The sequence below is a fragment of the Misgurnus anguillicaudatus genome, chromosome 13 (genome assembly GCF_027580225.2).
Source record: "Misgurnus anguillicaudatus chromosome 13, ASM2758022v2, whole genome shotgun sequence".
NCBI classification, from domain to species: Eukaryota; Metazoa; Chordata; class Actinopteri; order Cypriniformes; family Cobitidae; genus Misgurnus; species Misgurnus anguillicaudatus.
Window position 1 is genome coordinate 12,513,818 of NC_073349.2, and position 144,179 is coordinate 12,657,996.

At 38.9% G+C, this 144,179-nt stretch overlaps 1 protein-coding gene and 2 long non-coding RNA genes across 4 annotated transcripts; 2 read left to right on the top strand and 1 right to left on the bottom strand.

The window, feature by feature from the left end:
• Positions 1-23,551: 23,551 nt before the first annotated feature.
• Positions 23,552-44,064, bottom strand: LOC129430370 (GTPase IMAP family member 7-like). The gene is made up of 3 exons (XM_073875704.1): positions 43,935-44,064; positions 35,748-36,121; positions 23,552-24,763 (listed from the first exon to the last, which is right to left on the bottom strand). The coding sequence occupies exons 1-3, from the start codon at positions 44,062-44,064 to the stop codon at positions 24,338-24,340; spliced, it is 930 nt and encodes a 309-aa protein (XP_073731805.1). The 3' UTR covers positions 23,552-24,337.
• Positions 44,065-62,340: 18,276 nt separating this feature from the next.
• On the top strand, positions 62,341-67,558 carry LOC141369281 (uncharacterized). Of its 2 annotated transcripts, none has more exons than XR_012372869.1 (5): positions 62,341-62,474; positions 65,975-66,011; positions 66,102-66,243; positions 66,446-66,572; positions 66,785-67,558. It is a non-coding gene; the product is annotated as an uncharacterized lncRNA (long non-coding RNA). The 2 variants fall into 2 exon arrangements; XR_012372870.1 differs by lacking the exon at positions 62,341-62,474 and adding an exon at positions 64,894-65,045.
• Positions 67,559-94,856: 27,298 nt separating this feature from the next.
• Positions 94,857-96,548, top strand: LOC141369389 (uncharacterized). The gene is made up of 2 exons (XR_012373065.1): positions 94,857-96,160; positions 96,239-96,548. It is a non-coding gene; the product is annotated as an uncharacterized lncRNA (long non-coding RNA).
• The last annotated feature ends 47,631 nt before the right edge of the window (positions 96,549-144,179 follow it).

Here is a 144,179-nt window from a genome sequence, read left to right on the forward strand (position 1 = left end):
ATTGTGTACTGACGGTGCTCCTTAGTAAAAATAATCTTGTCAAATATGTGACCGGCTACCACTATTCTACATCTGTTTTCTGCATAGCTATTTTTCATTGTCAGACTTGTTTCATTGAACACAATGTTTGTGCATGCGTCAGTGTGTTACCAGGTAGGTGATATATGGCCCTGCGTTACTCATACTCATAATGTTTTATTTCTCTGCTGAGCAGCTGTGTCTGAAGACCTTCATACACTGTAGCCTACAGAGAGTACTGGGACATGCATGCTAAAATGTATCATAAAAATATGTTTTACTGCTACTGCAAAGGTTTGTGCTACTGCTGCACACGTAATATATTTCCTTAATAACGAGTGAAATGTTAGCATGAATTGATGTGTTTAATAAAGTCATTTTTTACAGAGTGTAATTAGTCATGCTGAGGTAAGACTTACTGTTTCTGTAGCTTGTGTGCTGTAGGGTGAGAGATTAAAACAGCTTCACTTACAGTTTGTGCTACTTACTAAGTTAAAACCTGGAATTTTGTTGCTTGATATAATGTGTTACATGCTTTTCTTTCCATGCCATCGGACTAGCAACATTTAAAACACCCTGTTTACACACCTATGGCAGCCTGAAAACAGCTTAGAAACACCCTGTTAATACAACAACCTAGCAACTGCATAAAAAAAGCTTAAAAATTCTTTAACACATCTATGACAGCCTAGCAACAACTTAAAAACATAATGTTAACACACCTACAACACCCTAACAACAGTTTAGAAACACCCTGTTAGAACAACTAGGACATCTTAGCAACAACACTGTTAACAAACTTACGACACCCTAGTAACGCTCAGGAATGCCCTGTTAAAAACTGTTAACACACCTATGACAACCTAGCAACAGCTTCAACACCCTGTTAACACACCTACAACCAGGGCCGGAGTGGGGCAACTTTTTGGCCCGGGAGTTTCGGTCCCAAGACCGGCCCACTTTTTTCATGGTGTGATTTTAAATGAGCACTTTTTCCAAATTGGATAAATGAAGCAATACACAAAAGGCTTTTAATTCAATTTTATATTTTGCTTGTGAATAGGTTGACAATAGTATTAGCCAAGTAATTAAATGATCTAAAACAGAACTAAAACAGGGGCACTCATGGTCAAAATGACGCATTTTGTTTGCGAAAGACTCTAACCGCGCTAAAACACTTAAAATAGGCAACAAAAGCCAAATTTGCCTTCAAACAACATAACTTGCTCACAAGTATATGAACTCTTTCTGTCAATCATTACACAGTGGACAACAAAATACAAAATACTGAGTGAGAATCAGTGCACCATTGCCTGTCCATGTAGACTATTGCCAGTGCCATTTGTTGTTTTTCTATATAGGCTGGACTAGATCCAGAATAAGAAATGCTTTGATGCATTTTTATTGATTCCATGACATTCATTTTTTTTTCAAACCATGTCTGTCAATACATCTAAACCAAAACACAGTAAAATATATTGGAGTATAATACATAGCCACTATTGATACTCAGTCTCTTCTGTCTTGAAAATGGGACCACACGGCCTCATCCACATCACATTCAATATCCTCTCTTGTAATGCACCTAGGGACAAATCTTCTTGTATGCCTTATCTAACCTTGACATTCCTCTGCATCTATTTCTTGGGCAGCAACAGTCATTGCAAGGGCATTTGCTCATAGGAATGGTGATCATAAACCTTCCACTTCCAAGCACTGAAGAACTCCTCTATGGGATTCAAAAATAAGGAATATGCTGGGAGGAACAACATCATCAAACGAGGGTGTACCCCAAACAACTTATTGACAAGGCGAGAGTGGTGGAACGCCTTAGATCTCCTCCACCCATGCTGGCAAAGAACAACACAGACGTGGCACCTTTTTATAAGGCCTGCAGATTGATTGATACAGTATTTGAGATTTGTGTGAAGGAGTGTCAATCAGGTGCTTCAGTGATTTCATACTGATCTGTGTAGTTTCTAATAGTTAGGAATAAATGGTTTCTGTTTGGTTATCATAGCTAAAACAATGGCGTTTGGACTGCTTGAATAACATCCGTGTTTGCTGTTTTGCAAAAGGGTGGGGAAAATGATTCAATCCAATAAGAAAGAGTTAACACATTTGCAAGACGTGTCTTCTGCTCTGCAGAGATAGTGACGATGAAAACTGAGTGGATCCTAGTTTCTTTAACCAGGTCGAAGCAATCAAGAAAAACTGTAACACACCTACAACACCCTAGCAACAGCATTGAAAAATCCTGTTATCACAGTTATAACAACCTAGTAAAAGCTTTAAAAGAGCCTGTTAACACACCTGCAACACATATAAAAGGATCCTTATACCCACGACAACCTACCGATTGAATAGACATACCGTTTCAGCGCCTCTAACTGAATTTCTCAACATTCAAAATGTATTTGTAATTATTTATTGCACATTCAGTAAATGACAGTCACATGTGCCACATACTGTAACTCTTTACATTTGCTTTTTCAGTTTCATGAGCTTTGTGCCAGCATCCGCATCTCGCCTGGAGAAATGTCACAGTTAACTTTTGCAAGCTCCAGTGCATTAACCAGAGTGAGAAATGGATGGGTCAGGTTTGAAATGAAGGTGGGAGTCCACGCAGGAGTTGTTTGGCTCTCTACGGTGTTAACAGTCAGATTCCCGCCGAGCCGAGTTGAGTGTTTTCAACAGTGTCTGATTGAGTTTGATTGGGGGGTCTGACATACATCCGTCTCTGTCTTCACCTCTCCAAATCTGTCAAATCCGAATCATTACTCATTCTCTGGCCGTACAGCACCTGTCACACATAGATACTGCACAGTTATTATAGTACCATATGACGGCGAACATTCAGACGATAACTTTCTGCTTCAGTGAGGGCTATTTTCTCCAAGGAGGCATGGAAAAACTCCAAAATTCTGTGCAGTTATATATTATGACTATGTTGTTACATGTACCTGTCGAAAAATTACGTCTGACACTAGTTAAAGGTGTAACACAGGTGATCCTCTAAAAAACAGTTGTTGTTATGCTGGTTGAAAGTCTCCTCATATCTTAAGCAAGTTTTTATAAAAACATATCGCCTGTGGAAGGCGTAAGTGATAAAATGCTCGATCAATCATTGAATTGGGTCCAAGTTATGATAGTATGTGTTCTCTGTTAGGGTGTGTTTGCATATAATCTCATATTTGAAAACTGCAATACTAATTTCTCACTAGAAATGCAATTAAAAGGTGTAAAAAGTGAAAATATAACTTTATTTACACTAAATTTGTGCTTCGGCCGCTTCCTTGGCTGCCATTTTATTTTTTCGAACTCGACCAGGCTTGACCAATCACATTTTCTGTGCACGCCCATGCGTAGAATTGTAAGACAGGACATTGAAGGTATCTCAGGAGACCGGAAGGAAATCAAACATTGGATTCGGACATGCCTTGATGCCTTCATATGGAATGCTGCCTCGAAAGGCCCCTGTTCACAGCATCAACTAACTAACTTTACGCCTGAACCGACTATAACGTTTTCTCACTGGTAAATGACACATGATGTAATCCAGTAACATTGTCTCTATTCGTCTCGCTTCTGGTCTGCTGCACGTTCTGAAGGAGGCGTGGCTTTGGAACGCCATTTGCAGGGAGGTGGGTTGTAGTGTATGCCTTTAATGCTATCAGGCTAAAGTTAGCATTTTCCAAATCATTGACTCCACCTTTAACTATAGCTACAGTATCGTTTTGGGCTTGTTAGTAAACCTCTTTGGCAATATAAAGGCAATGTGTTTACTTGACATTTTAAGCAATCATATTAAGGTCCTGCACTGCGAGATGCTAAACATCATAAATGTCATTTTTCTCATTTTTTACGATGCATTTAGTTTTTAAGACCTCATACTTTCCTCCACCACATGGAATATTTACAATATAAAATTGTCCTGGGCTGTTAAAAATAAAAGTGCTTACAAAAGATTTCTCACAGAGATGCCAGAAGATCAGTTTTTGATTCCTCAAAGAACCATTCAGCCAAACTTTCTTCTTTTTTTACCTTTTCACTACAACTTTATTGATCTTAACATGTTCTTCAGGTTCTTTATGTAACCATTCAGTCAAAAATGGTTCTTCTATGGCAGTGGTTTTCAATTCCAGTCCTCGGGCCCCCCCTCCCAGAACATTTTAGATGTCTCCATATATAAAAACACCTGATTCCGATCATCAGCTCGTTAGTGTGTTAATTAAGGAGCCGATGAGTGAATTCAGGTGTTTCATATAAGGAGACATCTAAAACATTTTGGGAGGGGGGGCCCGAGGACTGGAATTGAAAACCACTGTTTTATGGCATTGTGAAGCACCTTTCGTTTTAGGAGTTTACAGGCTCATTGGAGTTACGTACCTCTGCCTACATTTCAGCATACCTTGAAATACGTTTCTCCTGGTACCTATCATGGCATCTTGCGGTTGGTCAAAAGACACTGGAGACGTTTCGATGCGTATTCATTCAAGGTTACATAGCAGACAATACCTAACATAATTTATATTCCTCTCAGTTCATCCTTGTGTGGCAGATAAACATCTGATGTCTTTACTTTCAAGATTGATTGTGTTGGCCAAGGTATGTCAAGGTTTGTTGTTTAAAGGAAGCATAGTGGCGACCTACAAAAGGCTGTGGGTTTGGTTGTGCGCGCAGCCGCGCACGCTTTAAAACAACGAGATATAATTTCAGCTTGAGTTAAAATTGTCAGTGCAGGACTATTAAAGAGCCCCTATTTTCATTTTTTATGTTTTTCGATGCAATGAATTGATGCGTTTCAGAAAGGAGGGACAAAGAGAAGCAAACAAATGAACAAATTCCACCAAATACACACACACAAAAAAGTATTTATAGCAATGTAATAGCTACTCTTTATGGTGGACTGCAAAAACAAAGTTATTTAATTGTGAGAAACATAACACAAAAATATCACAAATACTTACTATTGGTCACCAGTTTTCTCAGCTACCCAAAATGCATTTCATTGAACCCATTAGGTGTGTTCGAGTTTATGCGGCGCTGTGCAGACCGATTGGCAAGGTTTGCCACTTGCACCTGCTGCTTGTCGTAGTGATGTGTGCACCTTGTTTCCTTTATTTAACTCATACACCGCCATTGACGAGTTATCTCGTCATTTATGAGTTCATATTTAACTAATAAATATGCCTTTCTGGACGAATTTCAAAGTGAAAGTGTAATACCGCTTTTATCCACCAACTGAATTTATCAAAAACAGAAGTTAAAAAGATTTAATGATTTATTTTAACTGCCTTTATGTTTGATAGTGATTCTGAGTCTGATCTCTAACATAAATTCCTTTACAAAAACGCAATTTTTTTTCTTTAATTAGATATAATTTGTATGTTTATATATTTATAGAAAATAATTTTTACTGCAAGGAATTTTGTGAAAATTTTGTTAAAATCACTAAAATGCAGGTGGGCAACTTTTCTCAAAAAGGCTGGCGGTGAATGAGTTAATCACTTTTAATAAAAGTAGCAACCAGAATCCCTTAATATTGAGTTTCGTGTTTCACTTCTTTCCATTTTAGTTTTTTTTACATAGCACAATATAACATATTAAGGAGTTTTACTTGTTATAAAAACAAGAATTTTTAAGGTTTATAAGTGGAACTTAAGGTTGGACCATAGACTGCAAAAAAAGATGGACGATGTGACGTTGCCTCCCTCCATTGTAATGAATTTAAGCCAAAAATGTCCAACCATGGTCGCCGCCATGTTACGTAAAAACTTTATTTTAAAGCCAAAGCATGCGCAGAAGGAATCGTCCGTGGAGCCAGAGGCGAAGCCGCTGTATCAAACTTCCGCCCAAACGCTCGTGCGACCAATTCAACCACGCCAATCATAACGACATGCCCCATTTTATAGCATCAAATTCTATAAAGCTAAAATTAAACTTATCACAATAATTAACAATTGAACATATATCAGTGTGATAACAATTACTTGAAAGGACCATCTTTCGGAAACTATTTTTTAAAATTTAGAGCAGAGTCCCATTCGTTTGAATGGAGAGGGCGGGGTTTATGACTTGTACTGCAGCCAGCCTCCAGGGGGCAATCAAAGAGCCAGCGGCTTCACTTTTCAAGACTTATGAGGCACACCCGGGTTGGACTAAACATGAAATGCACGTGATCGTTGTCATCAGTAAGGCGACCAATCACAAAGAGCTTTGTCATCATCAAAACACCATGTAGCTGCTCGGGAGGAGATGTGCCGGCTATATTCGAATCAATCTCGCTGTACTCTAATGCCATACATCACATGCCGTTAGCGCATGCCACTGCTTTAAGACAGCCACCGATCGGTCTGTGCATAAAATGGAACACACCCATTGCATTTCTTTTTTAGTCTATAGTCAGCCTGTGACAGTTATTTAGGTTCAGTGCTCACACATCTGATTTAAACCATTATCAAGCTCTTCTCAGGCTCAATTAGATTTATTTGGCCAGGAAAACAAACCTGTCCACAGTTTCCCAAAGCTGCCTGGAGAGACAAACCAATTCCTTCTAATAAATGTCCAAAAGGTTTCCCTGGGGATTTGTCTGACCATCTGCAGAGGTTTTAACATATACAGCCCTAGCATGTCAATTTCTGCATCCTGTTTGAAAGTTTGTGCTAATGACCATAATGTGTTAAAAATTGTCAGACTTTGTATTTTAAGTGATAAACTAACAAGGCTAACACAAAGTGCTCACATAAAATGCTTGTGGAGCATCCATTTGTTTGTGGTTCATCTTCATTGTTATATAAATCAATGTGAAGCTGAGTCATTACACTTTTTCCTAGCAGTTGTGTTTTTAATGGGGCAGGGTGAATGAAATGGTTTTCTGAAAACAGCCCTAAAATAGACTACAAATTATAGATAACAGAGGAGATTCATGGGATGTTTTCTCCTCAGACAAATAATCGGAAATAATAAAATAATTCTGGACGAAACGTTCAAAGGAAAAATTGATCGTCTTAGTCTGTTTTCCAATTCAACTCACAGCTTCACATTGATGTAGAGACATTTTGTGGGTATTTGTGGGTCTTGTGCGGTCCCCCGTGGCGGGTTGACTTTTATTTGATGTCACAGGGGAGATAAAACTTGATTGCAGGAAAATAAACACAACACTTTTTAACAACTCAGTTGCTCTTTAGCAGAAGATATTTTTATTTAAAGGACAACACCACTGTTTTTTCGGTGTTTTGCTGTTTTCTTGCCTTAACTTAGATGAATTAGTGCATACCTATCTTTGTTCAATGTGTGCATTTAATCGTTGTACAGCGTGTCGTGAATGTGTTTGCATTTAGCCTAGCCCCATTCATTCCTAAGGATCCAAACAGGGATGAATTTAGAAGCCACCAAACACTTCCATGTTTTCCCTATTTAAAGGCTGTTTCATGGGTAGTTACACGAGTAAGTATGGTGGCACAAAATTTTCTAAGCGGATAAAAAATGAGAACTATATTGTATGGCTTAAGAGCACTTTGCAGCACTTTGACCTCGGCGGCAGTAACATCATAAATACTCCCACTCTTGTTTAAACTTCCGTCAATATTACTGCGCCGAGGTCGAAGTGCTGCAAACTAGGTGCTCTTCCGCCATGCAATATAGGTCTAATTTTTTATCCACTTAGAAAATGTATCCATTTTAAAAATCAAAGTTTTATTTTGTACTTACTTGTTTGACTACTCATGTAACTTTAAATAGGGAAAACATGGAAGTGTTTGGTGACTTCTAAATTCATCCTTGTTTGGATCCTAAGGAATGAATGGGGCTAGGCTAAATGCTAACACATTCACTATGTGCTGTACAAAGATTAAGTGCATTCATTGAAAAAAGATAGATACAGTATGTATTAATTCGTCTAAGTTGAGGTAAGAACATAGTAAAATATTGAGAATTGTGGTGTTTTTTATTTTTTAGCATGCAGGTACACTTTTTTCAATCAAGCAAAACTGCAGCTGAATCATGGTGCATTTATATAAAAAAAAAACATATTTTGATAAACATATGTTTTTGTTCCATGATCAAAAAAGTGTTTTTATTTTATTTTAAGTGAATGATGGTGGTTAGATGATGTTTCTGTTAAACAAATGTATAATATAATAAATTATTATTTTAAAATTGAATTTAAATTTAAAGCAGGCTTCTGGCACAGCATTTTATATAAATTTGTATTTTTTATCCTAATATATTTGCAACCTCACTATGTAAATTCTAAGAGTATATGATCAGAATGTCAACATAAAATTCAACATTTACAAAAACACGGTGATTGCATTAAATCTGTAATAACACAGCTCAGGATGCTCCAAATGTATAAAAAGTTTCTCTTATTTTCTCATAAACAATTTTCTTCTTTCATCAAATTCTTTCTTTTTTTCATTTGCTCTTTGAATGGTAAGATTGGCTTTCTTATCTCCAAAAAAACATTAACATTTTCAGAAACAGCAGAATAGCTGTTGTTTATTTGGTCTTTATTGAAACCGACGTGTACTTTGTACATTTTGTTTTCATTTGCTGTCATTTCAGCTCCATGCACAAGCAAGCACTCACATTCAGTGCTTATTGTATTCATAGGAAGGTAATTTGCATGCCAACAATTTCAGTTTATGAATAACACTATGAAGACTCAATGACTCTTGCCCTCTCTTTCATAACTTCAATTGTATGGGTAAAATAGAAAAAAATGATCTCCTTCTGGTTTCCTCGCTCTATTTTTTAATACCCACCCCCTTTAATTTGGCTCTGCAGGTCTCCATTGTATATCTTCCAGGCTATCGCCTTTCTTAAGCTTTGAATGTTACACTGCTCTAGCTTTAGAAGCCAATTCATTTTGTAAGGGTTTAGATAAGAGAATTTTTCCTCTGAGATTGAATTAAGGGGGTCAGTCGTGACCCATGCTTGCTTTAATGACATCCACTATCTCCATTCACACAATAAGACCTCAGGGTCAGTGTCTTTAGAGCCCGGTCTTGTTCTGAATGGTCTGTTTCTAACATCCGGGTGGGCCGGCGAGGCGTCATCTTTCTCTGCATGAGGCTTCGTTCGTGAGTTGACAGGGCTTTATTTTTGTCTGGGAATTTAAAGGGCATTTGTCATTTTGGCCCGCTTCATTTTGGCTCTGAGCAATGCATATTAACAGCAAAATGTATGCCTGCATGGAAAATTAAAGGAATAGTTTAACCAAAAATTTTAATTATTTTCTCTCCATTGTGTCATTCCTGTTCGATAGGTTTATTCTCATGAAACACAAAAGAATAAATTTAATAGAATGCCAAATCTGTTTTTTATGCAGTTAAAGTGAATGGGTACCAAAGACAGCTGTCTATTCACTACCAATCACTTTCATTGTGTAAAAAAGAGCAGCATAGAAAATTAGCTTCTGTGAATAACCAATTTTCTGTTGCATGCAAGAAAGAAGAGAATAAGTGATGATCAAAGGTTTATTTTTAAGGGAACTTTCTCTTTTGGTGGCGGGGGGTTAATGGTATTTCATGAATTCTGACTTACAAAAACTGTTTAAGAGTTGGATTCCTCATGCTAAACGTGTGACAGAGTATTTCAGTGCCGAATGCACTTCGTCAGGGTTCGTACAAGTTTCCGAAAGTTTTTTTCGACCATGGGTACATCTTATGAATCATTTTTTTTGATGGGCTCTTTCCCTCGGAAAAGCACGCCCACACGTCAATCAGCGGGACAGCAAGAACCGAGGATGCTAACGTTACAGGCATCACTTCACGTGACAGCTTTGTTTTTATATCAAGACTCAACAAAGGCACGAAAGAAGAAGTGTGTTTTTGGATGTAAGGAGAAGTAATATGGAAACAATGGATATACGGGTAGCAGTGGAATTTTGCGTGTGTGTTTGTTTAACGCTGAATTTCGATACAAAGTCCCAACCGGGTCATGAGTTGCAGGCGGTTAGTAAGACTTCTGTGTTATGTTGGAAATTGGCGCGTAAGTGCATATTACATGACACGAACATGTTGTGTATCATAAGTAATCCAGTGTTGTATCCTGTGTTGCTTGGCTCGTGACTCGCTCCTCCCGCAGCTCGTGACTCCTCTCGAATGTTTCCATGCATTTCCAGAAAGAATTGCTAGAGCTGGTCTGTCTTTTATAAATGTGATAAAGCTAAAGACTCTTTGGACATTAGAAGGACGTAATACTAATCTATATGTACTCAAGATTTACATCAGATATGCAGAAACAGCTTGTGTTATGGGAGCTTTAATTTGATCAAAACTGAATGAAAAAAATACATTTTTATGCAACGTTCCCAAGGTGATCATTGCTTAACACTTTACAGATTAAATGGACTCATCTATATGACAAGTTTAAATTCTAAGTACCCATCCACATTTTATAGTCTTCTAGTCCTCATATTTTTCTTCTTCTGTTTACGGATGTGTTGCAAAAATTAAAGGTTTATGACGCAAAAATGTTATGTTAAAGGAATAGTCTACTCATTTTCAATATTAAAATATGTTATTACCTTAACTAAGAATTGTTGATACATCCCTCTATCATCTGTGTGCGTGCACGTAAGCGCTGGACCGCGCTGCGACGCTTCGATAGCATTTAGCTTAGCCCCATTCATTCAATGGTACCATTTAGAGATAAAGTTAGAAGTGACCAAACACATCAACGTTTTTCCTATTTAAGACGAGTAGTTATACGAGCAAGTTTGGTGGTACAAAATAAAACGTAGCGCTTTTCTAAGCGGATTTAAAAGAGGAGTCGAAGTACTCCCAAAAGTGCTATTACGCCATAAAATATAGTTCCTCTTTTAAATCCGCTTAGAAAAGCGCTACGTTTTTTTTTGTACCACCAAACCTGCTCGTATAACTACTCGTCTTAAATAGGAAAAACGTTGATGTGTTTGGTCACTTCTAACTTTATCTCTAAATGGTACCATTGAATGAATGGGGTTAAGCTAAATGCTATCGAAGCGTCGCAGCGTGCTTCAGCGCTTACGTGCACGCACACAGATGATAGAGGGATGTATCAACAATTCTTAGTTAAGGTAATAACATATTTTAATATTGAAAATGAGTAGACTATTCCTTTAAGTTTCACCCCGAAAAGTAAAAAAAATATATTTATTTTTTTAAATTGCTAAATATTTTAGTTTAAATATTTTATTTCTGTATTTTTGTTAACAAAATTGAATTATTGCAAATGACATTATTCTTCATGTGAGCCAAATACTGACCAGTGTTACAAATCTTATAGATTTTGAGAAAGAAAGACAGGATGTTTTAATAAAAAGCATCCAGTCAAAAGTGGATGCACAGTCACATTCTGTTCGTAGAGCAGTCTTTTCATTGGTTTGGTTGTAGATGTTGTAGTGTTTCTGTAATGCAATTTCCGTTCAATTTCTCCTCTATTCTTACAGAACAAAGAGGCTGATTTTTTAATGCTGTGTAGCATGTCTTACATGATGCATGAATGCTGCTGTATCCTATAAATCACTGCTATGCTGCAATCATGGCCTTATACATAAAATTCAAAAATAAGTTTTTTTTTTTCTGTAGAAGGACTCAAACATGGTTTTTAAATATAAGGTCTGTTTTAGATAACAACTGTATTGATTCATGTTACAGTAAGCAAGCAGTGTTATTGTGGACATGAATATTTTACTCACTTGCTATTGAAAAGAAAAATGTTTTTATCAGAATACAATGGTAGGGAAATTATATATAATGATAAAATAGTTATTGTTACTGTAAGACTGACAGCATACATGTTACAATACCAGTATCCATTTAATCAACACTGTTATTGAAGGAATGTGTATATATATATAAACATATATGTTTTCCTTAGTATAATGGGGAAATAAAGATGTCCATGTAATTATCTTTATAGAAAAAGTTTATCTTTAAAGAAAATTCAGTCCTGCAACAGATGGTTTGGCTTCCTTGATCTCAGCATCATTGACTCTGCAAAGTTCCTCAAAGTTCTTTGCAGCAGTGCCATAGAAGAACCATTTTTGGTTCACCAAACACCCTTTAAGTGAAATTTTGTTAAAAGAGCCACATCTTTCTTATCTTTTTATAGTCTGACTGCATGTATAACCTTTCTCTAACCTTTCTTGCACTTTAAACAGCCTTTCGTACGGCAGCTTATATGGGTGTTAAAAGTTTTTTATGCAACCAGCCTGACAAAGAACCTTTCAGAAACCTTTATTTTAAAGAATGTGTCTGGGATTACAATAAAAGTCATGAACAATTGGTATCCATTACAGCGATAGTTCAGCGAAAAAGGAAAATTACCCCATGATTTACTCAGCCTCAAGCCATATGTCCATCATCTTTTAGACGAACACAATTTGAGTTATTTTAGTGAATGTCCTGGCTCTTCCAAGCTTTATAGCAGTAAAAAACATCCACGACTTTCAAGCTCAAAAAGTGCATCTTTCACAGAAGTTTTCTACGAATGTAAGGCTAAGAAGAGCCACGACATTTACGAAAATAACCGAAATTGTGTTCGTCTGAATGATGATGGAGTAAATCATTTCTTTTTTCGCTGAACTATCACTTTAAATTCAGTGACCTGAAACATCTTCCTGCTAACTTACAGAAAGACTACAGAAGTGCATCTAAGAAAAGTGATTTTGCTTTAAAAACCAAGTGTTAACAGATACTACTATTTTTATGTAATTTTTTTCATTGTTTTTACTTTATTAATACCATTAATTTGGAGTAACAGAGATAGTGATGCAAAGTCCGATTCATTTCCACGAACCGGATCTTTTCGGACAGTTCGGCTCATTGAACCGGTTCAAAAAGCCGATTCACCGGTTCCTGACGTCATCAAGAAATGACATCACTATGCATTTACTGTATCAATGAAACATTCAAATAAAGTCGTTTGTATCAACACATTAAAACATTTAAAAAAAAGTTGTTTTTGTGAAGGCATAGGTGATTTATTGGCTTTCATTCACAAGAAGTTAGTAATGTTTGTGGTCACAGTTTCAATCGCGGATGAGATTCAAAATCAAAAGAACGATTCGTTCAAGAACCTAACATCACTAAACAGAGATACATTTTGCCTTTCAAGGTCTTGATCAGAATGTTTTAGTTCTGGGTACTAATGGAAAAGTTTTAGTATTATATTAGAATTAGTGGGGTAAATTTAACTTCCATTAGAAGCACATCTCTTTTAATGCTCACATTTTCATTATTAGTCTCTAATACCTAAAGCACTCTGAAAACCTTTTATACTTTTGCTTTTGTTTTCTGTCTTATTTATTTCTTTATAACATGGCTTCTCCTGTTATGACTTCTTGATATATAAAATAAACCTCTATACAGTTGGTCCAGACATCTAAAACCACTAGTAAATAACTTCTTATTTCTTCTATTTGACATTTATTTCCTCTATTTTTCAATTACAAATTAGCAGCATAGCAGAAAAAAAGTTGAGTTGACAACGTAAATCTCAAAACTTTTAATGCTCATTTTTGAAAGCAACATTCACTGAAATTCAATAGTTTATAAACCTGTTCAATTTCCATATTCCCGAACTGAAGTTATGACATTGATATAACGCCTGGATCCCAGCAGACACCGGGAGACAGAATGACTGCAGTCTTCATTGATTTTCATCTAGTTATTCTTCAACTTGATATTTAAATAGTTTTATAAATAGTCACACGGGGCGAGATCACATATCAATTGATTTACAGTTTGTACTGTAATATCAAACCATAAAGTAAGCTTTAAAATCCGGGTTGGGATATTAAAGTATCTTCATTCGTAATCTGTTTCTAGTACTTTTCTGGCAATATTACATTTAAATGTGTTAGCTGACTCCTTTCAGCCTGACATAGCCGGGCGTACAGAACGTAAATTAGTTTTATAGTGAAAAACAATAAATTGAAAAGCTATAATATCATATGACACTTTTTACATTAAGCTGGGTGAGCAGAATCATAAAATTTCAACTGGGGTCCATCTGTTTTTTAGATCTTTGCTTTGTTCAGCTTTGCACAAAAACATTTATCATTGTTTGTGAAAAGGATATTTTTTATTTGTAAAATAGACCTTTTTTTCAGACTTCTGGATCTCTAACCATAAATTCAATTTATTGCATACTGCTGAGACTTTGCACCAGCAAATCTTAAGCACAGGTTTACGGGTACATATTTGTTCCTAATAGTGCATGTTAGGAATACACAAATACATACACTGTTAGACTTTTTATATGCGGTAACTCACTGGCAACGTGTTCCGAGGAGCGAAATCTTGGTGTCACTAGTGTTTTGAAGTCTTGAGGTCAAATTCAAATCTGACGGTCAAGCATTTATCCATAATCCCTTTCTTGTTTCTATCTACAATTCTCAATAAATTATTTACACTGCTGAAAAACAATTCACATTTTGAAATTTGCTTCACTGCTAAAAGCAGAACAAATAAAATGTATTTCATTTCATAGATATATTTTATTTTTCAATTTTATATGCTTTTATAACACTGTTTTATTCAACTACAGTAGCACTGCTGTTGTTTTACAGCAGTCTACCGCAAATTCAAAACATACAGTTAATCACTGTAAATTAAATACTCATAATGCAATGCATATTACAGTAATATACTGGAAAAGAAAATGATGGTACATTTTGTGGTAAGTAACTGTAGAAATTACAGTTAAGTCTAACAGTGTATTGGTACCAAACGTGTGCATATCTGTACATAAAAAATGCATATAAGGACCATTTTAAAGGGTACTGCCCAAAGTGACAGCTTTTTTCTGACAGTGTTGGCCTTTAATAAGCGTTCATATACTTTTATGCCTACAGACAAAAGGGGTGTAAAATGACATATTTTAAAGAGCAAGTATTATCCGATTCACAATTTTACATTTCTTTTGGTGTTAATGATATGCAAAAGGTACAAATCCCAAAGTAAACGATGATGCGAGTTATCGTTTTCAAAGTAAATTTCTTTTCTAGGACTATAACAAACACACAGATTTTTTGAACCATAAACCACGCCAACACATTACACCAAATTCACAAAACATGTTGTTTTTTCAACGTGATCTCATGAGAATACTAGTGTATTTTTACGTTTCAGTGTGGTTGTACAATATGTACATTTACTTACGTTTAAAACACACTGAAACGTACAATATCGACGTTTTGACAGGACTAATACGTAAATTATTTACGTATTTACAGCTTTACAAATGTACAAATTTGTATGTAAATTATTCCTATTCATAAATATTAAAATCGCGGGCATTGGCGTTTCTTACTCACAACAATGACATGTTTTCAGTCATATTTTCTGACTTATTTATTTAAGACAGTTTACCGATTTACCTAATGAAATGATTATGATATTTAGAGAATTTCACAATATTTAACATTCTAAAACTGTAAAATTAATAGCATTTCTGTATTTATATTTATTTTGTTTGACATGACACACAAAAACGCGTTTTCTCCTCCTGTCTTCTATGCAATATGTTATTATTACTACTAAGCAATAATTACAACAAAATACAACATAAATTCACAAAAGATGTTACTTTTATTCATTTGCTGTAATCCACATCTTTAAAATTCATACGATTGCGAGGAACAGATCCAAATTCAACCCTTTATCCAGCGATCTTGATTCGAGTTCTCATCAGCAACTGTAGTCAGATCGCGCGTTCGTTAATGTGAATTCAAATATCCCGCCTCAAGAAGCTTTACGACACATTGCTTTACGGCAGTGATATCAAAAGTTCATTGGATCTTTGAGTGCCACGTGACATATTTGGGTCATTTCCATTTCCGTTGGTGTACGTTTGAAATCCTAATCCTAATAACTTTAATACTTCTCTTTACTTTACTTCATATACTCCAGAGAGGACCGCGGCTGTAGCACATCGTCATTTAACTACTTTTGGTACTGATTTTAATATTCGCAATAAATAAGTTGTTGTGATTACACTTGTCTGTCTGTTATGATTTTTTAAACAGTAACGTTAAATGATTTTAATAAACTGTTTTGCGTAGGACTGTAGCACCTTAAATTATCTTTGAATGCTATATTGTTACTAATATGTTCCTAAACATATCTGTCCGTTACGTTGCATAATTTAAAAAGAATACATTACGCATTAAAATATTTTGTATAAAAATATTTTGGATTTAGGGTAAGGTTTGGGATTAGGGTAAGGTTTGGGTTTAGGGTAAGGTTTGGGGTAGGGTTAAGGTGGTAACATATCGCTAAAATTGTTAATAAGAAATTATACAGCAATCATTATGGAATGAAAGATACGTAAATGTTTTACGTTTTTTTTAGCTGTCAAAACGTAATAATGCTACGTTTAAATGTTGTAAATACGTCTAGATTGTACGTTTTAGCATCTTTTAAACGTACAAAAAATATGTTTTTTTGTTGTTTAAAGTTACGTGTAAATACTACGTATTAACAGTGAGACCAGGCTGGTTTTTTAGCAACGAAATAGGTGCTCTTTAATTCACTGACCTGCTGATTTATTGCAGTCAAAAATATCTTGAAATAAGAGCTGACATTTGGTATTTGAACCCCAGACACGTAGTTTAATTTATATTCATTTTATAATAAAAGTTTAGTTCAAATACTTTCAAAGGGTGATTTGTTTAAATAGCATTGATGGTTTGGCTTTTCTTCACATTTAGATTGAATTAGCCTTCAGAAATGTCCAAAATAACAAAAAATGGCCAAAGCCTGCTGTCCATGAACAAGCTTTCCAAAAACATTTATTTACTCAGTGGGGCTTAGCGGGATCACTAATGCCGGACTCATAGACATTTACTCTGGCTTTCAATTTTCTGCCCATTTGTTTACCTCTAACAGCTTTGTGCACTGACACAGACAGGCGAATGCAGAGGGAATTAAATAGCAGTTAGTATTCAGTTTTGTATCTCTCTGGGTTTAATCATTGTGTTAGTTGTAGTCATCCTCACATCCTCCTATAATGATTGTATAAACAGATGTGTGAGGACTCTTTTTCTGTGAATCACCTGTTATATTTTATTATAAAAATCAGTGACCAAACACAAAATTCAAGGCTTTTTGTGTGTGCAAAGCTTTGTTTCAATGTTATACTGCAGGAACACTATTATGTATTGTTGAGTGTTTCTATAGCTTAGAAATGTCTTTAGAAATGTTTGCCCATATTGATAGGATAGCATCTTGCAGTTGATGGAGATTTGTGGGATGCACATCCAGGGCACGAAGCTCCCATTCCACCAAATCCCAAAGATGCTCTATTGGGTTGGGATCTGGTGACTGTGGGGGCCATTTTAGTTCTTAGGGAACTCATTGTCATATTCAAGAAACCATTTTTCAAGTTTTGTGACATGATGCATTATCCTGCTGGAAGTAGCCATCAGAGGATGTGTACATACATGGTGGTCATAAAGGGTCAGAAACAATGCTCAGGTAGGCTGTGGCATTTAAACGATACCCAATTGGCACTAAGGGGCCGAAAGTGTGTCAAGAAAACATCCCCCACACCATTACACCACCACCAGCAGCCTGCACAGTGCTAACAAGGCATGATGGATCCATGTTCTCATTCTGTTTATGCCAAATTCTGACTCTACCATCTGAATGTCTCAACAGAAATCGAGACTCATCAGACCAGGCAACATTTTTCCAGTCTTCAACTGTCCAATTTTGGTGAGCTCGTGCATATTGTTGCCTCTTTTTCCTATTTGTAGTGGAGATGAGTGGTACCCAATGTTGTAGCCCATCCGCCTCAAGGTTGTGCGTGTTGTGGCTTCAAAAATGCTTTAGGTGAGTGTATATGTTGATTTGATATTAATTTTACAGTGCAGGGAAGAAACTGATACCTTTTAATGCACTGTATCTGATATTAGAAATGACATTTATTATAAAGAGACAGCATTTACACGTATACTGCATTTTGACGCGATGCTAAACTGCACCAGTAATTTCATTACTTTCTTAAAGTTTATGCTGTATATTTATTGGGAAGTATGTTAAAAAAGCCGGATGCAGGTTTTATAAAAACAGCACAGTAAATGGATTTTGAAATGAAAGCATTTTACATCGGAATGAAAACATTTATTCATTTCCTGGCATTGTTGTGTGCTTCACTCACTCAATTGTCTGCAGGTTTTATGAAATGTCAGAATGACATTGCATATTTCAGGCAGAGTGCTGTATTTTAAGAACGGCTTATTTGTGGGACACTACAGCTGAGATTGACAGGCCGAATGTGCCATAAAATCCTGCTAATCCAAGACTGAAACAGTTTTTATATGAATGTTTTTTCAGATGGAGTTTTGACCAAGAATCAGGGATGGACAGAGAGACCATATAGGTTTTTTACCAAGTGTCAAACTCCCTGTTGCGATGGCAACGCGGATGAACGCTGCTATTTTTTGGCCTTTTTGATTGATGCCTATTATTTTGCCCTGCATTTCCGGTGGTTTGTGCGAATGATTGTGATATCTCTACATCTTTCCCTATGAAAAGCCTACTGTTAAAACACATTTTGCATTTAAAAGATCAAATGACGCGAGCGCATGACAAACATTCATTTTTTTTAAATATGTAGTATATAGTTGTATACTAAATATGGCTGCTCCTTTGTCTAAAAAGGTTTTTTGTTGCATACATCTTACATACAACCATGTTTTTCTAGGTATTTCTACATATTCAGTTCATCCCTGAAATCATTTCATTTATACACTGGTGTCAGAGTTCAGTTTATGATTTAACACTCACATTATATTCGATAACATTCAATTCTACAATCTCATGAATGTTACATTATTGTCATCAATATCACCGAAACACAATATCACAGAGTCGACACGCTCATTCTTGCGAGGTGGAAAGTCAGTGTTTTGCTATAAGTGCTTTCACCTGAAGTAAACAGAAGTGAGTGGATTATTGATTTAGCAAAGGTGCTAGAGGCGCAGGTGCTTTGTAATTGCGAGACTGAAGTTGGTGGCCATTGGCTTGCATCCACCTGTAAGCACGACACAGGGCAAGACAAATTAACACGAGGGTGTACACATTTATCTACATAGAAGTCATGTAATAAGTAGTTGTAATTTCTAGGTACTGAGACAGAGAGACCGTGCACAGAAAGAGATTTTAGAGTAGAGGAGGGTGTGAAGACGTGTGGGAGGGGATTTTATTATATGGCTGATCTCATGAATATTAATTAGCTGGCATGTAAGTCACTAGGTACTATTCCCACAGCTTCCACATTAATATTTAAGAGCCTGTGTGGTCTGCTGAAGTCACAGAGGTTAAAATTAAGTTCATTCCTCGCTCTCAATTCATAAGCACGTGTGAACTGCCATTTTTGAACTGCATGTCTCGATCGATCAAGTTGATGCTAAAACCATTGTTTTCTATCTTATAATATACATTATACTGTATATTTCTTGGATTATACGTCGAGTGAAATTATTATTGATACTATTATACGCTAAAAACATGGGAAACAATTTGATACAACTAGTTTTATTCAACTTCTTGATTATTCGCTACTAGCCTGTAGCCTGTTAGCATTCTTGGCTACCGCTTGTTTGTTAAAATGGTGAATGCTTCCGATGAGTGTACCTTTGAGTAAATGTGAAGACTTGTTCAGGCTACACACAGTGCAGTTGGAGCTGCAGGCCGTGGAGAAGCAGATTCATGACCTGCTAGATAAACCAACGTGATCTCATAAGAAAACGTGTATTTTTACAAAAAGTGTGGTTGTACCAGAAATACATTTACTTGCATTTTCATACACACTGAAACATATACTATCGACATGTTGACAGGATTTATACGTTCATTATTTATAGACGTGTACGTATTCTTGTTCATAAATATTCAAGGGCACCTATTTCATTGCTAAAAAACTGTTATTTTGTGTATTTGTTATAATACAATGTGTTTGCGTGGTTTATGGTTAAAAAACACATTCTTTTCCACATACCGTGCATTTTTGTAGCTCCAGATGTCACTATTTTCCTGAAATGTACTGATTTTGTATAGATTTGAAATTGATTGGCCTGGTTGGCCAGCTAATCTGTACATTGTGATTGGCCTAAATACCTCTGAAGTCAGTCGGAAATGTGATGCTCCTTTATGTTTGAAAGATTCGGTTGCTAACAGGAGTTAACTTACAGACTGTATGTCCGAAGTGGTTGAAATTATGATAATGTCGGTCTTGTCTACATCACCAATCCCAGGAAGTAAACTGTTGCCTACAATCCATGCATTTGTTGTTTATTTATTTATTTAGCTGACGTTTTTATCCAAAGCAACTTACAATTGCTATGTCAGGTCGCACGCCTCTGGAGCAACTAGGAGTGGAGTGTCTTGCTCAGGGACACAATGGTGTGTCACAGTGGATTCGAACCCAGGTCTCTAACACCATCACCACCACTCTTTTCTTATTGTAATCCAAGAAAAGAGATTTACATTGTAGAGGTTAGTCGCGTCATTGTTTACTTTGGGGTATGTAGGGACGGACCATTTATATTTTTGCACAAGGTTGAGCGTTTTGTTTTTCCGTTTTTTTATGCTGCCAAAAGACGATCTCCCGCAAATTATTGTAAATGTATAATGTTTTTCCATAGAGTTATTTATGAAAAAATGTTTTGCTGGCATGTAAGTACATTATTTCGTCATATGTTTTTTTTTGTGTAAGATACCAAAATCAATGTTATGTCATCTTAATCAGTGTCTTGTTGACTAAGACACAGCATCGTTTTGAAATATGTCTGCAGCTCTTAGCAACTTTTTTGGTAGGGTTGAAAATATTTTCACCCAGCAGGGTTAGTTGTAACACTGTGTTACAACTAAACACTCAGCACTAATGATATGAAAACAGCTAACATTAGCGTAATTCTTGCCGTTTTTTTAAATAGGCTACACGTGAATGCTTGCTGGCTGCCAGCAAAATGAATTTGCCTGTCTTATCAAAAATTGTGTCAACATTTATTTATCTTTACATATCTTTAAATGTCCCTAGAGTACATATGTGTTTTAGCTTAAAATATCATATAAATAATTTATTATAACATGTTTTTTATACCACTTTGTAGGTGTGAGCAAAATGTGCTGTTTTTGGGTGTGTCCTTTTAAATACAAATGAGCGGATGAAATGCTGATCACTGGTGGTTTGTTGAAATTGAAACTCATTTGTGCTGTCAATATTTTTTTTCTCTTTCTCTCTCTTGCTGCACTTAATGGCAGTGCTGTGATTAGGTAGTGCAGATTAGTTACTGTGTTGTTGTTTTTTTACATTTTCTACATTGATAGAAGCATTTGGGACCCAATTATAGCACTTAAACATGGAAAAAAAGCAGTAGGACTGACTGTATTAGTGGCTTGAAAATAACCTTTAAATGCTATATTGTTACTATTGTTAAACAAATTTTCTACACATTTCTGGCCATTACATTGCATTATATAAAAAGAATATGTTATGTTTTATTTTTTTGGAATAAAAGGGTAAGGTTTAATGTAGGGTGATAACATTATCAATAAAATGGTTAAACTGAAATTATTGAGCAATTTTCTTTATGATAAGAAAGATTTGTAAATGTTTTTTTTTAACATTTTTAAAAACTTAATAATAGTATGATTAAATGTTGCAAATATGTCTACATTGTATGCTTCAGAATCTATTCAAACATACAAAAAAATGTGTTTTGTGTTTTTGAAAGTTACATATTAACAGTGAGACCAGGCTGACAACTCTGTGCTATGTGAGCTATATGTGAAACATTACCTACATCCTTTATTGTAAAACACACATTTCTTAAGATAACCGTTGAAATTTTTATTCTCTTTTGCACTTCTCATGACCTAGCTATGCTCTTGCTATTTTGCAAAAACAGGATGTTTGCTACAGAAGAATAGAAGAACTGTCAAAGCACCTCTTACTTTTAAACAATATTCAAATGCACTTATAACCACTTCTGACCACAATAACAAATTAACATAAACATTACCACTGCACTGCACCTACTTTTTTTGCAACCTGTTAAAACACAAAATAAATATTTATATACATTTGTTCTGAGATAATATCACATGAATGCTCTTCTTCCGATTTTCACATTTTTACAAGTTGCAGCATACACTGAAAAAACGAACTTTTTGGTGTAGTAATATTTATTAGATTAACTCTCATAATTTCTACATAATAATATTAACATTTATTGAGAACTAGATTTTCCTAAGTAAAATGATGATAAATACACAATTAATTCATGTAAAAACTGAACTGTGTGGGAATAGTAAGTCTTATTAGATATTTTCTTGTATTATTTAAGTAAAATTTACTTACATTTATTTGCACATGTTGTAAGGAATACCCACAATTCTTTGCGCCTGAATATTTTTATTTTTTAAGCTTTATCACAGAATAAGAACTGATAAGAACTTTAACTACTTAAATATTTGTTAGCAAAATGTCAAAAAGGTTTAAGCTCTTATATTATTGATGTTGTTTTGTTGTAAATAATAATTTTGTGAAGTCACCGTTCAGGTGATCAGTGTTTCTTTACATGAACCCTGTTCAGAACATTGTATTGTAATTCTCTCCACGGTGCTGGTGATGCATGTCAGAGGCGCAGTCTGTGTGCGTTTCTTTTCCGAATCAGGTTTGTTCAGTGGCTGACTTCTTGTCAGTCGTGAATTGTGTGTTATAGTGCCATTTATAACACTAAAAATAACCAAGTCCATAGGAATATGTTAAAGAAAATAACAAACAGAAAATACAATTTATTTAATATTAGACAGTAATGCTTCAATTTTCAAAAAACCTAATAGACATTACCTAAACGATTAAAATAAATCTAACTTCTAAATAAAATAATTAAGTACCATTTAATTAATTATTTAACATATGTTTTATCATGCAATTTTAAGTAAATTTTATTTGATTTTAGTAGGTAAGTTTTACTTATAAAAAAGCAGTAAATTTTACTTTAAAAAAGTTTGTGCAAATTGTTACGAGGATTTTTTTAAGTAAATTTTAGAAAAATAATGCATTGATGCAGATTAAACAATGTCAAATTTATTACCTTAAAATATACAAAAGTAAAACACAACATGCACATTATTACAGCAGTAATATTAATTCACATCATTACAAATCATTTTCTTATCGTAAAACAGTAACAATGACCTTTTGCTAAATATGCACTTTTATTTATCTACAGTTCTGAATATTCTAAATACCCAGACGTCACAGGTGCGCATTAAATCTTGGGATAGCCAAAGCTGTGAAGGATCCATCTAAAGGATGACATTTTTTATTACATTTTATAATTTTAATTACAAGTAAATGATTGCTTTATACATTTTAATACTAATAAAGTTTTAGACTATTAAAAATAACATTATAATCACAATAATAAAGATTTCAATAGCAAAGCACATAAATCTTAAAATTACAATTGGTTGATTTTTTATTACATTTTATGATTGTCACTACATGTAAATGGCTGCTTTATACATTTTAATACCAATAAAGTTATAGACGATTAAAAAATAACATTATAAAAATCACAATAATAAAGATTTCAACAGCAAAGCACCTATAGACCATAACATTTCAGATGGTTGTTTTGGTAACACTTTATTTTGATAGTCCACTTTAGACATTTTACTAATTATAAGTAACCTTGCTACTTATCAACTACCAATCTTTAGAGAGTTAGTAAACTGTCTGCTTAATATCTACTAACACTTTATTGCGATGATATCTCAACAGACATTCAACTGTCTATAAGTATCTTTCCAGGTGCATGTTAACTTATTCCACTAACCCAAACCTCTTCCCTAACCCTAATCCTTACAGTCTACTTATACTCTAATGACAGTTAGTTGATGTATAGTTGCAAATTATTGAAAGTTAGTTGACATGTAGTTGCAAAGTTATTTATAGTTAGTAGAATGTCTAAAGTGGACTATAAAAAAGGGTAACCGTTGTTTTTTTATTAGATTTTACAATATTTATTACAATTAAAATCCTTGCTTTCTAATTTTCAATTAAGATATCTATTGATCAGTAATGAACCACATCCGAGTAGCAGAGCTGATCCACCCACAACACCTGCTACAGGTGCAGCCACTGCTGATGTTACTCCTAGCACTATACCACCAACAACTATTCCAGCTGTACCCAATCCTGCTCCCACTCTTAAGACTCCATTCCTTATTGTTGCCTCTATTCTCCTGCGTTCTGATATCCTTATCTGTTCTTCATCGTCCTCTCTGATTCTGTTCTCCTCTTTTATTCACTGTTCTTCTCTCTGTTTCCTCTCAGTTTCTTCTTTACGTTTTCTTATATCTTCCTCTCTCTTTCTCCTCTCCTCTTTTATTCGCTGTTCTTCTCTTAGTTTCCTCTCAATTTCTTCTTTCAATCTTCTTTCCTTTTCTTCCTCTGCTCTCCTCTTCTCTTCCTCTCTCTTTCTTTTCTCTTCTTGTATCCTACGCTGGGCGCTCTCGTACATCTCATTGGTGTAATGCTGTCCTCCATTTTCCATTACCATTTTATCAATCTTCTCCAGCAGTTCTGTAACCTGAGAGTGATTGTTTGTGTCATTATTGTTCAGTGAGTGACATCTGTGTCCACAGCTGTTGATCAATGATTGTAGATCATTACTTTGTGCAATATATTCATCTAGTTTTCCATTAAGCGTATCTGCATGAGTAAACACAATGATGGTTGTAGCAAATGGCTCGGAGTCAGATTGAGGCCATTTGGCATCTGGATCGTAAACAGCCCTAAAATTGTGACTTTAGATAACCCTGTGTCCTGATAACACAATCACCCAGATATCTACCACCTATCAAGGCTGTAAAGTGGGCGACAATTAAAACAAATGCAGTCTTCAAAGGAGGTTCAAAGGGATCCCACCAGAGAAACCTGAGAGCCGTTCGTTCGACGATTGCCAGAGACACAGCTGGGGGCACAGACTATATGTCTGTGATGAAACCACATTTAAAAATCACAATGAGCTGTTTTAATGTATATATATGTTATATCCCTTTACTGCATGATCATGTATGTGCGATGTAACTGTGTGTTAACACTTTAGTTAGATTTTGTTCACTGTAGCATGGTTCATATCTTAGGTATGAAATTATTATTCAACGTGATCTTAAACCCATGTCTTGTCTAGTATCAAATTAATCTACTCTTTATTTCCCAATCATTTCTATGTATCATATTACCATAAGCCGCATCAATGTCATTTAGTATCGATTTGAAGAGTTATGGAAACAAACTTTTATCATAATGCAAATGTGATGTCTGAAAGAACAAAGGCTTGTTTCCCCGCGCACACATTGGCCATACACCCAAAATGGGCTGGGCGTGTGAAAGGTCAAAACGGCCTATCGCCCAAGCTCATTTTGCTCAATTGCTCAGTTCGCTCAATAGCTCAATTCGAACGATTCGCTCAGTATCTCGGTCAGTGGTTTAGTTCACTCATGAGCGCCCAGTCGCCCGGTTACCCAGGTAACCCGTCAGCGCAGTTTGGAAACTCGCTGAGACTCACCCAGAGTCCCTTGGATTTATCATCTTTTCTCTGAGCCCTGTCCTACTCTTCGGGACAGTCTTCCTGGCTTGCACTTTGCGCTAGAGTTCGGAAAACCACGCGGACCAATCCGCCCTACGAAACAACTTACGGACTTCCATCTTAAACGAACACACCTGGATTCTCTCTCTCTCTCCTTGCTCGCATCGCGAGCATAAGAAACTTCGCACCGCATCACAAAGAGCCAAAGCAAGTATAAACTCGTTTTACTCGCTCATGTTTAAGCTTTACCCCTTATGAAAATTAAGGCGATCCTTAGAGATTATCCGATGGTTTGTGCAGATGTTAAGCAATAGTGCTTTGCCAATCTTTTACTCTCTCTCTCTAGCTCTTTCAATCTTTTCTTTCTCATCTATGTTTTCTGTTATTGTATGTGTGTATGTTTAGTTAGTCGTTATGTGTACTTCATTTTATAGTTAATAAACCGGTTTGCATTTTCACAATTGAATTGTTTCTGTGTTCAATGCTCACGAAAGTAAAGTCACTATCTCTGCCTTTTGATCCAGCTACACGCTGCGAGTAGCACTGTATATCAGTGAGAAGGTTAATTTTAAAGGCCATGAAATTAACATTTCTTAGACGTTAATATACGATTATGGATATATGTCTTCGGTGGACGAACACATTAATTAATTGTTATTATTAATTCTGCTACGCCAGGTAAAACCTGATAAACTTGTATAATTAATTACAGTTAATTATACATAATATTCCCTTTTAAGCTAAATTCTAAGATTCCCTTGGGAATCCCCGTAGTGTTTCGGTTGGAGGTTCATAGTGTTTCAAATAACGTTATTCCCGTCCTCCCGCTGAATTCGCTACATATAATGGTGGAGAATGCGGGCAGATTTAAACATTATTTTCTGAGCAAACCAGTTACAAATCAAATGTGTTTTTGCATTGTGTGAATGAAAAAGAACTATCAGCTTTAACTGATTTCGTTCTTTATTTGTATGAATGAAAATGTATTTTCCTGTATCATTTTCAGGACGTAACAGACTCGCGCCCCTGTTATGTATAGTTAACTGCAGTCTTTAAGGTAACCGTATTAAAAGCCCTTTAATACGCTGCATTACCGTCTGATTCCGCCTAATAAAGAGTATAATTCCTTTATTTAGAGCGAAGCGGTGGTCGAGTGAGTACTCCCATCTGATAAGGCCTTTTTGTTAAATCTCCAGGAAATGATTTACAATTAGAGAAGCTGTCTATTGTATTTTTCCATTTTATTCACGTACGTGGATTTTTAAAATTGTAAGCACCGAGGGTAAGACTTTTCAATTTTAAAGGAGATAAAAACTTGATCAAGTATTTATAGTCACAACGTATGATAAAGCACGTTGGATTCTTGTTTATTTCGTGTCCCGGTAACGTAAGCCAAAAGAGGTACCGGCTGAACACGAGCAAATTACATCCGTCGTCTTAGCAACGCAGCGGCCGCCGATGTAATTACTGTATAGAAGCGAATCTTTGTCAGTTTAAAGCGTACTACCTAGTTCTAACACTAGATGTCAGTCTTGAGTGTCTAACACTTCTTCTTCTCCATTACTCTACGTCTGACTTCCGCTTTCTTTGTTTGTTGGGCGAAATATCGCCATCTAGAGGGAAAAGCTCGTTTGGTCCTCTCATAAACTCTTTTGGGAGTGTATGACAGAAATCAAACTTGGATTTTTTTACCTTACTTCAATAACTAGGTTATTCTACTACGTTGTAGTTTTATTTCCTACATATTGAATGTTATGGTCTTAAATTATAAATAATAATTAATATTGCTGTGGCTTTATTAATTTATTATTTCTTTATTTAATTTTTATTTTATTTTGATTTGTTTTATTTTTATTTTATTTCATTTTTTTGCTGGTCTCTCTCACTCCTTACTCTCCTGTTCTATTTTCTATTGTAGAGATTGTATTTTTAATTAAGTTTAAATTTAAATTCAATGCCGTTTGATTTATTTTAAATTTTAATTGAATCAATTCTTTACTGGGAATAGAATTCAGCCCCATAAGTCCCATTCTCAGTGAATTCATTTATGTTTTAACTGGTGCAATAGGATAAGCCCCTGTGCATCTCTTTAAAGCTAACACTTAATAGATGAATCAGAGGCTTCGCCAGCGGTGAGTTCTACAAGAGACCGGTCCCGCTGAACTGACTCGAGTGTGTACAGTCGGGGTGCTGCGGTAGCTCCCTCCTTTAGCACCTTAGGCAGCAAGACACAGTGCAACCTCTGCCACCGGGCACTCCAATCGCTAACCTTGCCAGCTGACACACAAAAGCCCTAGCGGCAGTGCCAGTTGGTGGGTGACACCTTTGAGTGCGGCCCGGCGGTGTGAAGGGTGTGACTGTTGAGCGGTCGAGGTGGGGAGGGCAGAAGGCCCGGCACTCTTGGCTGCGTGCTCAGGGAAGCGCCTTGTCTCTGTGTTCCACCCTGGGTTTCCTTAAATAGTCAACGAGTGTTGGTGTAAAAGAGATGCACTTTTCTCCCCTCTGTAGCCACTAGAGGCACCAGATCCCTATCAGGTTGGGTCTAACTCAGCCAATCTAGCTAAGCCACTCCCCTAACTCGCATGACTCCATAGTGCCCTCTCCCTGTAAGGCCCTGTCATCAAATTTAGGGTAGAGAACCTGCTAAGCTGAAACAGGAAACCCCTTTTTCCACCTCCTATCCTCTTCATTCCCCCAGCCTTAGGACTTCGTCTGTTGGCTGTCTCAATTCACATTTTCAGTTTATTTTATTATTTTTATTTATTTTTTTATTATTTTTATTTTTTTTATTATCATTTATTTGTTTTTCCTCTCTTTTCCCTTTCCTGTTTCATTTCATTTCCAGCAACCTTGCTTTATGTTTTATTTTATTTTTATCATTATAATTAATTAATTTTAATTATTTTGATTCACTTTATTTTGGGTTGAAAGAGCAAAACTGCACAAACCATTAGGAGAATTCATTAGTAATACGCTCGAATAACCAAATGTCCAAGGCGACCTATAGGTTTTAACAAAGCGACAAATTACTAAAATTTTTCCCTTATTTCCCCACACTGATTATCTGTGCCGCCGGAGAAAGGCCCTGATAATAAGCTTATAGCCCACATATATATATATTTTATTGCCGTAGCTCGCTGAACTGTGCGGACTCGCATTGGCTCTTTGTGTTTTCTCTTCTACCAGTGTGTCAACATGTCCAGATTACCAAGCCCTGTCAACCACTGGGACCAGCTAGAGGCCTGGCTCAGCGCTGTGACATCTGAACTCCTGCCCAACCTCGCCAATGAACTGCAACACTTGGAAAGAGAGCAACTCGACGGCACCCTGGACAAGTTCATAGCCCACGACCCAACGAGGAGCTACAGTCACAAGGATATAGCCAAGATCACAGGTGCCATCGCTCACAACCTCATCATCCAGCTTAAACTGGGCGAAAGGAACATCGCCCAACTGGAACAGGATGCAGCAGCTCTACAGCTCCAAGCAGCAGAGGCACGGAGGAATCAGGAGGACGCGCAGAATTGTCTAGATCAGCTGACACAGGGATTAGAGGATCAACACCCATCGACGGAGGAGGAACACTGGAGGCTAAAGGACAAGATTGGACAACTCCAAGAGGCCTTGTCAAAACTCTGCACAGACACAGAGCACAAGGAGCAACAGGAAAAGACAGCCAGAGAAGAGCTGTCTGGAAAGCTCCAGCAGGCTGAACATCTTCTGGTGAGAGCAAAGGCAGAACTGAAGGAACGTGATGCCAAGCTGAAGGCCTGTGAGAATCACCTGCGAGCGTCTCGAGATGAAGGTCGAGCTCTGGCTCAGCAACGAGACCAGGCTAGGGACGACCTTGACTCCGCCCAAAGAGAACTCATTTATGCATATAAACTGCAAGCTGGGCGAGTAAGGGAAAAAGCAACCTTTCCCTTTCATTCAACCAGTGAGCCTGCACCCCCCCACCAAAGCTTTTCTGTTGAAAAGGGGGGCGGGAGCCCACTGTTAAAGACATCAGCCAGCATCCCCGAACCTCTCACTACCACATGGGGGTGGGGACAGACAAATTTCCCGAGGTCACCTGCAGACATGCCCGGCGTGGCACCCAAAGACCTCGACAAGCTGGCTAGAAATATCCCAACATTTACCCCAGAGCCTGCAGGTGGCCATGATATCCACTCTTACCTGCAGGACATTGACTTTTATTTGCAAACACTGCCAAATGTAACCACAAGAGACAAACTGTATCTGCTACGGGTTACTTCCTGTCGTGAGGTGAGGAGTTTCCTTGACCGGCAGCCAGAAAACGTCAAGATGGATTACGAGCAGCTGCAAAAGGCTTTAATAGAAGAGTTTTCGAATCCAGAGGCAGAACAAGGACTAGTTACAGCGATGGACCTCAAACAGAGCAGAAACGAAACTCCACAGGCCTATTACAACAGACTCAGGCGAGCTTACTTTGGCTCACGGAATGAGCCAGGAATGGAGGAGGACTTTAACTTCAGAACCCTTTTCCTGCGAAATCTTCATTTCACTGTAAGCCAACACTTAGGGGTTATGGCCTGCCCTCGCACGATGACAACCAGGAAGCTGCGGGACTTGGCCCATAAAGCTTATAGTAAACAAAGAGCGGCCTCTGAAAAGACTGTTAAAAACCCTGTCATTCTCCCTGTCTCTGAACTGTACCCTGAACTACCACTGGAGGGCGCACGACAACGCCACAGTGAAAGACCTTTCAACAGAGGGCCAAGAGGGTCAAGAGACTTTACAGCCAGCCAGGAATGGTACGGCCATGAAGGGGCTCGTCCCAAGCACCAAATGGGACGCGCCGAGAGGTCATGGAGCCGGCCAAACTCATCAGACAACCAGAAGGGTGGCGGCTCGTGGGAACCTGGCCGACAACCTAGAGGTAACCGTCCTGCACCTGGCAGATCAAATACTGGTAACAGTCAACAGACAAATCAGTCTCGATACACACAGAGCAAATCTAAGTCTGAGCTACCCCCGAAACAGTGTGACACAGACACGTCTGAGACAGCAGAGATTCTGAGAATATTGAAGGAGTTAATCCAAAAGAGGCCCCACAAGGAGGACCACGAAGACAAACCCGACTCCTTATTCAAAGACTTTGGCATACAAACAATATCTCAAACACCAACCAATCAAAGCCTGCAGGTACCAGAGAGTGCTGTGTTAAGTGTCTCTTTCCCTACAGAGTCACAAGAAACCAGCCTTAACTGCCTTCCTATTAATACCACAGCCCCAGTACCAAGCCTCCTGGGAAACCTGATCGAAAGAGGAGAAGCTAAAAAGCTATATCTATCCATCACCTTGGAAAATGAGGTTGAACTAGAAGCCCTCGTCGACACCGGAGCTGACCTAACGCTGATGTCATCCCAGCTTTTCACCAGACTCCAGAACAGAGCTAAGGCCCAAAATTTGACCCTTAAACCCCAAAGGTGTATGCTGAATGTGCAGTCTTACAGCCAGACTGAAGTTCAACTGCAACAGGTGATTCCCATCCACCTGACGATCGGTCCTATGAGCATCATACACCCTGTGTACATCTCACCAATGGACTCATACCCTCTCCTCATTGGCAAAGACCTGCTAGACCGCTTTGAACCCTTAATGGACTTTAAACAGTTAAAAATTTGGGCTCAAGTGCGAGAACCTTTACCCTTTCAATCAGCCAGATCATCTAAGGTAAACTGCCAGGTCATGGACGAGCCCCCAGCCAGCCGCGGGAACTTCGTCTCAGACCTAAACTTCAAAAGTTCACTGCTCTGCAATCTGCATCCAGCCAAAGACTCAGAGCCATACCCAGGACTTGACACACAAGTTCAACAAAATTTAATAGATGCAGATGCCATGCAGGATGATGCAGATCATCAGAAACTACAAGCCTTTAACATCGCTACCCAAGCTATGTTAAACCACCTCTCAGACCCCTCCACCTACCCTATCACAAACTCTGACCTGTCTGCTGCTCCAACCCGCAAACGTCTCAACGATGTCAGGCACCTGCTGCGCATACAAAACAACATCCTCGGGTATGTCCCTGATGACCGCACTACACCTGCGCTTGTGGTTCCTCAGGCCCATAGGGGGGTCATACTAATGTATGCGCATGACACAGCATGTGCCGCACACCACCGCACAAAAGCCACTTATGAAACACCGAAACAGGTGGCATACTGGCCTGGAATGCAGCACGATGTAGCAGAACACATCAAGAAATGTCTGGTTTGCTGCCAGTTCCAACCGGCTAAGCCAAACCATGGAGCACCACTTCAAAAAAGAGGTGTCAACTTTTCAGTGTCAGACCTCCAGATAGACTGGGTTGGACCATTACCCAGGCCAACGAGGGGCAACAAACACCTTCTCACGGTCATCTGCCAATTCACAAAGTTGGCAGAATGCTTTCCAGCACCCAATGACACCACTCACCAGTATCTGGATGAACTTCATCCGGGAACGACCTTCGCTTTTCGAACAACCAAGATCTGGTCCTACAGTTTCGCCCCGCCAATTCAGACAGCTCACCGACTGCTGTCAAAGAAATTTCTGCCACACTGGACAGGACCTCATGAGATTGTGGACAAACTCTCCCCCATTGCATACCAGATCAAGGTGGGCAGGAGTCAGAAGGAACCAATTTCCAGATGGGTCCACCAGAACCAAGTCAAGAGACACTCAACATTATGGCATGATAGTAAAGGGGGGACGAACCAAACTTCTCCACACTGCCTCATCACTAGAACTCTGCCACCTAGGGAACAGCCGCCAATGAAAAGAAAGAGAACTGTCCTGACCAAACAAGGATCTGTAGTGCTCGCCTATTGTTCTCTCTCTCTCTCCCTCTCTTTCACCAGGATGCTGCTGTGGATCACTGTTCTGTACATCAGCCTACAGGGGGGGTGGCCGCAACCTGAAATCGTGTCGCCGGGTCCCGTCTCAGGCATCGTCCTTAAAGAGCAACCTGGACTCCTGATCACGAACTGCAGAACACATAGCCAAAAAGTCTATGTCCGACTCAACCCCCGTGATGTCTACAGAGCACACTACACAGCATCAGCACCAGAAACCAGTTGGGCAGGAGAACGATGGGCACAGAACGCTATGATTCACGCAGAGGCTGACATCAAACGCATGCTGTACCAACTTCAGAAGGTGACTGTCACACAGGCAGGTCTTGGCGGACAAACCAAGCGTCCCAAGCGGTTCCTGGGAGCCCTACTCGGAGCTGCCGCAGCAGCCATTCCACCCTGCCTGGTACCCCTAAGCCTGGTACAGACCATTTTATCCTCTGCCACTGCAGGCCCAACAAACACCCTGCAGGCACATCTGGCCTACTCCCTAGGTAGCGCAATCTCACTAAGCATAGCCCCTGAACAAGACGAACTTGCTTTTCTGGTAAACCTGCCAATCATCGAGTCACACAACATCTACAGACTCAAAGACATTATCAATGTTGGCTTCTGGCAGGGAAACACCCACATCAGAATACGCACCCCCACTGTGGTGGCTTACCATGACAGCAATGAACAGCTGTATCTTGCACCAAACCTGCACATGTGCAGCCTCACTAAAGACCTTAATTATCTCTGCCCCAGCAAACCTTTCCTTCAGGACAACACGGACGGCATCTGTGGGCCGCGGCCCATGAAGATTGACTCTCGTTGTCCTGCCTCAGCTAAACCACGAGCCGAGGTCCCTAACACCCAAGCTGAGATCGTAGGTGACCGATGGCTGGTCAACACCCCAGCCAGCACGGCCACTTTGACCTACGACCAACACGACACAGCCACCCGCATCAGTCTACCAAACCAGATGATGTGGATCCAAGTTCCAAAAGGTGTGATTCTTCACATCGATGAACTCGCACTCTATCACCTTCCCAGTGAGGAGTACCACACCGAACTGGAATTTTCAACTTTCTTCAGGGACCACAACTTCACTTTAGACCCTGAATTGGAGATGAGGATTGCAGAAGGGGGGACCCAACTAATTGATGTCACGCCCATCGACACTGCCCTCCAGGCACTTGCTCGCATGCCAGCTATGCACAGCCTCCCTGTTTTCCGAGCCTGGACCGCCACTGACACAGTACTGTGCCTCTCCACAGGAGTAGGATACGCCCTTACTCTTGGCCTCACTTTCATCCTGTACCGAAGAGTCAGCGGGATGCAGGAAACAGTGAACAAGTGCACAGCTGCCGCCTCTCGAGCCTTCAAGCGGAACCATGGGAAGCAAGACACACAAGCCAAGCAAGAGCCCAACCTCATTGAAATCACCCCTCTGTCTGCACGCCGAACCGCTGCAGAAAATGAAGATACACCTGCCATCCAGACCAAATGACCTGTATAACCATCGCCTATTGAACCATCGCCCACCAAAGTCTCTCAAGACCCTGGTGGCCATGAAGGGGGGGATATGTAGCAAATGGCTCGGAGTCAGATTGAGGCCATTTGGCATCTGGATCGTAAACAGCCCTAAAATTGTGACTTTAGATAACCCTGTGTCCTGATAACACAATCACCCAGATATCTACCACCTATCAAGGCTGTAAAGTGGGCGACAATTAAAACAAATGCAGTCTTCAAAGGAGGTTCAAAGGGATCCCACCAGAGAAACCTGAGAGCCGTTCGTTCGACGATTGCCAGAGACACAGCTGGGGGCACAGACTATATGTCTGTGATGAAACCACATTTAAAAATCACAATGAGCTGTTTTAATGTATATATATGTTATATCCCTTTACTGCATGATCATGTATGTGCGATGTAACTGTGTGTTAACACTTTAGTTAGATTTTGTTCACTGTAGCATGGTTCATATCTTAGGTATGAAATTATTATTCAACGTGATCTTAAACCCATGTCTTGTCTAGTATCAAATTAATCTACTCTTTATTTCCCAATCATTTCTATGTATCATATTACCATAAGCCGCATCAATGTCATTTAGTATCGATTTGAAGAGTTATGGAAACAAACTTTTATCATAATGCAAATGTGATGTCTGAAAGAACAAAGGCTTGTTTCCCCGCGCACACATTGGCCATACACCCAAAATGGGCTGGGCGTGTGAAAGGTCAAAACGGCCTATCGCCCAAGCTCATTTTGCTCAATTGCTCAGTTCGCTCAATAGCTCAATTCGAACGATTCGCTCAGTATCTCGGTCAGTGGTTTAGTTCACTCATGAGCGCCCAGTCGCCCGGTTACCCAGGTAACCCGTCAGCGCAGTTTGGAAACTCGCTGAGACTCACCCAGAGTCCCTTGGATTTATCATCTTTTCTCTGAGCCCTGTCCTACTCTTCGGGACAGTCTTCCTGGCTTGCACTTTGCGCTAGAGTTCGGAAAACCACGCGGACCAATCCGCCCTACGAAACAACTTACGGACTTCCATCTTAAACGAACACACCTGGATTCTCTCTCTCTCTCCTTGCTCGCATCGCGAGCATAAGAAACTTCGCACCGCATCACAAAGAGCCAAAGCAAGTATAAACTCGTTTTACTCGCTCGTGTTTAAGCTTTACCCCTTATGAAAATTAAGGCGATCCTTAGAGATTATCCGATGGTTTGTGCAGATGTTAAGCAATAGTGCTTTGCCAATCTTTTACTCTCTCTCTCTAGCTCTTTCAATCTTTTCTTTCTCATCTATGTTTTCTGTTATTGTATGTGTGTATGTTTAGTTAGTCGTTATATGTACTTCATTTTATAGTTAATAAACCGGTTTGCATTTTCACAATTGAATTGTTTCTGTGTTCAATGCTCACGAAAGTAAAGTCACTATCTCTGCCTTTTGATCCAGCTACACGCTGCGAGTAGCACTGTATATCAGTGAGAAGGTTAATTTTAAAGGCCATGAAATTAACATTTCTTAGACGTTAATATACGATTATGGATATATGTCTTCGGTGGACGAACACATTAATTAATTGTTATTATTAATTCTGCTACGCCAGGTAAAACCTGATAAACTTGTATAATTAATTACAGTTAATTATACATAATATTCCCTTTTAAGCTAAAATCTAAGATTCCCTTGGGAATCCCCGTAGTGTTTCGGTCGGAGGTTCATAGTGTTTCAAATAACGTTATTTCCCTCCTCCCGCTGAAATTCGCTACATGGTGTAACGTGCGGCTTCTTCACCAAAGTTCTCCTGAATCCATCTCACAGTGTTCCTCTCCTCCTCTGTGTATCTGACACCCAGCCTGAGCACCAGCAGAAAGGCGTGAGGACCAGGAACGGACATTTCTATACACTTTGAGATTTCTGCCTTCAGCTTTTCTCCGGACATGTTTGTATCATACAGTCCTGGAGTGTCGATAATTGAGATGAGCTTCCCAGCCACATTTGCTCTGTGCTCCTCACATGTCTTAGTGACTGAAAGGAGTGAGTTATCTTTCTTAAAAAACTCTCTGCCCAGAATGATGTTTCCTGTTGCACTCTTTCCTGCTCCAGTTTTACCCACCAGAATAATCCTCAGCTCATTTGACTCTGCGGATCCAACAGCAGATTGAAATAATTTTAACAATTTGTAAGTACAGTTGTAAGTATATTCCTGTCATTAACACTTCCCTGTAAGTACAAAATACCAACCTGATCTCACAAATTTCCGCAGTTTATCATAACTGTGTACCATATTTTGTGTTTGTATACTGTACTTAAAACTTCTTTTTACCTTTTATTTTTTTTTCACAAGTCCTGGAAAACAATCGTGTGAATTTTAAGACCTGTAAAAGTGTGAAAAGTCTGAGCTCAGTGCTGAACTTCACACAATTATTATTTATAAAGCAACACAATTCCAACCTTCAGCCTAAGCATAGGCATTACACTACTTGAACAATGATAACCACAAAATTCAAAAATAGCAAACTCTTCTAAACTTCCAAAATAAATGAATGTTTAACACTATTGGGTCTTTCTCTTTACGAAAAACCACATAAAATATCACTTAAATAAAAAAAAATGCTCTCGCAGTGCGGGCTCATGCAAAGCCTGGAACTTAAAATAGGTAACTTAGTAAACAGTAAACCACATAAAACTTTTAAGTTTAATAAACTTTTTCAAAGGTTTGAGTTCAGTTAACTTATTTTAAAAGAGTCCATTGTACTGTTTGGGTTTACAGTGAATAATTTCACATAACTATTTTTTATAACCCATTATTTTGTTGAATTTTTTTATATTGTTGGAGTTTAACACTATAAAAATTCCCATGTTCTCTAAATGGCTTTATTACAGGTTCACAGATAAAAAGTAAAATGACTTTCAGTAAGTAATTTTGAATTCAGTAAGAATGTAAAAAAGAAACGATTTAATATGTTAAAGTATATGTACTGTACAGTGTCTTTAAATTATATGTGATTTGTTTGCATGCAAATGTACTCACCTCGGCCACTCATTTTCTTTTTGCTTGGCAGTAAATTTTTAGAGCAAGATTTTCGTAAGATTGTTCAGTTTTGAATATTGATTGAATTTTTTTAGAATGTTGTAGATCAAACAATTACTTGTAATTATTATTTAAATAGGGCCTGTTTTCTAAGATGTCCTCAAGCTTCAGCTCCAAGCTAGAGTGAAACTTTCATACAAAGTGCTGAAGTGTCTTTCATATGATTGCACATAGCACAGGCAGTTTAGCCAATCAAAATGGCCCACAGATAAAAGTTTTTAACCTGCTGTCACAGTTGCTTACGCTATACCATATTTTGTATTTTTATTATGTGAAACAAGAGGGTTCTTTGAAGATTTTTTTTTCAAATAAAAATTTAAATATATTTCAAAATATAAAAAATAATAATATATATTTGATGAAATATACTGTATATATATTTATATATATATATATATATATACAGTGAAGAAAATAAGTATTTGAAGGTCTCAGCTATTGCCTGTACATGTTATGTTTTAAAGCGTGTACTGAATTTTGTCTTTTAATATCACTGTCTACTCGGCGTAATGCAGTGTCTTTATGTTTTACTATTGGAGAACACTTAACGCAAATTGTTGCCTTTATATTCTATGTCTGCTTGCCTTTACATACTCCTGCATTTTGCCATAACTTTATTATGATGTGTAAAGGACAGAAAGCAATGACCATTGCCTGCTGATAGCAAGGTGTCCGACTGGACGAGCCGTGTGTTTCAACTTGCGCAGGTGTTTGAGAGGGGCACGTTGGAAGAGGAGACTGAGCCCACATCTCAGGCATATGAATGATTACATCACGCGTTGTTCATACAAAATTAAGAAACGTGAATATTAAAGTGATTTTCAGTCGCGTTTCAAACGCAATATTCAATATGCTTGTGGGCATCAGTGAAAGTGCGTGTGGTTTTTCTCCTTATCGTGCACAAACCTCGTTGACATCAAGCTCTATCAATGATCTATCTAGCTGCATATGGCGTTTATTAAATATGATCACTGTATTTCATGTGCACACCCTATCATGTCTCACTGTCTGTTACCAGACCTGTTAAAGATGCGGTTTCTGTAATGTGTGCAAGAATCCCGAACGGATGTTTATAATACGATGTTCAAGGTAAAGAATATGCATGCTTATCCTGTAAATACATACAGAAACAGTGATATTAAATTACTTTAACTGTGATTTTTGCCATTTCACCCACCTCTCTCAACATTCATTTCACTTGCACTACACTCAAAATCATGTCCACACTCTTCCCTTGCTTGTCATTTTGTAAGTAAGAGCAAAAGATGTGACTGTTTTGGCCTCAGAACACGTGTATACACTACTGTAGCATTGCCACTCTGTGCTCCATTGCTACGGCTGAAGAAAAACACGCCCCCTCCTCATTAACATATTAGACACAGAAATGTAGAAATAAATACGTGTGGAAATAAATACATGTATAAATAAATACATGTGGAAAAAATAAATGTAGAAATAAATAAACGTTTAAATAAATAAATGTAAAAAAATAATTAAATGTTCACATAAATACATAAATACATAAATGTAGAAATTAATAAAATAATAAATAAAAATGTATAATTAAATACAGAAATAAATAAAAGTTTTAAAAATATTTTAATACAAAAATAAAGAAATCAAAGTTGCAATACTCATTTATGTTTGTTTTTTATATTTCTCTGCATATTTATTTTTGTATTTATTTATTTATGTTTGTTTTATATATTTCTTTGTACATGTATTTATTTATTTTTAATTTTTGCACTCTTCGTCTTCCATACTCCCCAGGGTAAAAAAACCCCTAGGAGAAAAAAACCCTGGCTTTTTAGCCGAGGAAGTAAAAAAAAGTCCTAGGAGGGAAAAACCCTTGGGAGAACTGATAAGGAGATTTAGCGGAGATTAAGCCGGTTCTCGTTGATCGTTGGTCAGGCATCAGCTGGGCATCACGTTGAAGGACGGCCAGTAGATCAAAAGTGTGCCGACTTTCACATCTACCGAAACTGGGTCTGTTTGTCTCATTGTCCTCGGGGTCGAGGATAAGACAGGGAGAGAAAAACAAAATCATATTAGCGTAGGGGCCGTTCACATGTAATGAAGTGTCACACAGTGATGTGGTTTAAATCAGCTTAGATCCAGACAGACTAACTATTGCGGCATAATTATATTATCCACAGTTGAGGATTTTGCAAATTGGGGGCCCAATGCGAAGGTATATATGGTAAATAAGGGTCACCTTCCGATCTTTAAGAGAAAGTGAAACCTGACGACCCGTTTGACTAAGGCCTGAAGCCCCACTGTCGTCGTTAATGCAGGTTCAGTGGCAAACGGGTCTATATTGCATACCATTTACAAGACCACAAGAAAACGCCAAACATCGCAACCTGACCATACGTGTCAACCCGTTTGACTAAGGCTGGAGGCCCCACTGTCGTCATTAATGCAGGTTCAGTGGCAAACGGGTCTGTATGGCATACTATTCACAAGACACATGAAAGCGGCAAAATCGCAACCCGATCATACGTGCCAACCCATTTGACTAAGGCTGGAGGCCCCACTGTCGTCGTTAATGCAGGTTCAGTGGCAAACGGGTCTGTTTGGCATACTATTCACAAGACACACGAAAGCGCCAAAATCGCAACCCGACCATACGTGCCAACCCGTTTGACTAAGGCCGGAAGCCCCACTGTCGTCGTTAATGCAGGTTCAGTCGCAAACGGGTCTGTATGGCATATTATTCACAAGACACACGAAAGCACCAAAATCGCAACCCAACCATACGTGCCAAACTGTTTGACTAAGGCCGGAAGCCCCACTGTCGTCGTTAATGCAGGTTCAGTGGCAAACGGTGGCAACTATTTAATGCAATTCATTTTTAAGTGGTCATGCAGATAAGGTTTTTATTTATTTATTTGGTTGGTCTGTGTTATGACTGTGAGAGCTTTGTTCTGTAAAAATAACTATTGCGAGTTAAGTACCTTTACTAGACAAATTATGCGAATGCTTTGTTGAAGAGAAAAGTTCTAAGTCTAGATTTAAAATGATCGAATTTGTCGGATTCTCGGACATCGATTGGAAAATCATTCCAGAGCTTAGGGGCTAAGTAGGGAAACGATCTTCCACTTTTAGACACTTTTGATAGTCTAGGGATAATCAATAGACCAGAATTTTGCGACCGAAGTGTGCGTGATGGATTGTATTCTGATAGTAAAAAAAAAGATATGAGGGTGCTAAGCCATTTAAAGCTTTGTAGGTGATTAGTGATATTTTAAATTGTATGCGATATTTAACTGGTAGCCAGTGTAAAGATGCCAGAATTGGGCTTATGTGGTCATACTTCTTAGATCGAGTAAGTACCCTTGCAGAAGCGTTTTGAACTAGCTGAAGCTTGTTGACCTGATTTGAATGGCATCCCCCGAGTAGCGAGTTACAATAGTCTATTCTAGAGGTCATAAAAGCATGGATAAGCTTCTCTGCATCAGATGTAGACAGTATATGGCGTATTTTTTAGATATTTCTAAGATGGAAGAATGCTGTGCGACAGACGTTGGCGATATGACTATCGAAGGATAAATTGCTGTCGAACATCACACCTAAGTTCCTAACCGTGGAAGATGGCACCACAGTAAAGCCATCTATGTGCAATTTGTAATCTGACATATTATGTTTGTAGCGATTCGGTTCAATAATAAGTATCTCTGTCTTATTGGAGTTTATCTTAAGAAAGTTATGTGCCATCCAGTCACTAACGTCGCTAATGCAGTCTGTTAGCTTAGAAAACGTGTGTTTCGCTGGGATGTGAGGAGATGTAAAGCTGGCTATCATCTGCATAGCAGTGAAAACTTATGTTATGTTTCCTGATAATGTCTCCTAGGGGTAACATATATAACGAGAACAGGATGGGACCTAAAACTGATCCCTGCGGTACACCGTATTTAACCAGGGAGTGATATGACTCTTCCTCATTTACATAAACAAAGTGATAGCAATTGGTAAGATATGACCTAAACCAGGCTAGCGCCTGACCACTGATACCAACATAGTTTTCTAGTCTATTGAGTAAGATTGTGTGATCTATTGTGTCAAAGGCTGCACTAAGGACTAGTAATATAAGAATTGAGATTTCACCACGATCGGATGTTAATAGGAGGTCATTTGTAACTCTAAGCAACGCTATCTCTGTGCTATGGTGGGGCCTGAATCCTGATGGGAACTTTTCATATGTACTGCTAGTTTGAAAGCTGTTGGAACGTATCCTATTTCTAGCGATGAGTTAAAGATATTTAGAACCGGGGTTGACACTACAGGGAATATCTCTTTAAGTAGTTTTGTGGGAACGGGGTCTAATATACAAGACGATGATTTGGATGATGTGACTAGTTTAGAGAGCTCATCTATTGTAGTGGGTTTAAATGAATCAAGATGTTCGTATGGTAATCTAGTGTTAAGTGAACAAATGGGTAGAGTGATGGCTGCCTGGGTAGCTACGATGTTTTCCCTAATAGCCGAAATTTTGTTAGAAAAGAAGTTCATGAAGTCGTTACTATTGTGTTGAAGTTTACTCTTGGTTTCTGTTTGTTCTTTGTTTCTAGTCAGTTTCGCAGCTGTGCTAATGAGGAAACGAGGGATATTGTGATTCTCATTTATAAGCTTGCTAAGATAGGTAGATCTGGCGGTTTTAATAGCCTGTCTGTAGTGTTTAACACTCTCTTTCCATGCTGCACGCCATACCTCTAACTTTGTGCTTCTATAATTTCTTTCCATTTTTCTAGCTGCCTTTTTAAGGGCTGCGGTGTGATGGTCATACCATAGAGCTGGCGGTTTTTCTTTGATTCTCTTTTTTCGGATGGGAGCAACGGCATCCAATGTGTTAGAACAGACATTGTTTAGGTTTTCTATTACAATATCTAGATTGTCACAGTTATCTGCTACATGTTTCATTTGGGACAGGTCTGGAAGAGTGCTAATAAAGCTATCTTTAGTGGTGGAAATTATTGTTCTGGCTAGTCGGTAGCATGTTGTGGATTGAGTGATCCTATCTAGAAGTACAGTGTATGACACAAGGTAATGTTCAGAAACTGCATCACTCTGAGGTGATATTTTGATGTCATTAATATTGAGTCAGAGTGACAGAATTAAGTCTAATGTGTGCTTACGAGTATGCGTTGGCCCCGTCACTTTTTGTCTAATATTGAGAGAATTTAGAACATCCATAAACACACGTCCTAATGCATCTTTTGGGTTATCCACATGGATATTAAAATCACCAACAATAAGAGCTTTATCTACAGTGACTACAAGCTCAGACAGGAAATCTGCTATTTTTTTTAAGGAAATCTGCATGGTGGCCCGGAGGTCTATAGATTATAGCTAAGGCAAAAGAAAGCTGTTTGTGGTCACGATCAGTTATTTCCATATTTAACAACATTAGTTCAAATGATTAAAATTTTAGTTCAGATTTTTGGTTTACTGTAAAATTTGTGTTGTATATTGTAGCTACACCACCCCCTCTTCCCTTTAATCGAGGTTTGTGTTTATAATAATAGTCTTTTGGGCTGGATTCGTTTAAACTGGTGTAATCGTCTGCTTTAAGCCAGGTCTCTGTTAAACAGAGTGCATCTAAGTTTTGGTCTGTAATTATTTCATTGACAATAGGTTCTTTATTGGTAAGCAATCTAATGTTAAGAAGGCCGAATTTTAACATTTGAGGTTCATCTGTTAATGTATTGTTTTCTAATTTTATATTAATCAGATTTGTACCAGATGTAGCAAGCGGTGCTCTGTATTTATTTGTTCAGGGAACAGATACAGTTGAAATGTGTTGATATTCCGGTAAGATCGACTCGAAGTGCTGGGATATGAGTGATCTTGACATATCACAGCAGCTAACAGACGGACGGTTAAGCCGATCCGTCTGTTTCCTGACCTGGGCCCTGGATAGTCAGACTATATCAGAATTAAGACTATTGATCAGATTTCTAGTGAGTATAGCACTTCCTTCCGATGACGGATGACGGCCATCTCGGGTTAGGAAGAATGGTCTCCCCCAGAAATGGTTCCAATTGTCTATCAACCCTACATTATGCTGAGGGCACCACTTTGACATCCAGCCATTTAGAGAGACGAATCTACTATGTGTTTCATCTCCCCAGTAGGCGGGGAGGGGACCAGAGCATATTACATTGTCTGACATAGTTTTTGCAATTTCACACATCTCCTTAATAGTATCTTTGGTGATATCCGACTGCCAGAGTCTGGTATCATTCGTGCCGGCATGAATAACAATCTTAGAAAACTTTCGCTTAGCATTAGCCAGCACTTTAAGTTTGGATCTAATGTCAGACGTTCTGGCTCCCGGTACACAGTCGACTATGGTGTTTGGTGCCTCAATGTTAGTGTTCCTGAGTATAGAATCTCCAATGTCCAGGGCACTTTTAACAGGTGTTTCAGCTGGTGTACTCCTTAGGGGATCGAATCTGTTAGAAATTACCGTATGGGTCTTAGAAGGATGCCGTATATGACTATGCCGCCTGACAGTCACCCAGTTAGACTGCCGACTTGACTCTGATGTTGGAACCGAGCCATGGGTATTTTGATAAACACTATGCGCGCTCGATACAGTATTTGTAATATTTACATTAGCATCTGATGTCGGAACCGAGCCATTAGTCTTTTCGCTCGATACATTATTTGCAACAGTAACATTAACAGTTTTGCTATCCTCAACTATCGTTCGGATGCGCGATTCTAGTTCAGCAACCTTCTCAGTTAACCTTGATACTTCAATACACTTAGTGCATGTAAACCCCTCTATGCTAACAGCAGTAGCTAAACTATACATGTGGCAAGTAGTACATGTTACAATAACAAGCGGAGTCTTACCGCTTTCATGCTGGGTGATGGCGTCTTCATTTACCCGAACGTGGTCCGCGGAGCTGCATCGCGTGGGGTGTTCGGTTGTGGCACGCCTCGGTCGCCTGCGAACGTCTGGGTCCAGGGTGATGTGGGGCATGCTGAATCTGCGAAGGCCGGGCAGCGGCTCCTCCACAGCTTCCCGATCGCTTTCATGTTGGGCGATGGCGTCTCCGTTCACTCGTTTACGGCCCGTGAAGCTGCATCGCGTGGAGTGCTCGTTTGTTGCACGCCTCGGTCGCTTGTGGACGTCCGGAGACAGGGTGAAGTGGGCGCTGTACCTCGCGTTGGATCTGCTAAAACCAGGTATCAACTCCTCCACAGCTTCCCGCTCAGGTGAGGACAGGTCAGAAAAGCATATATCAGATGAATCCGCCATTAGATCAGAAAATGCTAGCTTCAGCAGCACTGTTTGTTGATGCTAGCGGGCTGTATGCTAAAACTGGGTGTTTATTAGTGATAAATAGTTTCACGTGGTAGTACTGCTCAATAATCGTCACGGTAAAGTATTCCTAGGTAAAACTAATAAGTTATATTATATAAATAGGAATAAGATAGTAAAAAAAGGATTTTAGATGATGATGAACTCGACGGAGCTGCGATGCACGATCTGTTCAGCTGTTCAGCGTGACATTGTAACTTCCGGTTCCTGAGAACAGTGCAGTCGCCCTCTTTCATGTGCAGACAAACATTCCCAAAGCATGATGCTACCACCCCCATGCTTCACAGTAGGGATGGTGTTCTTGGGATGGTACTCATTATTCTTCTTCCTCCAAACACGTTTAGTGGAATTATGACCAAAAAGTTCTATTTTGGTCTCATCTGACCACATGACTTTCTCCCATGACTCCTCAAGATCATCCAAATGGTCATTGGCAAACTTAAGACGGGCCTGGACATGTGCTGGTTTAAGCAGGGGAACCTTCCGTGCCATGCATGATTTCAAACCATGACGTCTTAGTGTATTACCAAGTTAACCTTGGAAACGGTGGTCCAAGCTCTTTTCAGGTAATTGACCAGCTCCTCCAGTGTAGTTCTTGGCTGATTTCTCACCTTTCTTAGGATCATTAAGACCCCACGAGGGGAGATCTTGCATGGAGCACCAGTTCGAGGGAGATTGACAGTCATGTTAAGCTTCTTCCATTTTCTAATGATTGCTCCAACAGTGGACCTTTTTTTCACCAAGCTGCTAGGCAATTTCCTTGTAGCCCTTTCCAGCCTAGTGGAGGTGTACAATTTTGAATCTAGTGTCTATGGACAGCTCTTTGGTCTTGGCCATGTTAGTAGTTTGATTCTTACTGATTGTATTGTCATGACGCGGAGGTGGAGTGAGTACACAAACGCAGAGTTCGGCAAATAAATAACATTTAATAATAAAATGGGGAAACAAAAACACGAGGAGTAACATGGTAGCAAACACAGGAACATCCAAACGTGACACAGGAAACAGACAGGGTTGTAATGACAATCATCCGGCGACTCGAGTGACACAGACAGCAGTATAAATACACAACACTTAACAAGGAACAGGTGTGATGAGGAATCAGTCCGTGAATTGTCCAGGTGATGTAATCGGAGACACAAACAAAACATGACACGGACTAGCCGTGACATGTATGGGGTGGACAGGTGTCTTTATGGAGCTAACGACCTCAAACAGGTGCCTCTAATTTATGATAATAAATGTAGTGGAGGTGGGCATTTAAAAAGCAGACTAACAGGTCAGAATTCTAGCTGATAGACAGGTGTTCAAATACTTATTTGCAGCTGTATCATACAAATAAATAGTTAAAAAATTATATATTGCGATTTCTGGATTTTTTTTAGATTATGTCTCTCACAGTGGACATGCACCTACGAGGACAATTTCAGACCCCTCCATGATTTTTAAGTGGGAGAACTTGCTTTGATCTGCCCTTGAGTCTATTGGCCTTTATTTTTCGTGTTATATTTGTTAACCTCACAGTCATTAATATCCATTACCCCTTAACCTCTTTACATTACTGTTCTTTCTCTTTTGCCCCATCATGCTATAAGTGCCATGACTTTTGGTTTCCATGGGAACCGCCTCCACCCTCTAATGCGGGAGACTCAAAGGCCTCACTGTGTGTGTGTAATTAAAGGATGTGGGTTTTGGATGAAGTACTCTAGAGTACTTTGGCACTCTGGAGCTTCTCTCTTTAGTCACAGTTCAGCCTCAGGCTGATTTCGAAGTCAGCCACTCATGAGATCCTGATTGACGCTCATATGCGTTAACCGAGTCATGACAATGTTTTAAGCTTTATAACCCAATCCCTATTCCTCTACTTATTAGCAATTCCTGTCACTCCAATTGTATAATTTGGATTTCTTTTCTGCAGAAAGTAATCGTACATCCTGTCGACAGCTGCGTGACCGATTTAACCAGGATTTTTCAAAGACGTTCATGTAATAATATTGAGTTCCACCTTCGTGTTAATCGACAACCGGAAGACTTCACACATCATCGAGTCTGCCATTAATAAGTCTCTCGGATGCGCCGTTCCCATAATTATGTGTCACCAAGTTCAGTAGTTGATTCTTGTAATTACAGAATTGCAGACGAGAGCACATTCTATTCCTATGAACAGACTCCGTTCATAGACTTTTGTTATGAGTGCATTCAGAGAAACTTACAAACAAACATTTGAAATGTTAAGAAACAATGAATGTATATGTCTACCCTGAGCTACTTTTGCATCACACACCAGAGGAATGAATGGTGCATTATGCATTTAACCTGAGTTATGTTGAATAAATGCCAAACCTTATTATCAACTTAATCAAATTAATTTGAAAATGCAGGAAGTATATTCAATATATTTCTCTCTAATTAAGCCAACTGATTTACATCCCCCTGTGTTAACAACAATCAGCTTAGGAATAGCACTTATGTTTTATTTTCTCAATATGGAACACTAATATTAAGAGACCCAATAACGAATGCTAACACATAAAAACAATGGTTAGTCAAATTAGTCATGCTTATTTGTGATAATTAGTTTAATTGTAACTTTAATTATATAATGTTTAAATAGGCTGATTTAAGTACAGTAGTTAGGTGCTTGGAGCAAGTCAGCCATTTCAAAAACTTTTGTTACTTTTGTTCTTAAAGGATTAGTCCATTTTCTTAAAAGAAAAATCCAGATAATTTACTCACCACCATGTCATCAAAAATGTTGATGTCTTTCTTTGTTCAGTCGAGAAGAAATTATGTTTTTTGAGGAAAACATTGCAGGATTTTTCTCATTTTAATGGACTTTAATAGAACCCAACATTTAATCCTTAAAGCAACACTTAAGAACTCTGGCTCTTTGCTCCCCCTACAGGTTAGAAGCGTAATTGTTCATTACCACTGTCGTAAATACTGCAGCATAGCTGGCTCTGATTGGATTGTAGGTCTGCCGTAAAGCAAGTTTTTGTAGTTTTCACTCGAACTACAGGACCGCTACCCGACGGTTGGAAACTTCTTTAGTGCGGTTTTGGCCGATAGAGGGCTGCAAAGCGAATGTGAAAGTGCCATTCACCCTGTTTTGTGTGGATGAACCACTGAAACTTTTTTGTAAACGTTATTTTAAGGTAAAAAAACTCTTTGGTGTTGCTTTAACTCAACACTTAACCGTTTCTTTTCAAAGGAGTTTTCAAAGGTCTATAAACGATCCCAAACGAGGCATAAGGGTCTTATCTAGCAAAACGATTGTCATTTTTGACGGGAAAAATAAAAAGTATGTACTTTTGAACCACAACTTTTCGTCAAGGTCCGGTCCAGCGCGACCTAACGTAAATGCGTGGTGACGTAGGGAGGTCACGTGTTGAGTTAAGTATTAAATGTTGGGCTCTATTAAAGTCCATTAAAATGAGAAAAATCCTGCAACGTTTTCCTCAAAAAACATAATTTATTCTCGACTGAACAAAGAAAGACACCAACATTTTGGATGACATGGTGGTGAGTAAAGTATCTGGATTTGTCTTTTAAGAAAATGGAATATTCCTTTAAGCATTTCCGACTGGCTACTGAAATGATCACAGGAATCTGATCTATTTTAACCACAAGAGTATGTTGTAGCTCATTTGCATTTAAAGGGACATTCCACTTTTTTTGAAAATATCCTAATTTTTCATCTCCCCTAAAGTTAAATATTTGAATCTTACTGTATTGGAATCCATTCAGCTGATCTCCGGGTCTGGCACTAGCACTTTTAGCATAGCTTAGCACAATCCATTGAATCCGATTAGACCATTAGCATCGCGCTAAAAAATAACCAAAGTCCCTTTGGTTATTTTCAATAGCAGGGGACTATTTTCGGGGCAGTGCGTGATATCACTACGCCTGCTGCAGCCATGTCACAGCAGGAAAGTGCTTGATTATTACGTCAGTTTGAGAGCATAGTTCCTATCCATCTGTCTAGAAAATCGCAGCTTTTAATTTTCAGGCGGTCTTACTACACGATGTAACTACAGAAGAGTCAAGTTTTAAATTAGGAAAAATATCAAAACTCTTTGGTTATTTTTCAGTGCGATGCTAATGGTCTAATCAGATTTAATGGATTGTGCTAAGCTATGCTAAAAGTGCTAGCGCCAGACCCGGAGATCAGCTGAATGGATTCCAAAACAGTAAGAATCAAATGTTTAACTCTAGGGGATCTGGAAAATGAGCATATTTTAAAAAAGAGTGGAATGTCCCTTTAAAGGTGCACACATAAAAAAACGTTTTTGCTCCCACCCAAATAGAACATGCTATAACAAATGATCTGTGGGGTATTTTGAGCTGAAACTTCATAGACACATTCTAGGCACATCTGCGACTTATATTACATCTTGTAAAGATATGCATGCATGTGCCCTTTAAAAGAAATAATGTACATGTGGTATACTTAGAAATGTAGAAACGGTGTGCTGGGCCCTGTCATCTCTGAATGAACAGTAATGGATCAGATGTGAAAGACGAGAGGTGTTTGGCAGGACGCTAAGTTTACAGATGGCAGATGGAGTGAAAGCTGTTGGGAATGCAGGAAAGCAGTATTGGGAGCTGAGTTTGAATAAAAGAAATGGATACCAAATGAATGAGAAGAAAAATGAAAAGCAGGGGGATGGATGGATGTGAGCTGTTCATTAAAGCCCAGTGAGCTGATAATGACTCTGTCCGTCTAGAAAATAAGGGGAGTTGGATTGTAATTCTGCGTGCCTGTGGAGTCAATCAGGAACAAATGTGGGGGAGTATATGCGTTGGGAGGTGGTGTAAACTGCTTATAAATTACTTTCGCGTCTTATTTGTTTGTTTTCAATTTCTTAGTGGTAATTGGAATGTAAGATTGAACCCCCTGCATAATGTCTCCATTTATTATCATCACGCGACTCACTTTTGAGAAGTTAACTTAAGGTTTAGCGGTTGTGTTTTTAGTGCCATGCTTTATTCACTTCTCTTTGGCTTAGTCCGTATTCTGCTGACTACTGTGGAAAATGAAGTTTATGTGGAAATGTATATAAGAGAATAATGCGTAATTGATCTTTCGGTTTCTTTCTCTCTCTCCTTTTTCTTTACTCTCTTTTTTTGACACAATTTCTGACTGCTCATTTTGTGTTCTGGCTAGGTTCAGCTGATTGCCCTTGACAATCAGTGCAAGCTGCTTATTATTTTCACCTGTTGATCATTCTCTGCTAATTAGAAGCTCTTTATCGGGCCCTTCAGCCCTTGCTGCCAGTGTGTTGGCTGTCCTGTTCCGTGCAGGGCCGGCGTCATGGTGGGCATTCGTGGGCCGTGCCCCCCAAAGAGGTTGTTGTGCCCCCCTACACAGTTTTTTATTAATTTAATATACACTCACCTGCCACTTTATTAGCTACACCTGTCCAACTGCGCGTTAATGCAAATTTCTAATCAGCCAATCACATGGCAGCAACTCAATGCATTTAGGCATGTAGACATGGTCAAGACAATCTGCTAGAGGTTAGAGAAGAATGGCTTAGTTCGAGCTGATCGAAAGGCAACAGTAACTCAAATAACCACTCGTTACAACCGAGATATACAGAAGAGCATCTCTGAACACACAACATGCCCAGTGGTGGGTAGTAACGAAGTAAATGTAATACGTTACTGTACTTAAGTGGTTTTTTTGCGTATCTGTACTTTACTCAAGTACTTTTATTTTGGTAGACTTTATTAGCTACACCTGTCCAACTGCACGTTAATGCAAATTTCTAATCAGCCAATCACATGGCAGCAACTCAATGCATTTTACTTTACTACATTTTAAAGTCAAATATCTTACTTTTTACTCCACTACATTTAAAAAAATCAGTCGTTCCTTTTTATTTATCAGTGGATAAAAAACGTAACTGGGCAAATTAAAGCTGCACAAAAAAAAACTAAGATGCACACGTAATGCGTCAAACCACCAATCAGGGTACAGCATGCGCTTCGTTTTGAACTTGTTTTGTTTGCCGCGCTGTTTTACGTAAGCTACGCGAGTCACGCGAGTGCAGCAGCCAGCCAATGCATCGTTTGGAGAATGAAAGGAGATAACTGACCCGTCACAACAACAATGGCCTTATTTATGCACGTTTTTTAAGTCCTTGAATAAAAGAACGAGTCCTTCGTGTCTTCTCTGCCTGCCTTGAAACTGTGCTATTTCGTTTTAAAAGAATACTCTTTCAAATCTAAGGAAACGCGTAGAGGTAAGTCATTTTTATTCTGGTTATATTTTTAAATGAGCAATCTTAACAGTAGCTTGCAGGACTAAGAATTGAATAAATATTACTCCTCTCTTTAGAAATTTGAAGTAAACATATAAAATAGGGGTGGAACAGTACACAGAAGTCCCGGTTCAGTTCGTACCTCGGTTCAGGCGCCACGGTTCGATTCACTTTCGGTACAATGGAGGGAAAAGCAAAACAAAAATGAAGAAGGCATTTTTTTTAGTACTTAAGCTAATCTTAAAAACATAGGTGTCCTTATCAGTGTTATTTTGAGATGTCATGAATATGAACTGAAATGCATTTAACATACTATATCGTATTTAAAAAAAATGTATACCACTTTAAGTAATCTTGTACTCATCTTTCATACAAATATGGGTTCAAATGTATTACAAGTGTTACCTAAATACATTTTAAAATTACATTTTTATTTCATATCAATGTACTAAAGGATAAAAAATAGGCTTGTAGGATGAATTAATAGGTGTGTACGACTTCACGAGGCGCTGCAAGAAACGACAAGTGGATGACGTCAGAGTAACGCGAGAGCGATTTGAAATCAGCCTCCTCCGCAAGATTTCTCGCGGTACTCTGACGCTGATGGCGCTGCGTAAAGTTGAGCACACTTTAAAAAAGCAGCTGAACTCGACAGAACTGCACCTCGTTCATTAATTGTATATTAGCAGGACAATTTATCTCCTACTTCTCAGCGTGAGAAATACAAAGTGTGGCGTGTGAACTGACTGTAATGCGTGTGTGTCAAGGTGAATGCGTGAGACTTGAAAGCCCTGATTAGATGTATCTCCACTCACATACCTAACAACTGCTGAACAACGCCGACGCACTGTCCTCGTCTTTTCCACCACTCTCTCGCCTGTACTATTGTAACTGACTGGAAAACTGAAGTTTTGCCAAACTTCCGATCTTAAAGAGGTTGGCAGAGCGTCTAACTCTTGTGGAACACTACTTGCCATCTTTGCTATCGCTGCTCACTGACTGGACCGGCGTCGACCTGACAAAAAACTGCAGGGTGCCAGAATGTAGACGGGCTCTGATAGAGCGCATACATAGGCGGTACTCAGCTGCATCTGCGCCAATCAGAGCTTCAGAGCTAAAGCGGGGCAACAGATTAGCTGTCCATAAAGAACTAACAGTAGTTCCGCATTACATTAATTATTTTGCATGGAAGTTTTTTTTATTTTCATACCGTGTATTCTCCGTTTAAATTCATGCACCGAACCGTGACCTCTGTACTGATTTGGTTCGATACGAATGCATGTACCGTTCCACCCCTAATATAAAATATATCAATATTCACAAAACATGCACGCCTTTGAATCAAAAGCCCCGATGGATATTGTTTTGTGAAGTGCTGCATTAGATTTTTCACAATGAATGCGACTGACGATCATATTTCATTTTACATATGAACTTTTCATAACTCGTGACACAAATCAAAGCATTACTGTCACTATAATATTTTCTTAATAAAATAAAGGTCAAATAAAAAAGCTGGAGCCCTAGACCTTTCTAATGATGTATTGTTTGTTGTGTTAAGTTAAATCTTTTACATTAAATAAGTAAAAAATAACGATCAGCTACATCGCCCATGATCTTTGTCATCAAACTGGATTTATACAGACACTCCTGAAACATAACTATCAAAAAGTATTTATTAATTTATTTTTAAATTGATCTTTAATTTATCAACTTTATGAATAACATTTTATCTTCTGTTAATGTAAAATAGAGTTAATGCTGACGGATTTACCTTGAACTTTGCTGCTTTTAAAGAAACTGAGACTTCAAAACTTTGAATTTTTTTTTTTGAATATCTTGTAAAAAGTATGGTAAATTCGAAAAGCTTATGTCTTTCTAGGCTTACCTTTGGTCATCTTAACAGCTCATTCTTCTAGTTTATTTTCTTAATGTAAATAAAATAGTAAGGTTTAAAATTATATGCCTTTTATATTTTCCTTTGCTTTGCCTAAATTGAAAGATTAATTCTCTTCAAAATATAATGAATCTGTATATCCGCATATATCCACTGAGTGTATTAACATTGTACTCACACACATTGACAGGCGTATTTGCCTGCAAACTGTATTGATTTTAGGTCCTTTGTTGAAATGATGTGAAATAGCTTGAATTATATTGCTGCATGTTTAAGGACAGTTTTATGGATTTATTCTTTGCTTTAACAGGATAAAAATGTTAGCAATCCCATCACAAAACTACAAACAGTATTTTTTCCTAGACAGTTTGAACTTACTGTAAGAGCAAACAGGTATTTTTGCTCAGTCATCCAGCTTCTGATTTTCTTATGAGATAAATGCCTAGACAACGTGAGATAAATCTCAGTCTAGAAATGTAGATTTTAACCATGCCATACTAGGGCTGTGCGATATATCAAAGAATTATCATTGCCATGATTATAGTCCATGTTGCAGAGAGTTGAGATAACTTCAATTTATTTTATGTTTGCTAAGATTGTCCAAATTAGATCAGAAGGGGCCTGTCAGGCTCCTGTCAGTCATGTGTGTGTTTAAGTCTCATTTCTAGCGACAGGTCCTGACAGCCCTGTGTACTCGTCTTGTGTCTGTGTGGAGAGTCATCTGACCTGTGTTGTGTTATGCATGCCTCGTACCCTCCTGTCTTGACCCCACCACCTTGTTTCCTTGTTAATTTTTCATTATTAGTTTATTCCTTCGTTCCCTAGTTTAGTTCTTTCCTGTTTAATGTCATTGTGTCTGATGTCTTGTGCTGGTTTATTGTCTATTTTAAGATGCCGTTGAGTGTGAGCTGTCTGTCCTGTCATGTTATCATTTAAGTTATTGTTGTTTTTTTGCCCCCTGGAGGGTATTATGTTACAATAAACATCTTTTTGTTACAAGCTGTCTGCAATTGGGTTCTATCCACCACCACACCCTGACGGGGCCTTTGGCTAGACTGCGGGTGCAAAGGTGAACCTAGCGGCTCAAAGCAAGGAGTGGAAAACTAAAAATAGAGGAAATATAGAGGCAAGCAAGCAAAATGACAGTGATGAACTTGTGCAAAAAAGGAACGGTATGTCTGAAATAGTTTTTGCCTGAATCAGATTTAATTACATCAGAAAAATATACCACCTGTTTATTTCAGTATAATAATTACATATCTAAATTATTTTAAAAAAGCTAATAACAATAGCATTTCTCTAGGGAAATGATAATTGCAAGAAATACCGTTAGCGCAACATTCAAGCGCATACCGCATATTTTCTCAATACCGTGCAGCACACGCTGCCACTTAACAGAATGCAAAAGACGGCAATGAAAAGTCTAAGATTTCAACATTAATTCAAACATTTGCATGAAATTATCCTATGACCAGACGATCCAAATCGATTTGTGCTCATTGGTGCCGAGTCACCGCATTGATGCTTTTGTTCCCATGAATAATATGAGCAAAGTTTCATTGTGGTGATTTAAATGACAGCAGTGCTGAGCAGCCTGGAATACAAGGTCTATCATAACACGGATTCAATTGATGAACATCTTAATGTGAAAATCTGGTATCTTTACTTATCCTCGAAACAGAAAAAGATGTTATGCAAAAATGAGAGCGTCTATCAGAGGATCCACATATGCATCACCTGCTGTTCCCTCCCACTGCGCCTGTCAGCGGGACACAGCAACAGAGACGTTTCAGAATTCTTAAAATAAATATGGAGCTAATAAATGTTATTTTAGAGAATATGGCTTATTGATGTAGATTAAACTAAGCAATAGCATATCAATTTAAGCAACCTTAAAAATATACAAAAGTAAGAAGCAACATATAGTATTGCAGCAATAATATTAATAGTAAAACTTATTAAGAGTAAAAAATACACACTTTTATTTAATTAAGGTTATGAATGTTTATTTTGAAATATACAGCTGGTAAAAGCGCCCATCTTGGGATAGCTGAGGCTGTAAAAGATCCATCTGATGATCATTTCATGAGAAACGAAGGACGCATTTTGAGGCTGAACCTGGAGGCTTTTGAAGGAGCCTTTGAATCGGTCTTCAAGAGTCTGCTGTCGCCATCTTGGCAGCATTTCACCAGGGCTGCGTCCAAAAACTCTAAAATGCCTCCGGAGGCAGAATTCCAATGCATGAAGGCAACAAGACACATCCGAATCTTTGAAGGGCAAAATTATCTATATAGACCAAAAATACTTGTATTTAGCTTCAATTTGAGCTTTTAACAGATGATTCCCTAGATGTAAGAACGAAATAAACTGACATAATTACATGGTATTCCTCAGATGATCATCTTTTAAACTTTACAGATTAAACGCTGCCACTTTAAAGTCTAAGCAACTATTTATTAAAGAAGCTATACACATTCCCATCCGGAGCACATGCAATGAAGCGGACGACTCCTCTTTTTTGTTTACAGACGTAACTTTTGGATGTCACACAAAGACGAATGAGGTTTATCAAACTTTTTCCATGGAAAACTGACCTGACAGCTCAAATTATAAATAATTTTTATGTTCTTACCATTGTGAATTGGGGCAAGATCAGATTTTTCCCCCTACACATTCGGATTTTTCAAAAACTGTTAATTTTAAACTGCCTTGCAGGCAGATAGTATTTATTACCATTAAGGTGCAAATTGAATTTTCCTTTTATATTTCTCTTACTGTACACAAAGCCCTGTTAAAGGGACAGTAAGTAGAATTTTCTCCCATCTAATGGTGAAATAGTATTTTGCATTCAAACGAATAGTGCTAGCGCCTCGCTTTTCCAAATGGGTGCTGCAACTACGGTAGCCGTTACACTCTAAAAAATCCGGGGTTATTTTTTCTACCCAAATGTTGGGTTAAGCCATTTGGGTAATTTTTTTGGGTTATTTTCGCAGTCTTGGGGAGTTTTTTGGGTAGTTTTATGTAACCCCACCACTGGGTAATTTTCTGGGCAATTTTCACTGAGAGTGGAATCAATACACCCCCTCCCCCTCCCGGACTCAACAACCCAGCTCATTGGGTCAAATCAACTCGGCGCAGATTCAGGTGCAGCACCGGCTGACTGAATTTGAGGTGGATGCAACACACACTAATATTTGGAGAAATAAGGTTCGTATCAACATATTTATTCATATAACATATATTTTTAAACCTATTTATACACGTATCATAATACCGAGGGCTATATAAAGACGTAAGTGCCGTTACATTCAGTTTTACATGGCATTAAATACGCCGCCAGCTTCGTTCGTTTAGGTTGGCTTGTTTGATATGCCCGTTGGATAGTAAATACGTTTTCTACTGTTTTTGTTTAATGTTTTAAACGTCCCATTTGGACAAAGCCTTAAGTTTCTTCTTAACTAACGTTATATGACGACATTTACGTTACTTCAAAGCCCAGTACTGTTAACTTAAAACGAGATTAATGTTAGTTAAAGTAAATGCATTCTTTGCATTTTCAGATTATTAAAATGAGTTCCCTTTCAATACGGTTCACTTCGCATTGCGTCAGTTAGCTGACGCTATGGGGGAAACTCCTGTTTACTCCGTGACTGAAGCCTATTGGTTAACGTCTGTACAAAGTACAGACCAATGACGTTTGAACCCGCGCGCGGGAAGTACACGTCCTTATATAAGCGCGGTTCAAGCGTCAGGAGCTCATTAATTTCTCCTTCAGCGCGAACCTCTCGCTGCTCCGAAGAACAAGAAGCCTTACCTCGCCGTCGACAAAAGCCCTGCAGCGGAGTCCAGGCCTAGCGTCTTCCCTGCCCTTTCCGGCTGAGAACCGAAGACAGCAGAATCCAGGTCTAGCGTCTTCCCCTGCCGCTTTCCGGCCGAGAACCGAAGATAGCCTTTGCTTGCCGTGGTACGAGCCCTGTGCAGCGGACACATGCCTGACGAGGTCTCCCCTGCGGCCGCCCGGTAAGATCAATATTTTTAATATAAAGCTGTAAGCTAAAAGAGCAGGCGCTGTTGTAATAGCGTCCAGCACAGCGGCTTGAGTGAGCCTCCCTGCTATGAATTTCCCCGAGCGCGTCACCGGTCTGGCACCTCCCACGCCGGGACCGCGCTTATATGCTTCGGTTGTCTTATCCATGTTTCGTGCTCCCCCTGCTGTTCCTCTCTCCCCGGGATGAACACACGGCGAGCCATGAGACTAGATGGATGCATAGACCTGCACACACGGACTAACCCCCCCTGTGTTCTGTCACATCGCAACCGTTCATGCTTACAGAGTCCCTTCGCTCCTCTCACATTCAGTGGCGAAATCTCTGACACATATGAATCCCCCGAGTGCATCGGGTGATACCGTTTATATGACGCATGGCTGTTCTGTCTGTGTTGCTGCTCCCCTCTGCCGTTCCTCTCTTGTTGAGATGAACAAGCGGGGGAACCGTAAAACTAGAAAGATGCATACGACAAGCAAACACGGGCGGATCTGCCCCTGTTTCCTGTCATAGCACAGCCACTCGTGCTCCACGCTCGCGGAGTCCCTCGCTCCTTTCCCCGCAGTGGTGAGATCTCTTAACGGCGTAGTTAGCACGCAGTCTTACGGCTCGCTGCCTCTAAATGCAGCTGTCTAGTGTTCAACGATTACAGAGCTTCATGCCCCTCCCCCCGGGAGCGGCGCGATCTCATTCGTCTGCTCGATAAGGCGGACACGCCTCTATCTGAGCGCTAAAACACTTATTATAGAGCTTAACCGGCCTGAGTCTATCTCACTTCGGAAAGCTCACTACTAGTCTGCCCGGTCATTTCTCTCTGGTTTAGACGGAATCAGAGGCAGAACGAATTTGTTTAACATACTGAGGCCCGAATACCTCCCTTTATTCAGTCCCGTCCTATATCAGTGCGCTGAATATTGGTACATTCTTATATACCCGGTTTTTCTGCCCTTTTTAATAAACGGCAAAACCGCGGGCCTCACGGCAGACTTCCTCTCTGCGATGGGTTCAGTCTGACATTAAACATTATTCAGTCCCGTCCTATATCAGTGCGCTGAATATTGGTACATTCTTATATACCCGGTTTTTCTGCCCTTTTTAATAAACGGCAAAACCGCGGGCCTCACGGCAGACTTCCTCTCTGCGATGGGTTCAGTCTGACATTAAACCACCTAGACATACTGCTCTGCTCCGTGAGCCGTTCGGGTCACCGTCACTACTGAGGCTCGTGCAGCTGAACGGCCGAGCTCTGGTCTTCGCAGCACAGCTGCGTCGACATAGAACTGTCTGAAGAGGGGTTAAGTCGCGCCTCGGCTGGACTGCCCTGAAATGTTTTCTGTGTGCTGTTTATCCAAAACATACTGAGTAATACTGTTGGTTATGCGACCTCACTATAGTGGCGAACGGTATTGAATTCCTCTAAAAAGAGTAATTTCCGTGCTTACTATACTGTGTATTGACACCCCACGGTTGTACGGTGTCTCTAAACACTTTCTCGCCTTACTGACAAGCAATCAGTAATACGCACACACGGCCCGCTGTCCATAATTCTATCGACGCTTGCCGAAAAAACCCCGGTTTGGCCATATACTGTGTATTGACACCCCACGGCTGTACGGTGTCTCTAACACTTTTCTGCCAAATTCGCTCGCAGCCCACCTCAGTTTCTCCGCTACGATGCTGACGGCGCAAACGAGCACGGTCTTACGGCTGTCATTCTCTCTTCCTAGAGAGACGCAGCCTCAGACCTCTCCATGGCTCCAAGCATTTGAATCGCGCCCTCTCCGGACGGCTACTCAAAGGCTTACAGCCAAGCGGTTTATGACGTTTTTCGGCCATACAGCTGATTTATATCAGCGGATCCGAAGACGCTCACACCTCCGCTCTGCTCCAATACTCTGAGATATTAAGGGTAATATCAACCTGAAGTGAGCTTGCTACCCGCCACAATAAGTTTCAAAACTCAAAGCGCGCGCACAGACAGACGCGCGGCATCTCGTTTAAGACGGGCTCACGTACCCCTCTAACGACCCTCAGAAAACTGAATATCGTGGCATTCTGTTCATAAGTCCACTTCTGACTAAGCAAAGGTCCCGCCCCGAGCTGACGGCCGGGAAGCTCATGCTTAAGTTTCAGACAGCTGCATGAAGTGCTACCATTACGAGATCGCCAGCATCTGCTGTGGGTTGAACACGCTTCACGTTTGTCTCATATCAATCACCTTGTACTGTACATACGGTCCATTAAGGGGATGATTTTAGCACTGCAGCACTCTCGACCATGTTATTGTGATAATGCGGTCGGGCAAACTACGGTGGTTTCATTATTTACCGAACCAGACTGAGATCTCGCCCCCTGTACAAGCTGGCGAGTCATCTCCTTTATAAACTCATTGCATCGCTTTATAAGCTATGTTCAATCAGAGTGATACGCATCTCGTGCTTAACTACCAAGATGCAGACATATTATCCCGTTACGATGGGCGTGCAGAGATTGCATCCGTGGGACACGACCTACATTACGTGCCTTATAACACGTTGACACGAGCTGCTAGGACCCCTTTCGCGAGGCGTCCTTATGCAAAGTCTGATCTATTCTGTCTAGTGACAGCGAGAGTCTTCCCCCCGCGAATTGTAGGTGGAACAGCTTTCTCCTCACTACAGAGGCTCGTGCACGGCGGCTTTCTCCCCCTGCGTGTATATATATATATATATGTGGCGGTGATAACAGCGAACCACGCTTTTATGACCGACCATCCACTTTATTCATAAGTCTGTCATTTCTCAGATGCGGACGGTGCCCGAGGCGCAGCGCTCTGGAACTGTCCAAGGTCCTGTATGACAGATACGTCTGACGTACATCAGACGATCAGCTGTTCATCGGCGTCACAGATCACTCACTAGCGCACCTGTCAATACAGGTTATTTATGGATCGTTGACGTTATCACCTCCCGTGACAATGAAGTCTACTCCATGTATGGATTAGATCCTCGGGCATGGTCTTAGAAGTTTCTCATTTGACATTTGTGACACGGCCGGCTGGTCCCCTCCGTCCACGTTGTCAGTTTACAGCTTCGACATCCCTGCTTCGCGCACTAGTGAGGTTTGTTGCATTAAAGGTGCGCCGCGTAAGCTCACCTGTATGCACGATATGGGTTTTAATTATATGCGTCCACCGTGCGCTTAGAGAAGCTCACATATGCACGCTACAACATTTCGGTATACACTAAAGATGCGCTCGGAAAAGCTCATCTGTATACACGGCTGTGACACATACATACATTGTTGTTCATCTGTGTACGTTCACGGTGCGTTGAGTGCCCACCGTACGTTCATCAATCATATCTGTACACATTCACGGCGCGTTCTGTGCATTGATTTATCTATACGCATTCACGGTGCACTGAAGGGTTCACCTGTGTGCGCACAACTTATTATCAGAACACATGACGGCGCGCTTGAGAATCTTGCCGGCCTGTGCATTATAACACTCTGATTCATCTATATGCATTCACGATGTATTCAAGTGTTCACCTGTGCCCGTGCAATTTATAGTCAATACACATTTACGGCGCGCTTGGACAGCTCACCGATCTGTGCACTATAATACTACCTATATGCATCCCGATGCGCTCGAGGGCGCACCTGGGTTCACACTATTGTGGTATCTGTATAATCCCACGCTACGAACCGTTCTGCCGCATATTATAGTCAGATCGGCCGTTCGTGAGCTTCGCAGATCACTCACTATGTATGTCTGTTGCTTACAGTGGTTATTTAGATGGATCGTTGAAACCATCGCACTGGCTCACGCCCCTCTATGAGCTATGTCCTATATAGAGCCCACTCTGTGAGCGTTTGGCTTTTTCATGGACTTGGTCTACAGGGGTATCTATTTGATATCTGCTTCACGGCCGGCTGGTCTTCGCCGTCTACGTTGTCAGATTGTACAGCTTAGACGTCCCTGCCCTACGAGCGCAGGTTCTCTCGGCTCAATCATGCACGCTCATGCGTTTTATGTGTACACCACGGTGCGCTCAGCGAGCTCACCAACGTGACTCTGAATTTACTTATCTCGCACACCCGCGGCGCGCTCGGTATCTCGCCGTCTTGTGCTATGTTATGTGCCCCCGGTGCGTTTAAAACCCCCACCGTGTGCGCGTCAACATTTTATATGGTGCTTACACATTGCTTAAAGCTGTGAATATGCCGGGTATAGGGCCACACGCAGTGTCTCTCCGGTAAGGCACTTCTGTACGTTGTGTATGCACGGCGTGATGGGATTACGTTCCCCCATAGCGTCAGCTAACTGACGCAATGCGAAGTGAACCGTATTGAAAGGGAACGCCTAGGTTACTCACGTAACCCCGGTTCCCTGAAATAACGGGAACGAAGCATTGCGTCACTTGCCGTGCTACAAACGTCTACGCAGCGAGTGTATTCGGCTGCGCGCTTCAGTCGAATAATAATGAGCTCCTGACGCTTGAACCGCGCTTATATAAGGACGTGTACTTCCCGCGCGCGGGTTCAAACGTCATTGGTCTGTACTTTGTACAGACGTTAACCAATAGGCTTCAGTCACGGAGTAAACAGGAGTTTCCCCCATAGCGTCAGCTAACTGACGCAATGCTTCGTTCCCGTTATTTCAGGGAACCGGGGTTACGTGAGTAACCTAAGCGATTTTTGACAATAGAGGGTTTTCACGACGCGTCATCAGAGCGGAAGACGCCATATTGGAGGCACTCCGCATCACAACAGAGCACAGACACTGATGTATATGCCGAACGTCGTCAAGGAAAATGGTTAATTATTGCCGTGTTTGAGATGGTACCAACAGGACATATTGAGAAAAACATTTGGATTATTATCGACTTCCAAAAGTTATTAAAAACCAGGAAAGGAATGCAACAAATTATCAGAGGAGGCGCTTGTGGTTGGTAAAGCTCAGGAAAAAGAGTAGCATTGTATTAGAAATATGATTGAAGTACATAAAGTATAAAACAATTATGCTTCTACTTGTTGTGCTTTATTTAAAGAGTATTTAATATGTACTTTAGTGTATGCACAAAATGTACTTAAACACAAATAAAATTTGCGCTGCAATGCCTTAATGCCAGTGTGCTTAATTGCTCATAACAATTTTCTATTGTAATGATAATATTTTTAATAGTAAATGGTAAAAACAATTATTGCTTTTATTTTTTACTGTGCTTATTTTACTGTTAAGCACTTTGGTAGGACACTGGCTATTTTAAATTTGCTATATAAATAAAGCTGACATTGACATATGGGCTCGGCATGAAAACCAGGTAGTTGACTAACTTATATCGGGATATGCAACTGAAGGAAGAATCGCTGGGTCGTCACGGATCCTAGAAGAGGGAGCTCGTAGTGATCTGCACCGCCTATAAATTGTAAATTTCTCGAAATATCGTGCCTTTTCTTGTGGTCCAAGTCCTTCCCTATATGCCTTTGCATCTTGGGACGCGTTTTCTGTTGTTTAGACATGTCTACATTCACTTAAAGTATCCAAAGCGCATAATATTCCATTGTACTCCGTTCAGTTCTTTACACCGAGTGCCTCCACAATGGCCGCGCATCCGGGTTACCGCCCAGAACGTGACGTCGGTGAAAACCCTCTATTACAGCCCGTAACAAATCTCTGGTAATTAATTTCAGAAAACCATTTTTTGTACACGAACAGTTAAAGCAGCCCATCCCCTGCTGTACAGCAGTGCTGCTGGGTCAAAATAACCCATTGCTGGATCATCTGTCGCGGGGATTTTGGATCGTCAGAAGGAGAAATACAGCAGGACTTTACAAGCAGACATTCTTCAGCGGTTCTTTTCTGGTGAAATAAAGGTCTGTATTTGTCTTTGTATCATTTAATCGATACCTATTGGCAAAAGTGTTGTCCAAACGAGGGCATTTCATTACGTTTAGTCAACAACATCAGTCGAGTGCTTGAAATAACTTTTTGTGAGCAGATGCGCGTTTTTACCACAGAACGGGGTAACGTTGGACAATGTATTTAATATGGTAATAATGGCGATTAACATTGGACTATAATTATACTTTATTATTATGAGTATAGACTAGGGCTGGGCGATTTGACCTAAAATCAAAACCTCGGTTAATCTAACATTTGACATCGGTTACGATTAATAAACGATTATTTTTTTGCCTCATAGTTCACTGACAAGGTTGGAAAGTTTAGGGCACACCTTAAATCAGCCTGCAATGCAAATATTCACATATTTCCCAAAATAACTGCATTACTGAAAAATATTAAATAGACCTAACTCTATGCAGATGTTGCATGTCATTATGTACAATTGATGAAAATTTCAGAATGGGAAGTTATGAACCAAAGAATCATACAACCCCCATGACTAATTATAGACATCAGATACATACATAATAAGTTGTATCCAGATAGCATATTGTAATGAGATGAGTAGGGCAAAATACATACTTGGACTGTATCCTTTACACGTTTCTTGTATTCAATCCATTTTTTCTTAACTGGGCAATGATGTCTAAGACATTTATTCTCATCTGTAATGCTTTTGGTGTTAATGTAGACTAGAAGTTCTCCTGTTCTCTCTCTCCGTCATCTCTGAAGTGTCTAATTAAACTCACGCGGGTGCGTCTTTTCGCGGTTTTGAGTGAGTGAGATGTGATGACATTACCCGGGCTGCTTAGAGACCCATCGGTAGATTAAACTGAGCGCGTGTGCGGTAAAACCCGATCGCGCATTCCGTATTTTTGTCACAGGTGCCTGCACATTCGCGAGTACTTATTAAAAAAAGTACTGTGCTTCTTTTGGGCACTAGATGATCCTGCTGCTCAGTTAAACAGTGTTTGAGTTCTCCATGTTTCGCTGTGCCACTGACAGGACGGGGCGGAGTTACGCAACATCACACGCAGCAGTTTGTTTTTAAAGGGAAAGTATTAACAGGATTAAAAACCGAAATAACCGACATGATAAAATAATGTCGGTTAGAGGTTCTGAATTTCGGTTTCGGTTATTTTTCGATTAATCGCCCAGCCCTAGTATAGACCGTATCATCGGACGCACGCGTGTCGCGGGTACGCGTCTGGTCATTACTTCCGGTTTAATGGTCTGACTAGTGCCTCAGATGAATTCTGGAACAAATTACCTCGTCAAAAATAACAAATGTTTTGGTTTCCTAAAGGCAGGGGGAGACAGCGATTATGACCATGTGAAGGGAGGTTTGATAGCCGATTTGTAGTTAACAATGTATACATTATAGTACATATTTTACTTAGCAACGTTAGCTCAGTGTAGTTTTTTATACGCTTTAGCTATGAAATAAGAACAGAGGTAATTTACTTGTTGTTTATTTTGCTTGGTGTCAGAAATTAACTACTCTAAAAAGACTTTGTTGTTATTTATTCTTAGCGGAGTTTACCGGAAGTTGTTTATAAATGACAGGATTCAACTAACTTTAAAATGTCCATTAAAGCTGTGATTAACCAAGTTAATCACACTCTGTGACATTCAAATCTGCGTCCATGCTTATCCAGCGAAAGCAGTTTACGTGTAACGTACGAAACAAACATTTAGATATATGTTATTCCGGAAGTACTGGAATAAATCTTTATAGTTCAGATATAACAACCCAGTATCACGAAATTGCGTGACTATTTCACGCATGGACCAGCGTGACAATGTCACGCTTTGCCGCGTTTGAGCGTGTGCATGTCACGCTTTCTGTTTGTGTCGCTGTCACGTATTGGTTGCTCAGCTTTTTTGTCCTGATTTCTTGCCATTGTCGCTTCGGTTTAGGGTTAGATTTACATAAAATGACACCCTTACCTAAACAAACTCTAACCCCAACGTCAGGTGACAATTGGTTAAAGTTTAGAAAATATAAAAGAATAAGTATTGTATCTTTTTATTTTATAAACCAATACTTAAAGTGACAAATACTTAAAGTGACGTATAACACAAGCACCAAATCTAACCCTAAACCGATGCGACAATGGTTTGAAAATAGGACAAAAAAGTTGAGTAACCAATACGTGACAGCGACACAAACAGAAAGCGTGACATGCACACGCTCAAACGCGGCAAAGCGTGACATTGTCACGCTGGTCCATGCGTGAAATAGTCACACAATGTCGTGATATAGGGTTGGATATAAACACTGCTGTCTACGAAAACTATCAAAAGAGATTAAATCGTCTTTTTGACAGTGACAATGCTTCAAATATAGTTTTTCTTAAATTAAATTAAGTAAATTAAAGGTGGGGTGCATGATCTCTGAAAGCCAATGTTGACATTTGAAATCACCTAAACAAATGAATAAGTATGAATGGTCTATTACAGGGGTGGCGAGTGTCGGTCCTGGAGAGCCGCAGTCCTGCGGAGTTTAGCTCCAGCTCTAATCAAACACACCTGAACAGGTAATCAAGGTCTAAAGAGATACTAGAAACCTTCAGACGGGTGAGGTTTAGGCTCTGTTTACACGTACATGGTTATTTTTAAAAACTGAGAGATTTACCTTCGTTTGTGCCCCTCGTTTACACGCAAACGGAGAACTCGCCTCTGAAACCGATTGTTTCTAAAAACTCCGGCCAGAGTGGAGATCTTGAAAATCTTTGGTTGCATGTAAAGTGAGACAAACGGATGTTTAAGCAGGCAACGTCACAGAGTATGCGCCAGAGCTTGCACCTACGTCAAAAGTGCGACCGATGTTTACATGTGACTGCTACTCTGAACGCTTCCAAGATCACATTTATGTTCGTGCAAACTCGTTTTGTGTGTTTGTATTTGCAAATACAGCTGCTCCATTATGTCGAGGAGCAGAGACGAGTGCTCGGAGGTCAGAAATTTTACGCGTGTTTGACTTCATGCGGCGTTGCAAGAACCGACAGACGAATGATGTCAAAGTACCGCGAGAGCGATTTGAAATTAGACCTCTACATTTGATTCCTCAACTCGCTCTCGCGGTACTTTGATGTCATCGATCACCTACTGCAACAACTCCTTGCTCCAACATGAAGAACCAGTTTGCGTCACCACCAGCGGTGCCGGTGATTGGCTTATGTGGGCTTGAGCTTCTCTTGACGGCATATATGCACGCGTACATGTAAATAAACACTTTCCTGAAAACTGACACGTGTGCACGATATTATTTTTGAAACCGGAGAGGTTGAAATGTCAGTTTGAAAATAGCTGCCCACGTGTAAACATAGCCTTAATCAGGGTTGGAGCTAAAAACTGCAGGGCTGTGGCTCTCCAGGACCGACGTTCGCCACCCCTGGTCTATTATCTATATTGATAGAAAAAAATGCATCACTTACAGCTAAAAGTTTGTGTTTTTCTGTTTTAGGTGGTCTGAGTTTCCTAGGCTAACTACCCCAGGCATGGTATGTTAATATACTGTCCTTATCATATGGTAACAAGAGTTTTATTTAGTCTCTTTTTAGAAGTTGTTTTTTTGTTATTTTTGCATTTAGATTGCACAAGACTTTTACACATTACACCAGGATGCAGCTCCAAAACTCTTCGAGAAATGGCTCCCTTGATATACCGATAGGATCTTGCATTTTTCTAAACCAGAAGCAAAGCTTCCATGTTCAGTTGAGGAGATGACACAAGGTAAAGTTTCTCAACTATTTTGATATTATGGGCCAGATTTACTAATAGCAATTTAATAAAGACACCCACTGATAAATTAATGAAGAAAATAATTGCTGTTGGGAGATTTGGCACTTTCTCCACTCATCTTCATTTATTTGAAATGCCAGACAGTTAACCAACATTATCTGAACATATTGCTTTTCAATTTCTGCTGCTACAGATGCAAAGGGATATCTTGCATTAAAGCTGCTCCCTGTTTTGCTTCCACCTCCACCCTTCAAAACTGCCAGAAAAAGTCCGGCCCAGCATTGATGATGGCAAAAAAAGCTTTCATTGACATTCAGCCTGTAAGTACAAATCAAGAAATTTACTTTATTACTTTATTTACCAGGTATTTAAATAAACTACAGTTCAAAAGTTTGGGACATTATGTTAGTTGCTGTCTTAAAGTGGGCAAGATCAAGGTGTAATAACTCCCAAACCCATCACCCATACCCACACCCACACCCTGACACCCCCCAAGTTTCACCTTAACTCATTTGCATTGTGTGTCCTTTAGGTTGGAACAAATATGATGGAGTACCTCCAGCAGGCTGAAGCATCAGGACTCTACCCTTATTTCCTGTCACTTAAAAATGGACACGAGTCCCAGGCATTCGTCATCCTTGGAGGAGAAACTTTGGACAAGGCACTTAGATTGGGGTAGTAGAAGCACTACATTCTTGCAAGTAAATGACAAGAGTTTTTTTTAAATAGACTGGGTTTCAGGTACAAGAGTTATCATTTTAGTTTTTTTCATAGACTTAAAGGTGCTCTAAGCGAATCTGTGTGACGTTACTTTTTGTTGATGTTTGAACTCTTTTGAAACAAACGGAGCATAGCTAACTCCTTCCCTCCCTTCCGTGCTTTCATGAACGCGCCCAACCCTCACCCCCAAATGCTTCTTGTCGTTAATTGGCAGGAACACTTTGTTATCCTTTCTGGTAGTAGGTTTGGCCACTTCATTTTTATTGCAGTTTGTGGAGCCTAGGCTGTCTACAGAGATCACGTTTTTTACAGTTTGATCAGCGGACAGGCAGCCAGCAGATAGTGAGGAGATGTTTGCTGTATGTAACAAAAAATGTTTTATGGTCTAAAACGCGTGAATTCGCTTAGAGCACCTTTAAGGAAGAGTATTACTTGATGAATATTAATGACATGTTTATGAAATGTTACACTGGCAAAATGCTGTATTTCATAGTTTTTTTGTGTGTGTTCATAATGTAGACCAAAACAATACTGCTTTGTAACAAACAGTTGTTCTTAAAGGTATTTAATGAATTTCATGATTTTTTTTAAAAATGTTAAAACATATAGAGGCGGTTTCACAGACAAGGATAAGACTAGTCCTAGACTAAAGTAAATGTAAGAGCTGTCCAAACTGAAAACTACTTGCACTGACATATCTTAAAATACACCAGGGGCCGGTTGCACCAGCTGTGCGTAAGTTACAACGTAGCTTAGTTACGACGTAAATGGGCACTAAGTTACAACTTACGCACTACTAAATGATTTTGCGTTGCACCATTAAACTTAGTTTAAACGTAACAATACGTTGTAACTAAATATTTACGGAAGCCCCTGTCCATGAATAACGTTTGGAATAAGATGTCATCCAGATTATATAACATCGATGAGCTCGTATTAATTATGAAGAGCCGCAAATTCGTCAACGAGTTTTCAAGAACTGTTTAATTTTCTGTGTATCCATCAATTAAAATAAGATTAAAAATTTCTTCCTGTTTATTTTCTCTTCCATGTGTGGGATATATATTTTCAATTAAAAGTGTAATGTTTTGAGTTCGATAACATATGCTTTAACGTCTTTTTTTTAACTTTCAGTTTAGGCGAGACAAGAATGAGTTTGAAATTACGTACTGTTCAGACTATTTCCTGTTTGCCCATTATAAGGCTTGTGATTGGGTTAAGAAAAATAAACGTCATTCTATGCGACAACGCATTACTTTATGGAGAGCTTACAACCTACTAGCTACGTTCTGCCTTAAGAACAAGTGGTGCAACCGAATTAAGTAAAGAGTTAGTTATAAACTAGCTAGTAGTTACTAAACCTCTAGTTTGGACTTTACGTCCCAGTTTAAGTAAGAACTTACGAACGACTGGTGCAACCCTACCCAGTGCCCTTTGTTTTCCCTCAAAATGCACACAAGTAATGTTTTTATTAAGATATGTTTGTTAAAACTTGTTATATTTCCTAATTAATAACTAAGGACTAGTCCTGACTTAAGCCAATCCCTGTCCGGGAAACCACCCCTTACACTTTTGCAATTAGAGGCAAGTGAAGAAATTGTTTAAAATTGTTTAAAAATGGAATTTTATTTATTGTATTTATAGTTTTGTATGATCTCCTGAATTTTTGATTGAGCTATTGTGTACAAAGTGTACGTTACACACATTGTATTTGTTACATTACACAAAGTGTAATATGCTAAAAAATATTAATGAAAAATAAAGTTAATACAATTTTGACCTGTTTGTTTATCTTGTGGTTTTTAATTTTAAATGATAATTTTAAAAGGAATAAAAATAACCCTATATACATTTTTAACCCATTTATGAAGTCAAATTAACCCATCATTTTAGTAAAAAATAACCCAAGTTTTGGGTAGAAAAAACAACCCATTGGCTGGGTTAAAATGATTAACCCAACTTCTTGGGTTAATTTAACCCCATATGGGTTCTGTCCTATATTTACCCAGCAGTTAGGTTAAAAACAACCCAATTTGGGTTGTTTTTAACCCATTGTTTTTTAGAGTGTATGTACCAAGAAGCTATGACAACATGTCTTCCAATAGCACTTTATTGAGTTTTCTTTTTGGTGATGAGGTTCGTTATTTGAAACAAACTGCAACTTGACACACAACGAAAAAATAAATGTTACAGTATAAATCACAAACCGTAAATACCATTAACTATGTTAATTATTAGTGATAGATTTTCGATGTATGTGCATTGTTGGATATCATCATTTGATCCAACGGTAGGGAGAAGAAGAGGGAGAGCGAGAGGACAGATAAGACAGTTTTCTGAATGAAAACGCTCTGTAGAAACGCGTTGCGGTAGGCTAGTGCTTTTTGTCCCTCTCTGCTATTATAGTTTTTCAATATGGCGGAATGACACGGAAGACTCCTTAACCGTTCAATGTAAATTAAGAGAAAAAATTCTAAGCTTACAAAAAAGTCAAATCATTGGCAGAAGTCATTTGACACCAATGATGACATATTTATGAATAAAGACATTGATTTTGACTAATAAGTAAGGGATAATGTAGAGGCAGCCGGTAGTTATCGGGAAATAACGCGAAGCGGAGGGTCTTGTATCACACTGAAGGGGCTTATTTTACCGGTTGCCTCTACATTATCCCGCTTATTACACGGCTACTTGTCACATAAGAAAAAAAACAGACATGAATATGAATTTGAAACATTTTATTGGCATATTTGTTTTAAATTAACATTTTGATCCTTCCGCGAAACTTTGCACAGATGCATAAAATGATCGCAATACCTTATTAAGATCCTCTTCATACTTGTCTGTCTCCATTTTTTTCTCTTTTAGCCAGTCTTTGAGAAGTTTTAATGCCCATTCTGTATTTCTTTGTGTGTTGGCTTCGTAGCTGTCATGCTCTATTTTGTCAAGTTCAGTCTAAGTAAGCTCTCTCTTGTCGTTGTTTGTTCTTCTATCCACTGTTTAAATGTTTTGTTTTTTCCGTACATGTTAAAATTAATGTCAAAATTGTCCATTCTTAATTGTGGTTGTCCAGTGTTTGTCACAAGATGGCGCCAAACAGTAATCTTTATTGGTCTTTATTGGCACGGAGCGATTTTAATCGTACAAGTAGTACCGGCTATGCGTTATTACCTTGGAGCGGTTATTATTTGAAAAGAACGAACCTGCAAATGTCTCAACTGACCAATCAGAATCAAGCATTCCAGAGAGCCGTGTAATAAAATACTTTAAAAAAACTACACATTGTCCCTTTAAATGTTTTCTTTGTGACTGGCTTGTACTGTATGACGATAAAATGCCTATAGAGCAACATAAAGTATATGCCTAATCCTATAGGAGAACAGTATATTGTTGCAGTAAACTTTATAAGGTGAGAGGTGTTGTGTGTGTGTGTAAAACATTGTTCTGGTCTTCAACTTGGCATGTTATTGGCTTTTTCTCTGAAAGAGCTCCAAGTTGTATCATTGTGACTGTGTTGTTTGATTGTTGACTTTAAACATGCTGACCTTATGTTCACAGCTTTACACTTTTTTGTACTATTGCAATGCATGTCAAATTCCAATTCCCTCTGAACTTTCTCTGTGTCACACAGCATGCTTGCTACACACTGTGTGCATGGCCTTGTTGTAATTGTTGCTTCCAGCTATGTTTTCTATTTTGAACTTCATTAAAGCACCATTGTGACCAGCCTTATATTTTGTTTTTGTTTAGGACTTTAGTTGTGCATTTTTTATGTGCTTCTGTTCGCATAGATAACAATGAACAGAAAGTGTAATATAAATGCAAAAAGCTAAACAACTAAACTGAGAATGATGTGAGAGGACCAGATTGTTTTTAGTGGTCCTTTCTCTTAAGGTCCCCTTGTGGTGAAAATGAGTTTTAGATGCCAAATCATCGAACTTGTGTCCATAGTTGACAATGCTTTTGAAAAAAACACCCCAGCTTTCAGCCATATCTTTCTTATGACAGTCTCAGGTAAATGAATGTTGGATACTGAGCCAGTATTTCTCTTGATTTAGTCTTGTCGTGTCTGATTTGTTCTTCTGTATGTTGATTTGACAGCTCCACTATCTCATAATCAGAAAATAATAATATAGAAAACATCTTTATCAAAGAAAGATTGAACTGTGACTGCAGGGATTTGCAGTGAGTTATTGAGCTCAGACATTGCTCAAAGTAACTAAACTGCAACTCTTATTAAAGTTTATTTCAAGGATGTTATTTTTGTGTGTCTTCTCTTTCTATTTTCTTAAGGTGACTGGTGTCAATGCTCAAGTGTTTATGACTCTGTGTAAGTCAACGCTTTTATTCTTGTACGGTATGTGGTTTTGTGTGTGCATGTAGGGCCTTATGATTTCCGAGATGCAGAAAACGCGTAATGAAACACAGAATCCAGGCATATAAAATTGATTGTTCTGTAAACATTGTTGTAAACATTTTGGAAACTTTGCATTCAGTCATTTTTAAAACCCATTATAACTTATTTTCAAAATGCTATTTTTTGTTTTATTCATCAGCAAATTAAATAAATGTCCTTTGGTGTAATGTTGGATGTAAAGAAAGGTCGCTTCATTGGTTAACAGTTTTGACATGTTTCACTTTGTGAGCTGTATACATAAGCCTGTATGAGCACGTGCACACGCACAGACACACACACGGACTTCAATGTCAGTAAACCCAGCAAATGACAAATTTACATATTGATTAAAAACTCCCATTTTAATTGTGTTGCATCAGTGGAGTGTTGTGATGGGTCTCACTGGAGCAGACCCTGAAGCTCAACCGCAAGGCGTTTCAGTGTGAATCACTGAAAAACGGCGTTAACAATGATGGGGCTGAACAAATCAAGAGGAAGGAAGATGCTGGTTACTAAACAAAACAAACACATCGACAAAACAATTGATCTAGTGCATCTTTATGATATGGAAATGTCCTCATTCTAAGTCCCAGAGGTCCAAATCGCAATCTGTTTTTATAACATTGTCTGTTAACAATCCAGATTGAATCTAAATTAATTTCACTGATGCGAGACAGGAAACAAGACTGAAAGTCATTAAAGGGTTTGTCTGAAGTGACTCCACTACCATAAATCTGCTCACTATCAGTCTGATCGCAGTCATTTGTTTTCAGGATGAACATGGCTCCCAATATATATAGTTATGCTAATAGGGAAAGAGAGAGATATTTGGCATTGCTTTGTTCTTGCATGAAAAATAGGTTTGTTGGACATTAAATGAGATTTCTTTAATGTTTAGGATCACAATGTCCTCTGACTTATCAATGACATGAAAGGAGAGGGGGCATTAGACATCTTTCAGAATGAAGTGATAATGGTGTGTTGCAACCCAGTCTCACGGCAAGTCGTGTTATAGTAACGAAAATTTTGATTAATTTATCCGTGTTTGATGACACGAATTTCCGCTGTTTTTCGTGTCTCTGGAGACGAATGTCTTTTTCGTCCTTCCCAGCACGAATTTCTATCAATGGCTGTTCGTGTCTGTGTCTTTTTGACCATTGTCTCTTGGGGTTTGGGTTAGAATAGCTTTCTGCGACTTCCTAACCCAAACCCCAGCTCTAACCCCAACTCCAGGCGAGAATAGTTTTCCAAGTGGACGAAAAACATGTAGAAACCAAGGCAAAAAATAACATCCTAACGCAAACCCCGGATCTAACCCTAACCCCAAGCGACAATGATTTAAAATTAGGAAAGAATGATGAGAAAACAAAATATAAAATGACACGATAAAGAGAGTCGTGCCACAGACACGAACAGCCATTGATAGAAATTCGTGCTGGGAAGGACGAAAAAGACATTCGTCTCCAGAGACACGAAAAACAGCGGAAATTCGTGTCATCAAACACGAATAAATTAATCAAAATTTTTCGTTACTATAACACGACTTCCCGTGAGACTGTGTTGCGTGTTAATGGGAGTTTGTTCATCCGAAAATGAAAGTGTTTTCTCAGGTGGGTGATTTTTTCTTCACAAAGAGAAATATCTTATAATTGCGATTTTTGATAGTATCTTTGACTACTTCAATTCTGCCATCATTTCTTCACCCTCATGTTGTTTCAAACCTGTATGAGTTTCTTAATTCTGTTGAATTAAGAAGATTTTATCATAAATGATGGTAAGTATACAGTCAAAGGTACCCATTAACTTCTGTAATAGGACAAACAAATATTATAGAAGTCTATGGGTAGAGTACCATCATTTATCAATATATCGAACAACTTTTATCATGCATCTTCCAAGTTTGTTAATAACATTTTGTATAATTATTATTATTGTTTTTAGCATCAATGGAAACATATTTTATTCATCATAATTATTACTTTTATAATTATTTTCACTATGACCAAAGGGGCACCCCGTGCACATCATGATAATTCACCTCATCCTGACATGATGGTACTTGAACAGTTCAAGAACTGTTTATTAGCCTGTTTCAATATCCTCTAAAGGATATGCTGCCTCTTCACTTAGTAATTTTGTAGGATTAGGAGGCGGATGATAGGTAATGACTTTGATAGTATACTGGAGGGAAATGATTCGTCCATGATCTTTAGGATCAAAATCTTTATGAAGCTCTTCACAGTAAGAGCCAGAGTGTTGACTGGAATAAAAGATAGAGACGCTTTCAACCAATGATTTCTTTAGTCCCATTCTTTGGGTTTAGGCCCATTAAGGTTTCCTCAGATAAGTCTTTGTTTTATAACCTTTATAACAGCAATCATAACCAAGTTTAAAATCCTGAAATATTGGAACTAATAGATTAATTTACATCTGTGGGTAGTGTTGCATTATAATTTGGCACTACTGGGACGGAGCCCTGGGTGTAATTTCTGTGTAATGATGTCCCTGGTTCACAGTAGAAGATTAATAAACATTATATAACCTACATGTCCCCTCACTCCAGTTCTTTTACTGAGTTATTCAATTATTCCAGAATAAGAACAAATTAATGAAGGTATCACAATTCATTATCATGCATATTTTAGTGCTTTTCCAGTACTGATTATGCAGCAGTGTATTTATTGCTTTTAAATTAGGACGAATCAGAAACCCTTTATATATTTGAGTTACCGCCAAAATTACTAGTGTATCAGGTCAGTATTAAAAAGTAAATTCTTAATTTTATGCGAAATCCAATATTATTCTGTCATCTTTCCTCTCTTTTTCCCAAAACGCGATTAATGCCAGTCCTCCTTTTCTGCAGAATGCCAAAAATCTGCTCAAAAAATCACAGCACACTCTCACACTCTTGTTTTTACCGAAATTAGTCAAAATTGATTTATTGTGACATCTCTGCCAAAGATCGATGCCTACTTTTACATCACTGCTTCTTTAGGCCCGCCAACAGATATAAACACAAGACTCAAGCACCAATTGCATTGCCTTCCCTTGATCCTAACATTGGGAAAGCATGGATGAACTTTGTTTTGTTTAAGATGACATTTGTAAGATGTTTTGTTTGCTTCATTTAACTGCTGTTAACTACTGTTTGTTTTAGGCACAGACTTCAGAGAGACTGCAAGTAAAAGATGGTGCAGTGCCTCAAGCATTTTGCCTTTCCTAAGGTTTTCCTCTTCTAGATTATAGTTGCATTTTGCTGCTGTCGCGATGAAAGCATTCTTATATTTCTGACAACTATTTTTAAACACATCCTCTGTCGCTGAAAAAAATCATGTAAAAAATGGAGTAAAACGTTGCTTTCATGAACATTATGAAGCATTGACATGCACAGAAACTGCTGATGGCACCCTGAGGAGCCTGCCAGTTATTTTCTATCAGACAGGAATTCATGTGACTACAGCTCTGGTGAGAAGAAAGAGTAGTATTGACCCAGAAACAGTTAGCAGCCAGGTCAGAAAAGCATAATAATGCTTTACTGCTGTTCCTCACAATAGCAGTTTATAAAGTTTTCTCAGTCAATACTTAAAGGGACACTTAAAGGGAAAATATGCTCATTTTCCATCTCCCCTAGAGTTAAACATTTGATTTTTACCGTTTTGGAATCCATTCAGCCATTCTTCGGGTCTGGCAGTACCACTTTTAGCATAGCTTAGCACAATCTGTTGAATCTGATTAGGCCATTAATTAGCATTGCGCTAAAAAAATGCCAAAGAGCTTTTTTCTATTTAAAACTTGACTCTTCTGTAGTTACATCATGTACTAAGACCGACAGAAAATTAAACATTGCGATTTTCTAGGCAGATATGGCTAGGAGCTATACTCTCATTCTGGCGTAATAATCAAGGACTTTGCTGCCGTAACATGGCTGCAGCAGGCACAATAACAAAAATAGTCCCCTTGGTTACTTTCAATAGTTGGGGGAAAATATCGAAACTCTTTGGTCATTTTTGAGCGCGATGCTAATGGTCTAATCAGATTCAATGGATTGTGCTAAGCTATGCTAAAAGTGGTACCGCCAGCCAGACCCGGAGATCAGCTGGATTCAAAACCGGTAAAAATCAAATGTTTTACTCTAGAGGATCTGGAAAATGAGCATATTATCACAAAAAATGTAGTGTCCCTTTAAGATATCAATGTTATATTTTCACAGTGTTCTTTACGTTATAAAATCACAAAAATATGACTATAGTTTTACAGACTTGGTCACATTTGGTTGGGCTTTTATCATATTTTATCTAACCACAGGTTGATGAAACCCAAACTCTACGCTGAGTTACTTTCCACCCAATATTGAGTCAGGAAGTGATAAACCCAACCATTGGGTTGTTTTAATCCATCGTTGGGTCAAATATAAAATTTTCTGCAATGAAAAATGATTCTGACCCTAAATAAATTTAACATAATTAAAATGTGCTCATTTAATCCATTACAATATCATTTTTGGTTTTAATGAAAAATATTAAGAGGTTTCTATATCACATGTGTTTTAAATCAACCCATGTTAACCTAATTGCTAAAACTGTGTGAGGATTTTCAGTTCCCAGCATGCTTTGCATAAGACTGAATAATTAAAGTAAATATCAAAATCAAGGGGGACTTTTTGATGTTTACTATGTTGTTTTATTAGTAACTGAAAAAGTTTTGTTGTTTGGTTTTTAAATGGTTACCGTTGTGCAGACGAGTAGAGCAGTGGTTCTCAAACTGGGGGACCTGGGATTGTGCTAGGGGGCACCAGTTTTATGATATTTTATCAAATACATTAATTTATCATGATTTCTGTGTAATTAACGTAACTTAATTGTAACGTAACGTAAAATTAAATTAATGAAAAAAAGGCTAACCAACAGCACTACATTGTAATTTTCATAAGTTTTGTTTACTTTGAATGTTATGTTTTACAATGTTTTATTCATACATTTTCTTTGGGGGGGGGCATAAAGAGCACACATGGGGGCCACAGTACACAAGGGGGGAGCACACGCCGAAAAAGTTTGAGAACCACTGGAGTAAAGCATTTGGGATTCAATGGATTATGCTAAGCTATGCTAAAACTGGTATCCCCAGACCCGGAGATCAGCTGAATGGATTACAAAACGGTAAAAATAAAATGTTTTACTCTAGGGGAGCTGGAAAATGAGCATATTTAAATAAAGTGGAGTGTCCCTTTAAGATATCAATGTTATATTTTCACAGAGTGTTTGTCACGATACGTGTTGACAGAACCCAAGTGCAGACACAGTTATACAAAAATATGGAATTTATTGAGGCACAAAATCACAAAATAAACAACCCACTGTACCAGGTGGGGGGGGGGCTCATGCCGAAAAAGCTTGAGAACCACTGGAGTAAAGCATTTGGGAATTGAAATGTGACAGTTATTAAGTGTTTTTTTTTGTGTGTGTTGTGTAAGTGTAAACACCTTGATTATAAAACATCTACATTGGAAATGTTTTGCCATAATCAGTATCTGTGTCAATTGAGTGTTAGTTATGGTTATCTTGCTAATGTGTGCTGTTTCTGTATTATAATACCTTAATATTTTTAAATTTAAGTAGAAATAAAATGATTAAATAAAATTGAGACTGGTTGGCTCCAAAAGGGAGTCAATTCCCATATAGACCCCATGTTAAAACCAACCCAGTCTCACGGCATTTCGTGATTTGGTCACGTAATTTAATCTATTTATTCGTGGCAGGAACACGTTTATTTCGTTATTTTCGTAATTCCAGCACGTTTTTTTAAACTAATGCATTTCAATTGGATGCATCTTTAAACGTGTTTACAGCCTGGTACAAGGTTTAGCCTTATTACGTTGTGAATTTTTTACACAACATATTAAAAAGTATAAATCCAATATTTTCTTTATATGTGTGGTGCAAAAAAATTTAGTATAATAGCTTTTTTTTGCATGTAAAACAGTAAATACATTTTTCTGTATTAGACTCATATAAATAAGATTCATCATTGATGAGAAACCCAGCTTTTTGAGTGCTTTTTCTACTGTTAGATTGTTTCATTTCCACATAGTGATGTAATTCACTGATACTGAATAAACTGTGCTTTTCTTTCTGTTGAGTTTTCTTGGGTCTCCTCTGAGCTCACCTTTCATCGTTGCTTCATCACTCTTGGCTCAGTCTGCTTAGAGCTGTTATGTGTTAATGTTCATGCTTGCATTATTTGTGCCGCTACATTGACTGTAAGTGTCGTAAGCGCTCCAGGCCTTCTCAGAGCCATACTGTATATTACAGCTATGCAGCACAGAAGTCAGACATGCAGCCCTGAGGTTAAAACCAAACGCTCTTTCTGGTTATAAAATGTGCAGGGACATTTGCTCTATATCCGGGGGTTTAAGTACCTAGATGTTAACATCATTTTTTCAGGATGATCTTGTATCGGCTTGACAGGTATAAGTATAGTAACGCCATAAAAGCACCAAATGCTGCTTTGTGAGTGAGTGAGGATAAAAGCTTACATATTAGACATGTCACTGTCTTTGGCACAGATTATAAAGCACTCCAGTGGAAACCATACTTTAATTATTTTTATTTTCCCTTTTTTTTTTCTTTTCCGTCGTGTGCCTTTGGAGGTACATGTGTATCTGTCATCTATGTCAACGATTCCCTGTAGCATCTTTCCTTGAACACACACACACACAAGCCTCTTATGTCACGGATGGTCTGCTCTCGTCTTTTTATGCTCAAAGACGCCAGGCAACACGAACCTCATATTTAAGATGATCTTTGGCAGACTTACATAGCAGGATGTTTTGTGTTTACAATGTGGAGGAGATTTTGAGGTCAGTGATGCTGTGAGTTTGACTGGAGGAGAGAGGTTTGTGTTTTCAATCAGCAGGCAACTCATGCATGTTTATCTTTGCATTGATTTCTGTTATATGACAACAACCATTGATGTAATCTGGCAAATGTCATGGGTTCAATTCCCAGAAACTGAGATATTATGTCCTTTTTTAAACAAAACATCAAAAATAAGTGAATTTATGCTTAACAAAATGTGCGAATGGGGTAAGAAAAATAAACTTAAAGGAACAGTAAGAAATGTATATCAATTAATCAGTGTTGGGGGTAACGAGTTACAAAGTAACGGATTACAGTAACTACATTACTTTTTTGGGTAACGAAGTAAAGTAACGCATTACACTAATTATATTGGTAACTACACTACTTTACTAGACTATAGGAACGCGCTTTCCTGCGTTACCCAAGCAGTGTTTGCCTGGGTGTAAAGTTCTGTCTATTTAAGTGGTGCGTGCATGCGTGTCCCTGTACGTGTGCCGTTGCCATAGAGATTGATTTGACGGAGCTGTTGGTGCAAAGGGGAGCGGGAAATGAAGACTGAGGGTTTCAGCCACTGGGGCGATATTCACATAACTTTCAGCGTATTGCTCGAAAGGACAAAAATATTCGTGTGAAATGCACACTATGCCCACACGACAAGTGTCTTTCAACTGCTGACAACGCGATGAGCAACCTGTCTGAGCATTTGTAAGCCTAGCATGGCAATACAACACTTGTGGCGAAAGATCCTGCTTAACTTACCGGTCAGGGATCGAGAGGTCTGAACCCGAAGACGGAATTAGGTAATGAACCTCAATCGAGTCAGAGCCAGAGCATAATTCTTTTAAAGAAATTATTTGAACGTAACCCGAACAGTAATGTCGCGTGCGCTCAATTTATAGAAAAAAGCCAGGAGTCAGGACCGCTGTTTTCTTCATAATCTTACTTCCAAATCTAATCCTATAAACTTTTCGGTGTTTGATGTAGCACTGTTACCGCCCTGCCAGACTGTCTTAAATAAAGAAATAAGTTAATTCCTTGATTTGCGTTGTTGATTCATTTATAAATAATTCCCCCAAGGGTTTAGTTTATGCGCAAAAAGCATTAAAATGAATAGAACGTGATGATTACGTCTTTCTTTGGTGAAAAAATAATAAAATAAATAAGCCTATATGAAATGTGTTTCCCTTAAATAATTAGCAAATTAACAAAACGAATTCCAAAGTAGCCTATATGAGTTTATTTATTGTGTGACGCGCTCCCAAACCGATGCAGCACAAAACACTTTTTACCTATTTAAAAAAAGCACAATGTTTTGTTATTATTGCGAGTGAAACTTTACATAAATAAATTTACACATTACAGTTTTGAATGTTGTTTTACTTTTATTTGTATGACCATAATTTAAGGTAATTTAAGGTAATGCAAAATGCAAGCTCCTCACGCGTTTCATGCCATCACCCGCGTGGGTTTACACAGGGCAGCGAGAAAGAGACATTAAACTTTAAACATTTAACATTCTACTTGAGTTTTTTTGGACATCCCTTTGGAATCACTGCAATCATATCATCAATTTATAAGGTAATAATAAATATAAGCGCAGCGCTTATGAGTGTCCAAACACTGCTGACCGCTCAGCTGTCAATCAGCCGACCCTCACAAAGTTTCACATTAAATGATAATATATTTGAACAAGCATGGTCCTGTGCTTATTTCTGTCAATGTTCTGCATGAAGATCTTTAAAGGTTTCTACTTACATCACGATTTGCGGTGCGGCCGGTCGCAGTCTTTATGTAAAACGGGTATGAAATAAATTGATGCTGATGTCGGATAACGGGTCAAGTGTTATTTTAATCGCGCGGATGCGGGTTATCAAACAGGACTGTGCATGACTCGTATAAGGAAAATGGAATGACAACATGAAAATTATAAAATAGCCTACATGTTTATATTCTGTATGAAACCACCATGGGCGCTAAACTTGCGGTGTTAAAGGGACAGTTCACCCAAAAATAAATTATAAATTTTGTTACAAACCTGTATAAATGTCTTTGTTCTGGTGAACATGAATGAAAATATTTTGAGAAATGTTAATAACCAAACCAAGCATGAGCCCCATTCACTTCTATAGTAGGAAAAAATAATACTATGGAAGTGAATGGGGCTCATGAATGGTTTGTTTACAAACATTCCTCAAAATATTTTCATTCATGTTCACCAGAACAAAGACATTTATACAGGTTTGTAACAACATGAGAGTTACAAACCTGATTTACAAATAAATTATACAGAATTTAAATTTTTGGGCGAACTATAAATCCGATGGGGTCAAAAATTAGGGTGCACCTAACTTTTGTGCTGGTGCACCTAAGAAAAAATGTTAGGCGCACCAGTGCAACCAGTGCAAAAAGTTAGTCTAGAGCCCTGGCCGGTCATTAAAAGTAGTCACTCATCATCAGCCGACCCTGCCTAAACCATGTCCATGTATCTATGTGGTAAATTAAGAAAAAGGAAAGTAAAGTAATAAGTAGTGAAGTTACTTTTCAAATGCAGTAACTAGTAAAGTAATCTCATTACAATTTTAAGAAGTAACTAGTAACTAGTAACTAATTACATTTTTTGAGTAACTACCCCAACACTGCAATTAATCATAAAATGGCCCTGATATGTCACTAGACATTAAGAAATCATTTTCATTTCAAATACTTATATCACTCACAGCAGTGTTCTGGCCAAGATATTGTCATTTAAAAAGTGGAGTTGCAGCCCTCAACTGATGTTTATGTTGTCATTTTGTGTATTGGCCACCAGTTGTGTGATTGCAGCACCAGTTTTAGCCACATGTTTTGTGATTGCAATACCAGTTTTGGCCACAATCCTACATACTGTTCCTTTAATAGAGTTTTTCTTGTTTTAAGCATAAACTCGCTTAATTTTGATCATTTTGACAATCACAAAGTCTTGGACCGGTTTTACAGACAAGGCTTAAGCCTATCTTAGACTAAAATACATGTTTAAGCTGTCTAAAATTAAAAAACTTGCCTTGACATATCTTAAAGGTCACCTAATATGAGAATTTTTTAAGATGTAATATCATTCTCAGATGTCCCCAGAATGTGTCTGTGAAGTTTCAGGTCCAAAAACCCTATAGATCAATTATTATACCATGCTGAAAGGCCTATTTTTGGGTGTGCAGGGAAAAGTGCTGTTTCTCTTTAAATGCAAATGAGCTGCTGCTTCCTTCCCCGTTTACTGTTACCTATACATAAAAACACAATTTTTAATAAACCTTACTTCATTATTCATAAAGAACATAGGGTAATAAATTATGTAAAGATGGATTAAAAAATAAATTATGACATTTGGACGGTTGTGGGCGTAGCCTGCGCAGAGTGACATCAGATTGCGACCAAAAGAAGACGCCATATTAGCTTGTCCCATGAGGCTGGTAAGGTTTTACTGGGATTTTTATCATTACAGGGTGGTTGTGGACATACAGGCGACATAAAAGTATGTTCAAACAACAAATGAAAGTTTTTTTTTCATATTAGGTGACATTTAAAATATATCAGTGTCATTGTTTTGTTTCAAGATGCACGCCAGTAATGATTTTTCTAAATTACATTTATATAGGTTACTTATATATTATAATTTATTATGGCCTAATCCTAGCCATATTAATTTAGCTTTTTAAGTGAACAAATCTTGTTTATTTTTTTATATTTGTATTAAAGCAAAATAAAATGATCAACCCATCCAGTTTTTTCCAATGTAAATATAAAATTATAACAATGGTTTTGATAAGAGATTACGTATGTCCATCATTTTTCAGACAAATACATTTTCAGTTATTTTAGAAAATGTCTTATATTTTTTAGCTGCTAAATAGTAAAGTTATGGGGTCCAGCTCCTTCAAGTCCAAAAAATGTGCATATATCCTTCCCCAAAGAAATCCAAACGGCTCCAGGATGATAAACAAAGGTCTTCTGAGGTTAATCCATGTGGTTGTTGTAGAAATATCCATATTTAAAACTTTATAAACGAAAATAACTAGCTTCCGCCATCTTAAACTCTTATGTATTCAGGAGAGTGTATCACTTTTCTTAGTGACATATAACAAATTCGGAGGGCAGGGCACAGAACACTTCATAAACTGCGTACGCTCTCATCTTGAATTCGTACGCGACTAAGATGGCGGCGTTACCGGAAGCTAGTTATTTTCGTTTATAACGTTTTATAAAGTGGATATTTCTACAACAAAACGGCGTTGATTACCCTCAGAAGGTCTTTGTTTATCGTTGTGGAGCCGTTTGGATTTATTTTGTGAAGGATGGATGCACATTTTTTGGACTTGAAAGACGTGGACCCCGTAACTTTACATTTGATTATCTGAAAGATCTAAAACATCTTCTAAAATAACTGAAAATGTGTTCATCTGAAAAATGATGGACATGTGCATCTCGACAACTTCAGGGTGAATAAATCATGGGTTTAATATCATTTTTGGACGAACTATCCCTTTAAGCTCACTTAGTAGCTTATAATGCAGAAGATTGTGTGGCTAAATAGGCTTTAAATGTGTTTCGTCTTTTTTACTTGTAGATAAAGCAGTACATCTTTGGTGTTGCTTACGCAGGCAATGCTGCAACTTGTTAATGTCAAAAAACAGAATATATACGCAGTGCTTACGCATGCAGTGACAGTGTAAAACAGGAATAAAAAGACAAAAATAGAGGGAGGAGGAGGGAGGAGGAAAGGTTAGGGATGTGCCTATGTCTGTAGAAATGAATGTGCATTACAGCAAGCTCACATTAACATTCACTCGGGGACTTAGCATACAATAAAAGTGTCACATTTTTTCTTTTTTTTCTTGTCATGACCCCGGAGGCTCTTTCATTACCCGTCTTCCCTTCTGCTCCTGTGCTTCTCTCTGTCTTCTTTTTTGTCCTCCATCTATACCAGGCTTAATTATACAAACAGTTATCCCATCATCACATTGGCTTTGATTTCAAAGAAAGGATTCCTCCACCTCATTATAATTTCATATCTGTGTTTTTCACAGGTGACGGAGCCCACACTGATACGATTTTTCATCTTTTGAGTTTAATAACACCCCACCTTCCCTCTTTTTCTTCCTATTGAACAGATGAAATCAATATGGTTATTCACGTCCTCAAAAGCTCAAGCATTTTAGTAGATCCGCATGCCAATCTCCTGCCTTCAGAGGCAGCTGTGCTGTGAATAAATGCTTCATATCAGATTCCCAAAATGCATTCCATCCCCAAGTGTAATGAATAAAAGAATCAAACAAAAAAACATGTGACTGCATGGCATGTGCCAATTTTTCGGTGAATATAAAAGCAGGCATGCAAATTTTAAAAATGAATGTAAAAGAAGTTTTAACAGAATGTCAACAATCTAAATCTCTGTAGCTGTCAGAAATGTCTGGAATCTTTTTCCCTATTTTATGCAAAAATTGAATTTAAATTCATGCATTTGGCCGACGCTTTTAGACCCTTAAATTTCAAGGTATCCATTTTATAAGTAATTGTGTTAGAAATCAAACCAATGCCCTACCAACACAATTGAAATTAGCAACATATGCCAAGGAATTGAAATCTATTAACTAAAGAAATTTAGCAACATCCCAAGACTGTGGGGACTTCAAATGTATCTAAAACTATTTTTTGCTCGCATTTATTTCAAATATGGCATAGTTATAGCACAGCAAGTCATTGATTCTAGTGTGTCTCATTATGGTTGTCTAAACAATTCATGCATGTAAAAAAAGATTTGTTAGTTCAACTTAAAAAGTTACCTTGTTGCCTTAAAGGGGACATTTCTCAAGACTTTTTGAGATGTCAAATAAATCTTTGGTGTCCCCAGAGTACATATGTGAAGTTTTAGCTCAAAATACCACCATTATAATTTATTATAACATGTTAAAATTGACACTTTATAGGTGTGAGCAAAAATGTGCCATTTTGGGTGTGTCCAGGGCCGCATTAAGAGCTCACTGGGCCCCGGGGCTATGAATTACTGCAGCCCCCCCCCCCCAACACCACTTTAGGTCACCAACTACAGAGAGAACTTATTTTTCTAAAACACTGCTGAAGTTGTTTTACATAAATATAATCTAGAATAATTCAGAATAACAGTTGCACGAAAAAAGCTGTTAGATTAACACTAACCTGTAAACATGACTTGCTAATAGCGAATATAGGGGTGGGCGATGAGCTAAATGTTTTATCATTATACGAGTCATTTTATCTAACAATAATGATATACTTCACAGTCAAGTTATATTACTTTTAATAAGAATTTTATCATATAGAAATTTAATGCCACTAACATTTCAGAATTCTTTTGACCAATTTCCATATCACAAAAAAATAATAGTCACTTAAGAAAATAATCTCAAGCTTACTGATGACAAGAGTTACAATTAATAACAATAGAACAAAGGCACACAAGAAATCGACCTACTTGAAAAACTTAAAGCACTGAATAATATTATATTGTGTAAAGTAATCAAATATACAGTACCTATCTTTCACTATAAATTCAACATTCATTCTTATTTATTTTACAAAAGTGATTCAGTCAATGGCAGTAAATTACTTTATTTCTGATGTTTGATTTATTTATTTATTTATATTTATTTAATGTTTATTTGACAGGGACAAATGGATAAAACATTGCTTTATAAAAAATACAAAGTAGATTCCATGCATACAGGTTTATAGCCAAGACTAATTTGCAACCCCTGTCCCTGGTTAGGCTTGTAAGGTTAAAACAGAGATTACAGAGTATTGAAGCACAAATTTATAGCTATTAAACTATATACAATAAATACATCAAATACATCAAATAAGATGTGGGCTTAAATAGATGTAGTAGTCACTATAACACAGAATCTAAACAAATTTATACATTAAGTTGTAGCCTGTATAATCAGCGTTCACAAAGTTGTTTCAGTTTTAGCCATTGCTTTAAATGTGTATTAAAAACCTTGAGTCCTTTCAGTGTTATAATTTCTGATGGTAAAGCATTCCACCATTTTATGCCATTTTAAAGTGATGTCTGACCAAATGTTGTTCTACGTTTTGCGACTATACAGCCTATACAGTGCGGCGCGGCTTTTTATATTGCTAAGCAACCACCGAGTCAGCTGTCTTGTCAATCAAATATTGACGCGTGAGCGCTCTTTTACTGTTAACTGTCATATTAGCAGAAACTTTAAAAATAGGACGCTTGCTCTGACCTTGTTTGAGGGTGAGAGGTGCACAAAGACGCAGGAGAAAGTGAGCGAGTGGAGTCCGGTTCTTCAAAGCCCTTGTAAACTTCCCTTACCACAACGTAAGGCTCGCCTCTCCCCTCATTCGATTGGACAATGCGCCCGACGCGAATGACGTCGGGCGCTTCTCCGCTCTAGGCGCTTCTTCAAAAGCGCGTGCTGCGGCTGGCGGCAAAAACCTAATTTGTAGGGGGCGTGGTAAGGCTTTGGCAATCAGATGTCTAGTAGCAGTCAATCTGCTTCACAGCCAATCACGGGCCCCCTACTTGTTCGGCCCCGGGGCTTTAGCCCCGCCTAGCCCTATGGTTAATGCGGCCCTGGGTGTGTCCTTTGAAATGCAAATGAGCTGATATCTGCACTGAATGGCAGTCCCATGGTTGGATAATGCAGATTAAGGGGAGTCAGATTTTAATGCCCAATTTTTTGACATCCTTGCAGAAAATGGTTTACCAAAACGAAGTTATTGGGTTGTTCTTTTTCACATTTTCTAGGTTTATAGAAGCACTGGAGACCCAATTATAGAACTTAAATAAAGTCAGATTTTATGATATGTCCCCTTTAAAATTTTGAGTTAATTCAACTTAAGAAATTACGGAGCCCCTTAGGGGACATGGAGCAAAAATTAAAGGAACAGTATGTAAGAAATTTATATCAATTAATCATAAAATGGCCCTGATATGTCACTAGACATTAAGAAATCATTTTCATTTCAAATACTTATATCACTGACAACCGTGGTCTGGCCAGGATATTGTCATTTAAAAAGTGGAGTTGCAGCCCTCAACTGATGTTAATGTTGTCATTTTGTATATTGGCCACCAGTTGTTTGACTGCAGTACCAGTTTTAGCCACAAGTTTTGTTGTTTGCAATACCAGTTTTGGCCACAATCCTACATACTGTTCCTTTAAATAAAGTTTAGTTCCGCGAGCGCACGTGAAATTATCGCGTGCTCACGTGAAACTATCAAGTTTAGTTTCGCATTCGCACGTGAAACTATTGCGTGCTCACGTGAAAAAGTTTCACGTGAGCATGCGAAACTAAACTTAAAAAAAATTCTGCACATGTAGGTTTCTCGTAAGCACATGAAAGTTTCATGTGAGCACATGAAACTAAACTTTAGATTTGTTTTACTCCAATGTCACCTTAGGGGCTCGGTAAAAAATATTCACAGGTGAGGTAACTCAATTATGTAAAAATGGTTGTCAACTAATATTTTTATGTTGAATGAACTGAAAAATTTATAGCAACCAGGTAACTTAATATTATGTGTACATCTACTGCAATGGATGTAAAGATCAGAAAAAAAGGTAAAAAATAAGGTCCCAAGCTGGTCTTAAAATATACCATTTTGCTTCATATGCACGATTTTTGTTGCACTAATATGCAGTCTTTGGTACCAGTATGTACCTCTAAAATACTATTCAGGTGTGAAGGTTTATTTTTAAAAGAGCACCATCCCAGTGACATCTATGGACCATTTTTATATGCACCATTTAAATCTGCCCTCACCAAAAGGGTCATGGTCACCATTCTGCACGCTTCCCTGAGGTGAAGCTTTCTATTCTGAAGATGTGCCTCCCTTGCTGACAGCCATCAGCTCGCAAATCTGTCTGACCCAAGCATGTCAGATCCAAGGACAAGATACATATCTGTTAAAAAGGCAACAGCTATAGAGAAAGAAAAGAGAGGCTTGGGTCAGTCATTTAATTCTTTCCACCTGCCCTTTAGCCCCTGTTCTATCTCTAAAGCTGGTTTTATCTCACCTGTGAATCGCTAGTCTCTTTCAGCCTCAGATCTATTCCCTAATCCCCGCTGTTGTTAAGATCACCTATCGGCACAATTGCAACATCTTCAGGGCAATCACTGTCTATTTCTGCCTGGGTTGTTATGAAGGAGACAGCTACAGTTTATTTCAATGTCCCTTCTGAGTCATGGATCATTTAGGGTAAATTGACATTCTGGTCTATATGTCTGACTGTGTCTTGTGCCGAGAATCCTAATTTTACGGCAGTGAATCTGTACGGTGTCTTGAGAACCTGAGATCGCAGTAAAGATGTCTGCCATTTAAGTGGCCTGTTCAACATAACTGACGTGGGTAGATACAGTAATTAAGTTATGAATGACATACTGTACAGGTATATGTTCTGACTATTTTTAAAGTTTGACTGGCAGGTCTTTGTGCATAACGTTTTGTTTTTATACTGTTAAATAGAGAATATTAAAGAATTTGACTGAGGATGTCAGGGTCCCGTATGTTATTAAGTGTATTTTGTCTTGTTTCTGGTGCCGGGATCCTGACACCCCCGTATCCGTGTTCTGCGTCTGTGTGGAGAGTCATGTGGTCTGTGTTTATGTTTTGTGTACCGCATGCTCTCCTGTCTTAAGTCTTGACCCTGCCCCCTAGTTTCCTTGTTAATTATGAATGATTATTTTGCTCACCTGTTTGTTATTGTCCCCTAATTAGTTTCTTTATTTAAATGCCATTGTGTCTCTTGTCTTTGCGGAATCATTGTATGTGTTTGTGTGACACCGTCAGGAGTCTTGTCTTGTTTTTGCCGTGTCTTTTATTTAATTTAATTCTTGTCTTGTTTACCCCCTCAAGGGAGTTTTTGTTTATTAATAAAAGTCGTTTGAGTTGAGAGCTGTCTTCACTTGGGTTCATCCACCTCCGTTCCTGACAGAATGATACCACCATTCTTGAACCCAGCAGACAGCTCTGTTTTGGTTTTGGTTACCTTGTTCAGTTCGTCTTCGTTGAGTGCTCCTGTCCGTCCAGTCCTGCCTTGTCCTGATGTCTGTCCAGTCCTGCCCCGTCCTGCCGTTGTCTGTGGAGTTGTGTTCCTGTGGCCGTGCAGTGAGCCCCGCGGGTGTGTTCCTGATCGGTGGCGTCTTCGGTAGGGCTACTGGTCGACGAGCTTCGCGGGAGTGTTCCTGTTCGGGGAGCTCCGCGGGACAGATCCGGATCGACGAGCCCCACGGAAGTGTGCTGGTCGGTGAGCCCCGCGGATAAGTGCCGGGAAGGTGAGATTCGCGGGAAGTTCCTGGTCGGCGGATCCCGTGGGAGTGTTTGTACGTCGGACTGTCGCCGCGACGGAGCTCTGTTCAGCGAGCCCCGCGACAGAGGATCGGCCAGCAAGCTCCGGGATGCTCACTGGTCAGTGAGCCCCGCGAGCGTTCCTGTACGGCATGTCCTGTGTCCTGTTTGAGGTCGGCGGGCCGAGCGGTGCTGGGTTCCGGGCCCACTTCCTGGGCGGAGACCGTCTGTCCCGCCTTCTGTTTTCGGGGGTCCGGACATTGGGCACTGTCGGCCTTCTGGCCGTTGGACTTTGTTTATTGTTTTATGTCATGTACTGTTGTGTTGGGTTGCCGTGTGGCAACCCTTAAGGGAAGGGTAGTGTCAGGGTCCCGAATGTTATTAAGTGTATTTTGTCTTGTTTCTGGTGCCGGGATCCTGACACCCCCGTATCCGTGTTCTGCATCTGTGTGGAGAGTCATGTGGTCTGTGTTTATGTTTTGTGTACCGCATGCTCTCCTGTCTTAAGTCTTGACCCTGCCCCCTCGTTTCCTTGTTAATTATGAATGATTAGTTTGCTCACCTGTTTGTTATTGTCCCCTAATTAGTTTCCCTATTTAAATGCCATTGTGTCTCTTGTCTTTGCGGAATCATTGTATGTGTTTGTGTGACACCGTCAGGAGTCTTGTCTTGTTTTTGCCGTGTCTTTTATTTAATTTAATTCTTGTCTTGTTTACCCCCTCGAGGGAGTTTTTGTTTATTAATAAAAGTCTTTTGAGTTGAGAGCTGTCTGCACTTGGGTTCATCCACCTCCATTCCTGACAGAGGAGGCAAGAGACCCTATAGTGAAATCAAAAAATAGATGATTGTAGGATGATTGTGGAATATATAATTTTGTATAAATTGACTCTTATAAATTTGTATAATTGACTCTTGTCTTAGCTCCCACTGTCAGAAGAAATGGGAAGGAAATGGCCCCCAGCTGTAACTGGTGTGGTACCCTTATAAAAGTATACCTTTGCACCTAAAGAGTTCATATTAGTACCGCAGAGGTACATACTGGTACCATATCTATACATATCAGTGGCGGCTGGCGACTTCTTTTTTTGAAGCGCACGATGCGAAGTTCGTCCCAACATGTATGTAGCTTGTCATGTGTGTGGTTCGTAATTTCAAAATATGTGTTCTGCACTTTGAGAGATTGTGTGTGCATCACGTGTCATACTGCAGACGCGTCTAAAGGGTTTATGATAAAGCAGACGCTCGCGTTTGCCAGACACTCGTATAATCTCATGCGTAATCGGAGTTTACTGTTAAGAAAGTGTCTAGCGTGTATTTTGGGAACGTGAGCATCTCTTTAATCATAAACGGTTTTGACGCGTGTGCAGCAGGCACTTATTTTAACAAAACACGTGATGCACACAGGACCTCTCAACAGGCAGGACACATATTTTGGAAAAGGGAACCACACACGTGACAATCCGAACACTTATTTTGAATTACCGCATCCTTTGATGAGCAGTCATGAGCCGCCACTGATACATATCTGTACCTAGATGGTACACATTAGGAGTTTTCTAATGGATACTGCCCCAGTGTAAGCTTGGGACCATTTTTTGACTATTTTTTTCTGATAGTGTGGTTTATATGATAGCTCTCTATTTTGTCACATAATACAATACATTTCGAGCTATTTCACTGTAGTGGATTTCTGACCATTATTAACATTGAAGTGATTGTCTATTAAAGAGTGCCATCTTTTCATTTTACTTTAATCCAAAGTGATCTACAAAAATGGTTTATTTTGTAATAATGACCAGAATGTTTCAGTTGAAGGTTAAAAAAAGAATGTATTCCCTGATCAGACATATGAGGAGTTCAGATGCAAACCCTACAGATGCAAAGTACCTCTCACACAGATCCTTCAGGGTGTCATGGGGGGGATGCTGTCCACAGCTCACCAGAGGGTAATGGGTTCCCCCAAGGATCAGTGCTTGGTCCTCTCCTTTTTTCCATCTACACAACATCCTTAGGATACAGACCCATGGCTTCTCCTAACACTGCTATGCTGATAACACCCAGATCTTTTACTCATTTCACCCAGTTGATCTCACCATAGCAGCACACATTACAGCCTGCTTAGAAGACATCTAAGCTTGGATGAAGAAACACCACATGCAGTTGAGCCTAGTGAAGACGGAGCTGCTTGTTTTTCCGGCACAACCCAAGATACAGCATGACCTATCCATTCAATTGGGAAACACAACCATTACTCCTTCCAAACCTGCCCGAAACCTCAGTGTAGTCTTTGATGTTGAACTGTCCCTCACTGATTACATTGCAAGAGAGCACGATCATGTCGATTGGCATTATATAATATCAGAAAGATACGGCAATTCCTTAAGACCAATTTATATTCGCGTATAGGGTATACGCCGTAGCTATTCTGTAGGTTATCCATAGCCTCTGTATAGCTTGACGTGCACCTCACCAAAATTTAACAGCACGTCAGTTCTACGTGGACCCCAAGCGCTGTGATTGGTCCACTAGAACCCCTCCCGTAAGGTTAAAAAAACTGTGTCATAGGTATTTCCATTAGCGACGGTGAGAACAAAGATGGGCCAAGTTGAGGAGTGATTAACTCAAACTGCAACATTAGTCGCTGTTTATTTACTTCCATCAATGCTGGTCTTCTCAAATCATACACAACAAGTAGCTGTTTTTTCTTCACTTGTGGGTTAAACTTGCCAAGCTGCTTCTTCATTGATGGTCGCGCATGTGTGTTTGCATGTGCCGCAGACAACGATGCAAAAGTATAAATGAAAACCGACGCATAACCTATGCCATCACGACTATGCCGTAGGACCTACGCAAAAATATAACAAGCCCTTTACGGTATGCTGCACAACCTCTGATCCAGGCCCTGGTATCTCTAGGCTGGACTACTGCAATGCTCTTCTTGCTGGCCTTCCTACACTGCCTATCAAACGACTCCAACTGGTTTAAAACCCAGCAGCTCGGCTTATCCTCCAGGAGCCCAAAAGGGCTTGTGTAATGCCGGTCTTCATCTCTCTCCACAGGCTACCGATTGATGCGCGTGTTATGTATACGTCTACTGCTCACCTACAGAACTTTCACTGGCACAGCACCAGCATACTTTCACACTTTCCTGCAATCCTGCACCCAATCCAAAACCTTACGTTCAGCAAATGAGCGGCGCCTTGTCTTACCTTCACAAAAGCGCCCTAAATCACGTTCCCACTTATTTTTCTTCACTACTCACTGCTGGTGGAATGACCTTTCTATAGGAGTTCGTGCAGCCACATCTCTTGCAACTTTTAGAAAACAACTAAAAACTCATCTCTTCCAAAAATACTTGACTGAATTTGATATTGACTGCAGACACACAAAAATCATTTTCTCTCTCAACAGGTATTGTCTCGGAATTGTGAAAACTTGTATTATTGTCTTGTATTATTGCCTTCCTATGACAAATCGCTTTATTGTTTCCTAATCTTTGTAAGTCGCTTTGGATAGAAGTGTCTGCTAAATGTTAAGTGCGACTGTTTCTTGTAAATTAGCATTTTTTAACAGGCTCTTAGGTCGAGGTTTAGTAATTTCACTTTAATGCCAATGGCAGGGTTATTAGTCAGTTATTTAAAATGCCGTATTTAAAAAAAAAGAGAATTTTTTTGTTCTGCTTGTTGAAAGTCTTTTCACATCCTAAAGTGGTCAAAAATATATATTTCTATATACATTTGTTTTCTGTGGAAAGCACAGGACCATAAAATGTTTATACAATCTTTATTTTGGTCTTTATTTGTCTTGCTTGCCTGTCAGACTATGTATTTGTCTAACATGGTGGTGTTTTGCCAAGAATTTGACTACTTTTCGAATGTCGCCTCTGGTTGTTTTGTGATGTATAAGGGTTGTCCACAGGTTACAGTGTTTTTAATCAGCTGTTATTCTTTAGGTAAGATGCTTTTATTTATAAAATTTGGTATAGAGTTGCTAGGGCAGATTTAATCACCCATTGGTGTTATCATGCATATCTGGCAACCATGGCAAGAGCAGAAGATAAACAGCAGCTACCATGCGTTTCCTATACTAATAACACATGGCATTTAAAGCAGAATGCGTTCATGTGTTTTAGAAGAGGTGTGGCTTTGAGGAGCACTGTGAAGGGAGCGACCTCTCTGTGCCTACCCTATTTTAATAGATTTGCATATAAAAAATGTGAAAATGTCAGTGGATTATCGTTTCACATGTAAAGTGTCTTTCAGTTTAAATTGCAGGTAAAATAATCTTATCTTGCATCCATCTTATTAAGCCTATCATGGAATTTATTTCAGGCTCCATTTTCAGGGATTATTTCTGCAATTGCAGTAAGTCGTCTACATGTCATGGATAAGATGCATTGTTGTACACTGTGCGCATTCACAGTTTTTTTTTATAGTTAATTGCCATGTTTATCTTTTGCTGTCTTTCTACCTTTGATGTATGAATGCAGCGAGCAATCACATTAGACATCTCACAGATCTTTTCACAGGTCAATGTCTTTTTTGTGCCCTTGATACTGTTAAATATTTCATGCAGTTGTCAACATACAGTATAGCATCCTTCACCTGTGTCCTCTGGATTTTTGTCCTTTCCTGTTTGCTATAGCCGGCTCAGCCAACTCGTCTATTTTACGTCTTTCAAATGAATCGAATCAGTTTATGCTCATAAATGATGCATGACGCAAATAAGGACTGACAGGTGGTCTTTTCACTGAACGTATCTGTCCAGAGGGATGGGTTTTAATGGATGTGGGGCATATTGAGGACACACAAAGAATAATGTGGTTGACTGAAGGTCAAGCATTCGAGATGAGCAGTACGAAAGAAATATAAAGCTATTTTAAACACATATTATCAGAAGTATTGAAATGTACATGCCATGATGGGATTTAAGTACAGAGATTCTGAATCACATTCCTTAAAACTGAAAATCTCCCATCTGTCTGTCTATTTCTCTCTCTTTCTCTCACCCCTTATGACACTATAAGTCACACAGACGTTGCCTCTTCCTGTTAATGTGGCTGTGTTTAGTGTAGGGATGCACCGAATCCAGGATTCGGATTCAGATTATGCCGAATACTGGGCTTTTTGACGGGGTTCGGGTTCGGCCGAATCCTAGATTTTTTTCCCACCGAACCGAACCCTAGGCTTGCGCTATGCTGGTCGACGTCACGCGGCCGTTGATTACACACATCGGGTGCTGACGTGGAGATGAGCTTTTTCTTTCGGTGAGCCTTAGGGGCTGGACACACCAAAACTTCTAAACACGGCTGAAAACGCCTTGAGGACGCCAAATGCCAGGTGTTTTTCAGCCGAGTGCTTGGTAAGCTGTGATGCTTCAGCTGTGAGCCGGTTGGTTGCTGTGGTAATGTCCCGCCCCTCCTCCACTGTAATTGGACGGCCGTGTGAAAACTGACATTGACGAGCGGAGCTTCTCACTCAAAGTTAAATATAGTTTCCAGCGCGGAGCTGCTTGCTTATTGGAAAAACGACCGTGTCGCAACGCATCGCTTTCATTATGCATAGGCTTATGGTTATTGTCAAAATAGTTTTTCCAACTTGTCATCCTGGCATAATGTACAGTTAAAATTAAATAAAATGAAAAATACACTGCTGTGGACGTTGTTTACTTCATTAATGTGCTTTACTGTGTTGGAATAAGGATGTGAGTAGGATTCGATATTCGGTTTCGGATTCGGCCAAATCTTAAATGGTGGATTCGGGATTCGGCCGAACCTAAAAAATCTGGATTCGGTGCATCCCTAGTTTAGTGCAAACTGGAGAATGTGTCATCTCTCAGTTATATTGTGCAGCACACAGAAATACATGCACTTAAATGTATCATTACCTGTGCTTGACTAAACACTGTCTGTTTTTTCACTTTAATACAGTTTGTCTCAATCGCTTTGGCAAAAACTGTAAGTGCAAATGTCACAACTGTTTGCTGGAACTTCAGAACTTTATTGCATGTCTGAAAAGTGTACAGTACTTACCCCAAACATTTCATTCATTTTTGTGTTAGTAAATTGGCCAAGGCTACCAAATATTTAGTTGTTTTTCATCATGACAGTCAACCCTGGAAATAAAGGTTTTGCAAAATCTGATATTTGTTGAGAAGAGTGAATACTGTTGTACATAGTAAAAGAATATACATTTCTATTTATACAGGATGTCACGGTGTGACCTTTTTCCGTGGGCGGAACCTAAATTCGAGAAGGTTGGTTCTGCCTGGAGATAGTTTCCGCCCGGACGACTTACCAGAAACCCCGGAACTTCCTGTAGTCTTTTCGACAAACAAATCAAGCCAGATGAGACACAGGTGCATAAAATTAACACAGCGGTTAGCGATTGGCTGAACAGGAGAATGGAAGGATTATAAAAGGGACTTTGGAAATACAAACAGGGTGCTTTGTTGCTGTAGTGTTGTGTCGTGCTGTGCTGTCATTGCTACGGAGGAATCGGAGTTGGATTAACTGGGCGAAGAAGTGTCGCTAAAGCGAGTCATTAGGTCGGCTAAGTTGAAGACAGTGGCTGTTTTCGATGTGGATAGCCGGGAAGCCCCAGCAAGTGTGAGTAAACGAACTCAACCATTGGGAGTAACTAAGCAAAGAGTATCACCTGAACCTGTGTTGTGAGTTGCCACGTAGCGTTGCGGCCCCACTGGAGAGAGAAGCGTGGGTGAGCCGGGGAGCCGCGCTGGAAGTAGAGAATATACGTGAGTAGCATTGAAGTCTGCGGTGTGTATTGTGAATGCAAAAGAATTACCTGATCCTGTGTTGTGAGTTGCCACGTAGCGTTGCGGCCCCACTGGAGAGAAGCGTGGGCGAGCTGGGGAGCCACACTAGAAGTAGAGAACATATGTGAGTAGCATCGAAGTTTGTATTGTGGATTGTAAACACAAAGTATTACCTAATCTTGTGTCGAGAGTTACCCCGTAGCGTTGCGGCCCCACTGGAGAGAAAGAAGCGTGGGCGAGCCGGGAAGCATCAGAATCACCCCAGGGGGTCCTGTGTCCATCTCCTATCCGCTTCCCCTCCACCAAGAAAAACCATCCAACCACACGGCGGGCCCGGGTTGAGTTCTGGCTCCGTCTATAGTTCACGAAGTGTGTGTGTAGTGCTGTGGGTGAGTTTTGTCTTCATTTGTGTGTACACCAAAAAGCTTGCAGTGTCATGCTGTGCTCATGTCGACAGAAGCCACTTCAAGGCCAGAGGAGTCGTGAGAAGATTCTAGTCGTTGAGGTCGGTGGAGTGTGGGTTGAAGAAAATTGTAAGTTGGCGAAACCTTCCCTTGACGAGTGGATGGGCAGTGGTGAAGCATCTGGGATGTTGAAGTGAGTAGACCAATTTATGATCAATGCTTGCGACGAGGGGTTGTTGGGCTGACGACTGTGAGAAATAACTATCTCTGTGGAGCCTCTTCAAAGGTTCACACCTGTTCCGTGTCCCCGATACTGTGAGTGGAGGAAGAACAAGGGAAGCGTTCGGCTCTACACCGTTGTCCTCGACACCCTTTGCCCCTTTTTGGAGGCCGTAAGTCGAAGCACATTGTGCAAACCTCCATGTTGGTAAGTCCACCGCCCTTGAGTAAAGAGGAAAAGGAAGAAAAAGCCCCAGCCTTGTGTAACACTTACCTTTGCTTACAGCACGAACCTGGAAAAAGGAAGAAACGTCCCAGCCTTGCAGTACGCATCTCTGCTCGCAACACGAACCTGTAGGAGAAAGGAGAAGGCCGGTATTAGTATTGGCACACAGTGTAGTAATTACCTTCTCTGATTTTGCCTCCAGGAGAAGGGGAGAGCGCCACGGGTTCAAGAGAACAAACCCCAAGGACCCAGTCCCCCTGTCCTCGTGGAAGCCCCGCCTGGAGGCGCGAAGGAACTATTGTTTTAAATTGCCCTTTCCCCTTCCCCCGTTGATTTTAAGTAATTTAATAAAGATTTGTTTTAATTATAATTCATTCCTGGTGTGTCTGGTCATTGGGGTGGCTTTGGGACCTCCTCGAGGTGGAAACTAGGAAGGGGCGTGGCTTGTTACATCCTGTGGTCCGCCCCGACCTGTGACAAGTACATTTAATTTAAAGTTGTAATGGTTTATACTTTATTAGTTTGTATCAAATATATAGACTATAACAAGATTGAACACTGCTTTAGGACAGTGGTATCTTGTCCCTGGGCGCCCATGCATATTTTGTGTGTCTCCCTTAACTGACACACCCAGTTCTGTTCATTGATATATCCCTTAATAAGCTGATGATCTAAATTAGGTGTGTTAGATAAGGAAGGCATGCAAAATGTGGGTCCCCTGGAAACGGTTAGAAAATAACTGCTATGGGGGGCAATGCTCAATTTGACCACCCTGGCCATAGATATGTATAAAAGCAAGATGTGTTACGGTGGAGTCTCTAACGTCATCACCTGGCAGCCATCTTACAACAGGGCGCTCGCTCATTCATAGCATTGTGTTTTAATTGCTCAATTTTATACCAATTTTCTAACGGTTTGGTTTCTTACAAATGTTATTAACGTGGCTATAATTCTGGATGCTTTAACATGTTTCATGAAAATTATATATTTTTTTAGTTTAAGTATGCAGTGTCATAGGTACATCTTTGACGTTTATAACAAACCAAATCGTTTGAAAATCGGTAGAACATTAAGCAAGTTATGGTCATTTAAAAGTATACCATTAAAACACAATGCTACAAGTGAGCGATCGCCCTGTGGTAAGATGGCCGCCCAATGAAGACGTTCCACTCAATTGGCCACCAGTGCGGGTGAGACATTTAGCCTTTATACATTTATATGACCTGGCAACAAAAGTCCCGCCTTCCAGCTAAATGAACCAATCATCAATCAATACAGACTGATGATTCTCTGGGAGAGGGGCTCTATACAGTGTCGCGCAAAGTGCTTGCCAACTTGTGCGCAGTAGCTGAAATTACCTTATACAATTTTTTAAAGGGCAATTTAAGTTTAAAGGTACACTCAACTTTTTTTGAAAATATGCTAATTTTCCAGCTCCCCTAGAGTTAAACATTTGACTCTTACCGTTTTGGAATCCATTCAGCTGATATCCGGGTCTGGCGTTACCACTTTTAGCATAACTTAGCATAATCCATTGAATCTGATTAGACCATTTAACATCGCCCTAAATTACATCATGTACCAAGACGATAGAAAATTAAAAGTTGCGATTTTACTGCTGTAACATGGCTGCAGGAGGCGCAATGATATTACGCAGTGGCTGAATATAGTCCCCTGCTATTGAAAGCTACTAAGGGGCCTATTTTCGGCTGCTGCGTAATATAATTGCGATTTAGTTGGTCTTAGTACACAATGTAACTGCAGAAGAGTTTTAAATAGGAAAAATATTCAAACTCTTTGGTCATTTTTGAGCGTGATGCTAATGGTCTAATCAGATTCAATGGATTATGCTAAGATGTGCTAAAAGTGGTTCCGCCAGACCCGGAGATCAGCTGAATGGATTCCAAAACAGTAAAAATCAAATATTTAAAGGGACATTCCACTTTTTATATATTATATAAATTATATTATATCACAAAATTTTTAACAGCGCGGCAGTTCTACGCGAACCGCAAGCGTTGTGATTGGTCCACCAGAACCAACTATAGAAAACAAAGAATGGCCAAGTTGCGGAGTGATTTTACTCAAACTGCAACAAAAGTTGCTGTTTATTTACTTCCATCATTGCTGGTCTTCTCAAATCATACACAACAAGTTGCTGTTTCTTCTTCATTTGTGGCTTAACTTGCAAAGCTTCTTCTTCTTTGGCGTTTGCGCTGCTACTGTGGTTACACGCGTGGTTACTGCCTACCAGCGGCCTGCGTGCGTGTTTGCACGTCGACGCGGACGACGACGCAAAAGTATAAATGAAAACCGACGCGGAACCTACGTCGTCGCGGCTACGCCGTAGGACCTACGCACGACTATAACGAGCCCTAGTCCCCGACTAAAATGCGTGCTTGAGCTGCCTTAATCTCAAACATCTTGTACTGACATATCTTAACATATATTCGTGCCATTGTTTTGTCTCAAGTTGCACACCAGTAATGCTTTGTGTACTTGTCAAAACAAGCCAATGTGGGTTTAGGCAGCGTTACTTTTTCATCTTAACAATAGAAGATCAAGAAAGAAGGTCAGGACATTTCTTTGCCTGACAAAACAATTTTAAATTTTAATATTACAGCCCTCTTGTGTGAAAAGGCATTTTCAAATCCTAATTAAACTTATCAGTCATCTGTGTTCATCTCTTCCTGTCTCCATGGTGATAATCCTACAAATCATCTCTCTCCTCCCCACCTCTCTCTCTCTCTTTCCCTCTCTACCTTTGTGTTTGACTGACCTTTGCAACCCCTTAAAACGGACACTCCAAGACTAATCAAAACTCCTCATCTTTTTTTACAATGCAAAAAAGTCACTGGATATTACTTGGATATGTTCTCTGTTGCATTACTTCAAAAACAGCGACAAGTGATAAACCAGCTGTGATGGCACACTTGTTGGGAGAGAGAAAATTAGTGCAGCGCTACAAGGAATGATGGCTACAGCATCTCTGTTGATGTGGATATATTATAAAAACACCTCTGCAGAGCAGCAACTCTTCTGACAAGCTAAGCGCTTATTTTATGTGATACAGTGTAAGAGAAAGAGCTTTGACTTAAGATCTGTCTATCTGTTTTCATTCTCCCTCTCTCTTACTAGTGTCTTTCCTCTGCTAAAGATATGATTACGCCAAGAGATCTGCCACAATCGTGATATTACATGTACGTGCCACTAGTTCAAATCAAAAAGTAATGCACATTCCCCAGTTCATGGTGTATAAGAGAAGTCCTTATCTTTACGGTAAATGAGCAATTGATTATGGAAACTTAAGACCCAGGGTGGACTCAAAATTAATTTGAGGTTGTTTAGGTAGGTGCTAATATCATCTTTGACATTTATACTCATTAAGGATAATAAGCATGTGGTTACCTGTAGCTCAAATTAGCATTGCATTTGCAGTGCAAAGGTTGTGGGTTCCCATGGAATACACAGGTACAGTGTTTAGAGAATATAACTTGATTGAACATTTGCTTTGGTTAAAAGCCAAATCCATAAATGTAAATGATTGAATATATGTATTCCAAACACAAATAGACACATTTAATGATTCAGCTCAGTGATTTTGCTACTAGTTTGACAATGACCACATGAAATATTCCTGGAATTTCGTCATACAGTACATTACTATGTCCCTATAAGTTGCCTTTTTGGATATCTGGGTGTAAGAAAGAAAGTCCATATGAAATGAAAAGCCAATATTTTACTTATAAACCTGCTAATAAAGAAATATTTTTTAGGTAAAGCAATTTTTTACCCATGTGGGTAGCACTTAATTTTACATTACGTGTACTTACCTTATACATATATGGTAAATATGTTGTACTTGCAGACAAATGTGTTGTACTTACCAGTGATGCATATATAACTCTAGATAAGTACTGGGTAATACCAGATACATACTTATAGTGTAGGTATATTGTAACCAACAAGAAACACTACTGTACACTTCTGTACTTACAAATGAATGTACAATATAAATTATAGACAACAATGCATCATAGTTTATGGTTTTACTAGTTAATATAACTCACAGTGGCGTATGTATTAGCGGTGTGACGAGATCTCGTGCGACGTTTCCGCGGTTTTTGCCGCCGGCCGCAGCAAGCGCCTTTGAAGGATAGCTGAGAGCGGAGAAACGCCCGACGTTACTCGCGTCTTTCCATTGTCCACTCGAATGAGGGAACGTTGTGGTGAGGGAAGTTTACAGTTGCTTTGAAGAACCGGACTCCACTCGCTCACTCTCTACTGCGTGTTTGTGCACCTCTCACCCTCAAACAAGTTCAGAGCAAACAACCTCTTTTTAAAGTTCCTGCTAATATGACAGTTAACAGCAAAAGAGCGCTCACGCTTCAATATTTGATTGACAAGACAGCTGACTCGGTGGTTGCTTAGCTATTTTTTAAAAAAAGGCAGTGCGTCGCGCATTGCGTCTTGAAGCGTGGTTGGTGTGATTAGCCCCTTACAGTGCATGCATTATATTCTGTCTTTTACTGCATTTGCTGTTTTGTTTGGGTTTTCAATAATGTTCGTTTGCGAACTCGTATGAAGTCTGAGACGCGTTGTGTTTGTCTGTTGATCAGTGTCAGATGTAAAGTCTCAGCAGATTAAACCATCACAGAGTTTACATGATTTAATGTCTGCATGTTCTTGCTCAAAAATGATAGTAGCTGTATCATTTCTATTGTAAAGAAATGGACGTATATTAAATATTCAAATGGATTTAAAAGCTAAAAATAAGCGTTTCTCTCCGTCTAAAGTGAAAGTGAAGATACAGTCCGCGAGACGAGTCCACTATCGCCCCCTGCAGGCATTTGTTATAATATATACATAATGCTTTTTATTTATAGACCACAAATGTAATGTGTTTGTTAATGTAATGTTGTTTAATGTAACTTGGTTTTAATACTTTATTTGAACCAATTATTATTGCATCTTCGTTATTATGTAATTTTAAAGGCTACTGCTCACTTGGGTCTATTTTTATTACCCAAAAATAACAAATTACTTCATTATCAGTTAGTAAAATAATTGTTAGGGCCAGTCCTTGATTAGTTAAAACATTTTAAAATAACATGAATTCAGTTTCTTATTCATTTATTTTATCATTGAGGGTTTCTTAAAAAGTGTAAAAAATATCGTCTCGTCTCGTTCTCGTGAACCCAATCTTGTGTCTCGTCTCGTCTCGTGGATTAAGTGTCTCGTCACACCCCTAGTATGTATACTATGCTATATCTTAGGATGTAGGTTCTATGTAATAATTGCATAAAATGCAACACTTATTTTACTATTTACTATGGACCTACTAGTAAATGTACCCAGTAGGTATTGTGTATGATATTCAGTGGTTGAGGTTGCCTCACAGTGGAATATGTTTACTATGCTATAACTTAGGTGGTAGGTCCTGTGTAATGACGGTGTAAAGTGCAACACTTTATTTTACAGTCCTGTTTCCATGCAGTTACTATGGACCTACTAGTCAATGTACCCAATAGGTAATGCATAGGGTATTTAATGCTTGGGTTTAAAGAGTACAATAAAGGACATTGGCACATCATATTGAGTACAAATATTGATGTGATGACTGGTTTGAAAATCAGGAAGCAATTGCAAGATAAATGAAACAGGTTTATTGAACAGATGACTCAGATGATATGAACAGAAGACACAGATGATATGGTGGTAAGTTGGACAGACAAAGGCTGCGGTGACGAATCCAAGTGCTCGTGAATGAAGTCAGGCTGACGGATGAAACCGGATACACAGACAGGCAGAACTCCAAAGCGAAGACGAGACCACAGGAACACACGACACGATAACACAGGTAAACAACGTAGTATAATCATCTGGCAGTGAGAAGAGAGAATGAGTGAGTATATATGCCGTATGGGTAACTACCACCAGTTGGAGCAAAGCAATCACGCACACCTGCACTCACTCAGATCATTAGCGATCAGACACGCACACACACACTTCAATCATACAGACAGACACAACACAGAAAGTCACGGTGGACTTATCCTACCGTGACAGTACCCCCTCCCCCACGGACGTCACCTGACGTTCCCGGGCTCCTTGACCTGCGATGGAAATCATCAATAAGGGAGTGATCCAATATGTCCCGAGCCAGAACCCAACTTCTCTCCTCCGGACCGTAACCTTCCCAATCCACCAAGTACTGAAATCCGCGTCCCCTCCGTCTAGAGTCCAGAATACGATTAATCGAATAGGTTGGTTCCCCATCTACGATACGAGGCGGGGGGGGAACCGGGACAGGCGGATTAAGACGAGATTTAAACACGGGTTTGATTTTGGAAATGTGGAACACCGGATGAATTCGTCTGTACACAGGAGGGAGATTAAGGCGGACTGTTACTGGATTAATGATTTTAGCAACAGAAAATGGACCTATAAATTTGGGAGTCAATTTATTCGAGACGGAACGCATCGGAATATTCTGAGTAGAAAGCCACACTTTTTGACCCACGACGTAAACGGGAGGCTTTGACCGGTGGCGATCGGCCTTGGCCTTGGTGCGCTGTCTCACTTGGAGTATGACCTCACGTGCCCTACTCCAAGTGCGACGACACCTCTGGACGAAAGCGTGTGCGGAGGGGCCCGCGATCTCGGACTCCAGACTGGGAAATAATGGTGGTTGGTACCCTAAACTACACTTAAACGGAGATAGGCCCGTAGCTGACACTGGTAATGAATTGTGGGTGTACTCCACCATAGAGAGTTGTTGGCTCCAGGAGGAAGGATTCTTGGAGACCAAACATCGCAACACTTTTTCCACATCCTGATTGGCTCGCTCGGTTTGGCCATTGGTTTGAGGATGAAACCCCGAAGACAAACTAACCGTAGCCCCTAGCAACTTGCAAAACTCACGCCAAAATTTAGATATAAATTGGGGACCCCTATCGGAAACCACGTCTGTCGGAAGGCCATGTAACCGGAATACGTGGTCAACGATAGCGACCGCTGTCTCCTTGGCTGAAGGTAATTTGGGCAAGGGAATAAAATGAGCCGCCTTCGAGAATCGGTCCACTACGGTTAAAATCACCGTATTACCCTGGGAGGGTGGGAGGGCGGTAATGAAATCGAGCGAAATATGGGACCAGGGTCTCGAAGGGACCGGCAGCGGTCTAAGTAACCCGTCAGGAGGACGATTAGACGCCTTACCCACAGCACAAACCGAACAAGCCAATACAAGATCATGTGTGTCACGAGCCATCCCTGGCCACCAAAATCGTTGCTTAACCAAAAACTTGGTTCGACTGACCCCTGGATGGCAAGCTATACTGGAATTATGGCTCCATTTAAGTACCTCTGATCTCAGTCCCTCTGGCACAAATAACCGGTTCGGTGGGCAACGGGCCGGGGGCGTTACCCCTTCTAAGGCTTTGGTCACCTTCGATTCGATCTCCCATGAGAGCGCGGAGATGAATATAGTCTCCGGTAAAATGGGCTCGGGAGATGAGGCACGATCGGAACGCTCAAAAATGCGGGACAAAGCATCAGGTTTGGTGTTTTTAGAACCTGGACGGTAGGACAAAGTGAAATCGAAACGACCGAAAAATAAAGCCCACCGAGCCTGCCTAGAGTTCAAACGTTTAGCAGATTTGATGTATTCAAGATTCTTGTGATCAGTGTAAACTATGAAAGGCACACCCGACCCCTCAAGCCAATGACGCCATTCTTCCAGTGCTAGTTTAACAGCCAACAATTCCCGATTACCAATGTCGTAATTACGTTCGGCAGGCGATAAACGATGGGAATAAAACGCGCAGGGATGCACCTTTCCGTCTGAGGACGTGCGTTGAGATAACACGGCTCCTACCCCCACATCTGACGCATCGACCTACACTATGAACTGACGCTTACGATCAGGGGCCACAAGAATTGGGGCTGAAACAAAGCAGCCTTTCAGTTTGGTAAAAGCAGTCTGGGCTGCCTCCGACCACCTGAACGCAGTACTAGCGGAGGTCAAGGCAGTCAGAGGCGCGGCTAGTTGGCTGAAATTGCGAATAAAACGCCGGTAAAAATTGGCGAACCCCAGAAATCTCTGCAGGGCCTTGCGAGACTCTGGGGATGGCCAATCAACCACAGCCTTAACCTTCTCCGGATCCATACGGACGCCCTCAGTCGAAATGATGTGCCCTAGGAAAGAAACAGACTGTGCATGAAATTCGCATTTCTCCGCCTTGACAAAAAGCCCATTCTCTAGCAACCTAAGAAGCACTCGTCGTACGTGTTGCACATGTTCCTGGAGAGACGAAGAAAAAATCAGTATGTCATCCAGGTAAACATACAGAAACTGGTCTACCATGTCTCGCAACACGTCATTAACGAGTGCTTGGAAAACTGCCGGCGAGTTAGATAGACCGAAAGGCATAACGCAGTACTCAAAATGGCCACAAGGGGTGTTAAAAGCAGTTTTCCATTCGTCCCCCTCCCTTATGCGAACCAAATTATAAGCATTGCGTAAATCCAATTTTGTGAAAACGGATGCTCCTTGCAACCTCTCGAAGGCTGAAGACATTAACGGTAAAGGATAGGTATTCTTTACCGTAATGTTATTCAACCCTCGGTAATCAATACAAGGTCGCAAAGATCCATCCTTTTTACTAACAAAAAAGAACCCCGCCCCCGCTGGAGATGAGGAAGGGCGGATGAACCCGGTTGCTAAAGAATCAGAAATGTATTTCTCCATGGCCTTCATCTCAGGAACAGATAGAGAGTAAAGCTTGCCCTTAGGCGGAGACGTACCTGGCAATAACTCTATGGCACAGTCATAGGGACGATGAGGAGGTAGAGAATCGGCCCGAGACTTACTGAACACTCCCTTCAGGTCCTGATACTCCACGGGCACGTTAGTTAAGTCCACCGTCTCCTCCTGAAACACAGACGCAGAGACAGATACACAAGCAGAGACAAGACAAGACTTATGACAAGCTTCACTCCAACCGGTGATAGTTCCTAATCTCCAGTTGACGGATGGGTTGTGTTTAAGCAGCCAAGGATGTCCAAGTACAATGGGAGCCAGAGGGGAAATAGTGACATAAAACTGCAAAGTCTCAGAATGATTGCCAGAAATACAGAGGGTGACCGGGTCCGTGATGTGAGTGATGACAGATAATTCGCTACCATTGAGTGCGAAGGGTGAAATGGGTTTGGAGAGAGCTGTCAACGGAACCTGGAGCTTACGTGCAAAGTGGTGATCGATTAAATTCCCCTCGGCTCCCGAGTCCAGTAGTGCGTCACAGGTGAGATGTGTGTTGCGCCACCGCAGCTTCGCCGGGAGGAGGGTAGATGTTAAAGGGGTCTTTGCTGTAGAGATTCCGCCCGAAAGTAACCCCAGCACTACTCCCGGGCGTTGCCTTTTACCGGACACCGATGGAGGAGGTGCCCGGCCTCTCCACAGTACAAGCAAAGCCCCAATGATCGACGGCGAATCCTCTCCTCCCGGGAAAGCCGAGCTCGACCCACCTGCATGGGCTCCGGATCGGACATGGAGGAACCGGCCGCAATCTCCCTCGACGACGGTCTTCCCTCAGAAACAGCTTGAGAACAACCATCATCGTCACAAACGGGAATACTCCTCAGCCGGATGTCCACTCGGATCGCCGCGTCGATGAGACCATTGAGAGAAATGGGAATCTCCCCATGTTGAAGTTCGCGCTGGATGCGGCCGGTTAACCCATGCAGGAAAATATCCCACTGCGCTTCCTCGTTCCAATTTGTGTCCGCCGCTAGAGTGCGAAAATCAATGGCGTAGTCTGAAACGGACCGTGTACCCTGACGTAGATCGGCCAACTTCCTAGCCGCATCTCTACCAACTGCAGATCGATCGAACACCCTTCTCATCATGGCTGACAACGCCTCGAAACTCAGGGTACACGGGTCGTGATTCTCCCACACCGCTGTTCCCCAACGCGCCGCCTTTCCCGTCAGGAGGGATAACACAAATCCCACTTTACTCTCCTCCGTGATGTAAGTCTGGGGCTGAAGAAAGAAATGGAGAGAGCATTGAGATAGAAATGGTCTACAACATTCTGGATCACCTGCATATTTCTCGGGCGTAGAAAGTCTTGGTTCCTGACGGGACGCGCTCGCGGGTGGTGTAGAAGGAACAGACGGTGCGGGTGGCGCAGTGGGTAGCGTCAGCTGTTGGATCGCCTGGGTGAGCTCGGACACTTTGTCTGTCATATCCTTCATTCCCCGGCTCAGTTCCTCAATCCGACTGTCCTGGGCGGTGAAACGATGTATGGCAAACGATGTATTATCTTCAAACCGAGCCGGGGAACCTTTACCTGCTGCTTCCATGGTGGCCAGATGATTCTGTGATGACTGGTTTGAAAAATCAGGAAGCAATTGCAAGATAAATGAAACAGGTTTATTGAACAGATGACTCAGATGATATGAACAGAAGACACAGATGATATGGTGGTAAGTTGGACAGACAAAGGCTGCGGTGACGAATCCAAGTGCTCGTGAATGAAGTCAGGCTGACGGATGAAACCGGATACACAGACAGGCAGAACTCCAAAGCGAAGACGAGACCACAGGAACACACGACACGATAACACAGGTAAACAACGTAGTATAATCATCTGGCAGTGAGAAGAGAGAATGAGTGAGTATATATGCCGTATGGGTAACTACCACCAGCTGGAGCAAAGCAATCACGCACACCTGCACTCACTCAGATCATTAGCGATCAGACACGCACACACACACTTCAATCATAAAGACAGACACAACACAGAAAGTCACGGTGGACTTATCCTACCGTGACAATTGAGTACAAAAATGGCACATTAGCAATGTTTGTTATAAGTTATCATTTACATACACGTATCAATACGTATCATATACGTAACTACCTTTCATTTACTTACGCTGACCTGTAAGTACTACACACTTATATAGAATTTGTAAGTACAGTAATGTTTTTCGTTAGTTCAGTATACATACACTATATGTGCTGTCGTTAACGTGCATTGGCCTGTATGTACAGTACTACACACTAACCATGTACATATATATAATTTGTAAGTACAGTACTGTTTGTTATTAGTTATCATATGTAAGTACACTATAAGTACCTGTCATTAACCCACACTTACATGTAAGGGTAACCAGTTGCGGTTCTAGACAAATTTCACTAGGGGGGGCAAGGAGAGGCCAGTGTTTTACCAGAGTGGGGAAATAAAAAATTGCAAGAAATTATATTTAAAGCTAATAGGGATGGTTACAGGAATTAGTTTAAAACAGGACTAGGCCTTATAGTTTAATTAGGAAATATAACTAGTTTTAACAAACATGCCTTACTAAATACATTTCTTGTGTGCATTTTAAAAGCAAAACAAAAGGCACGGGTATATTTTAAGATATGGCATTGCAAGTTGTTTTCAGTTTGGACAGCTCTTACATTTATTTTAGTCTAGGACTAGTCTAATCCCTTTCCGGGAAACTGCCCCGTAAACTTTATGTTACTTTACAATCATATGAATATGTATTTAATACAAGAGTGAGTGCAGGTGCAAAAGGGGAGCTTGGCTTTTTTCTAAAGCCCCCCAACCAAATATCATGCGAGCCTACTCAATAAACTTTATGAAATGCAAACTTTTATAAAGACAAACGTTTGTTTTAGTTTACATATAAACACACATTGCTAGACAGTTAGGGACCACAATCTAATCAGTATTTAAAATAATATTTATTTTAAACTGTAAACAGTTTTATATGTAACATTTAATTAAATTCCTCCAATTGGATGCATGTATATGTAAGAGCATAATTACAGCGCTTTTTACAATGTGTAAACTTTAATAAGTTAGCGAGATGTTGGTTTTACCGGTTGTTGATGAGTAACAGCTGTGAATTATCACCACGCTTAAGCAGCCACGTCACAGGAGAAAAAGTGAACAGTGTCCCAATGTCAAGTCAGTGCCCAAACCTGCATACACATTCTCAACATCGGGAGATTGGGAACAAATTCGCCGAGCATCACCCGCAGCCGGCTACAGTGATTGAGAGCGCCGCTCTAATTTGCCCGTGTAGAACGTTGCGTCGCATTAGTTCCGCTTTTGGCGCTCGCGTGTAAAATCTAAATACATTTATAGTTTTTTATTTGGTCAGCACGGGGTGGCCACAGGGGTGGCCAGGGACATGTCTAAAGAGGCACGGGCCACCCTTGGCCTCCGTGTAGAACCGCCACTGAGGGTAACGCTTTATTTTACGGTGTCTTTGTTACACATGCTACATGCAACAATTACTATAGTAATAACAGTTAATTATGCATAATTACATGCAACTAACCTTAAACCAAACCCTAATCCTTACCCCAACCCTATAGTAAGTATGTGTTGTTAATGATTATTACTTAGTATTAAATGTATAATTACACTGTAACAGTGATGCCGTAAAATAAAGTGTGACCCATGTAAGTACTTAATATTTATATTGTATATTCATTTGTAAGTACAGTGTTTCTTGTTAGTTACAGTATACTTACACTGTAAGTATGTATCTGGTATTAACCCAGTACTTATCTAGAGTTAAATAATAACTACCAAGAATGTACCACTGGTAAGTACAGTAATGATACCATTTAATTACCATGTAGATACTCAAAAGTAAGTATCACACATTTATCTGCAAGTACAACATATTTACCATATACTGTTTGTACAAGGTAAGTACACGTACTGTAAAATAAAGTGCTACCAAGTAATTTGCCCTATTCAAGATATTTTTTGTTGGTGCATTATCACATTTAAAAATGTCCCAAAGATCTTTTTGTGTTCTTAAATAGTAACTTAATATAATTATTACTTAATTACCACAGTATAAGTAAATAACATGCATTTTTATTATTGCTACGGAAATTTCATCATTATTGATGTGAGATTTCTTGTCAAAACTTGAAATATAAATCATCAGAGAATGTACCAATATTGAACCATCTGTTTATGTTTACCTAAACCCCTGATGATAGAGTCCAGACATCAGAAAAATATTAATCTATTATAAATATGACAAAAAATTTGTTTTGAGTAGACAACATTCTTTGTAGAATTTTTGTGTTAAAATGCACATACCAGAAACAACACCCAATAAATGGAAAATGGATGACTTTTCAAAGAACATAGAATTGTTATTATGTTTTAATTTTAATGCGCCAATTTTTAAGGATTTATTAATATTATGAGGAATTATTATTGTTATTATACTCAAAAACATGAACTTTCACTTTTGCCAATTTAAATTAATTCTTTGATGTTTTGATAAATTAAATAAATCTATTTAAAAATGTGAACTTAATTAAATCTAGTTTAATCAACTAAAAATGTGCCTTGTCAGCTTTACTTAAAACTTATTTGTTCAGCCAACATCACATTGTTGCATAAAAGTAACAGATTAATAAAACCAATACAGAGTTGCATCTCATTGGCTGGGGATTTTGCAGTGTAATATAGGTAATTGTTGTTCTGGCACCAAAACAAACAAAAGATTAACATGTAAATGTTTCAAAATGTAAAAAAATTTAACATTGCATTTCAAATATATTTGTGATATGTTTGATAAACAATAATAAAATACAGGTCTATATGATGAGTTGAATGAGCAGCTGCGCTTTGATTGATTGATTCGGTGTTTGGACTTATTAAATCAAAGGGGGTGGAGTTTATAAAGTTGCATTATTCAAATTTTATGTCATCATTAATTAAATTTTTCATGTACAATTAAAGGGCGGTTCACATTTCGGGTCTAAATCCACACGGAAAACGCAACCGTCTGTTGGTTCTTGCCACATGACCTGTGGTGCGCTTGCAGCATTCTAGAAAGTTGAAATGTTTTTAACTCAATGTGATGCGGACGCGCCTGGAAAAAACATTGCTTTCATTATGAGCGAGCATACCGCGCGCCTACATTTGAAATAACAAACTTGAGAGCGCAAAAGATGGAAAAACTCAATTTTTATTTGTTGACTCTACTAAGGTTTGCTGAGTTTACTTAAACTTCTTTTGTAAAATTAACAAAATTATTGTTTGTTGTGATTACTTAAACAAATTGCGTGGAACCTGTTGACATAATATTTTCAATTAAATCCAACATTTCATTTTATTGAGTGTATTATTATTATGTACCTCGATGAGCCACATATCAGTGAGGACCCTTTCTACCACTGAACTATTTTAAGAGTCTCATTATAACACATGCAGAAGTGGTTTACAGTAAATTGCGGAAGTACATTGATGATAATTAAATTATCTGGGGTAAAAACATGACCAGACAAAGAAAAAGAGTACCTAAATATAGGCAGGGAATAATGCAAAGGTCTCATTTTGAAAGACATATTCTGTATGTATGTAGAAACTAGACATTTAATATATGTTTAAATATTTGCTTCATTTTTACTTTGATAAAGATTATTTAATCGTTATTTTTTGCAAGCGTTTGCAAAACCATTCTCCTATAGGGAAAATCTCCATAATGGTGCGCAAGCCTTTTCTTTACTGAATCGATGTTTAAACTCTTCTTTTTTCAGAGTAATCTACATTATACTGCTTGATTCTTCAGACCAGTTATTTCCCTTATAGAAAATCTTCTTCTCATCATCACTATAAGCTAACGTTATTGAAAGGCTATTCTCTAACCTTAAGGCTTTATGTCTGGTCTTGAACTTAAAAAGAGAAGTAATACTTGTAGTTTGAAACTCCTATATGTTATATTAATAACGGAATATGTATGTTCCTTGTAAATCAAACTCATAGAGTTTACACTGCTGATGCAATCCTTTCTTCCAGTTGACCTACAAGAATATTGCTTTATTGCCTAAAGAGTTTTTTTTCATAGCTTACAAAACCTAATTGAATCCTCAGGTACAGTATGTCTGTTTCATGTATAACTGTGGGTTTACACCAAACGCAAAGCGTGCAATCGCATCGCGTTGCTCGCTCTAGATTACTTGCGGGATTTAACTTCGTGTCATGCGAATTTTTCGCTCGAGTTAAATATTTTCAACTTGGGCGAAGACGCGTTTGAGGCGAAGACACGTTTGAGGCGAATAGCGCGTGTTTTCATGGCAAACGCGCCGCCCATATCAAACAACATGATCATTCGCATTGCCCCACGCGAGGACGCGTTTGATCACGTCTTTGCATTGACTTATGTAATCTACTAAACGCAAATCGTTAAACTCGCATCTGGTGTAAACCCACAGTTAGTCATCATTTAAAAAAAAATGTGCCCTCATAAACTGTAATCAAAATCAAAAAATGTATTTACGCCCTCTTGTTGGCGATCATTTTCTGATTACGTCACCTAGATGGGTGGGAGCATATGTTAACCCCGCCCCCTCCAACTGTCAGTCAATTCTAAATGAAACGCCTACTTTTCTATAATCAACTTACATAAGGGACTTAAGGGGGAAACAACTGAAATATTAAATTTCTCATTTGCCACTTTTCTTTTTTATAATACATCATGTTTGTTGTGTAATAACAAATTAAAGTGTTTTCTCACATTTTTATATAGGTCTGTGATGATGTAACAACTAGCTGTTGGATGTGGTGAATCATCCTCAGTACTGAAAAGACAAATTAGTGTCTCATGCAGAGGATGACCTGATGGGTCAGCTGTAATTAATCGATCAACACACCATAATCTCCACCCAATCATTTCCCTCAGCTGCTGGTCAGCAGTCATTTCCTCCAATCTTTCCTCACCCCTAATAAAGCTGAGTAAAGCTCCTGTCATCTGCCAGTGACTATGGCATCAAAGGTAAACACATATATTATTAGCACTAAAGATGGTGCTGGACATGCACCAACAGTAATACATATAAAGTGAGGATCATAAACAAATTGATCAAGCACAATGTATGTACAATATCAGAATAAAAGGTACAAGAAGGTACAACAACCTGATCTCATGAATTTCCGTGTTATATTCATGGAATATTTTTAAACTTAATTGTTTTTACTATTTTCTTACCTTTGTTGCGTGGGTTTGGGGTTAGGACGACTGTCTGTTACATGGTACATATGAGTACCTTTTTAAAAGATATAGCGTCCTAGTAACAACCTTTGTACCTTTCTTTCTGAGAGTGTCGGAAGACAGAGAGGTTTGGAGGAGATGGGAGGAATTCTGGGGAAACAAAGAGTGAAGCAATTGGTACAAGACTATGAGAATACATTTTTGTAATCCAAACTATAATTTGGTGTTAGCTGGATGATGTTATTTTACAAAATGGGTACACGTTTACATTCACATTAATAAGTACTGTAGTATTTCAAAGAATTTTAGTTTTAGTTTTAACAAGCAGTGTTACAGTATTTAGCACTTCAGCTGATGACTGATTAGACACTGATATAGATTTTCTGCCTTCTTTTCCAGGAACGGGATTTAGTTCACTTGAATCAATCAGGATGCATGTGCGAAAGCAAAGACCTTGAGGCATATAAAGCGTTTGGTATTGCTTTGCTTGGAATATTTAGATTACTTCCAAGGAAGAGCAGTTTTGATTTAACCACTCTGATGCTATAAGCACAGGGTTTTCTGAATGTATTGTATTTCCAACGTGATCTCATGAGAATACGTGTGTATTTTATGTATAAGTGTGGTTGTAGCGCACGTACATTTACTTACGTTTTAAAACACTGAAACGTATAATAAAGACTAATATGTTAATTATTTACGTATTAACAACAGCTTTACAGACGTAAAGATTTGTACGAATTCCTATTCATAAATAGTAAAATCACGTCCATTGGTGTTTCTTACTCATATCAATGGCTTGGTTTCCGTTCAAATTTTCTGTCTTATTTATTTAAAGTGCCCATATTATGAAAAACTCACTTTTTCTGGGTTTTGGGGTGTTATTTTATGTCTCTGATGCTCCCACACGCATACAAACTTGGAAAAAAATCCATCCATGCTGTTTTCAGTGAGATACAGGTTTCTGGATGTCCTCTGCCTTGAGTCTCAGACTGCGCGAGTTCAAACTCAGCTCCGTTGTTACGTAACTAACCGTTTCGTCAAATTCAGTTTGAATTTTCCCGCCCACCACCCCACTCGCAGGTCTCCACCCACCAGGGAGCTAGAGAGAGCACAGAGCAGTCAGTCACTTCGCTGATACCCTGCTGTTATCATGTCTCACTGAAATAACAGCGCTATTTGGATTAGAGCTGTAATCGGGCCTTAAAAGTTAAGCCCGAAATGTCCGAAGCCCGACAGAATGCAGCCCGAACCCGAACGTACATTTAGATTGACAGCTTTTTAAAAGCCCGAACCTGTTTACAGCCCGACATTATTTAAATGTGCGCACACACACAGCTTTTGTCAAGAATGAGAAATGTACACAGGTTTTAACATTATTTATTCATGACTAATAATCTACACCCCACTTGGAAGTTGAAACAAAGAAATAAAATAAGGCATCTGTAACATTGTAACATCTCATTCTAAATGGGCTTATGCAATACACTATAAATATGCCAATAAAATTATTATTTCTTAACTAATTAAATTAAGATAATACATTCTGAATTAAGATGGGTATTTGGCAATAACGAAATTAAGAGAAAGGCTCCGCGGGATTTGCGTCGGCACTTCTCTCCATTACTGCCAACATTATCCTCTGTCTAAATTATGTATTTAAGACTCGACTCATATTTAGTTATACATTGAAAAACCTACTCACCAAGATTAGGCTACATGTTTTTGGTGAGGGAAATCATTAAATCCACTGTAAATGAATTCAGCGCGGTCCTGCGCTACTGATGCAGCATCCAGCAGCATTGAACTGGACCGCTCATTTACCTCACACAGCCGGAGCGCAAGCCCGAGCCCGGCCCGAGCCCGTGTAAAATGTTAGAAATGAAGCCCGAACCCGCCCGAGCCCGTCGGGTCCCGACGGGTCCCGTCGGGTTCGGGCAAAGATCTTCAGCTCTAATTTGGATATTATGAATTATACTCCCGCCTACTTTTAAAAACAAAGTTTTACCGCGTGGTTATTGGAACCCGGAGTAATCTTATATACAGTGTGTTACGACGCAAATAGTCATCAGATTGTAGGCGATAAGACCTTCATGCGAAATCTGATGTAAACAACAGACTATGTATCTATATTTCACGGATTATACGCATTTGTGGACAAAAATGGTCATTGGATGTATTTTATTGGACTTTCATGGATCATTCACACATCAGAAACAGACTGGATTCGATTCGCGATCATTGTATCAACACAAAAGGTAAGAAGTCACGTTATATTTTGCATGTTGTCATCTTCTGTCACAAAATACTACATTTATGATGCTAGAGCATCTGTATCTCAAAACAGAGATCATACATTGATGCTAATTCCGTAAATTATACCTTTTAAATGTATAGTGATGTTAAAGTTGGTTGTAAACAGTAGGCTATATAGATATTTTTGCAGGCTAGATAGTTTACAGCGTGGTTTCGAAAGTTAAAAAAAAAATTTAATGGCTTTATTTTACAATTCTACAAGAACTGCCAAACTAATTTTTTTTTTCCAAACTAACCGAGACCGGGCCTTACCGCCCCAGCTTTTCTGACAAGGCTAACCCCAAGCCTCTTATAACTTTACGGTCCGGACCTCCCGCTAGCTTTTAGCAATTAGCACGCGGTCCACAAGCAGTATACATCCCCCGCCGGGTCTTAATTTCTGTCATTTGCGAAAATAATGCATTTGAAAATGTTTTATAACGGGAATATGTTAGTATTGTCCAGGGAAAACGAGTGTATTGTTGAAACTGCTACATCACAATTTACTCTGGAATCATTGTGTGTCATGAGTTTCTTCTCCTGTACTGTACTTATTAGTGATACTTTTCTGCATGATTTGTCTGTTGGCAACATAAACCGTTAATAATAATAATATATAAAATAATAACACAGTATGGTCTGTACTGCTCACTTGCTTTCGTTATGAATTTTAATTCAAATATTGCACCTCAAGAAGCTTACGACATCTTGCTTTATAGCAGTGATATCAAACTTTCATCAGCTCTTGCGTTCTATGTCACAAATTTGCGACATTTTCGACCTTTCAGTTGATGTACGTTTGAAATCCGCGCCTTGATAGAGAGAAGCCGGATTAACGTTCTTGTTGATGAATAACTTTAATACTTCTCTGTACTTTATATACTCCAGAGAGGACCACGGCTGAAGCACATCATCATTTTAACTACTTTTGATACTGCTTTTGAAATTTTGCAATAAATAAGTTATTATCAGTTATTATAGTGTTATTACAGTGATTTCACTTGTCTGTCTGTTATGCCTTCAACAGTACATTTTTTTGTTGTAAATGATTTTAATAAACTGTTTTGGGGTTTGTTTAGGAGTAGGACTGTATTAGTATTAATTTTAAAATATTTGTTAAATTATATATTGTTACTATTGTTACTAAAATGTTTCTACACATATCTATCTGTTACGTTGCATATAAAAATAATACATTACTTATTTAATTTTTGGGGGGTTTTGGTTTAGGTTAGGGTGGTAACATTATTGATAAAATGGTTAAAGGGAAAATATCCAGCAATATTTATGATATGAAAAATTTTTAAATGTTTTACGTTTTGTAATAATGCTACGATTAAATGTTGCAAATACATAATTTTGTGAGACTGGGTAGGTATTACAGTTTTTCTCATTCGCTTTGGTATTTCTCAGATCAGATTTGAAATTCTCAATACAACTTGTTCAACCTTCACAGCAGTTTCTCATTTCTTTGAAGAAGTTGCAAATGCTTTAGTACATCCATGCAAATGATTATGTACATTTCTCTGCTGTTTCCTACATTATCAGTTGCTTATGTCATGTTGATCAAAATTATATAATGAGTCTCTGTTGAATATTCTCACCCCCAACAACATTTAGGCATTAGTTCATAGCATAAGTCTTTACATGCAAACTGGTTGAACAAGTTGTCATAATATATCAAGCATATTTCTATATTTTCCATAAGACATTTTTTTCTATATCTGTCCCGAATTGGTAAATTGCTCCCAGGTAAATCTTGACTTTCTCTAACGAATGTGCATCTCTGTGTACTGTATTGTCGGAGCACAACACAATATAACAGTGTCTTTGAAGAGACAAAATTGTATTCAGATGACTGGGCATAAAATATAGAGCGTCTTGTCACCTTTATAGACACTCTGTACATGGATCTCATCCCTGAACAAGAGAGCAGTAAGATTGGAGATGACCTGCCAAAGTACCAAAGTCAGTTCCATTGCAGATGAAAAGAATATGATCACCAGCCACATACACAGATGACCCTTCTGCTAGCATGGATGCAGCGTGTGATGACATCACAGCAGATGCCTGCAGAGGCTTGATTAAATTCCACGCTGCATTGCAAGAGAAGATATTCGTTGTGATATGGATGAGAATTTGTGGCCCATCAGACAGGAATGCCAGGAGGTGTAGGAAGATTGCACTGTAATTCCTACAGAACTGCATATACTGTACAGTTTTCCTTAAGGAGATTGTCATATGTTCACATTTCTAATTTAGTTTTATTTCTCTTTGTGCTATGCAGTGCTGTCTTTTCCTATTGCAATGACATGGTCTGTCAACAAATTACAGTACAAACAGTAAAAGCGTAAATGTGAATCTTGTTTCCTGTTAACCAACAACTGAATGTTTAACTGAAGTGAACAGAAGCATCATATTTGGATTGTCATCAAAATAGATTGAACATCTTAGTATAAAAATTAACCTGCTGGTTCCTGAAGAAGAGTATTTGAAGATCTCTACAGCATTATGTAAAGAGTTTCATTAGTGTAGTCTATATCATCTGGCAAAAGTTTTTGTTGTTTGGTGGCTCTATTTTGAGCAGTAATTGGTTGCTCTCATTTCACATTCAAGCATGCACATACTGGTTCCTTTAGCTGAAATGCAGTCTTTTATGTTTTCTTTGCCTGGAACGACCTCCGAAACAGCCCCTCATTCATGTCATACCTTGTATCCTCTCTGTAAATAAGCGAAAGGTTTATTCTCATTAGTGTCCGTGCTGTTTTTCTGATGTTGGCTATGTCTCTGTTGTCTTTATTGTGAGAGCTTGTGTCTTTTCTGTCCTCATTAGAAGGTGTCCTCTCGCTCTTAAATCTTAAGTCTTTATTTAAACCTTTTGAATAAAAACATCTAGTTGTGTCAAAACGGAGAACTCTCATTTTCCTGAGAGTGCATTATCATTCAGTAAAGGCAATATCATTCACTTTTATAAATTTTTATAGTAATTCTGAAAATGATGCATGGAGAGACTGGGGCTAGTTGTTTTTTTTACTTGCAGTGGTTTTAAATGTTGGTTTCAAATGCCTATCAAAAGCGGTTTTAACTTTTTATAATTTTATAAAGAATTAATATAATTTTATATTTGAATTTTTATAATTTAATCAATTAAATCCATCCATTTGTCCTCTATGTTGCAGAAAGAGCAGGGGTCGTAGTTATGCAGGTTCACATGTAATTTGATGTTTTCTAACACAAAATGTGAATTGTGAAACTTTTTGTTATTTTCCGTCTAAAGCGATATTAAACGTTCGTCGATGATGTCATGTTTAAAACAATCCAAAACTGTAAAGTGCTATAAAAATGTATTTGAATTGAGTAAGAAATGCTGTATGACTTATATTGGGAGATTTAAAAAATATATATATATATTTTTTTTTTTGCAAAATTTGTTACTATAGCCTAATAGATTTTGTACATAATAGATTTTCTATAATAGAGATGTATAGAAACGTGTGTAAATGTTAAGTAAGGGATAATGTATAGGCAACTGGTTGTAAATAAGCCCCTTCAGTGTGATACAAGACCGTCTTTTTTCACATTTACCAACACGCTGCAAGTACATTATCCTGCTTATTACATGGCTATTTACCTCATAAGGTAAGAAACATAAAATATTGATTATTCTCTCATTTTTTAACGAATGCAGACCTTTGACAAGGAAAACCTTTGGGTTTTAAGATAAGACAAGACATTCAAATGTCACAAACACACTATTTGGTTTAATCATTTGTAAATATATCATATATGCTGTTAAAATGTTACAAATTTATATGTATTTTTGGGTAATATTAACCTCTTACACTCCAAGGCTATTTTGGGGGTTTCCGCCTGGATTTGGCATACCCAATTTCAAAAGCTTCCCATGCAGAGGTGTACATACAAAAGTTTGGTATAATTTTACAGGAAACCCTTTGAAATGACATAAAACACTGTTGAAGGTGCTTAACATGGTTGTATGTATTGTCAGTCCTCTAATAAACACAAAAATAATAGGTGCTTTTGATGTTGTTTCTAAAGTCTATATTTAAAAAGTGTATAACTCTGGCCCTGGGTGCTCCAGCAACCTGCAAACAGTTTTGTTTGATTCCAGCAAATGTCAGCTTACAGATGAAAAAGGAATCATAATCAATGCAAAAGTTATTCTATTCCAACTGAAGGGAGGAATAATACCCTTTTTGTATTTAATTTCAGCCTAAAATATATGAAGTGTCCCCATAACCAAATATTGTGGAATAAATGCAATATCTTCATATAATTTACAGAAAACCCTTTGAAGTTACATAAAAGCTGCGGTTTGTGACAAATATTGTTATTTATGTTATTTATGCACTAAATTTTCTTTTTTATGTGGTAAACACTGTCTTTGAAAGTGTATAACTCTGGTTCTGTGTGCTCTAGCGGACTGCAGACAGTTCTGTTTGTTACCAGCAGCAGACAGTAAACGGGTGATTCTCACGAAAACTTGGTTTTAAAAATGTCAAGCATGAAAATGTAAAAATTGCTTAAATTTACTTTTTTTCCCACCAGACATTGAAAAACAAAGTCTGGAGTAAATGGGAACATTAATTTAAAAACTTTTACTTATCATTTAACACTTTTTGTAACATAATTTAAAAAATGAGTTAGAAAACATCAACACTGACATATTTTCAAAATGACATGACAAACCTGAAAGAACATAATTTGGAGATTCTGCACATGCATTTAAAATCAAAGTATTATGCTTCTATTAATTAAATTAACATTTAATAAGCATCTGTTGCGGTAATGATAATCAAAATGCCGTGTAAGCATTCTGACAAGACAATATTTCAAATTAACTGTAAAAAATGATCTTACCTGGTAGCCATCTTGAAGTAACTGCTCCATGTGCTGGGTCACTCAAAATCAAACTTTATTAAAATTCTGTATGTGTGCTTAAACTGTTCTCAAAAAGTGTTGCGGAGGATGAGAACATCAGGCATGGACACATCATTTTCCTAATTTTTCTTCATTATTATTATACATGAATATATTCAGTAAATATTTTTTCTGTCATCTAAAGTAGTCTAGCAAAACATCCATTTATTTTTTTTTTCTTAACATTTTTGTGTTAATTTGATTAAATTACAACATAACGCATGTTCAAACACAGCCGGACACATTGCGGTAATGAGAATTTCAGCAGAAAATGAGATCAAATTTACAATTATAAATTCTTATGTTGAAATCACACATTGTGCAAGGTAGAACACAGTATTGTGTTCATTCTGATGCTTTTTAATGTTACTTTATTACACATTTTAAAGCTAAAATCATTAGTGCCGTGGTGTTTCAATGGTTTCAAAAAAGAATGATCTCTTTAGCATGTCGCATTCAAAAGTTATTCTTATTTTACTGAAGGGTGTGAAAATATATTTTTTTTTTATATAAAATACTTTGTTTTGTTTTGCACATATAATAAATAGCAAGGGATTATTCATGCACACAACCAAAGAAAATGCTGTGAATGGACTCATTTTTAAGAGTAGAACCTAAGATATCTGTGCTATATGAGGCATTTTACGCTCAAGTTTCATATACGTTTATAAAAGACAATTTTTATTACCTCATTATTCATTCGACGATCAAGAATTCCAACAAGCCGTGAAATAATTATTTTTAACAAGGTTTACAGTTTGCTACACTGGATCTGATCATCAATGTAAAGAAAAAATGTACGAGATTGTGGAAACTGAATATGTTAGTTCAACAAGTCATTTTTTTCTAGGTAAATGTGCCTCATTAATTAAATGTAATATTCTCATATTCAAGGAAATGAAAAATGGCCTTCAAAGGCATTTGAAGAGAAGAGAGAAATCATATTTATCACTGTAAATTGTGTAGGCAGACACATGAATATCTGCCTTTTTTCCGTCTTTATGCTTTATATGCACATCAATATCAATCTTATTGGTTTTGCTGTCATCAAACTTTTGTTATACATAACTTAAGTCTGTGTTTTTTATAACTCTTTTTGTCTGATGCGCCCAAAACCAAATTGTTCCTCTGGGAATTATTAAAGTGGTATTGTACTGTATTTCCTCTCTTTCTCTCAGTTGGTGCGTAACTTCATTTGACATCAATCTAGCAACTGCACCACGGAGCCCTGTGAGAGCAATAAAGCCGACTTTTTGTTAAAATCTGTCTAGAGAACCAACAATTTACCATATTCACGTTGTTTTCTGTGTTGTGTTTTGCAGATCATGTGGCTTTTAATCATGAAGTTTGGAATGCAGCAGCGGATGCTGGTATTTATTACCTTATACGATGGATGCTTGTTTTGACTATGAAGCAAAATATCAACATTCAATCAGCGAAATGAAAACATTAGATCTTCACCGAATCGGCACAGGGAAGTGTAATGCATGTGCCAGGAATTACATTACAACCATAATTTAAAACACATGCACACAGGAGGCATGGTCCAAGGTTATGTATTAAAGAAAGGTACAGTATATGGGTGTTATTTTCTCCCTTGCTGTTTTGATGCACCTTATTTGTGCATCCATCTTCCTCTGTGGGCAGTGAAAGTAATCAGGTGACGAATTAGAATAGCAAAGCGTTGAGTTGTTCAGTGATACAACACCTCTGGCAACCTTAATTATCCAACAACCAATACATACAACATTCATGGCTCCTGTTTTCCTGGGCTCTATTCAACCAAATTATAGGCTGTACAAAGCTAGGAGTCTCACAAGGAGGCAGACAGAGAGGAAATAAATAGAATTGGTGTTTATCTTCATTTTAGATCTGTCTTGATAAGACCCTCAGAATAATTTGAGCTGGAATCTAAAGAGTTCAATTGATTCAATTTATGTTTATTGTAATCTTGAAAATGTGATTAAAGAATATTAGGCTTTGCTTGCAGATTGTATCTATTATTTATTTATTTTTGCAAAACATTTATTTATGAATAAGCTAGACCACGTCACAGTTCTCCATGCACAAAGTAGACCAAAGAACACAATAGAAACCGGAATACACAAAAATGGGGATTTATTGATACGCAGGACGATGATCGCACGACATCACGTAGCAGACAACATTGACCAACAAGGAACACATATTGAGGGGTGAATATAAAGATAAGTGATAAGAAGAAACAGCTGTGAAATATGATGACATGATTAACTAAACACAGGGTTGATTAACTAAAGATAACAAACACAAGTAGTATCAATGACAATAATTTAAACAAAGATCACTAATGATGAAATGTTTAAACAACTAACAGAACAAACACAAAACCCTTTCAGTACGCCCCCCTCCTTTTAGGTGCATCTGCCGTAACAGGAAACATCAAAGAAGAGGAGGGAGGGCGTGCATAACAACAAAAAGTCCAAACAATGATGAAGGGAGACGGAGTGGTCTAGAGCAGACCCAGGAACCAGACATGATGAAGGCCCCAGGGGTGGAGTCGTTGGCGGAAGGCGCCAGGGTGATGGAAGTCCTAATGCACCCTGGGGACAGATGATACTTGAGGGCGAATCCAGAGCTGAGGCCATGTGAGCGGAGAACCTGGGGGGAGCCAAGGATCCAGAGGGACGGTGTGGAGATAGTGGGTCTCCCATAGGAGGGGATCCAGAGCCACAAGGCAGAGCCAGGGCTAGGGAACCCTAATGCTGCGTTTACACCAACCGTGTTTCAGGCGTCAAAATCGTGTCTACCGCGCCTTGTTTGCCGCTTAAACAGTTTGAATGCATTCGCGTGTGTATAGCGAAGTAGACGTGCAGAAAAGGCAAGCATTTGATGCGCGTCAGAGGCAAACTCCGCTTCTTGTGGGAGGGGCAAGTGCTATGCGGTTGTCTGTTTGCAAGGTGACTGATGTTGATTGTGCTTTTATCGAGAGAGTTACCAGTTTGTATTTGGTAACCTTACTATAGGGGGAAAATAAGCCCGGGTCGATAAACGTCACGTGACTCAAAAGTGAAATGTGTATTACAACTTACCAGGTTGCCCGATGTCCTCACTGACACTCTTCCAAGCGAGGTCCTTTTTATTCCTTTCTCCTCTATAGAAATAAGAACTTGTGTCGTATAGCTCCGGGTGACTGCTTACGGACAACATCAAGCGTTGGTTGAGTGAGTGACTCCGGGCGGGGCTGCCACCACAGCAGCAAGCAGGCTCCTGATTGGTTAACGCGGCGCAAAATTCTGCCAAAGTTCAAATTTTTCAACTCGGGCGTCAGCCGCAAATTCGCGTGTACCGCGCAAAACACTCAATTCGCGCCTTTCGCATGAACTAGGCACCCGAATGAGGCGGAAACGTGTCTTCCGCACCGCGCCAAACGGGACACATGGGGAGCGAGGAAAACCTGGAGGCGAGAACAGGACGATGACTGACCAGGGCAGAACCGGGTGGTGACCGAAACTTGGTGATGTCGCTGTGGGGACAAAGAGAAGGGAGGAGAGACCTAAAGCGAGGCCGCTGGTCCGATGGGCCAAGGGGACCTTTCGGTCTGGGAGCAGCGGTGGAGAACTGGAGACGCCCCCGAGACAGTGGACGGAGAGGCACATCATGGCTCAAACGAACCAGCGCAAATGACGCCGGGCTCAGGGGGTTTCTTTGGCTCACAGGTTGCGCTGCCGGGTTCTCCGTCTGCAGTGGGCAGGAGTTCCGTGGAGAGTGATGGCCATCTGATTCCTGGGGATGGAGTGAGGCTGGCGACAGAATTCTGGATGTTATGCGTGCATACTGAAGAGGAGGGTAAGGGCGACCGGGCGGAACCGGTGGGGCTATCCAGCTGAGAAGAGGAAGGGGTGTGCTGGGCGGAACCAACTGCAATGATGGTCCGCACTCCACAAGGGTGTCGAAATGTACGTCTGACCGTCCGAAGCGATTGGACGGTCTCCTTGCTCCAGTCTAAGTTTTAGGTTAAACGAAAATTAAATTGTGACTAAAATACGAATTTGCGAAAAACAAAAACCCTAATCTGGAGACACGAGGGAACACTTACACGCCACAACATTTAGGTCGGTTAATCTGTCAAAGTTCTCCATGCACAAACTAAACCAAAGAACACGATGGAAACACAAAAATGCGGATGATCACACGACAACACGTAGTAGACAACATTGACTGACAAGGAACACACACTTGAGGGCTGAATATAAAGATAAGTGATAACAAGAAACAGCTGTGACATATGATGACAAGATTAACTAAACACAGGTGTTATTAACTAAAGATAACAAACACAACAAGTATCAATGACAATAATTTAAACAAAGATAATGATGGAATGATTAAACAACGAACAGAACAAACACAAAACCCTAACACCACAGACCAGCAAATAAATTATGTGTCAAAACATTGGACTGGTAATGTGGTTCACACGAAATAATCGCATATAACAAAGGAAAAATAGAAACTGTAGTTTTACAGAAGCCTAGATGAAAACAATAAGGTTGTACCATTTACAATAAGGTTGTATTTGTTAGCATTAATGAATGCATTAGCTATGAACAATACTTATACAGCATTAATTCATCTAAGTTTATGTTAATTTCAACATTTTCTAATTACATTTGTAAACATAAGTTAAATATGAATATGAATTATTGTATTGGCAATAACTAACTTTAACAAAGATGAATAAACGCTCCATATTGCTCATTGCTAGTTCATGCTTACTAATGCATTTATCGTTAAATCATAAAATGCAACTTTATTGGAAAGCGTTACCGAAACCATTACCAACAATGTATGAGGTATTAATGATAAAAATTTATTTTGAGCCACAGATTTCTTAAAACTTCCTAGATTTATTATTCTCTTATCATTCTAGGCACGCGTCTGTTTCTCATTCACATTGATGATGGATGATTGTTTCGAAATCTAATCACAACACATCAAGTGCACACACCAAGACCACTGACAAGAGTTAGTGAAGCAGCTTTTGAAGCCCAGTTTCTTGAAATCTGTTCAAGAGATTGTTATGCATATTTAGGATGCAAATTTTGTACTTATGTAAATGTGAGATCTCATTAGATGGGCTACCCCCTTTGGTTATTAGTCATCTTGCTTATCTTGCTTTCTTGATTATAAGGGAAGCGTCACCTGGACTTTCTCTTTGATGTTTCTAATTTGATGGTCAAGTAGAATAAAATGACACATTATTGCAAATAATTGAGGTAAATTAATTTGCTCTTCCTTTTATGTCTGCTTACCATGTATGCTATAATTTTTAGATTATAATACTGTATGCTAATTCTGATTATGGTAATTTTCTCGTGATCCTGCTATCCGGTGTTTGACTTATGATAAAGCAGTAAATTAGATGATTTGCAATTCATATAATGGTTTACAATAGCAGAGCGGTGACATAGTGGTTAGTGCATGTGCTGTGGCATTTTAAAGGTGCCAAAAAATGCATTGAAATAATATGTTAAATTGTTCTGTGATATCTTCATAGAAGCTATGTGGCTTTATTAAGTGCAAAAAATTATCCAGAAACTGTCAGGATGCGTGAGGAGAACCCATTTGCAGACGTTTCGGGGATGACAAGTACATTTTAATTACAAAGACAAAATAAGGGAAAACAATACCCAGGAGGTGGCAAACAACATGGCACAGTAAATCACTACACAAAGCAGATTTAACACTAGACTAGACTATAAACCACACTTGACTAGAGTTGACTTTACTTAGAAACTGGAATAGATATGAATTTACTTTATACAAGTAATGTACAAATGCAGGTTTTATCCTTTAAACTCAGAGTTTCTTGTGGTCTCCTCCCCATTTTTAAAGGAGTAGCGGTGTTTAATCTTGTTACTTGCTTTAGTACATTCATTCATTGTGCACATTTTTATTACGTACACTGTAAAATATTTTTTACCTGAGCAAATACCCTGTCACCATGAAATAGAAGCTAATGGCGCTTTTCCATTGCAAAAGGTAGTTTAGTTTGGGTCGGGTCAGCTAACCTCACTTTGGCTTGGTTAGCTTTTCCATTGAGTTTAGTATCACCTTGCAGTGGGAGGGATTATAGGCGTCGTTATATTTGCGCTGTCTACTGCTGTGACATCATACAAGTAAGAGCGTCGTGGTACATTCCCATACATTCATTTATTTCTCAGTCTGCCACAAAATTAAAATTGGCCACTACAAATAGATATGTGCACATCACGTTTATCACTACCTCTGTCTCACATGACAGCTTCTGTTCAAACACCCGTGGCGTCAGTTGACGGCGCTCCGCTGAGCCTCATTTAAGTTGCATTTAAGCATAATATATAATGCTGACGTGCTTGTCGCAAATGTTCCGCCACAAACTGCAAGTCTGGAAAAAAACTGTTATGGTGTCCATGATTCTCAACCTGTGGATGTTTATCATCGCTAAAAGGGAGTTTGGGAACTTACAGAAAAGCACAGATGATAAAAGGTTTACTCGAGACAGCGCAAGCTAGCATGAAGGTAAAGCTAATCTTTTACATTATAGCGATGACGCTGGTAATGACGATTCTCTCAGACCAATCAGTGATCTACAGTGTTTTCGCGTCACGTTTGGTATCAGATCGGGTCGCTTGGAACCCCAACCGAGGTGGTACGAATAAAAGTTACAGGTACTACGTATCGCACCCAATGGAAAAGTAAGCTGACCCGACCCAAACTAAACCAAACCGTGGGGTACTATGCAATGGAAAAGCGCCATAAGATAAGACAAGATCCTAACAAGATCCTGACAGGAACCTGACAGAAACAGTTTGGATTTGCTATCAGAATTAAATGGTCTATTATTACCTTATTTGAAAGGGTCATGAATAAGAATGTTAAGCTTTGCTCTGATTGGCTAAACGCTAGCATATAGCACTAACTAGCATATAGCGCTAACTCAGCCGTCACAACTTTGTTTTAGCATTGTAACAACATTGTACTTAATTTAATGTGTAATGTAATGGTGGGGATTTCATCTCGACTGTAATGTCACAGTTGGTGATATGTCATACCTGTCAACATTAGGATTTGAAAATAATGGATAGGGGATTTTTATAGAAAGAATAAAAATAGGGGAGAAATACAGAAAATTTCATTTAAAATGGGATGATGGCAAGATAGAATGGTAAAATATGGGAGAATCTCGGGAAAGACCGGAGGGTTGACAGGTACACTATATTGCCAAAAGTTTTGGGACACCCCTCCAAATCATTGAATTCAAGTGTTCCGATCACTTCCAGTGAAAAAAGAAAGGAACTCTTAATGCTTCATCATACAAAGACATTTTGGACAATTTCATGCTCCCAATTATACATTTTCTTCTTTAAGCCACACAACAACTTTGGTGTCTCCAACATAATCTTATGACATTTCGTAACAACTTTATATGAGGTGGCCATTCATGTAAAAATCTAATTTTTACGTTTTAATACAATCTCATCACTGGCTGTATTGCATTTTTCTAATTGTCTAATTTTCTAAACTCATACGTTTTTTATGAGTCACATAAATACATACAGAATTGTTTACCTTAATTTTAATTTAAAGTGCAGGTAACATAAAATCATGTGTTGATTCAGCCCAGTCTCACGAAATTTCGTTATATAGTCACGTATTTTTTTATTCTTTTTCGTGCTATTATCACGAATTTCCGTGTTTTTTCGTGATCGTATAACGAATTCCTGTTTTTGTGTGATTATCACGTATTGGTTACTCAACTGTTTTGTCCTATTTTCTTACCATTGTTGCTTCGGTTTAGGGTTAGATTTACATAAAATGACACACCTACCCAAACCCAACTTTAACCCTAACGCCAGGCGACATATAAAAAAAGAAATCAGAAAAAATAGTATAAACCAATATACAAAGTGACATTCTAATGCAAGCACCAAATCGAAGCGACAATGGTTTAAAAATAGGAAAAAGCAGTTGAGTAACCAATACATGATAATCACACGAAAACAGGAATTTGTTATACGATCATGAAAAAACGTGAAAATGTGTGATAATAGCACGAAAAAAAGAATAAAAAAAATACGTGACTATGTCACGAAACTTTGTTAGACTGGATAGGTTAATTCGACATAAATGCTGTGAATTTTTTACAGTGTATGAATTAGCCGGCTTGTAATAGTTTATTAATAGGCAATTTGGACATATTTGGAGGCCAATTCGTATGACCACACTCATCAATTTTTGCTTTGGCACCTGTGACATTGGGGTTACGAGTCGGGTTTCATTACGTTTACGTTTTTTGTATGATTCACTTCAAACTAATTCATATGAATTAGCCAACTCGTAAAATACGTCTGAATTCCTGTGAAATCAGGCTGGTATTCAAAAGCGTTCACAGATAACAGTGTCACAGATATTGACTGCCATTATTAAAATGATGCAATCAACATGACTCTTAAAGGACTTCAAGTAGTTCTTCGAGTGAGTTTAGAGGTTGGGACAGTTACGAAGCTGATAAATGGTTTGTTGTTTAAATAAAGGTCAGAGCATAATGACAGAAACACAAATGGAGAAGGGCTAATGATGGTAAAGCGTTGCATGAAGAAGAAAGAGAGAGAGAGAGTAAATCAAGAAACGCTATTGCTGCAGGGTTGTATCCGGGCAGACCCTTGTCATATAATTAGATCTTGTCTCTCGCAGACCCAGACCAGAGCAATGAGGCACAATTTGATGGTATTTCCTCACTAATCCAGGGAAAGGCAATGTGTGGGTCAGGTTTTGGTGAGATCAAAACTAAAATTACTACGGTAATGCAGCAGCCAATTGATCGCACAAAATAGAGGGTGAATTTTTTTTACCAAAGTAATAAGTCACGGAGAAAAGAAAAGGACATTTTTAAATCCTTATAAATCTGGTGACTCAGATGGTGGATTGTTACATTAACAATGCAAAGGTTTTGGGTTAATCCCAGTAAAAAAATGTATGGCTTGAATGCATTGTAAGTCACGTTGGAAAAAAGCTTCTGCCAAATGCATGAAAATATCTATCAAATTATGGTTTGCCCTAAATCTAACACTGTCAACATGTTTGTGTGAGTGTTAGGGGTAAGGTACATTAATTATCATTATCTTAGTATAAAAACCATTGTATCTTTAAACGTCTTCACTAATAAAGGTATTAAAGACCAATGCACAATGATATGTGTGTGTTACTTAGACTTTTGACCTAATTTCCATTTTGTCTGTAGCATAAAGTATTTCAATGGCCTGTCACCTTACTGTTCTTCTTATCCTCATACATTAAAAAAAGACCACTGAAGATGCTTTACAACATACAACCTGGAGAAAAACATATGATTTTGAGTTATTAGATGTGTTGTATAGCCTTCAATGCCTTGGATGTCACTTCACAGCCCAAATTTAAGCACTCATGAAAAACCACTACAATGAGCCCATGTACAGTATGCTGGTTTGCTTTAAAAAAACAAAAATTGTGTGTGTGTGCATAAAATGAATGGGAACCCAAGATAGCATACAATGCAGACACCATTGCACTTTATTGCTATCATTATTTAATGCTGAAGATTTTGAACAAACCCCTATTCCACAGTGTTAAGCTTCAGCAAGCCTCTTGCCCTTTGTGCCATGATCATAAATAAAACGTCCGATTATTCAGACCTATTGAGGAAGGTACTGTTTTGATTGGACTTATGATGTGTTAACGGTGCGAAGGTCATGTATTCGATTTTATGGGAATGCACATACCAATACAATACATTCAATGCTTTGTAAAATCGCTTTTAATAAAAGCGTCTGCCAAATGCATACAATGCAGTGTTTGGCTAAAAACAATACAGTGGGGTGACCTGATAGTAAGCAACTGCCCACAAAACCTTGCCTACCACATTGAAGTGCCCAGATGACAATCCATAATACCTCACGGACTAATGAAGGATTAGTTTAGATAGACAGCGTGATATATTTTGTGAGCTTCAAACTTCATTGCAGTGCGGACAGGAGCACGATGACATTCAAGAGGTTTAATTAACAGTGGGATGGGGAAGATCCATTGTGTGGCAGTTGGGGGTGGAATAAACCAGAAAGGTCAGTAGTTTATTTCACCACGGTAAATCCTGTGAAAGAAATTATTCTCATTACATTCACTAACACCCATAATAGATCGGCATAAGAGGTCAATACAGGAATCAATCAGGGATGAAAAATATATCTTAACGTGTCAAATGGCATCCGAGGACCTGTAAGAGGGCGTGCGTGTAATTGGACTAGGTTGAACTGATTACCAGCTTTTGTCAGCCAATGAAAATCAAGCTTTCAATGGCACATCCTTCCACAAGCAGAACATGTATTTATTTAGCAGATGCTTTAATCCCTACCAACTTACAAAGCTATGAATGCTTAAGTAAGACTTAACCCTCCTATTATCTTTGGGGTCAATTTGACCGCATTCAAAGTTTGTGCATGTAGTGTGCACGTACTGTACGTGCACCGCCAGATTTTTAAAACTTTGCGTACATTGTACACGTAGGTTGCACATACGCCTACAGGAGAATGTAGTATGTAGCCCAAGAGATGCATTGCATTTTGTTGTAATGTGCTTACTGTAAGTTCTCGTACACTTAAAAACAGCTTTGGCTTTCGGGAGTTTTACATTTCACGTCTCTTGTGGTTTTTGATGCAAAATGTGAACCGCCCATTAAAGGAATAGTCCATTTTCTTAAAAGAAAAATCCAGATAATTTACTCACCACCATGTCATCCAAAATGTTGATGTCTTTCTTTGTTCAGTCGAGAGGTAATTATGTTTTTTGAGGAAAACATTGCAGGATTTTTCTTATTTTAATGGACTTTAATTGAGCCCAACATTTAATACTTAACACTTATCAGTTTTTTACAACGGAATTTCAAAGGACTATAAACGATCCCAAACGAGGCATAAGGGTCTTATCTAGCGAAACAATTGTCATTTTTGACAAGAAAAATAACAAATATACACTTTTAAACCACAACTCCTCGTCTAGATCCGGTCGTGATGCGCCAGCGTGACCCTACGCAATACGTCATGATGTCAAGAGATCACAGAGGACCAGTGTTGTATAAAGTACTAGAAAGCAATACTTGAGTAAAAGTACAAGTATTGTACTAGAAAAAGACTTTGGTAGAAGTGAAAGTTGTCTTTTAAAATATTACTCAAGTAAAAGTCTTAAAGTATCTGATATATACTGTACTTAAGTATCAAAAGTAATTTTCTGATATTTAATGTACTTAAGTATTTGAAGTAAAAGTAAAAAGCGGTTAGAACTTTGATTGTGAACTTTATCGTGGCTTTCTTATAGGAAAGCATATTCAGGGTTCCCGTTATCTTCTTAATCTCAATCATCAAATAAAAATCTGTTTTCCAGGACTTTTCAGGCACAATTCTCTTAAGTTCAAAGAGCAAACAGCATATTTTTAGAGCTGACATCAAATAAAAAAGCAGAAATTTCACTTTTGTATGAACTACAGATAAAAATGAAAAATAAATAATTACTTATTTATTTTAAAACATGAGCATATTTTTGAAAAAAGTGGAGTATCCCTTTAAGTTAGCTGCTCAACTAAGAAAAAAATGCCAACTCGTTGTGTGGCAATGAAAGCATTGTGACTTTGATCAACAATGCAAGCGTACATTCACAATGTATAACATTAGCACAACATTATCCTATAACCACTGAGTTTTGAGTTAATTAACATAAAAGGAAATCTCAAGTTTGACAAAACGTATGATGCTTTTGAAGACGTGAATACAGTCCTTAACACTTTCTTTCTAACCTGCCACTGATTAACACAGCAGTTTTTAAAAAATATTTCTCAATCTAACATTAGCCTACCGGAGGGAATATTCAACCAGCAGTTATGCTATAATGTTACCATAAACAGTTAAGCGTGTTTCAGTTGAGAGTTCTCTGTGAATTAAATAAATCCATGGAAAATCAGCGGTGTAACGTTAACATTGACGTCATGGCCATCACATTAGACAGATAATTATCTAATACGGCTTATGATAACTAATGTTGAATCACATTGACATTGTGGCTTTACTTAATAACTATTATTTTAACGTACCATGATGTGATTCTTCAGGTTTAACGGGGAGTTTTTAAATGACAAAATGTAAGTGATTTTCGGTAGGCATAAGAGGCACTTTATTCGGTAATCCGGAATCTTTAATTCCAATGTACAAAAACATTTCTTACAAATACGGCCACAGGTGTATAACGTTAGCTTTCTCACCCTGTTCATCGTCGGGGTGGTCGATTACCATAGCGGGAGGTCCTCCAGTAGGTGCATTCATTGCAGTTACAGTTGTGCTTCCTCATCCTTTGGCAACACTACGCTAAAATAGAGTGTGCGTGAAATAGAGTGTGCGGAGCGTAATGCAATCTAGAAGCACTGATTCGCCAAAACCTCCCTTATTGAGGTCGCACACATTTCTTCTGATTTTATTTTGTAACGAGTAACGAAAATGCTTAGTGGAAATATATCGGAGTAAAAGTATACATTTTATCTAGAAAATGTAGTGGAGTAAAAGTGAAAGTTGACATAAATTTAAATAGCGAAGTAAAGTACAGATACGTGAAATTTCTACTTAAGTACAGTAACGAAGTATTTTTACTTCGTTACATTACAACACTGCAGAGGACGAACGCGAAACTCCGCCCCAGTGTTTACAAGTGTGTTGAAAGAGGACCGTTCCAACGTTGTTGTATGTCAACTGATACTAATTAATGTCTTTGTGTCAGTTTATTGTTTACAATGGTCCGCAAATGTGCGTTTTATATATGTAACACGTGACCTCCCTACGTCACTACGTATTTACGTTAGGTCGCGCTGGACCGGACCTAGACGAAACGTTGTGGTTTAAAAGAGCATATTTTTTATTTTTCTTGTCAAAAATGACAATCGTTTCGCTAGATAAGAACCTTATGCCTCGTTTGGGATCGTTTATAGTCCTTTGAAACTGTTACGTGTTGAGTTAAGTGTTAAGTGTTGGTGTCCATTAAAGTCCATTAAAATGAGAAAACAACTGAACAAAGAAAGACATCAACATTTTGGATGACATGGTGGTGAGTAAATTATCCGGATTTTTCTTTTAAGAAAATGGAATATTCCTTTAATACTGCTAGTGTCATTGAAATTGTACCAGGACCCACCAGATATGTCGTCAGCAATGTCCAAGACATGAAATCAGCATTTTAGCTTTTCATTACAACATCAATTGAAAAGGTCATACTTGAAACTTAGTGGGGAGGAGGGTGTATTGGGACACTAGACTACATTGGATTGCTATTTTTTATTTCTTGAGGTCAAATTCGTGAATAGGTAGGTCAATCAGTGTGATTTTATGGTGATTTGCAAATGTGTCCATAGTCCTGCAATAGATAGGATATTCTTGATGTATTCATGAATATCAGCTGACGTCACTCACATCTCAAACTTGTCTTCCGCCATTGTGAGTACCTGAAGTGGTCGCAAAAGAACTAGAAGCTATGCCTTCAATATGTTGTGAGCATCAAAATCGCTGTTTTTACAACACTAAGAAGGTCTTGACACAACATGATTGCTCGAAGTATCACCTGTGTCTCTACACGTGAACTCGAGCATTGAGAACATTGTTTATGTTCACAGAGTTTACTAAAAAGAAGGTTTCAAACAACTGACTTCAAAAAACTGACTGAGAGTTTATTTAAAGAGATTTTTAAGTAGTCAACAAAGATGTAAATTACCTGACACAAACCTTTTATTAAAACAATCTTATTTTGTAGGTTTAAAATTCTGGGGTCAAATTGACTTCTGTCGGTGACTTTTTTTGTTGAGGGCGCACAATGCAGAGTTCGTCATAACATGTATGTAGCCCATCATGTGTGTGGTTCGTCATTTCAAAATATGTGTTCTGCGCACCGAGCGATCCTATGTGCATCACGTGGCATGCCAAAATAAGTGCCTGCTGCAGACGCGTCTAAAGGGTTTATGATAAAAGAGACGCTCACGTTTGCCAGATACTCGTATAATCTCATGCGCAATCAGAGTTTACTGTTAAGTGAGTGTCTTGCGTGTATTTTGTGAACGTGAGCGTCTCTTTTATCATAAACGGTTTTGATGCGTGTGCAGCAGGCACTTATTTTGATAAAACACGTGATGCACAAGATGAACATGAAGCAACAAACACATATTTTGAAAACACGAGCAACACATATGACACTCCCAACACATATTTTGAATTTGCACCCCTCCGAAGAGCAGTCACGAGCCGCCACTGATTATCATTTGTTAAAATCTAAAGCCTCTCATTTACTTTTCCAAAACCTGAGTCCTTCTATTAATTTCTTATTCAGTTAGCGTTCAGCAAATTAAATTAATGATATCTTTGAACAACACATTGAGAAATTATCCCAGGAACAATTTCACACACTTTCTTTTCCTCAAGCTAAACATTTTTCTACTTCTTTGGATCCTTAAATTGCAGTCCATTTAACAATTATAGTTATTAATCACAAAATCAGGTCCATAATGATCACCATTTGTAATGCTCACTATTTTTCCAGCCCAATCTATACATATTAAATTTTTCACCCCCACCCAGACACTTAAATCAGAGATCCCACACTATTGTTCTCTTAACCAGCATTCTAGATGTGCTGTTCTGTGTGGCAAGCTTAGATTGAGAAAACACTGTCTGTGTGAGTGTGTGTTTTTTGCACATTTGTGTTGCAGATTGGCATTTTGACCTTCACGGCTGTCCGTCAAGCTCTGCGTCAGTGTAATTGCCTGTCTGTTCGATCTCTCTCTCTCTCTCCACGTCTCTCCAACAGGTCAGGCAGATGGGCAGAGGCCGACCTGCCCACACGAGTGACGTGCGGTAGATCTGTACGTGACTGTCTGTGTTCGGGAGGGTTTGTGATTCTCCATGTGTGCCTGTATCAATGTGACACACACACACACACTAACAATCAGGAGGACAAGAGGCTTTTAAATGCTTTTCTTTTTGTTGCTTATATCAGTCCATTGGCTAATTTCTCCTAATCACTTTTTGCCTTTCAAAAAAATGCTAGAGCCTTTTTCACACATACAGTACTTTTTTCCTCATGTTTCAAGGTCCCGATTCCGGGATCGATCCTAGGATCAATTCCAATTGCATTCACACTGAAACAACTTAATTTTATGGGAATTTTCTGGGACCCATGCGCTGTATAAAAGACGTTTATGGGTTTTAGTTACTTTTCCAGGAATATCAAGGGATGTGTACAACACACTGTTGACCAAAGAGGGCTGTAATACCTGGAGAAAGCTATTCATTGGAATTTCCTTTCATCACAATGGCAGCTGTCGATTCAGTTGGCACGTGACAGCCTTGACAGTTTCAAAGCTGGATATTGTCGTCTTTGGCCACGTGCACATTTTTTCAGCCAATCACCTGAGGCAGAAGCAAATCAATATCAGTCGATAATGCTAATTGTCTTATAGGCACCACAGTATAATGGGGTGGTAAGGCAATCATGCATGCAAGTGAAGTATGTCTAGATGCAGTTAAATGTAAAGAAGAAACCAGGTAATTTTGAGATTGTCATACATGTTTTTATTTATACGAGATTAGATTAAACAAATAAAGTGAAAGTGTGACATGTTTGTCAAGAATGGAAAGCATACTCAAAATGTGACCCCTGCATTTAACCGTCCACTGAGAAGTGAACAAGTTGTGAACACACACACACAAAGCAGCTATTTCTTTAGCACCCAGGGAGGAATTGGGTTTAAGGTGCCTTGCTTAAGGGCACCCCATTCACAACCTGCCTGCTGTGAGACTCGAACCGGCAAGTCTCAGATTACAGGCCCAACCACTAGACTACGACTTCCCTAAATTGTTATTATTTTTATTATTTTATGGACAAATACACATTAACATGTTTAAAAATAGATTTCTTAGTGAGCATCATAGTAAACTGATTATCTGATATGCATTTGGTCTTATAGGCCTACCTGTTGAAGTCTCTGTCATTAAAGTTAACTAAATAAGAAAACAAGAAGAGAATATCTGTCTTACTACAACTTTGTAACAAAGATAAATCCAAATTTTCCCTAAATAGGCTCAATTACTTTTTTTGCATGGAAACTATGGACCAATTTTGCCCCTGAAATAGGGAACCAATCAGAGAATGGGGAGGGGGCAGCAAGATGATGACGAGGTCTATGCGCACACTTTTGCAAGCAATTTTGTTTATCCAACACGGCAACAGATGCAAAGTTAATTTTCAATGCTGCCTTAGATAGTGTTCTAAGTAGTTTTGCACGCAAGTTTATTTAAAAGGGAGCATCTTTTGGTGTCAAACAATTTCATATCCAAGAAGGATGTTTGGATATGGCAAGACATGATAGCCACAGAGTTTTATTGGACTAACCTGCTAGGCATCGTCGTCGACGAAGTCCATTTAACTTATAAATGGTAAGTGGTATTTATTAATATCATATTGTCATTATGCCTGTACTGTGGTTGTCATAGTGCTACTAAGTTGTGTTGCTTGTCAATATCAATTCACAGCTACTGGTTTAGTTGCATTTCTTTCAGCTGTGTGCACACGTACTGATAAAAGTTGTTTATGTTTGAATTTATGTCGCTCTACATGCGTCATCTGGTATAATTAAAACGATTGCCTATGAGCCACATACAGACGCATTTGATAGACATTCATAGCGCCCATTAAACAGCTCTGGGTATTCGTAAACCACGCCTAAAATATGAGAAAATGAGCATGTGGTTCTCAGACCACGTCTCATTCTCTATGAGACTGGTCTGGTGTTAGCCAGGCTAGTTAAGATGAGATCTTTTGTTACATTAAGAGATAGTAAATCAGATGTGAGAAATAGAAAAGTTTCAAATTCAGCCTTACGTTATGTTTACATGCCAGTAATCCATGCAGTCAGTGCACTAGCCTATATGAATATGTATCTAATGTGGGCTAATATGAAGTAATTAGCAGTCATGAGATTTAGTCATGCTTTTTGCACATCGTTTTCTTTCATGGACTATGGACCCCGTAAAGTAGCCTTGTGGCACTTTTCCATTGCATAGTACTCCACGGTTTGGTTTAGTTTGGTTTGAATCGTCACTGCAGCGTCATCGCTATAATGTAGATTAGCTTTATCTGTGCTAGGCTAGCTTGCGCTGTCTCGAGCAAAAATGTTGTCATCTGGCTCTGCTATAAGTTCCCAAACTCACGAACAAACATCCACAGGTTGAGAATCAGGAACACCATAACAGTGTTTTGCAAACTTGCAGTTTGTGGCGGAACATTCGCGACGAGCACGTCAGCATTATATGCTTAAATGCAACTTCAATGAGGGTCAGCGGAGCGCGCCGACTGACGCCGCGGTGTTTGAACAGAAACTGTAATGTGAGACTGAGGTAACGTTAGTGATAAACGCGATGTGCAAACATCTATTTGTGTTGGCCAGTTTTAATTTTGTGGCAGACTGGGAAATAATAAGTGTATGGGAATGTACAACGCTCTCACTTGTATGATGTCACAGCAGTAGGAAGCGCAAATATAATGACACGCCTATAATCCCTCCCACTGCGAAGTGTTACTAAACTCAATGAAAAAGCTAACCACGCCAAGGTGAGGTGAGCTGACCCGACCCAAACTAAACTAAACTGTGGGGTACTATGCAATGGAAAAGCGCCATTGGTCACCCCCTGGCAACCCCTTTTATTTCAAGCTCTGACACTCTTTGTATATAGACCTAATTTTACACTGTATTAAAATATATATTATTTATTTATTTATTTATTTATTCTGTTATACTCCCATTGGGGGGCTGAGCTCCCCTAAAATGAAAATCCTAGAATTGGCCCTGCTCGTCACCACACTCAGGCTTCCACAATATGCTTGACTCTGTGCCCCACGCTGCCTGTTACCTATTGCCCCCCCCAAAAAAAATTTATTTTACCGGTGACATGCTCATCTGCCACTCCTACAGTGAATGGCAGAAAATATGCAAGACACAAGGCCCATGAACTGAGCTAACGACCCTCGAGGACCATAATGGGTTAGATGATCTTTGAGAGGCTGGATCAGTCCATAACAGAAAAGTCTTTATTAAGGCAAAATCTGGGAGATCTGTTAGATTAGCAATGTCCCAATCTGAATGTGGTCCTTGAGGTAGCAAGTTTCCTGGCTGAGACAAACAAGAGCAACTGCTAGGACCATTTGCAGTGAGGCATTCTGCAACATGGTGGCGAGGCAATCAGGCAGGCAAGGGAAGCGGATCTAGATACAGTTAGATTTATTAAAAGTAAACAAGAAAGCGGGTAATCCAGGACATAGGCTGGCGAACATAACAGGAGACAGGAGCCGCAAGGTACATCCAAAGAGTAGACATAATATACGTTCATTTAATGACTCATAGAGGGCAACTGAAACACAAGGGTTATTTACTGTATACAGAAAAAGAGTAGCAGAGACAAACAAGGCACATTAAAAACAGGATAGACAAACAGGGATCACAACAACAGTGGCGACTCGTGACTGCTCATTCGAGGGGCGCAAATTCAAAATAAGTGTTCGGAGTGTCATGTGTGTTGCTTGCGTTTTCAAAATATGTGTTTGTTACGTCATGTGAACCATGTGCATCACGTGTTTTGTCAAAATAAGTGCCTGCTGCACACGCGTCAAAACCGTTTATAATAAAAGAGACGCTCACGTTTACAAAATACACGTAAGACACTCCCTAACAGTAAACTCTGATTATGCATGAGATTATGCAAGTATCTGGCAAACGCGAGCGTCTCTTTTATCATAAACCATTTAGACGCGTCTTCAGCAGGCACTTATTTTGACAAGAAACATGATGCACACAGGATCTCTCGATGCGCGAACACATATTTTCAAAGAAGGAACCACACACATGATGGGCTACATACATGTTGTGACGAACTTCGCAGCAAGCGCCCTCGAAAAAAGAAGTCACCGGCCGCCACTGCATAACACACAGGAATGCACACAGTCCAAAACATTTGACTAGCAGCTACACAGACCAGTGACATCAAACATCAAAAATCGGTGCCATGGCTCCAGCATTTCCGCTATTCTGGATATTCATTGAATCAGCTGCCTTTGAAAACAATATCCTACTGAACTGAACATTTCTATTAGCTGGTGTTTCAAAACAAATACTCAGTGTAGCATGATGCTTTATATATGGTGGAGATAATTAGCAATTGCTTTTCAGTCAATCTCGCTTGTGTCCTCCATTAGCGCGTCCCAGTGATCGTTTCTCGTGGTAGTTTCAGGAACCTGACATAGACAATTTTCAAAAGCTTAAAGCATTGCTGTGTGGTACAAGTGGGACACATTATTTGCAAAATGTGAGGTGTGTGTGTTAAACAGGATCAGTGGTAAATGAGGCTCAGGGCTGCCAGTTGCATTGCTGGTGATGTGGGACTCATTAGTGTGGAGTCAGTCCTCTTTGTTTATGAAAAGGCCACCCATCGGCAGACTGGCTGTTTTGTTTGTCTTGTTTATGATTAGTTTAAAAGGCACGAGTGTGTGTTGGTGTGTGTCCACGTGTGTCTCTGGATGAGTTTGCGTAGGTGTGCTTGTAATTAACTGAAACGGAACGAAAGCAACATCGCCTGGCGTCTGCATGACCCGTCTGACCATGGCCATAGAGATGATATCATTTGAAAATGAGCCAAACACGATTCAGTCTCTGCCTGTTATACTTCTGGGAGTGATTACACTTTGGTCATAAGGGAAAATGTGGATCTGGTCCTGAATCAGATTTGAAAGGAATAGTTCACCCTAATATGCAAATTCTCTTATAATTTACTAACCCTCATGCCATGAATGAACACTATTTTTTTGTATATCAAAATCAGTAATGTAATCCAAATGACAAACATGTTCGGCTTATTTAACAAGCGCGCATAGTGTATTAATGTCAATGCAGATCAGTAAGTATAAATGTAGGGTCACGGCAAATCTCATTGGTTCTTGTCATAGACTGTAAAAAAAGATGGACGACGCCCGTTCGCTCTCTTCCATTGGTGAAAAGTGAAGACGCCAATGGCCCTGTCCCAAATGGCGCACTTCATGTGGACTTTCGGTCTCGTGGCCTTAAATTGTGCATGCTCGCTTAGTATACAAGTCTGTAGGGTGTCCCATCTGTCATTTTTACGCTCTGAAGTGTGCTCATCAGCGCCCCCCTTGCACCCTCGATGCGATCTTCGACAGAGCCCGCACTGCAGCAGGCTTTGGCACTTTACCAACCCAGAAGTCCTTGTGAAAGAGCAATCAGACCAATCAGACGACGGAAGGGAGGAGTTCACACTGATGGGCAACATCTCTTCCCATTTCCGGTGTGACGCTTGAGTCTGTCGCAAAATACGACTCCGGTGCACACTCTTGGACTCACGTCAAGGGTCCCTTAAGGTCTGCACTACATGACGTCATCAAAGTGTAGACTCTGAGGAGGTCCACAAGTCCAGAGTGTGCCATTTGGGGCAGGGCCAGTGTCCCGATACGGTGCTGACATTTTGGGTCTTGAGTCTGCGCAGTAGCGATTTCGGGACCAGTCCTGCGCAGTAGTGAGCAGGAAGTAAAGCCGCGAAATCAAGACCCCGCCCTCGCAGAATGTGCATATCACAGCTGTCAATCATGACGTCACACCACCGTTTTTATAGCATTAAATAACTAACTAAAAACAAACTTATTTTAAAAACAAACACTTGAATTTACAGCGTAAATTAAAACAGCGTGGTAAAAACTACAGTAACTGAAAGAAACCAGCTTCGGAAAAAAGATAATTGAAATGCAATTAAATTGTTTAGTTGGTCTCAAGTCCCAATGAATGACCTATACTAGGACCAGTCACTGGGGGGTGATCGAAACGTTTTGGCTTCACTTTTCAGGGCTTGGGCGGCACGCTTGGTTCTTGTATGTCTTGTGACGAAACATGAACTAAAGACATGCAAAAACCAATAATATTTGGTCTTACCACTGTGCCACCATATTCGAACGTACCGCACTGATCCCTATGTAAAATATGTGATATAATAATCACTATGAAGCTTTAAATATTACTTGTTTTCTCTTACAAACGTATTGAATCACTTCAGAAGACATTTATTAACCCACTGGAGTCATTTGAATTACTTTAATGATGGATGTTTGTGCTTCTTGGAGCTTTGCCATGTTGACCCTTATATAAAAAGGTAACATAACGTGATTTTAATATAAATTTACTTGTTTGTGTTTAACTGAAAAAAGGAAGTCATGTACATCTGGGGGTTAGTAAATTATAAGATAATTTCATCTGTGGATTAAATATTTGTTTTGGTAGTTCTCTGTTGTCTGTAAGTGCACATATTATGTAAATAAAAGATATGGTTCAAAGTTCATTTCTGTTGCTAACTAAGTCATTTTTTAAGTGATTCAGCTTAGTTAATTTGTTTTTGTAGTCATGCAAATGTGTCCTAAAGTACTCAGGGCTGTAGTTGTTTAGTCAATATTGTACAAATCGTCTCCCTGGACATCATAAAGTGGTCTGAAACTTCTAATGTGGATAAAAATCGATACTAACTCCAACATGTAATTATGAATGCCCAATATACAGTAATGATTCGTCTCTCTTAGTATCTCTTAATCTGCAGTTGGGTTTAAATGGAATTGACTGCACTGTCCGCATATGGTTCCCTGTGCTACAGCTACTTTGTACAATACATTGTGTGTTTCCAAGAAAATACAACCTACAGTACACACCTTCTGTTGTCCTCGGTCAGTCACAGCAATTCATCTCTATCTCGTTGTCTTATTCTTTTATGATGCTCTGTATACATAATGAGCTTTGATCACTCGATGGCTTGTGTGTGCACAACAGGCTTTCCCACAGGATGTAACACTTGTCATTGTTCTGCTGATCAATCTAGGGCATGAAGCATATATAGACATGTTCAGTGTCCAATGACAACACAACAGATTGCTGTAGGACAAATTCATGATAGACAGGTGTTAGGAATTGTGAGCTGAGGGAAAGGATGATAAGCACTTTATCAGTATTTTAAGAATAAAATGCCAAAGTGACCAAAATGATGTCTGGGGAGAAGATTTGTACAATATTTGCCTTTAATGCCCTGTCATCTTAGATTAAGCCATCAATATATGAGGTGTATGGTAGACTAAAATGGACTAAACATTTTAAGATTTTAATTGGATGAAATAATTTGGCAAAAAAGCAAAACAAAACATATCAGTGCATCTGTGTTTTATTTGATTGTACAAGAAATCAGTATAAAACCTCACATGTCATAATGCATAGGTGTGCGCGGGGCAAAACTATTGTGAGGTTATTTGGAACACGGACTGTTTACATTGTTGCACAAATTATTCCCGCAAATTATTGAAAATGTATAATGTTTTTTCAGAGCGTTATTGATGAACGAGTGTTTTGGTGGCATATAAGTAAATTTTTTCATCATATGTTTTTTTTTCGCTTTCTAAGTTGGGTGTGTAAGATACCAAATTTAATGCTATGTCATATTAATCAGTGTCTTGTTGACTAAAACATAGCATCGTTTTGAAATATGTCTGCAGCTCTTAGCAACTTTTTGGTGGGCTTGAAAATATTTTGACCTAGCGGGGTTAATTGTAACACTGTGTTACAACTAACCCCTCAGCACTAACAATATGAAACCGCTAACGTTAGCGTAATTCTTAATGTTGTTTTAAACAGGCTACACACAAATGATTGCTGGCTGCCAAAAAAATAAATGTGCCTGTCTTATCAAAAAATTGTGTGTCAAGTTTATTTTTGTTCATATCTTTAATATTAATTGAATAAGGTCAAGTCAAAGATTGAGACCAAAATGAAATGAATGGCTAAAATCAGACTTTGATTTTCATTATTTCAGAATTTGACTTTGAAACTGTAGTATGATTATTACAGACTTTTATTGTCTTATAAATTTTGCACGTGTTGTGTGTATTTTTTGGCAGACCTCATGTTACATTCCTCATTGGGGGATTATGTTTAGGGGATTTAGGGAAGGAAACCTGGTTTGTTTTAACGGTCAACGATGTGAATTTAATTATTTTGTGTCCCTATGGTTCAATTAAATGTAAAAGGGTTAAAATTTCAAAATAAATTTGCAGATTACTTGCATACATTCCCTTTTCTGAGGACCAAGTCTAAATTTCTGGTTTATTTTATTTTGAAAGAATATTGTGTCAATTGGTGTAACTGCACTGTAAAAAATTTCTGTATAAATTACAGTATTACTGGGTATTACTGGCAACTAGCTGCCAGTAACTTACTGTAGATTTAGGTTATTTACTGGCAACAGTTTGTTCAAAGTTAAATGAACATGAAACATTTTTAGTCTTTATCTTCTACAGTAAGTTACTGGCAACCAGCTGCATAATTACAGCAAATTTTTTACAGTGTGGCATTTTTTTTAATGAAAATATATATATTCATAAAAATGTGGAATAAAATATAATCATAGTTTAGTGTAATGTAATGCGACATGCAGACAAAAATTTTGTAATGCATTTTTAAAAAAAAATTTAAGTAAAGAGCAAAAGTGTTCAAAGATGGACATCACTTTTGACCACTACATATTGCTATTCATATCTCCATCTGCCTTTTGATCTATAATTAGCATAAACATTTATCGATAGCAAAACAAATGAAAGATAAGGATTTAAAGGACAAGTTCGGTATTTTACACTTAAAGCCCTGTTTTCAGATTGTTTATGATGAAATTGAACGGGTTTGACTGAAATTTGGACATATGCTGCCGGCCCGAGATTTTTCGGTTTCTGTGGTATCACCCCCCACCCCCACATTGGCTGCATAGGTGCACTGGATCAATCCTTCCTAAAATGTATTAAACTTTTGTTTACAAAGATGTGAAACTCACCGAGTTGTCAGGGGTGTTCACTGATATGCTCACACAAAAATCACTGCAAAAGATGCTTTCCAACAGGTGTTTTAGCTTTTTTGTAAACTTGTAGACCTATTTTTCCAAACGCCTCACACCCGTATATTCTTCCGTTGAGAGCTTGAATAATAGACACTCCAGCCCAGTTGGTGGCAATAATCCACCTTTACCAATTGCAAGAAACAACTCCGTTTCCGGCGGGCGGAGTAATATCGTACCTCACAGCCAGAGGTGGAAAAAGTACTAAAATATTGTACTCAAGTAAAAGTAAAGTTACTTTAATAATATTTTACTTAAGTAAAAGTAAACTTACTTGTCTAAAAATCTACTCAAGTAAAAGTAAAAAGTAAGTCATTTTAACTTTACTCAGAGTAAAAGTTACTTTTTTTACAGCGGGAAGAGGTGGGGGATTCTAGTATAGTTCAAAAACGACAAAAAGTTAATAAAATAAAAAGCTTTTTTAAAGTAACAAACATCTATGGAGTTGTTTAATGATTTTTACATGTGAGTTATGCACTTTTGAAGGTGGTCAGCAGCTTGTAAATACAATCACTATAGTAAGGTTGTAATTGATGTATTGCTGGTAACATACATTATTTTATTAAACTATATCTAGTTTAAATGAGCATATAATCAGATGAGTGCCATGTCTATATACATTTGACACGTTTATTATCTTCTTACTTCCCTGACCTGGGTACCTGATGACC

Excerpts from the sequence above, each read along its gene's own strand:
- LOC129430370 (XM_073875704.1), bottom strand. The coding sequence starts at position 44,064 with ATGCCCCACATCACCCTGGACCCAGACGTTCGCAGGCGACCGAGGCGT. Across the intron at positions 36,122-43,934 it reads CATCACCCAGCATGAAAGCG|AGTCAAATGAGCTGAGGATT; the intron begins GTAAGACTCCGC and ends TTGGATCCGCAG. Across the intron at positions 24,764-35,747 it reads AAGCCGCACGTTACACCATG|ATTGTGTTTACTCATGCAGA; the intron begins TAGCGAATTTCA and ends GCTACAACCATC.